Here is a 144,179-nt window from a genome sequence, read left to right on the forward strand (position 1 = left end):
TGCTTATACCCAGTATTATACTTATCAGTTCCTCCGTATCAATATAGTAATTCACTTTTTATGATAATAGTTAATTGTTGTAGTGTTCTTAGGACACTCCATGGGATTTAACCTTCCCTTGCTAACTTGGGCGTTTGCAGCGCACACAAAGCCTTGTCCACCGAATATAAAATAAACCTCATTTGTCCTGCAATTTCTTCCAGTTTCCAAGCTCTTATCTCCAAATCCTAATTAACAATGATTTTTAAAAAGTAATGTGGCCTTTCTAGAACGTGCAATATGTTAACTTGATAAGAAAGTCCCAGATATTTTAGAAAGTCATTTCGTTTCCCGACCCTCACTTTATTAGGATTTCTGCAGCTAATACTATTTTGTTCATTGAAAATGAAAAGATCCAGCAATTCTGAGCTGCCAGAGGAAAGAGACATTCAATTCCGTGCTTTATTTATATACAACAGTATCGTATGTATGTGCATGTCAGAGACTGGAGGCTTTTTTTTTTTGGCTGTTGATAACCCACCCAAATCTAATTTAATCAAATATTTAAGGAAGTAATAATTAATTTTTAAAGAATCCAACTGAACCATGACTAGGAAGAAACGTTATTGTTTATTTTTAATGCCAGAAAAGTATTCTTGATGCGATTTTAATATTTCATGTAAAGCAGTAACTTTCTTTTCCCGCACCCCAGGTTTTTTTTTATATTCCCACTGTTCATGTAATCTGAGGGAAAGTTCCAGTTTTATAGGGAAGTTTGGAACACAGAACTTCACATTTGTCTACACTTGGGGGGATATTTGTAACTAACTAAAACACAGCCAGCCTTTTCCCTATCAAGCTAAAGATTTTTTACGTGGATTTGTTTCAATAGACTGCTATTTTAAGGGGGGCAGATAACTTTACATTGCACTCATATGCAAACCTACTCAAAACCAAGCTCCATATTGAGTTCAGCATGGGTTACTTCCAAGGAAACGTACATCGGACTGCTGTCCAACTGACATAGTTGAAAGGAGACTGCGTTACCATGTTTGCCCCTTGCTACTATGGACATTTCGAAGCTGTCAAATCCCTGTGTATTTTCCTGTGTCACTCTTTAGCTTTCTTCTTTTGTCTTGCCAGCCCTCAGCCTCATTCCTCCTTTCCTTTCCTTTTCAAAGAAGTATCGTTCACATTGTGAGCTTTGTTAATGCTTGAAACTGCAGAAGCCTGTTTATTGCTCTGCAGCTCTAGCCCTAGTTAAAGGTGTGGACTGCCAAATTGGAGGGCGGGGCATGCATGCATTAGCAGTGCTGTGGCAAACATAGCTTGACAGATGGGTTGCATGTTAAAATGAATGTTTGAAGTAAGGTGCAATAAAAAAAGCTGTAAACAAAGAATGCTTGAGTCTTAGATCACAGAAGGACCACACAAGTTTCTGGTCTTAAGCCTGTGAGATACATGGCTCGTGTCTGGTTTAGTTCTTAGAGAGCCAGTGTGTAGTGTTTAAGAGCGGTAGTCTCGTAATCTGGGGAACCGGGTTCGTGTCTCCGCTCCTCCACATGCAGCTGCTGGGTGACCTTGGGCTAGTCACACTTCTCTGAAGTCTCTCAGCCTCACTTCCCTCACAGAGTGTTTGTTGTGAGGGAGGAAGGGAAAGGAGAATGTTAGCCGCTTTGAGACTCCTTCGGGTAGTGAGAATAATAATAATAATAATAATAATAATAATAATAATAATAATAATAATTTATTATTTGTACCCCGCCCATCTGGCTGGGTTTCCCCAGCCACTCTGGGCGGCTTCCACAGAAACCAAAAATACACTAAAATATCACACATTAAAAACTTTCCTGAATAGGGCTGCCTTAAGATGTCTTCTGAATGTGAGGTAGTTGTTTATTGCTTTGACATCTGATAGGAGGGTGTTCCACAGGGCGGGCGCCACTACCGAGAAGGCCCTCTGCCTGGTTCCCTGTAGCTTTGCTTCTTGCAATGAGGGAACTGCCAGAAGGCCCTCGGCGCTGGACCTCAGCGTCCGGGCAGAACGATGGGGGTGGAGATGCTCCTTCAGGTATACTGATAAAGCGGGATATCAAATCCAAACTCCTCCTCCTCCTCCTCCTCTTCTTCTTCTCCCTCTGCCCTTTCTTTCCTTTCTTGCTGCTTCTTACAGGGAAGAGGCAAGCAACCTCATCTCCACTCAGTGAGTCAACTATTAACCTGTTATCTCATACCCTCCAACATTTCTCCGATGAAAATAGAGACATCCTATTCAACAACAACAATAATAGTAATACTCCACACATCTGACTGAGTTGCCCCAGCCAGTCTGGGTGGTTTCCAACACATATAAAAACGTAATGAAGCATTAAAATTTAAAAATCTTTCCTATACTGGGCTGCCTTCAGATGTCTTCTAAAGGTTGTATAGTTAGGTCTAGGCCAAGGAATGACTTTCAGTGGCTTGGTAATGCTCGCCTGAAAGGAGAGAAGAGTCCTCAAAGCCCAACATTTCACTCTGGCTCATATTTGTTTTCAACAGTCATTCAGCTCAGAAGAGCCTGGTTAGGGCCAACCAGCAACGCACCACTGAAGAATGCTTCAGAAATTCAAAAGTGGGTTGCTGTTTGCTGTTTTGCAGGCTGAAGTCACCTTAAATCTCCTTGAAAGACCTACAGTGGCTCCCTGTACGTTTCCAAGCACAATTCAAAGTGTTGGTGCTGACCTTTAAATCCCTAAACGGCCTCGGTCCAGTATACCTGAAGGAGCATCTCCACCTCCATCGTTCTGCCCAGACACTGAGGTCCAGCGCCGAGGGCCTTCTGGTGGTTCCCTCGCTGTGAGCCAAGTTACAGGGAACCAGGCAGAGGGCCTTCTCGGTAGTGGCGCCCGCCCTGTGGAACACCCTCCCACCAGATGTCAAAGAGAAAAATAACTACCAAACTTTTAGAAGACATCTAAAGGCAGCCCTGTTTAGGGAAGCATTTAATGTTTAATTGGTTATTGTATTTTAGTGTTTTGTTGGAAGGCACCCAGAGTGGCTGGAGAAACTCAGCCAGATGGGCGGGGTATAAATAATAAATTATTATTATTATTATTATTATTATTATTATTATTATTATTATTATTATTATTATTAGGGAACGGTGCCTCCATTTATTTCAGTAAAGTGAATTTGCAAAACTATGCTCAGGAAAACTGCTGCTGGGGGGCAAATGCTCCACATTCCCTCACACACAGGGGACTCTCTCCCCACAAAGATCCCCTGCATGCATAGGTGAACATTTGCCCAGGGTCACACTTTTCCTAAATGAAGCAGTTCAAGGCAGCCACTGTGCAAACCAACAGAGAACATTTGTCTGTTGGCAGAATTAGCTTATGAACTTCATTGGAAGAAAAACAGATGCATTATCTAATTGTTATCATGATATATTTATGCAGATGTGCTGGATGAAGATGGCTTATCTCATATCTTTTGGAAACTGTACCTCTCAAAGTATCAGTCATGGCTGGGAGCTGCTTGGAAGGGCAACAAACCACCTCCTATCTCATTTCTGGTTGAAGAGAGGCCCTAGATCTGGAAGGGAAGGTCAACAACACAGAATATTTACGAGAACTGAATTGAGAGAACATGCAAATATGGAAGAGAATCACTTAGGTCATTGCCAGATGGTTTGTTAATACAGTATGCAACAAATTAATGAGAGCTTCATGGAGAGCACTGAAAAGTATAGCATGGAGAAAGTCAACAAAGTATTTTTATCCCTCTCATAAGATGAGAACTCAGGGTCTTCTAAGTAAACTGAATGTTGGAAGATTCAGGACCGATTAAATAAAACATGTCTTCAGTCTATAGTTAAACTTACTGGGATTTGCTACTGCAACAAGATATAGTGATGACCACCAATTTGGACAGCTTTAAAATAGGATTAGATAAATTCATGGATGGTAAGACTACCTACGTGAGGGCAGCAGCATATACCTGGCTTGCCACTATTGCGTGGTGCTGTGGTCTAAACCACTGAGCCTCTTGGGCTTGCCAATCGGAAGGTTGGAAGTCCCTGCAATAGAGTGAGCTCCCGTTACTTTGTCTCAGCTCCTGCCAACCTAGCAGTTTGAAAGCAAGTAGATAAATAGGTACCAATGTGGCAGGAAGGTAAACAGTGTTTTCGTGTGCGCTGGCTTCCATCACAGTGCCCCATTGCGGTTTAGTCATGCTGGGCACATGACCCAGAAAGCTGTCTGTGGACAAACGCCGGCTCCCTTGGCCTGAAAGCGTGATGGCTGCCGCAACCCCATCACCTTAACGATCCAGGCGTCCTTTACCTTTACCTTATCTTTATACAGTGGTACTTTGGGTTAATAATTTAATTCGTTCTGGAGGTCCGTTCTTAATCTGAAAGTGTTCTTAACCTGAGGTACCACTTTAGCTAATGGGGCCTCCTGCTGCTGCTGCGCCGCCGCCGCACAATTTCTGTTCTCATCCTGAAGCAAAGTTCTTAACTTTCTGGGTTTCTGGGTTAGCAGAGTCTGTAACCTGAAGCATCTGTAACCCGAGGTACCACTGTACCTGGCCTGGCACTATTGGTTTTGTGTACTGTGAGAGGGAGGCAAGCAAAATCATTACTCAAATCAGGTCTATTTGTTTGCTCTTTTAAAAGTTGCTTCACAAGTTTGCTTTAAAACTTGTTCCTTTAACATTTTAAACTTAGCCTTTTTGCAAGCAAAGATTTTTTTTTTAAAAAAGGGTATTTATGGGAATTGAAACATTTAAGGGAAGTAACACATGTTAGAAACTGGTTATAAATGAAATCATGGCCCAGCTACTTAGAAGGAAACAACCTGCCAATCCTGTCAGTGATCTAGGCATCAGGGAGGGGGCTGGATGACAGGAAAACAAAAAGGCAGGAAGCAGTTGGGTGGCCAGGCCATATATTTTCCTGTGTCCTGTTGGGGAGACCTAAAGTTGGATGCTATGAAGCAATTTCAGCTGAAGCGCCATCATAAATTTAAGAAAGATCTTGATTTGAGCCCATTGTAAAGTGGAGCTACGCTGTGCCATTCGATGTGAAAACATAATCAGTCCTAAACCACTATTGTACTGGCACATTCAAGCATCTAGTGGCATCCATGTTGAAGGTTTTATATAAGGTAACAGCTGCTTTGGTCAGGCAGTTAATTAAATATGTTAATTTTTCATATGACTAACAGTAGTGACAACAGATCAAATAGAGATTTCATGACATTTCAGGGTTCCCTTATGTGCTCAAAACGATAGATTGCACCATCATTTTTCATACCCGTTCCCAGAACCAAGCTCCCACTGCCTTTGGAAGTGCCCTTGTTTTTTGTACTGAATATTGAATGAGATCTGGTCCCACATATTAAATATTGCCAGTTGTCTAGAATCCAGACTTCAAAACTTTTTGGAAGAGTATATCTTCCATAACCAAGGAGGGCATGTTACTGACCACATGTTGGTTAATTGCCACATGAAGTATACACTAACAAAGCTCTATTGTATGAGAATATGCTGAGGTTTTTCATATGTTAAACTCATAACAAGGATTAAAAGGCTTGTGTTTGAATTATATGTTGTTTGATTTCACAGGATTAGTGTGATTAACTCAAGCATATTTCTGCCCCAAATGGAGACTCACATATAGGTTTGTGTGTATAATGATGGGAAGAAGGAGGTATCATTTGCCAACTTTGGCAGCTTCCAACATCAAGCCATTGTTCTTCTTTTGTGGATTGGTTAGCCAGCAAAATTTTCTGGTACCCGATGCATAACTGATGTGCCAGCTGGTTTGATGGGCAGCAGTGATATAGTAATACAACATATGTGTCATCTGAAGGCAAGCAGTAAATCCTGCCCTCCTTTTTCTCATCTGATTATTGAGTTATGCCATTTTATATGGTGTTACATGATAAATAGGACATCTCAAGAATATGTATCTGAAGGACCTGCTTACATATTGATGTGGGTTCCAAAATTACTGTTCTAGAGAGTCTTGACGGCAGAGTGATTAACAGGGAATCATTTTGAGTTTACATGATTGGTGAGTATATTCTATCCAAAGAGAAACTGATTGAAAATTTATATTGTTATATTTAATTGGGAGCTAGCTGAATATATAAAATATCCATTGTTAATCATTTCAGTTACTGAGAAAAGCATTGTTGTGAATGGTCATTTGGCCTTCCTCCCTGTGGCCATATATTTTTTCTTCCTCTATACCCAATATGTATATACTGCCATGTGAAGATAACAGTTTGTGCAAGTGGGTTCTATTCCATAAAAAATCCTATACCATAATAAATATTTAAGACTTTAAGGTGATATAAGACTGTTCATTGTTTTTGGGTGCATAATGGAAAAACATGTTTCGTTTTGCTAATACACCCAAAAGAAGACTCAGGAGACAATACTGTAGTGATAAAAGGTTATAGTTATTCAATATAGTATCCTAGGGAATCTGCCAACCAAGAAACATGAGTAGTCTTGTCAAAATACAGCCCAGGAAGGAAAGTTCTCTAAGACAGGAAGAGCCAGGGAACTCCCCACTCCTAGGTATGTTTACAGGCAATACCTGCAGCCTCCAAGCAAGGGATTGGAAGGAATTCAACCTCCTTGTTCCATTTGGAGACCCAATGCTGCAATTGATGGTGTTGGCCATGTTCTTTACAACTTTTATTTCTAGCTCTACAGGACACTTTGGGGGGTGCATTCCAGACATCTTGCCAGTGTGGTGTAGTGGTTAAGAGCGGTGGACTCGTAATATGGTGAACCGGGTTCGCTTCCCCACTCCTGCACATGCAGCTGCTGGGTGACCTTGGGCTAGTCACACTTCTCTGAAGTCTCTCAGCCTCACTCATCTCACAGAATGTTTGTTGTGGGGAAGGAAGGGAAAGGAGATTGTTAGCTGCTTTGAGACTCCTTAGGGTAGTGATAAAGCGGGATATCAAATCCAAACTCCTCCTCGTCTTCTCCTTCTCCTTCTCCTTCTCCTTCTCCTCCTCCTCCTCCTTCTTCTTGCACATTAATAATTATTTGTGTTCATCGTGCTATCAGGGTGGTCATACATAATCCTGCTTTCAGTAGCGTTCATGCCTGTAAAGATTTCAGGGCTGCCACACTGCTTCATTTCCAGTCAGTGCATATCCTGTATGTTACAAATGTTTCAGGGGTTTTTTAACCTGCTTTTGTTGTGCTGCAACACACACGCACCCCGACAGCCGTACAACAGTAGCACTGGGCAAGCATCACGCAACAAACAAAAGTACAGTAAATCTACCATTACTGCACTATTCTTGTGTCAAGAACATGTTGCAGAACATATCTGCAATAAAGCACCAGTCTGGAGGGGACATTTTTCTGCAATATCTTTCTAAACATTATTGCTTTTATACTATATATTCTGAATGTCAGTGTTCAGTGGATTTATAAACAAGCTAAATGGGGGGGGGGGGTTTGCAATCCTGTTTTATTTGAACCATTTTTAAACCAAATTCTTAGTATCTCTCTACCTCCTACCCATCTCATAGAATATGATAGAGAGGGAAGGGAAGGGGTGTGGGGAGGGATGATCCATATATGGTATAAAATGCATGTAAAGCCAGCCAGGAGGAAAGTCTGTCATTGATTGACATCATAAAATAGAAACAATTGCTTTGGTGACACTCTGTGTTTCTATACATTGACAAGTTCTTGTTTAATTTACTACATATGGTTGTTTGTCTCCATAGCTACTCTTTCAGATTCATTATTCATTAAATAAGTGACGAATTTACTGAAATATTGCAGCCACATGGCCGACACAAATGCATTCTAATATTATTAACACGTTGCCAACTTGCAACTCTTCGGAGCCTGAGTAAATGTTTTGACAAGATGAGGCAGCAAGAACAAATAAGTAGCAGCACTCTAGATGAAGTTCAGCCACAGCCCTTAACAGCTTTAAAGTCTTAACAGCATTTCCACTAGAGCAGGCCCAGATAAATTGCTCTTATGTGTGCATACAAGAGACTAAAATTCCTTTGAAAGTTTATAATTTCTCATGGGAAAAACACGGCATAAAAGTAACTTTTACTCATAGAAAAACAGCACCATATTTTCCTGTCAACCTTTGCTGTTGGGAATTTCAAGCTTCTTGCATTCCCCCTCCCCTCCATGTGATTCTTTGTTGACTCAAGGGACAGGCGTTTACAACATAATTTACTTTCAGTGTGTGTCTCTGTAAATCATTGTAATGTTCTCTATTACTAGTTTAAAAAGAACCCCAATCATGTTGGATTGACACAAGCCACATTTCTTAGCTTTCAAATGTAGGATGGGGAGGGAGGAGAAAGCAGAATCTCCCATTGGCGATGAGCGGCATATGGAACAAGTGGAAATGCTGCGGTGCAGAGATATCCTGTTCTAGCTAGCCGTGCCCTTTTCTACAATACTCCCCTTGTCGCCTATTCTTCTGTTCCCCCTCCCCTACAATAGTCAGTCAGTATTCCATTGCCATTGCCCATGCCTGTCTGTTTTGTGTCTCCCCTCCTTAGGGTTCCTTTTTGTACTTCAAAGTTTGCTGATGCCTCTCTCTTGTGGGTGGGTAGTGCAGTTTTGGCTGCATAAGCCATGACACCCATGCAGTAATGCTGGAAGCACCAGTCCTGAAAGATCTTCATTGGCTCCCAGTACGTTTCTGAGCACAATTCAAAGTGTTGGTGCTGACCTTTAAAGCCCTAAACGGCCTCGGTCCAGTATATCATGCTCTTCTGAAGTTTACTATACAGCGGAAAGGAGCAGCCAAGCATACTAGGACTCAATTTCTTGACTTTAAGAAAGCCGACTTCATAAAACTTAGGGAAATGCTTGGTGAGATCCCATGGACAGTAATGCTAAAAGGAAAGGGAGTTCATGATGGCTGGGAGTTTGTTAAGAGGGAGATAGTAAAAGCACAACTTCAGGCAATACCAATGAGACGGAAACATGGAAGGTGCCTAAAGAAGCCAGGGTGGCTATCTAAAGAACTTTTAACTGAGTTAAGATTAAAAAAGGATGTGTACAAAAAATGGAAAAGGGGGGAAACCACCAAAGAGGAATTCAAACAAATAGCCAGCACATGTAGACACAAAGTCAGAAAAGCTAAAGAACAGAATGAACTCAGGCTTGCTAGAGAGGTTAAAAGCAACAAAAAAGGCTTTTATGGGTATGTCCGTAGCAAAAGGAAGAACAAAGAAACAGTGGGGTCACTCAGAGGAGAAGATGGTGAAATGCAAACAGGGGACACAGAAAGGGCTGAACTCCTCAATGCCTTCTTTGCCTCAGTCTTCTCCGATAAAGAAAACAATGCCCGACCTGAAGAATTTGGAGCAAATGATTCAGCAGAGGAAACACAGCCCAGAATAACTAAGGAGATAGTACAAGAATACTTGGCTAGTTTAGATGTATTCAAGTCTCCAGGGCCAGATGAACTGCACCCAAGAGTATTAAAAGAACTGGCAGATGTGATCTCAGAACCACTGGCAGTCATCTTTGAGAATTCCTGGAGAACAGGCGAAGTCCCGGCAGACTGGAGGAGGGCAAATGTTGTCCCTATTTTCAAAAAGGGGGAAAGAGAGGACCCAATAATTATCGCCCAGTCAGTCTGACATCAATACCAGGGAAGATTCTGGAGCAGATCATTAAGCAAACAGTCTGTGAGCACCTAGAAAGGAATGCTGTGATCACCAATAGTCAGCATGGATTTCTGAAAAATAAGTCATGTCAGACTAACCTGATCTCGTTTTTTGACAGAATTACAAGCCTGGTAGATGAAGGGAACGCAGTGGATGTAGCCTACCTTGATTTCAGCAAGGCATTTGACAAGGTGCCCCATGATATTCTTGTAAAGAAGCTGGTAAAATGCGGTCTTGACTATGCTACCACTCAGTGGATTTGTAACTGGCTGACTGACCGAACCCAAAGGGTGCTCATCAATGGTTCCTCTTCATCCTGGAGAAGAGTGACTAGTGGGGTGCCACAGGGTTCTGTCTTGGGCCCGGTCTTATTCAACATCTTTATCAACAACTTGGATGATGGACTCAAGGGCATCCTGATCAAATTTGCAGATGACACCAAACTGGGAGGGGTGGCTAACACCCCAGAGGACAGGATCACACTTCAAAACGACCTTGACAGATTAGAGAACTGGGCCAAAACAAACAAGATGAACTTTAACAGGGAGAAATGTAAAGTATTGCACTTGGGCAAAAAAAATGAGAGGCACAAATACAAGATGGGTGACACCTGGCTTGAGAGCAGTACATTGAAAAGGATCTAGGAGTCTTGGTTGACCACAAACTTGACATGAGCCAACAGTGTGACGCGGCAGCTAAAAAAGCCAATGCAATTCTGGGCTGCATCAGTAGGAGTATAGCATCTAGATCAAGGGAAGTAATAGTGCCACTGTATTCTGCTCTGGTCAGACCTCACCTGGAGTACTGTGTCCAGTTCTGGGCACCACAGTTCAAGAAGGACACTGACAAACTGGAACGTGTCCAGAGGAGGGCAACCAAAATGGTCAAAGGCCTGGAAACGATGCCTTATGAGGAACGGCTAAGGGAGCTGGGCATGTTTAGCCTGGAGAAGAGGAGGTTAAGGGGTGATATGATAGCCATGTTCAAATATATAAAAGGATGTCATATAGAGGAGGGAGAAAGGTTGTTTTCTGCTGCTCCAGAGAAGCGGACACGGAGCAATGGATCCAAACTGCAAGAAAGAAGATTCCACCTAAACATTAGGAAGAACTTCCTGACAGTAAGAGCTGTTCGGCAGTGGAATTTGCTGCCAAGGAGTGTGGTGGAGTCTCCTACTTTGGAGGTCTTTAAGCAGAGGCTTGACAACCATACGTCAGGAGTGCTCTGATGGTGTTTCCTGCTTGGCAGGGGGTTGGACTCGATGGCCCTTGTGGTCTCTTCCAACTCTATGATTCTATGATTCTATCTGAAGGAGCGTCTCCACCCCCATCATCCAGTCCAGACACTAAGGTCCAGCGCCGAGGGCCTTCTGGCAGTTCCCTCGCTGCGAGAAGTGAGGTTACAGGGATCCAGGCAGAGGACCTTCTTGGTAGTGGTGCCTGCCTTGTGGAATGCCCTCCCATCAGATGTAAAGTAAAGGTAAAACTGTTTAGGGAAGATTTTAATGTCTGACGCTGTATTGTTTTTAATATTCGGTTTGAAGCCACTCAGAGTGGCTGGGAAAACCCAGCCAGATGGGCGGGGTATAAATAAATAAATAATAATAATAATAATAATAATAATAATAATAATAATAATAATAATAATTATAGCTGATGAAGAGGTACAACTTGAATGTTTACATGGATAGATAATTGGCTTCACTTTCAACAGCATTCTCCAGCACTGTTAATGTGCCATAGATTGGGTTTTCCAGCATTGTCCTTTTCTTACTGAAGGAAAGCTTCAGGAGGCGGGGAAGGAGATATTGAGAAGGACAACTGCCTGGTTTTCCCAGAATACCATTCACTGCAGGCCTACATGCACAACGTCCTTCTCAACCAACCAGCCACTTCACATGTCTTGTGGGATTGGCAAGGCATCAGGGCTTGACATTATTGGGCAAATGCTGAGGCTTCTGAGCAAAGGTTGATCCTGAGAACCTGCTCCTCTGGCTTCCTACTGCTGCCTTTCCACCTGACCTTTCTGAATGAGGAGTGATGCACCCGTGCCTCTCCATCTGTTTGGTTCTTGAGCTAAGAAGGCATCTGAATGGCCAACGGTGCCCTTGGTGAGGAGGAGGTGGACCCACTGAAGGCCCAAGGACAGCTGCCGGGCACTTAAAAGCAGTACGCTTTTTGTAGTCCATTTGGCAGGAAACCTGGAGGTGGGGTGGTGTTTACCAAATCATAGAGGTACTACTGTAGGCTTTGCTTAGTGCATTTTGTTTGATGTTTCAACAATTGGGGGCAATAGAAGTGAAAGGGGAAACTTGAACAGATTATGCAGAAGCTGCAATGAAAAAGAGAATTTCTATAACACTGATTTGATGGAGGAGTGCTTTCAGAAAGAATGTTATCCTCAAAGTGCTTCAATGCCTCTTAAAATTGGTGTTGTGGTATGTAATGATACTACATGTATTAGATATCATTAGTTTAAGCAACTAAAAATGTATCCTCTCATTAAAAAAAATAATACTTAGAACCGACAGATTCCTTTTAGCCTCCCCCTCACCATTTTATTTTTTTAATTAAAAAAAAACCTCTGTGGCTATCATCAAGGACCATTCAGTTTTACATTATGACTTGATGACTTGCACACTGGATGAACCCTCACCTTTTACAACCTTAATGGGGATTTATTAGCTATTTCACAGTGTGTAAATTTGAATCTAGGTCAGAAGATGAGGAGAAAAGTAGGACAAATATGAGTCTCATATATAGCCTGGAAAAAATATATCAGAATTTTTACAAAATTCGAAAGTAAACAGAGGTATAAAAATGCCAAGAATAGATTATAATCTAGTAAAAGAAGAAAAAAGGAGGAAAGGAAGGAAAATTAGAAGGATGCATAGAGTCCACTTGAGTTCAAAACAAGGTAATGGGTAAACGTCTGGTTTCTATACTAATTCAGCAGACTGAGGACTTAAATTGTATGTTAACCTATTTCTGCTAACTACCCTCAAGAGGAAATGTAACACAGGTGTGCCTGATGTTCGCAAGATTAAAGTTTTGTCTGACCTCGACTAGTCACCACATTAAAGCCATTTTAATGAGGTTTGGAGAGATAATGAATGTATGTCTCTAATTTGCTGTGGAACAGACAATTCGACCCTGCTGTGACCTCTCTACAACAGGTATCTACCTAAAACAATTTTTTCAGGCTGCAAATTGTAACCCCATATACCTGGAAGTAAGCCCCGATGAATTCAGAAGGACTGAATTCTTGAGAGCACATGATTAGCACTGTGATGTTTAAGACACACTTTTGCCCATCATATGAGAGATGTTCATGGGACTAGGCACAAGTGTCTTAGCCCCAGTGCTTAGGGCACAACTGCAACCTAAGTGCTGGTTCCCACTTCTACACTTGCAGTTTATACAGCTCTGTTAGAGAGAAGAATGAGAAGCACCTTCATGTCACATCACAGGCTGATGAAATTCAGGAACTGGGAACAGTGGTGCTGTTAGTTATTAAGGGCTTTAAGTTTCAGCATCAGTTGATGGATTCAATGAGGAGAAATACTTGCTCCGGCAGAAAGTTCCCAACAGGACTATTTTGAATTAGGCATGTGGGAGAAATTTGATGCAGTTTGCATTTAAAGCCAAATCTATCAAATCTGTACTATCTAAGGCAATATGGGAAGTGAAACACAGTCGTCTTTCTATATTCACACATAACTGAATTTTGCAGTGCAGTTCTCAAATCAAAGAATATTTACCAAAAAAGCATATGTTAAGGAAAAGTGCCCATAAAAATATTACATTAGTGAAAATAGCATTAAAAATGCATGAAAATTGCATGTTTACTTCAGTCAAAACTGGATACAAAAACCTTTTTCATAGGACAAATTCATACTTAAAATGCTGAAGAATTTTCATGAGGATTTTTTGAAAAGAAATTTGCAGACTGCTGAAGAAATGTGGAGAACTGAATTTAAGATTGGAGAAATGAGAAACTGGGAGAGCCGAAATTGACAGTTGCTTCCGTCTCTCTTTTGAATACGGCCCAATAGCAACATCTGACACAAATGTGGTGAGTAAACAAAAATTACAACTGAAATGGTTTCCAGCAGGTGGGGGGATGGACAGACAGAGAATGTTATTATTTATAGCCAATGCATTTCTTCTAGAAAAAAAAGGCTGCTGGTGTTCACTATGAAGTTGTAACAGTAAGTGCTACATTTTTAACCAGTGCTTTTCTTGAGGGGAAAAGGGTGCCAGTACTGTGTACTCTTGAGCACACCCAGAAAAAGCACTGTTCATAGTCCTTACATATTCACCTGGACACTTCTACATGGGATACTTTGCTGAGCTTCTGTTTATGAAGAATGGCTATACAGTAGTACCTCGGGTTAAGAACTTAATTCGTTCCGGAGGTCCGTTCTTAACCTGAAACTGTTCTTAACCTGAGGTACCACTTTAGCTAATGGGGCGTCCCACTGCCCCCGCACTGCCAGAGCACAATTTCTGTTCTCATCCTGAGGTAAAGTTCTTAACCCAAAGTACTACTTCCGGGTTAGCGGAGTCTGTAACCTGAAGCGTTTGTAACCCAAAGCGTTTGTAACCCAAGGTACCACTGTAGTGAAGCATGAACAGTGGCAATGGTAGGGAGAGATACAATAGTATTTTATTATCAACCCACACTTAAAAGTTATGTCTTAAAGAAAGAGGAAAACATTTGTAAATGTGGGCTGGGTATAAAAGTCTCTATTATTACTGCATACTACAACCCGTTGTCCATAGGTGATATTCTTTGCTACAGCCAGAGACATACCTAGGGGTTGGCAAAACTGGTCCCCACCGGGGGCACAGGCCCAAGGGTGGCACAAAAATCCCCTATCAAACTATGGAGTGTGTGACGTATATCTGTGTGGTGACACGGCACTGCTGTCACTGTGAGATCAAACGCAGGAGAAGCTTCCTGTCCTTCTTGCGCTATGGCACAAAGGCGTGCATATTTTTTTCACCCTTTCTCCACTCAACTTCACTTTATGGGTCACATAAAATTTAATAATTTCTAATGTAACCATTGTGGTAAAGTGGGTTTTTTCCGCAGGGGATGGGACAACAATACAGCTCCTTGCCAAGGGCACAAAGGACCCTAAGTGTGCCTCTGGCTACAGCCGTGTTGATACTTTATATTGCATATATCAGATCTGTGAAGCTCAGAAGTGGTTATTGATAGGAACTGGCCTTTATGCAACATGGTGGCCTTTCTAGTGTCCACACTGTCTCCTACCAGCCTAAATAAGAAACCATGGGTGTCAGTATAAGTTACACAATCTAAATCAGACTTCCTCAAACTCAGCCCTCCAGATGTTTTTGGCCTACAACTCCCATGATCCCTAGCTAGCAGGACCAGTGCTCAGGGATGATGGGAATTGTAGTCTCAAAACATCTGGAGGGCCAAGGTTGAGGAAATGGAAGAAATGGAGTTTGACCTAAATGGAGGCATTTTGTGCAGAACCCCAACCAGCACGGTATTTGGTGCTTCCTTTTGGTAGATACTCTTTTCCAGGTGTTTCTGGTTCAGCAGCCTCATTAACTGGCAGCACAGCAAAGCACTGCTTGGAGGACACACACTTGGAAGCGTACGTACTTTTCTTCATCTCAGTAGAGCTCAAAATGTGTATCCTTGTGATAAACAAGTTAGGGACATTTAGGAAAATCACCACTTCCTCTCTTTTACTATTTACTGTTGCAATTTTAATTAAAATTCAGATTCTGAATTATTCTCCAAGACAGTTATATTTTGAGCTTGGCTCATTTGACTGGACTTCCTAGAGATATTTGCTCTGCATGCAACTTTCGGTCCTGATTGTGCTTCTGGTGTCACACTGTGGCTGGGATTGCCTGGCCTTTTCTGTGGGGCTTGATGGGGATCCAATATCTCAGAGAACCTAGTTTGGCTAGATCATGGCCTTTTGGCCCCTTCTAGCTCACAATGAGCGTATATATCTAACTGCTAAAACTCAAATTGATTTGGAACAAGCCTCTTTGAGTTCAAATTATGCCTGCATATAATTGATTGCAACAGGCAGTCTGTTCATTCTAGAGCTGGGGAGGAGCACAGTGCATTTGGTAGCACAGGCAAAAAACAAAAACAAAAAACGTTTGTACTCTGCTGAAAACCAAACAACCAGTGCTTATTCAGCACATTGAATTTCTTTTTTTTCCTGAGTTGCTTTGGAATTTAGCCTACACTGTTGAGTTGCTTAATTAGTCCACGATAGTTAACTTTGGGAACAAAAGCAATACATCCACCATGCTTTCCTTACAATGTCATTAAGACTCTTATACAGGTCAAAGGGCAATGCACACTAGATAACATCCTACCAGTTATTAAGAAAGTGGATACATGCACATATACATCCGCAGGTATAATTTATTTATCATACACATGTATAATACATGAATCTTTCATATTTTATTGAGTAACTGAAGCTGTTTCTAGATGCACATCTGTTATTAAATTCCTTGCATTGTGTTGCAGGACTATGGTGATGCAGACCACCTATAAACGGACACAAAAGATCCCACTCCACCTGGACCCAGTTTCTGCCGTAGATATGTTAGCATAGGAAGCCTTGCATTCAAAAGAATATTTAGGCTGTGATCCTAACCCTGCTTATTCTGGGAGTAAGCACCATGCAACTCAGTATAGCTTGCTTCCAGGTAAACATGGTTAGATTTGCAATGTAAGATAAAAAAGCTATGTATTACTCTTACACTCAACTATCACAGGTGCTTCAGAAGATTTTGTACTGAAAGAGTAAACACAAGAGGACAGTCTTAATTTTAAAAAAATGGTTTTCGCATAACAAAAATATAAGAAGATAAAGAAGAAAGAAGACCCACACTCTCCCTGCTCTGGTCATAGGTAAACGTAAAGGGACCCCTGACCATTAGGTCCAGTCGTGACTGACTCTGGGGTTGCGGTGCTCATCTTGCTTTACAGGCCGAGGGAGCTGGCGTACAGCTTCCAGGTCATGTGGCCAGCATGACTAAGCCGCTTCTGGCGAACCAGAGCAGCGCACGGAAATGCCATTTACCTTCCCGCCAGAGTGGTACCTATTTATCTACTTGCACTTTGACGTGCTTTCGAACTGCTAGGTGGGCAGGAGCTGGGACTGAACAATGGGAGCTCACCCCATCACGGGATTTGAACTGCCGACCCTCTGATTGGCAAGTCCTAGGCTCTGTGGTTTAACCCACAGTGCCACCCGCATCCCTCTGGTCATGCCAGCCATCAAAACAAATGAAGCTCATCCCAGAGTGCTATTCTACAAGTGGACAAAAACCAAAGTTCCTTGGTAGTGGCGTAAATGAGAAAACTTGATCACATATCATAAAACTTATCAGATGCGTTTTCATTGCTTGGAGCTCAAAGTTTGTGCGTTAATTGTTCCATGAGTGCCAAATTCCATAATCAGGTCACCTGCCAATGTTCTCCACTCTTTGGCTACTGTTAAACTGGCTGTGACAATCAACTACATATCTATGTCTTTATGTATTAGTGGTTCAGAGTTAGGATTAAATATTGACAGCAAAGCTAGTTTAGGATCAGGTAAAATACTTTTCTTAAGCCCCTGTCCTTTAATTCTTCTTTCTTTCAGAAAACTAATGCAGGGAACACAATTCTCCTTCCCCCTAAAAACTCTCCTTTCTGTGATCCCCACTATTTCCCCCTGCTGCCACCATGGGTGAATATTGACTTACAAAGCACTATGCGCTAGCAATATATTTCAGATCTGATTCAGACCTTTCTGAATACTTCTTTAATACACAAAGAAAGATGATCAGAAATATGAGTGCCCAAAGACCAAAAGGCCATCCCTGGGGGGAAAATAGTGCATAGATTTTCTGTTAAAACTTTTTAAGATGTGTCTCATTTTCTTTCATTCTTGGACCCTTTTCTGCCTTTAAAAAATTAATCACTAGAGGCATAATGTAATTCAATGAATCACCACATAGAATCCAAGGAAGCTTCCCAGTGGTATTCAACACTTCTAGCAGACCATATCAGAGTCGCACAATACAGCTACAGCATGTCAGATCCATGCAACACCAGCTCTGGTGGAAAAAGACATTCGTCAATGTCTTATTGCAACTGATGCCAGCCGAGGAGGGAATTTCTTGCTGTAAAATTGTGGCTACAAGTCCAATTGAAAATCTGCAAAAAAGAAGCAGTCAGATGAGTCTCCCCCTCCCCCCTTTTGTATTTCTTATTCCAGCCACGGGGTAACATCTTAATGCAAACTGTGCATTCAGATATAACCTGTGCATGAAACCTTAAACCCACTTAGGCCTGCTTTGACAATTGTCACTGTTGAACAAGGGGAGTTAGAGACAGAACTCTGCTGGCAAGTCTGGCTTAAAAGTGCAATTAGTTGTACGTATGCAACAAATCCCTTTTCTCTGTGATGTGCATACATTCCAGCATAAATGGGGTTGTTGCTTAGCATAGCCTTGGCTAATTGTCAGGTTGCACCTTTCTTTAATGAGTTTCCTAGAAGTTGCCCCAGCAACACAGGTATGATTTCATTCAACTCCAGCTGGGGCTGTCATACGACGAAAGGGTTTCAGAGTCTGATTAATGAAAATAATAATTATGTACAGATAAGAAAAGGGTAGAGTCAGGGAGCAACGGAAGATTCCATGTTATTTTAAACAAAGCAGAGTTAAGGCCTTATCTTAACTATGCATTGGCACTGCAATGCGAAATGGTCATGCAAAATTAATTTTTAATGTGTTCAATTTATATTAAAAATTTCTGCAAGTGTGTGAAATTTTTTTCCAAGGCTAGAATGCTACTTCATTTAAGATATTCCCTGAAGGTGTTTTTTTTAAAGGGAGACTCTTAAACTGAAGCCATTTTAAGGGTTTTATGAGACATTATGTGAGCTTTCATATGCAAGTTAGTCGTTAAGTACCAGATATTATATTCTGTAATATGCTTAAGTGATATTAGAGGCTCGATATAGCCCGCAGTAATGGCTATTGCTGCTTTTTTAATTTATCAAGAAAATGTTGCTTAAATAAGGAGCAAATCAAGACGGGGTGCAGGAAATATAAACTTAAAGGAAGTAACAGAATGTTTATGCATTCTTTACTTTCCACAACTCTGTCAGGATTCCTTTCTTGACATAAAGGTGAATATATCAAAATGTGAGTGCTGAACTAGAGCGTACTGATTGAACAGTGTGTGTCTATTCCATCTTAAGTCTTGACCTGGAAGCTACTAATTTTTTTATGGGGTGGTGATGATACAAAAGAGGGGTGTGGGGCAAATTTTCTGAGCAGCAGGGTGCAAAACTTGAATCCTCTGTGCTGATGGTTGCCATTTTTAAAATAAATAAATCACATAGTGTTCCTGAATGATTCTATATTGTGATATAGTGTAATTCAGGGACATTCAGGAATCTTAGCAGTCAGTGGCGAAACCTCCCCAGTTTTGCCTTCCCCAAAATTCAGTCAAGCCTCAAAATAGTCAAACATGTCATCTACTTTCTCCAACATCAAATGGATGGTGTTTAGCTATAGGATTGTGATTCATCACTCTTCATGTGTTCATTCAACTTCCCAGTGATGATTGACAAAGGCTATGTTTGTCATAGGGTGAAAACATGCATATCATTTAAGCAGAAACTGTCTGTGCCAAGTGCCGATTGGCTGGTTCCCATGCCGTCATTTAGAAATGCAGAGCTCTTTTATATTTTTCCTCCCAAAGTGCCTGTTTTAACTAAGGTGACAATGAACAGATAAATTTGTGAGTGTTTCAGATAAAGGTGGAGAACCTTCCTTAAACTTGGGAGAGGGACATTATAAAAGCCAGGAGGAAGCCTAACTCATAGACTGGCCTGAGAATTCAGTGTGGGGAGGAGGTGCTTAAGGCAGAGCCAAACATTCTTAAACAATATCTTTCTATCAAAATTGAGGACATCCAGGAAGAATGTGAAAGGTTTTTGTCGACCTGCTCCAGTTCACTTTCTCTCAACTTTCTCACTGTTTCACTGAATCATGTTGCCATGCATTATTTTCTAGGGCTGTCTCTCCCTTCTGCCTCAGAGGAGACAAGATGAAAAGGTACCAGGAAGTCATGTCTCCAGCCTACGTTATATGCCTGGAAAAGGAGCATTGTTGCAGCAGAAAAAGTGAAGCATCTCTGGCAATAAATGGGATAAAAAAAAAATCCCTATGCCAATATTTCTGTGTCTTCCCCCCAACACAATCTCTGAAATGACCCCTGAACTTTGCAGCCGGCTAATGAAGTCACCAGAATCAGGCCATGTGGCTGAGCCCCATGTCATCTTCATCCATAAAAAAACCCAAACAATTGTACAGGCACAAGAACTAATCAGTTGTGACATCAGCTGAATGTAAATATATCTGATGAGAATTCTGTGATATATGACACTGGTGATTTGGAATAGGAAGCAGATAGTATGTATTTGGGGATTTTTCACAGGTTTTTTTTTAAAGAGGGTAATACATTTTAGTCTTGTTGAGGTCCATTTAAAAAAACAAACCCCCAAAACCCCCAAACCCAATTGTATTGCAAATGGGAACTCAGACACATCTGCCACTGCAGTTATAACCCTTAAATCATGTGCAGTCGGACTATTCAAGATTATAGGGCTTGGTTAGCAAGTCATAAGGCCTAGAAGTAGGCTTTTTTTTAAAAAAAAAACAACCTATAGGGTCAAATTACTGTATAAAACATAAAGCATTCATGCAATGCACATAGCAGATATCACATGCATATTATGACTACTTTAAAGTCAATATGGTTTTCAAAAAAATGTAGCAAGTATAGTTAGCTACTGCTTAAAATAAATGTTTGGGGTGGGGGTACACAAACAAACTCCCCCCCCCTTTGGCATCAAGTTTATTTATTTGACAGTGATGCAGTTGCTTACATTTTTACAAATGTTTTATTTCTCCTTCCTCTGCACCTGTCCCTCAGTGAATAGAGACACATCTGTCTCTTCTTGGCATGACAAGCACACATCTACATCTGTGAAAGATGATTCCATTTTTGAAGGAACCAGTGTACACTTTTACACTCCCTCTGTCTGCTAGGAAATATTACACAATGAATTTTGTGTCTTGCAGGAAGGCTTCTCAATAGTGAATGGAAAGCTTGGAATGGATACAGCAAAATTAAAACCCTCCTGGAAATCCTTTTTCTTCTTCTTTCTCTTAATACCTTATGGTTTTCACTGAAAGCCAATATAATTTTGCTTTAAACTTCATGCATTCACCCTTTCTTGAATTTAGGGCTTGCAATATTTGTGGTGCTCATTTAAATCATCTGGAAATGGGAATTTGGAGAACAGTTGGGATGGTGAGACAATACGGAAGCCTTCACTTGCAGAATAGTATATCATGTCCTGCCGAGGCTAGCAATGAGCGAAAATGTTCACCATCTGAAGGTTTTTAGCAGCTTGTGTGAAATAGAGGAGTGTTCCCAGCTTATTTCATTAGGTATATTTATTGTCAAAGCACACACAGATACACACATACACATATATATATGCGCCCAGCCGGCACCAACCTATCATCCAAATTGTCAGTGGTATAAACAGTGATATAAGCACAGCTTTCAGCTTCATTGACTTGGAGGAACCAGGAGTGGTGTCCTCAGGCACACAGCTGTACAGAGAAGCTATAGTATGGCGAGACCCAGTTGTCTACATGGGGTCTGTGATTATGGTAGCTTGACACCCACTTTGCATAACAGTGCCTCCATCTCAGACCCTTGTAGGTGGGTATATAACATCTCACACATTCATTGTTTCTACATTTGATGAAGTAGATTCTTGCCTAAGAAAAATCATGGTACCATTTTTGTAGCATAGAGGGTATCACAGAGCTCTTCTTCATTGAAGCTCTCATTATAATTATGTTGACCAGTGAGACGTGTGAAAACTGATCCCTGGCCACCAGAAATTTCACTTGCCTTACTTAGCTTCCCTCCAAATTTTCCTCATTTTTTTGTTTGTTTGTTTAGGCAACACAAGGCACCAGCAGTGTTGTGACTGAGCTAACATTGAAAGTGACTTGACTTGGTTCTCTTATATGTACCGGTAGCTTGAGGTGACCCTTTCACAATAGGATTGCAAACCCATTGGATTCCCATTGAAGCTACCTGAGGATGGTAGAGCACAATGCATTTCTTCATCATGGGGCTTCCATTGCATATGCAGTGTGAAGATAACAGTTCTGAAATGTATCATTCACTCAGAATTTTTAGCTACTATTGCTTGCTGTTAAGGCTTTTTTCTGTGTGTTTTCTAGTTTGAAAAAAGGATGAAAAACATATTGACAGAGTGTTATATAATGTGTATTATTTACTTGAGAGCTGTTCTGGTCTACTGGGTAAATATATAGTCAGGCAGTTTTAAAAAACACGTATTATGTACCCAAGAGACCAGAAAGCCTTTGAATGAGCTTTTACAGTCTATTGGGTAAATATGTATTTAGGCAATTTTTCAAAATACATTACAACTCCTTCAGTGCCATTCTGGTCAATTGGTTAAATATGTATTTAGGCACTATTTTTTAAAGTGCCTTTTATGTAGCTGATAGACTGAGGAGCAGTAGCCGCTAAATATGTTTCAGAATTCTTAAACATGTGTAATTTACATTATTCCATACATTTTGAGCTGATTCCTGCCACTAAGTGTTTTGTTTCTTTGGAATGCATTGCGGTATATTATGGCACTTAATGACAAAAAATAGAGGCCTTAGATAATGTCTCAGGGCTGGATGGAGCGCTATTTATATTGCTCATGTGTATATATTTTAGCTAGAGAGATTTTCATTGTATTTTGTGAAACTTAACGATTAAACCCAACTTCGCGTAAATGAACTTCCTCATGCAACAGAATTTCTCTACTCTCACCCACCTAGAAGTTCCTCAGTCCTCTGGAACAGATTTTGGTGTGGAGAGGAAGAGGGCTTCCACAGGTCTGGTGGAGGCCATCTCTTAGCAGTGTGTAATGGTATCTGGTTAGAAAGTATCCAAGGTGGTCTACTACAGTGGTACTTTGGGTTAAGTACTTAATTTGTTCCGGAGGTCCATTCTTAACCTGAAACTGTTCTTAACCTGAAGCACCACTTTAGCTAATGGGGCCTCCTGCTGCCACTGCACCGCCGGAGCACGATTTCTGTTCTCGTCCTGAAGCAAAGTTATTAATCCAAGGTACTATTTCAGGGTTAGCGGAGTCTGTAACCTGAAGTGTCTGTAACCTGAAGCATATGTAACCTGAGGCACCACTGTAGTTTGGCTACTGCTTCCAGAAACATGGCAGTGAATCTTGAGAAGCTCACCTTCTGCCCTCCAGTGGCACTAGGGCATCAGCAGGTTATTTAATCTGGAGAGGGGTCAAGGGCTCCATGTTCCCTCATACTGGGAGATGTCCCTTAAGAAGCCTTAGGTGGCGGGTGAGACATAGGCCAACAGACCTTTAAGACTGACTGGCATCATTATTGCTGTTGTGGTGGGAGGAGTGACAACCAGGGGAACAGGGTCAGCTGTTACGGGTGGAGATGACCTGTCCACCTACTCACATTCTGTAGCTGGTGATCTGGGTCAAGCTTTTCTGACATTCATGTGCCGGAATGCCATGCTGCATCCAATAAACAGGCACACTTTTTTTTTGACCATAATCTCATGTCATGTGATTTCTTTCCTTCTGTCCCTGTCTCCTGGCTGCTGGCACAGTTTGAAATATCATTTTTTAATGACTACAATTTGCAGTTATTCTTATAGATATCCTATCAATATCTTAGAGGGACAACTGCCATTTCTGATGTGTTGCATATTTGCTTCATGCTCTACATTTCCCCATTCACACTTTCCCTCCTTCCACTCATCTTTGTTCTTTTCTCCTTTCTTTTCCTCTCTTTTCTTTTAACTATATTGCCACCTGCTTTATGCTTATGGACTATTTTGGATTAATTTCTGTATATGTGAAAATGCCGCAGCCGACCAAACGATCAACCAAACAGAACAGCACAGAAGCAAAGGCATTGCATAATGCAAAATAAAAGACCAGACGATATTTCTATTGAAACATCAAATCAGATCTGATGCGAATCACATGAAGCTATGCAGACCAAACCCCTCCCTAAACAACATGCTGCTTTCCCCCTCACATAATGTTGGAGTTGTACAGCATATGCTGAAGTACCCCCAAACTATTGTGTGTTCATTTGTCTGGGGAGTTAATTACTTTAAGAATGCCAAGTATTTGCCAGCTAGCTCCTCCGCTTTCACTGTACTCTAAATTGCTGTCAACTAAATTGCTGGTACGTGGCTGACCTTGACCTCGTGTTGAGCAAACGCTAGCATTCCACCTGTTGTATTCCTGCACACGAGGGCTTTCTAAAGGTGTTGATTCTTTGTCTTGACTGCCCCACTTGAAACGGCAGGTGGGGCTCAAATGATGGAATAGCTCTGCATACAGAATAATTCTCTCCATCTAGAAAGCTAGATATCCAGGGGAAATGTTCTAGCCTACCCTTCTCTCTGACACATTAACTTTCTATGTGCAAATATTCAGCCTTCCCTGGAATAGAATGTGTGTTCAAAGGGGTTGGCAGAGATGGACAAATCTGTCAATTAGGTTTCTCTGTTTCTCATCCTCCCCACCCACAAAGCTTAAGTTAATGTTCTTATATTTTCACTCCTGTATGCCATTTTTTAAATTAAAGAATATTAATCAGCATTTTGAGATGTATTTTTTCCTAATGTATTCCCTCTTAGATGCAACTTTGCCTAGTGCAGATTTTTTTGCAAGCAGCTTTCCCTAATGTAATGAATTTTGCACAATTTTTAAATATATGTATTTTGTGCACAATTTGCCATAATAGATGCTTTTTCTGCATCACAAAATTCAGAGAGTGAACTTCAAAGGCTCGCTGTGTTTTACTTCACATATTATTTCAGGAAATATGAATTAGGTTCACGTTAGAATGTGACTTTAAATGAATTTCTTCCTAGGGAGGGAGGATAATCTCAGCTTCTCCTAAGGGTCAAAAGGGGCCACTTCACAGGCAGGAGAAGAAGACTGGGCAACTCCAAGACCCAGTCACTGACCCAGCCAGGATAGAGGGCTCAGGGACTAATCAGTATTCAGCCCAGCTACAACATCTCCATTGCTGAGCTTGTGTTTCTGAACACATGATATCCTTAAACGAACAGTTACAATTACACTTCTTCTCCCTTCATGACAGAGGAGGTGACAGCCTGGCTGAGGAATGACTCAGGATAGACTCAACCTTACCTAGGGTTGTCAAAGGGTTGTCCAAGAAATTTCAGACATATGGCAACCCTACCTTACCATTTTCCCGGACAACTTTACCTAGGGTTGCCATATTTCAAATAGTGAAGCTGTTAACCTTTTGAGGGGCAAAGTTATTGAGGAAATTCCAGACATATGGGAACCCTACTTTACCATTTCCCCAGGAGCTCCAGTTTAGTTCCAAAGGTATCACAGCCCTGCCAGGAGAACCCATGATGCCCACCTGTATTAAAACAAAACATCCAGGTGTCTCAGCTTTCACAGTTCCAATATAAATCAGTCCTTTTCTTCCAACCACTCTGTAAATGATTGGTCCTTCTTCATGTAATGGATAGTATACAATAAAAAATGAGAGGTTAGTATTCATATTGGGAATCAGCACCAGGGAATGATATTGGCTGTGGAGTCAGACACAAGTCCATTCACACTCCAGGTAAGTCTTCAAGCTGGCATCATACCAAAGTTTCAATCACTGTCTTCAGAATTTGCATGATCACACATTCTCCAAACATATTTGTTTCCATAAAAATGAATGCGTGTTTCACTGTGAGGCTGATGAAATGTTGCATGTAGCTACTTGATTTCGATGTGTATTCAAAAATCCCTATTGGCCAACCCAGTGTAGTTATTGCAAACAGGGGGGGGGGAGTGTAGAAAGGAAAATGTGTGTTTTGCCATGTGTAATGAAGGATGGCACATTCTGAATTTTTGTTTGCTTACATTTCTCTTTGTAATAATATAGCATGTCTTTACACTGAAGCCTTAGAAATGCAGGTACCAAGAACCATACCTCTATCATCATCCAGGAAATTTCCCCCCCAAAACTAAGTAACAGAAGTCTTTTTTCCTTGCTAGAATTAAGGAAACTTCTTTGGGTTTATTCAGGTCTCACATGTGCTCAGTGACTGTGTTTGAATCCTGCAAGTCAGACTTGTCACAGTCATAGCTTGGAGATACACACACACATACCTATGGGAGGCCCACAGGTAGGACAGAAGGGCAATAGCCCTTTCCAGATGTTCCCAAGTAGCTGGCATTCAGGTGAATGCTTCCACTAATCCTCAAGGTAGTATGTGCACATTATGCATGGTTGCCAGTGGTAGCCTTAACCATGAGCATGTTTCACTCATGACTCAAAATGCATCGCCTGAAAACTTGGATAATCCATGTGTAGATAATACTAAGCTAGAAGGACCAAAGTGTACATACTCAACTGGTCATCCTTTTCTAATTTCTTAATCATTAATGTGGCACACCAAGGGAAGGAAACCATGATGCAACAATTCACACAGGAGAAGCCAGCACCACAACAGCACACATGCTTTCCTCCTAGTCTGCACACTAAAGCACACACCAGATATGTTGGACACTGGGCCGAGTTCCCATAGGAAACAGTGGTGACCCCCAACTTGGACAGCTTTAGAATGGGTTTAGACAAAATCATGGAGGATAAAGCTATCTTCCTACTAGTCATGATGGCATTGCTGGGGAATACAAGTGGGAAGACTGTTGCTGTGCTCATATTCTTCCTCTTGGCCTCCTATAGACATCGAGTTGGGCACTGTGAGAACAGGCCGATAGACAAGATCGGTCCTTGGTCTGATCCAGCAGGGTTCTTATCATGTTCTTAAGGCACACAAAGGCATACTGTGCCTGAATCCTGGTTATAACTTTCAGGGTTAGCTGCTATTGCTGTAGAAAAACTTGCATTGCATGACATTACTTTAATGCCAATCTAGCAGGAGAAAAGAATGGGGAAAGCTTCTAAACAGAGAAAGGAATACATTAAAAGGATTACTATGTCATTTTTAAGATATATATAGCTTATTTCATTTTTCCTCATAATTCTTTGAGGTCCTAACTGATGGGAAACAAAGACAACAAAATGCATTAATATATGGTGCACAAATGCATTTTTGTGTTAGGTATAAGTTTGCTTGTTTGTGAAAACATTCCTAACCGGGAACTCCTCCAAAAAACACTTCGGCATAACATCTTGGAACTTTCTCAACAGTTGTATTTGTTCCTTCTCCACACCTCATCCCTAGTGCATAGAGGCACATCTGTCTGTTTTCTGCCTTATCAAGCAGACATCTACATCTGTGAGGAAAACTTCCACTTCCTCAGCTAAAAACCTGTATCTGATTGTGGTAATAAAGCACTACTTCCTCAGTTCAAAACATACATCAGACAAGGCCAATTACTTCAAATGACTTAGAGCAACAGGCAAAGCAATAGTCTTCTTTCCAAAGCCTTTGAACTTCTACTGCTTCAAAGGTGTACTAAAACATGGTTATGAGGCGATTGTCTAAAATTGCCAAATTACCAGTTTCCAAGCTTTGACATTTGTTATTTCGAGCTGCTAGACAAAAGAAAGCAGCTCACCCGCTGAGGGAAAAGAGGGGGGATAAAGGAAGAAAAAGAAAAACCCAAACATTTTGATTTATTTTTTTGGAGAGGGGGAGATGAGCAAAGGGTTTTCGTTTTGCTCTTTAGGGGAGAAAAAAACAAAAAGGTACGGCACATTCTTGAACCAGTAACAAAAATAACAACATTCAAGTTCTGTTTAAAGTGCGGTAGTAACGTAACTAGATTATCAAATCACTCACAAGAGCAATACAACATGTAATCCGGTCCAAGACTGCCGAGTGAATTTCACAGCCTTTTAATCATTTATTGTAAACTAGGATGGGCTTGCAGTGTTATTAGCAGGACTCAGAGCCTTTCACCTGCAGGTCACCCATTTGGATCTGGCTCAGGTTGGCTGTGACAGAACATTGTTACCATCTGGTAGCTATTGGGTCGCCTGCGTCAAATGAGTTTGTGGATTCCATCCAGCTCCTGGAGGAGAGATGTCTGCAGGAACTAACATTACAATTTGTACTAATTGGCACATTCAGTGGGTAGCCTAAGCCAAATGCTAATGATCAGGTAGGAAGAGGCCTGATCCAAAGAAAAACTTGGATACATGTGCTCTTCTAGGGCTGTCATCAATACGTATGCATCTTTTATTTTTATTTGGCAGAATTTATATGCTGCTTAAGACTCTGCTACAGATATGAATATATCATGGAGCAATCTATGGCTTTGTTTAGCACTGGTTTTACCTCAGACTAGACTCAGAGGAGACCCGTTGGAGGCAATGTACCTAACTGAGTTATGCTCATTAACTTCAATAGGTCTCCTCTGAGCATGCTTAACACTGGATGCAAACCAGTTTTTCATCTCTGCATTCCACATTTGAGCTTCCATGTAGCTTTGATTAGTTGAAGTTCAAATGTTCTTCCACATCATTCAGCAACTGATTGAATAGATAGTAGGAAAGTAATGGTCTTGTTACGCACTTCCCGTTCTTTTTGGCTTTATATTTATGCATTAAATTTGTCTCCCTTCAAAGGCCATGTTGGCATCGCCAGAGCCACTTTCCTGTGATTCTGACAAAGCTGCTGGCAAGGAGCATGTGAGAGAACGGCATGCTGGGTGGCTGCTTTCTCTGCCACAGTCGCCCCTTCCTAAGGACTGCTGGTACTGCCATGGGAAGCAATCATCATGCCATCTTGCCTGCCAGGTGGCTGTTGCTTCCCTTTATTACGAGCGTGGCATGGGAATGGGCCATGTGGTTAAACTGGCGTCAGTGGGATGATCAGCCTTGTTGCAATTATGTTCAATTTGACCTGTTGCTGCCATCTAAGCATCAGTGCAATTTCAGTAACAAAATCTATATCTCTTCATATCTGTCTTTCTCAAGCTTTTTGAACGTGGATCCTTTTCTAAGTTAACCTCCAATGAACAAATGGCGACTGTCTCTTTGGTAGGTGAGCACACAAGAATCCTTATCTGTGCATAGCTTTCGGCTGTCAGCTTACTCCTCTGTGATCTGGCAAACAAGTCTACCTCTGGCACTGGAAGAGGCCTAGAACAGGGATCACAGATTATTCCTAAAAACATCTAGGCAGGGAAAGAGATAGCAAAGTTGGATTTATAATGGCTCAGTTGGAGCAATTGCTCTAGGGCCCTTGCTAATAGGAGACCTAATTCCCTATCCTGCTCCAGTATCTGGCTTACTAGCCAGCCAGCCCGCTCTGCCAATGTCTGGCTCTCCAGCCAGCTCACCTGCTGCCCCAGCTGCCTCCCTCTTAGGAAACGCAGACCTTTCCCACCTCCCATTGGCTTGGAGAAAGAAAAGGATGAGGGTTCTTGATGAAAACAAACAGGGAAGCAGCAGCAACTATTGTGTAGCGACCTCTGCTAACTCATGCACCTGCTTGATCACACTAGTCTGGCAAAAGGGTTTCCATTCTATGAACAGAAGGCAGAGACAGAAGGAGGGGTATTCTTCAGTACAGTTTGGGTAGGAGAGAGAGAGAGAGAGAGAGAGAGAGAGAGAGAGAGAGAGAGAGAGAAATCTCTCTCTCCCAAGGTCTCCCAGTGAGCTTAATGGGTGGCGCTGTGGGTTAAACCACTGTGCCACTTGGGCTTGCCAATCGAAAGGATGACGGGGTGAGCTCCCATTGTTCGGTCCCAGCTCCTGCCAACCTAGCAGTTTGAAAGCATGCCAAAGTGCAAGTAGATAAATAGGTACTGCTCTGGCGGGAAGGTAAATGGCATTTCTTAGTCATGTCGCCACATGACGTGGAAAAACTGTCTGTGGAAGCTCCCTCGGCCTTAAAGGCTCCCTCAGCCTTTAAAACGAGATGAGTGCCTCAACCCCAGAGTCGTTCACAACTGGACTTAATTTTCAGGGGTCCCTTTACCTTTAGAGATTTGAACTTGGGTCTTCCCAATCCTAATGTCACATTCTAACCCTTACACCATATGGGGTGTCATTTTGGAATTCCTAAAATTGAAATATTACTGGCATCAATTTAGCCCCTACCTCACAAATTCCTGTGTGGGAGAATTGGGGAAACTTCTTAATATGAATTTGACATTTCCGCAAAATTAGCCATATAGCATGCACTCCTCCTTCTTCATATTCATATTACAAGTTCTGCACATGTTGGGCCAGACTTCTCATATCCTTAATTCTCCCTATACACCCCTTCATTCCACATACACAACGGTCATCATTATTATATGTAATATTACCACTGTCATCATTATGCTCTACTGCCATTACATCCTTCTTCAGGCAAATTGCCAGCTACTTATTACGTCAGGCTATTAACTGGATCTTAATTCAATGACTTGGTGAGATTTGATGCAATGAGATTTGTGGGACCTTTTTTGCCTGGCAATTGCAATGTACTGTTTTCGACAAGAAACTGCACAAGAAACAAGAGTTTTACAAAGTGCGCCTTTTAAAGCAGCACTTTGCAGGGGCAGGAGGTCTGAAAAGACATTGCACTTCTTCCTTTTGCTTTACCCAAAGTTGGGGCTTTATCCAAAGGTAGGTATAACTTACAAGCTATAAGTGTCGAACTGAAGGGAATCAGCATAAGATGGTATCTTAACAACCCTGGAGAACCATTGCCATTGAGTGGAGAGAATACTTGATCTGACTTGACATAAGGTGGCTTGCTATGTTCCAGTGTGATCTTCTCAAGGACCTCTGATCATCTTGATCTGGCCTTTGGAGGCAGGATGAAAAGGAGCTGCTGTGCTTCTAGACAGTAGCTAGACTAGTAGGTTAATGGCTCTAAAGCTCTAAAGCTAAACTTCTGCTGTTTGGTATCTCTGGTTGTGTCTCCTGTACACTCCTCATTAACCATTACCACCAAAACAACCCACAAAATGTATTGAGTCATCACCACCATCTGTCCAATGGCTCATGAACCTCTGGTGTGCATGTGAGAATGAATGTGTTTTTATTTATTTAAAACAGTGCTATTTTTCTAGAAAAAGAGGTGCCGGAACTCACCACAAACACCTCCTTTGTTCTCTTTAAAAAGCCCTGATTTAAAGCATATATAAACTGCTCAAGATTTCTAAAATCTCATAAGCAGTGAGATTGTACCCTACCTTTCTTTATAAGTTAAAGTCAAAGTGGCTTACAAACTAAACTTTAAGCAAAACAAACCTAATATAACATCACTGTACAAATCCACAGAAATGAAATAAAGTAAATACTTTCAAAACATAGCAAAGAGACAAAGCACCATTACCCAACAATTGAAACACACTAAACAAAAGCAACCAGTGAAGACCTAAGCTGGGACCAAGAGATTTTTTTTAAAAAAAAGCCCAATTTCCACCTGCTGTCCATACAGTTTACAATGACAAGGGTAGGCAGGCCTTCCTGGGAAGAACATTTGACAGTATAGGTACCACCTCCTGCAAGGTCCTGCAAGGGAACCTGGAGTGAGACCTCAGATACTGAACAGGACACACAATAGGGTAATGATGGAGAAAGATGGTCCTTTAAACTCCTTGGCCCAAATACCAATCAATGCACATTCCCTGATTCAGCACAAAATGAAAGAAAATATGAGTAAAATATAACAGAGGCGATTTAAATAATTCCCTTCCAAGTGCCAAGTAGAAATAGATAGCTTGACTCTTCTAAATAAAAAATGATGTCAAATTGCTCAAACAGTCCATGGAGACCCTTGGTAAGCTACCCCTCCCCTCCCCACATGGCATCCTTGCTCTTATATTAAAACACACAATAAACCCTTTTCAATTGGAGAGGCTTAATCTATGTGCAAAAAGGGATTTAGAGGCAGATTTTCTTTCTCTTTTCCTTGAGGCCTCTTTTATTTTCTTTCCAGGTATCGATTGTGAAAGTGATATCACACCACAAGGTGCATTGATATGGTGTTGAGTAACAAAAAACGGCAAAGAATCCTTACAGTATAATCAAAGCTCCTGTCCAAGCCCGATGCTCTGATGAAATTCAATCAATAGGGACGATTAAATGACACACACACACACACAGAGAGAGCCATCAATATTAAATACAGTCCATTTCCTGTACATGAGCCGGGCAACATAAAGTGGACAAGATAAAACTTAAATAGGCAGGTGATTTACAGTGTCCATGAAGTATTTAAGCAGTGGTCAAAAATCCCAGGCCTTTTGACACCTCTGTATGGGTGGTTTTTTTAAAAAGGCCAGTGTCCATTAGCCACTGCAACATTTGCATGCAGTTGTTCTTTCAAACGGCACTTTGTTTATATTGTACAATTTTGTGTGTTGGGTGGTGGTGCTATAGATTATTTGGTATCGTCATGGAGTAGCAGCAGGAGCATCACACATCTTGGGGCAGAGATGTAGAGCTGCCTTTCTGGTACCTAGCTGGATGGGGCTGGGGCTGGGGCAGGGCACAGTGGTGGTGCATTTGGGGTCATGAACACCAAAATGGTGTTCCTTTTGAACACCATTTCGAATCCCTTGATCTCATTGGTGCACCTATGCAGCCCAACCCTGCCTCCTCCACCTTAGCCCTGTCCTGGTAAGAGGTGCTGATGCTGCTACTTGGAACATTTGGGGTGAGGCAGAAGGCAAATCCCTATTTAAAAGGCCTTATCTAAATTTTGACTGGAAGGATGAGAGGGAAGAACAGTCAAGCAACCATTGGAAATGGCCTAAGTGATCATGGCCTGGTGGGAGAAAGGAAGGTTTCAAAGAGGGTTTAAAGGAACAGGTGGTGCTAGGTACTCTAGGTGCTCTAGGTACAAGAGCGAGCAAGGAAAGGATATCCATGGTCATTTGAGAGCAGAAGACCCACAGGTGGCTCAGGTGAGGTGCCCTCACACGGTTGCCTTCCATTTTCACCATGTTTCTCTGTTAATTTCCACATTATATTTGAGATTTCAGAGAATGCAGGAGCCACTTCTGGAATTATAGTGGAATCGAGTGGAATATAGCTCAAATGTAGATTTTCCAAATTATTTGCATCCCCCCCCCCGTATGCCGAAAGCACAGAAATGAGCACTAAAATGGCCCTATATTCTGCTATTGTTCCAGAAGTGGTTTTTACATTGTGTGAAAGCTTAAATATAATGCAAAACTCAACAGTTAGGGAAAGACTGAGAAAATGGAATAAACTGCCATGTGTCCAAACCACTAGCTATTTATAGATCAAAGTCTAAGCAGTGGGCAGAAGATAGAGTGTGGTCCACTGGTGGTCTTTTAGCCCATTTTGGGTGGACCACCTATCTGTTACTGGTTGCTGAGATTCTTGCAGGGCTGCATTAGGCAGACCTTGGTCTAATCTCTTAAGGCACTTTGCCTATTTATAAGCAAGTATGTGCGCTCAAGATCATTTAACATGGGCTATTTCATTGTACCTTTAAGTGATTCTGAGCACTCCCTACGTCTTTGTAAATTTAAAACACATCGGTGGACCATGTGTATTCTTTGAAAGAAGTCATGCAAGACTGAAGTGAGCCCACCCTGGAGTTGACCTAAGCAACTAAGCCCACAAGCAAAGTGTTACGCAAGCCGAGAGCACTGCAGAAAGATGTTGCTGAGTAAATGGCTCCAGATTTCTCAAGTAAGCAAACCAAGACATGTGGTACCCAAGGAGGCAGTCTGTTCCCAGAAGATCACTGACCTGACCCTAACCTTGAAGGAAATTCTTGTCAAGTATTAGAATCAGTCAGATCCTCTTAAGGTTGAAAGGTTGATCTAACTTGACTTGATGACTAAGGTTAGTCCTAGAGGTGCTGAAAATATCTTGGAAAGGTGTAAGGCCAGCTGCCTGCTGTACTCTGCCGTTCCCCCCAAAAGGAAGAGTTTTAGATTGCATAAGAATAGCATGGGGGAAAGGAGGAGTGTATGGGTTCATATACCCCACATGCTCCTTCATTTCATGTTTACTTTTATTTTTGGAATTGGGCAGGCAAAGTGTCTTTCAGATCCTCCCTGTTATGCAAGAAATATAGCAGAATGTGAAGAATGAAATGCCTGGCGTTCCAATTAGATCAGAAAAGACAAGAATTTGGATAACAGCGGGAGGAAGTGGCTATGGAGTCATTGGACCAGGTATAACTCAGACTGTTTAGATTAGATCAGCTGTTTGGAGACTAGGAAGCACCTGAGCTTCTGATCCCTCAGCCCCCAACTTGGACTGGTATGATTTATATTCTCTGCTGGCACTGAAGCCATTTTATGGGCAAGAAAAACAGAGTCAGAAAACAGGACGGTAAGTGTTGCCAATGGGAATGTGAGGTTCACTCTGATAGATTAACAATTAACTGTGCCTTTGTGAAATTACAGGTTTGAGCAACCATCGGGGGAAGTGAACTGAACACACCAAGCCAGGAAGCAGAGTCAAGAAAGAAGACAAAAGTGACAACAACTTGGAACATCTGCCTCTTTTCTGCTGACAGAGCTGAAACCAAGAACTTGTTCATTCTTTCCCTATCTACAGTACAAACAACATAAAGCAGGGATTGGATTGATAAAGAATGCTACATAAAATGTTTGCTTATAATTATTTCTAAACCTCTTTTGAAGCTGAGGGATAAAACATTTCTAATTATTCATCAGGCCTGTGGAACTCCTAGATCTCTGTAGTAAGGATTTAGCAGAACAACAAATAACAAACAGGGATCCAGATGAAAGTGGAGAATTTGAAGGGATTATTACCATAAAAGAGCAAATGACTATTTGATGGAGTTACAACAATAAAGAGAGTCAGACAGGGAAAGAAAAAATAATGCTAATTGATAAATTCGTAGCTGCTTAAGTATTAATTTGATCTATTGCATGGTTGCAAAATTAGTAATACCTGTAATTTTCATCTTACCAAGTCACACTGCATTTAATGCTTGAAACTGCACACAGGTTGGTGAATCTGAAGTGTGCCTCCCCTTTCTCTCACACACTTAATATCTAACCACACTGTAAAACCAATACTTATCTCTTTAAAATGTAGGAGTATAATAACATTCTTGCTAGTGTGGGTGATAGGAGATTGGCTGTGGTGAATTGTGAAAAAAGACCTGGTGCTTTTCTATGCGATTATCAGTCTTTACTTATTGCCCCTGCCCACTCTAAATATCTCTCTCAGTTGAAAATTGCCCTCACTTTTTAAAAAAATTAATTCCTCCATTACTAAGAAAATAAATTGCATTCAATAAATATCAAAGGGGAGAGAAAATTCCAGTGAAATTCTCATGGATGGAAAGCAAGGTTTTTGATGTGCTTACCTTACCTCACCTCTTTTTTCTGCTTTGCTGCTGCTTACTGGATGAATTATTGTATAGAACTGCTATCGTGGCCATATTTTTTAATTGTTTAAATCAAATTCAATGTAGAATGTTGATTGATGCTCACGTGCCTAGGCTGTTGAACTCTGAAGACTGTGGTTTAAAACAGTTTTGTCCATTGTATCTCAGTGGGACCAAATCAGCTTAAAGTATCCAAATATCTTGCCTTAATTCAGCTGTAGACTGAACTGACAGTGAGCAGCTTACCTTTTGCTCCTTTCTTGGAGGTGAGCATTAAGTGCGGTTGAACTGTTAATGTTATAAATTGTGGGCTTCATAGTTTAGAGTTCTGCTTGAATAAAAGAGCCTGTATGCACTAGATTAGCACAGAATGTATCTTGTTAAGAGTTGTACTCCTCCTAAAGCCTATTACAGTAAATCACATTTTATACACAGACATTACCATTCCCCCCTTCCTCTTTACTATAATGCCCCTTGAGTATTAAACTTCAGAGATATCCTGAAAATCCACTTTGGATGGGCAGGAAAAGATGGCTTGAGGTTTACCTGTGCAGCTTGTCTTGCAGGTGACAAGCATTAAGGAGCCAAATCTCAGCTAAACACAGGCTTCTCAGTGTCTTAATTCACTTGGAGAGAAAGGATAATTACCTGAGCTGCATTTCTGCACCCATGTGAAATGGACTCTAGGGACTACCCAGCTGCAGATTAAAAATGCAGTCAAAGCATCAGGAGGAGGAATAGGCAAGTAAATCTGTGCTTACTGTCTGTATCAAAACTGGGAAACAAATCCCATCGCAGATTATATAGCGGATTGGGCTTCTAATGACTGAGAATTCAAATCCTCAAATAACTATGAAGGAATTGATGGTGTGATTTTCCAAATTTATTTTCTCTTGTGCTAAGGTGCAGGTTTTGTCATCCCAAGGAATGTTTTCAAGGAAAAATTCCAATGGTACCAACAAGGGATAGACTGGGCAGGTTTTCAAGAGGGCTCTTATAACATATACAGTCGCACCTTGGATCCCAAACGCCTTGCTACTCGGACATTTTAGCTCCCGAATGCCGCAAACCCAGAAGTGACTGTTCTGGTTTGCAAACGTCCTTTGGAACTCTAACATCCAATGGGGCTTCTGCGTCTTCCGATTAGCTCCAGGAGCTTCCTGCAGCCAATCAGAAGCCATGTTTTGGTTTCTGAACATTTTGGATGTCGAATGGACTTCCAGAACGGATTTCGTTCGAATTCCGGGGTACGACTGTAATACTTTTTCACACAGTGAGCTAGCAGTCGGTAGCGCTACTGAACAGGGCCCAACATGGAAGCCTATGGAACCACCATAGGAAGTGGAGTGAGACACACATGTTTATACTCTGCCCCCTTGATCTCTTCAAATACTTAAATTATTTATGAAATATTTAAATAATTTAGGTGGTTAAAAAAACACACAACCCAAAAATATTTAAATCATTTAAATCCTGTGTTTTCATTCAGTCAGTATAAAAAGGCAAAAACTATCCAATATCTTTTTTTTAAAAGAAACTAATAAAAAGAGTATACTTCTAAAAAGCAGCATCAGATAAAGGTAAAAAACAAAACAGAAGACCAAAACAAAACCCTCATGGATAACATTCATCAAAGGGTTGGAAAAATAAAACAATTTTCAGTGGAGGCCTAAAAGATTAATGCTAGTTAATTACTGGCCCAAGTTTAAGGTGTTGCTATTGCTGTTATAATTATTAAATTTAAATAGTGCTTATATCTGTAGAAGAGATTGTTCCATCTGGCAAGCTGAAATGCTTGCGCGCACACACACATGAATGAATGAAAATTGCATACACAAATGCATTTTGTTAGGCGGAAAGTGCTTGCAAAACTGTGTATACTAGTCAAAACTGCATACAAAAATATGTTTATTTGGAGATTCCAATAATGAGAAACTTTGAAAGATTTGTCCATTCCTAATCTTCAGCCTTGCAGCAAGAAGGGACATGGGAAGCAGAGCAACTCCAAGGGCTTTGCTGTTGCTTCTGAGGAAACCTGCTGGCTACTCATTTAAGAACTAGCACTGTCCAGCAGCTCGCCTGGTTCATCACATTATTTCTATATGTTTGTACCTAAGCAGAGATTATTTTTAAAGAAACCATAAATCTCCTGTACTGTCAGTAGTCCAAGAAAACTGCCAATACACCAGGTCAGCAAGTCTGAAACAACAGATTTGTTGTTGTTGTTGTTGTTGTTGTTGTTGTTGTTGTTGTTGTGTGTGTGCGTGTGTGTGCGTGTGTGCGTAGGGTGCACACAGATTAAAGAAAGAGTTGAACTGAAGTCACTCCAAATAACTAGGACTATCCTTTGGGGGGAGAGTGATTACGATTTCAAAAGGCATTTCATGCTCCTACTCTTTCACTGACAATAGCCACCTCTCCCTCTAATTCAAGTGTTCCTTTTTTTTTTTTTACGCACACCACCCCCAACTCGTTTTATGTTGTTTCGCATTCAAATTAAACAAATCTTGCTAAAACAAATGGCAAATTCTAAAGGCCTTTGTGTGCTGCCACTCGTTTGGCAAGGAACATCCTATCACCCTCTTGTTTCTCCCACCCCCACCTCAGCACCCCCTCCCCATTTTTTGCATTCAGACTACACCAATCTGTGGCCTACTCCTTTATATATATAAAAAAAACAACAACTGAAATAAAGCCTGCGTTCATAGTGACAGTCAATAACACTACAGCATAATAATCAATTGCTATTTGTAGCAGCAGGGCTAGCAGTGGGGGCAGATCAGAGCAAATTACTGTCACTGTGTGCTGTCGTGTTACTGCAGCCTGCCTGTATTCTGTAAGACAAATGATACCACATTCAAGGCAACGAGACAGTACTTAGTCATACCTGTACAATAGCACCACACTTAGAGTTGGCCTCAAATTCAACTGGAAGAATAATACCCCCCCCCCCCAAAATGGAGAGCGGATGGACATAAATCTAGTAAATTGAGAAGGGAGTTTTACATGAATTAAGGCAGCACTGAGCTGCCCTGCAAAGATTTTAAAGCTAAACAGTCCTGATTTTTGCATCCACCTGGAAACCAGAGGATTACGATTATCTAGTGATCCACAAAGAGGACAGATAGCATTTTTGTCGATTCCAGTCAAGTCCCCAGGGCTCCTTAAAACCAAGGATGTCTCTAAAGGATGTCATGAGGGAATTCAGTTCAGAATCACCTGCTTTAATCAATAATAATGTCATAGTTATACACACACACACACACACACACACGGGCTTGTTTTCCCTCCATAGACAAAGGAAGGTTTTTACTGCTGTAGATCACGGCAATGTAATATCTTCTCCTCCTTCTCTGGACTGCGTTAGAGGGAAAAGATACTAAGCTTTTGATCTCAGTGGGAGACAAAGCTGTTATCTGAGGACTGAGGGTCTGAGGAAGCAGCAGGTCAAACAGGTAATTTTAAAGATAGAGCTGCACAGTGCTTTCTGTATCAACACCTTCAGCGCTCAGAACGAGGTAATTTATTTGAGTTCCCCTGTGACTGCAGACTGAAGTGGGGACAAGAGGAATGGAAATGCATTAACCATAGATTAAAGGGCACCAATTTGTTTTTTTAAAAATCCAAACCCACAGAGATTGGGCCAAGATTACAGTGGTATAAAGAAACATCTCGGGGAGATGTTTGCAAAGATTTCTGCCTGATGCCAACCAGAAGCTTTCCTGGTTAGTGTTAGGACCTTTCCAGAAGATAAAACATGGCTTTTCTCCACAGGCCTAGTCGGATGCTCTAATGGAGATTCAGTAAATACCTGTGGATAAGTAATGTTGGGGGCAGGGAGTTAGGTTTTGGTTGATGGGGCCAGAAGGAAAGAGTGTGGTGCAATGGATGCAAATTTTACCATTGTGCAGTAGTCTAGTATCTAAATAAACCCCTCTCTATCCTCTATCCAGACAAGCAAGAAGCAATATCAGAATTCAAAGACCTATTCCTGTCAATCAAAAATACTTAAGGTACAAAGTGGTGACTGGGGAGAAGGGATGTGGGCTGGGCCGAGTTCAAGGGTTCGAAAGAGAGGGCTGCATTGGAGAAGCCCCACGTCTTCACTGCTTCCCCAGGGTTCACCCTTATTTCTTCATTGCAGGTGGGATTGCAAAATTGCATAGGGTTCAACTAGATGACCTTTGGTCATCTCTACAATTGTATGAAGTGTGAGCAGTTCAAACTGCTAGGGAGACTGGTTCTTCTATCTGCCAGAGCCTTGTCTCCCCATTGGTTGCCATGTCAACGCTCAGAAACCCACCTAATTCCCATCACTACTGGCTGCAGTGCCACTCTCCCACTTGCTGCACAGGAGCAGGGAATAAGGTAGGAATTCAAGAGACTTTGGTTTATATAGTCCTTTAATTACATAACTCTTCTGAAAATGCAGAAGGGTGGCGCAATCGGTCAGTACTTCTGGCTGTTAACCAAAAGGTTGGTGGCCCAAGCCCATCTGGGGACAGCAGTGGGCTGGATTCTTGCATGGCAAGGGGTTGGACTAGATGACTCTTGGGGTCCCTTCCAACTCTATGATTCTATGATCCTAAGTGTCCAGGGCACAACTTCCTTACTATGTGCAATCAAGCACATAGTATCTTCTTTAGTTAAATGAGCATATTTGGCCTAGCACAGACTCTTGTCACTGATGATGAAGCAGCTAAGTCTTGCCTGAAAGCAGTGGGGTGTGTGTGTGTGTGTGCATGCACGCGTGTGTGTGCGCACACACACAAAATCCAAGTGCTGCAAAACTGCAGCAAAACTGCGGAGTGTTGTATTAGGTAGACTTTTGTCTTGATGCAGTTGGGCTCTGCATACGCTTTTAAGAAGATATTTGAAAGTGTTTTACTTGCTAAGGTTGCTTTAGACTGGCTGTGGTCTCACAACTCTGCAACACGAAACAGGCCATGTGATGGATCTACATGTGCACGGATGCTGTATAAACTGCAGTGTTCAAATGGGCACTGCAACTTTCAACACCAGCAGTCGGACACTCTGCAAGAAATCCATTGATAAGAGAAGAGCTGAGCCACCATTCTAACATGGACTTGGGCCTTAATTTTTCAAAGGGTTTCAAAGGGAAGAAAATGATGGATATTGTTTAACGTGAGGTTTGGGATGTGTAGATACAAAGAACTGGAAAGAGAACAAAGATTATTTTAACCCACTGCACATTAGTTAAGAATGAGCTGTCAGGATTGATCCAGGCCAGAACAGAGCCATTGACCTAGAGGTGAGAGTCTCTGAATTTCATTTCCAAACCTCTCAGCCGTGCAGTCCCTGAAAGAACACTGACAGCCTTAAAAAAAAAAAAAAGTCCAAGCAATGTTTAAGAAAGACAAAAAGGAACAGGGCCTGCCAGTTAAGGGAGCTAACATGCTAACCAGAGCGATGAAAGTATTTTGACTTTGGACTTTCAATGGGATTCATCTAAAATGCTCCCCCTCCCCCATTAAAAGCCCTGAACATTGCTTTTAGGAAATCTCTTTTAGCGCCTGCAAAAGTTTGTCCAAAGTTAGACATGGCATTTTTTGGCAATGTCTGAATGTCACTGGGACCCTGACGTAGTGTCATATGACACATGGTGAGTATTAAGATGGTCAACTGGCGGAAATCACCTGGTTGAATGAGGATGTCAGCAGTTCTGCTTGGCTGCTTGAGCCTAGCATGCAGGCTCAAGGGATCCAGGGGGAGAGAGAGGGAGAGAGAGAGATTCTAGCATTTGCTCTGCAGTGATGTGAGAAGAATTACACAATGCTTCCATTTACGCAGACACTCTTTTGAAGGAAAGCCTTTGCTTTTCAGAAAGTTAAGACAGTATTCTCTGTCTCTCTCTGTGTGTTTAAGCTTAGCTCTACCTCCTGTTGACATTGTTGCGCATTGTTGGGAAAGATGCATATTTCTCCTTTCATTCAATCGAAAGGATCGCTTTGCGAAAGGAAATCAAATATTAGTGTGGTTTTGTGCCTGTTCCTGGCTGCAAGTGCGACATTGGAAAGTATTATCTCCTCAAAGGTTGTTTTAGTTATAAGAGTAACGTTTTAAAATTGGCAATCGAAAAAGCGCTTGTGTTTGATTTTGGTTTCCTGAAAAAAAGGGGGAAAAGTAAGACAGCGAACCAATATGGCATTTTTCCCTGAAAGAGGTTTGAGTGATGGAATTCTTCTCTGTGAAGTAAGGGGTGAATTAGAAAAGGCTTTTAATTAAACTGAATAAAAGAGAGTTTGGTGATTTATTTCTCAAGTCACTGAGTATGCTGTTCTTGCCCCCACCCTGACATCCTGGGCTCTAATCCTACTCAGCTTTTCACTCATCCCTGCCTACCTAGTGCCATTGCTTACCCTCTTTTCTGCCAAGATAACACAGTTCCCCCTGTTTGTAGGCCCTGCATTTTTCCAGGTCAAACTGATGGTGATGATTTTACCATTTTCCCCTATGAGGCAAGGTTTGAAAGCATTCTATTAGGATGCAGACACACTATATAGTTAAAGCATGTGACTTCCTCCACAGACTCCTGGGAGCTGTAGTTTGTTAAGGGTGCTGGGAATTGTAGCTCTGAGGGAGACAAACTACAGTTCTTATGATTCTTTGGAGGGAAATAATGAGATTTAAATCTGCTTTAAATGAATAGTGTATATGCAGCCTTATTCACTGGGCCTCCCCTCACTGAAGATTTGAAGAGGTTATTAACAAATCCAGGATAATACAGGAACTCAGTGCATGGCTGGGAATTTCTCTCTCCCCCCCCCCCCCCCGTGTGTGTGTTTGTTTGTATGAAAATGTTCAGTAGCCTGAATAGAAATCAATGAGATTGCATTGTAAGTCAGACCTGTACAACTTCTGGCATAGCAAGTTGAACGAAACTTACCAGCCAAATAATTTGACTAGTTAGATGCTCAACAAGACTTCTGTTTTGACAGTCCCGGGGAGGCAGAAAATTGGAAACTTTATGAAGACTTAACACAGGTTAGGTGTGGTCTGCTGGGTTGTACTGCGAATTAATATTACTGATGGTATAACAAACCCTCTCTGAGTTATCATTCCCCATCAATCACCATTCAGCTGATATGTATAATGCTACAACTCAACAGATCTGGGGTGGCATAAAATAGGATGAAATATGTATAAGCAATGCAAAATATTTTAATATTTCTAAAACCATTTATTAATTTTACAAGATCAGAATAGTCTTTAGCCCACATTGGGGAACAACCATTTGATCTCTGAGCACACAGAAGCCTGAAGTCCAAAGTGAATCAGAGATCCAGTGTTCAAAATGTGAAGGCAGAAGCACATTTCCTACAAAATTACCCTTTCATTCATGGCTCCTCCTTCCTCTATTATGTCTGATGCCTGCAGACACAGCAGGAGCACAAGACGAGGTTGTATCTGATCAGTTATAGCATTTTCTTCCAACAAACAAGTGTTGTGTTCTCTATTGATTAAAAAGCAAATTATTTAAAGCCTAACACCAGCAGCACAGGGGAAGCTTCACAAGGCATTCACATCCTCATTTATCTATCGGGATTCAAATGTATTTTGATGATCAGCTGAGGACACAGTTCAGCTGAGCACAGGTGCAGAGCATGAATGTCGAAGGCTTGGCACAGGAATCCACAGAGCCCTGTCGCTCTCTGCACACGGACCAAAGTTATGGATGGGCACGCACAGAGTGCCTGGTCCGTTCTTGGGAATGGGAGGTCCATTCACACTTAACTGCCTTCCTCCAGTGCTGCATCCCATCTGGGTGCATGCTGCTCATGTTAGATCTGTGCGGTCCATTCCTGTATTCCTTTCATGCTTGGAGGTTGCTATAAGCAAGTGTGTAAGCCCGGCCTTGACAAGAACACAGTAAGTGTGGCACAAATCAACAGGCACATGTAAAACCCCCTCTCCTTTGCTTGAAACACCTTTGGTCTGCTTGCAAGTTTCTTCCACAAATGTGCAAAAATGGACCCCCCCTTTCCTTTTAGAGTTCTGAATTATGTTTTGCCACATGTGTGATCTAAGAGTGCTGCACTGTAGAGACATGAAAGCATCAACATGAACTTTTAAAATAAAAGCCTCCATATTATAACAAGATACTGAGCCTTATCTCTCTCTCTCTCTCTCTCTCTCTCTCTCTCTCTCTCACACACACACACACACACACACACACACTCTTTTATATTGGGTGTTGTATGACCTTTTAGGGGTATATAATATTCCTGATTTAATTTCAGCCATTTTTTGCCACTTCATCATTACAAATACTAGGCAATAATTAAATTTCACACAGAAATAATTATTAACATGCCTCAAGAAAGCTTCTGCTGGCTTTAAAATATTTGATTTGAGGAGCTGGGTGAGCAGTGCTGAAATAATCTGTGCATGTGTGAAGATCACCAAAAGCATCTACATTTCATTTTTCAGAGGGACTGTCATCCAAAGTGCACTTCTAAAATACATCCATGCTGCATTTTTATTTATTTTTTAATGTTGGCTGTAGAAAAACTCAACCATAGCACACCTTCTGCAAATCGTTTGAATCAGTTGAAAATATACTTGTGAACTTCAGCAATAAGAAGATGCTAGATGGAACTTTAAGGGTACTACCCAACTGGCGTCCCTCTGGTGACGGAAGGTATCTGTTATTGGGATGGAGAGGGAGGCTAATTTTAGCAACACCTTCTGTCCTCTTCTGACTTTGATCTCCCACATCTTCCCCAGGTGACCCCCCAACTGGCACAGCACCATCCTATATCACCCTAATAGTTTAAACACAGCAAAATATATATAAAAGAAAACCCATTCACACGGGTTCATAGTAATGTAAGAGGCCAGAGAGCAAAATTTAGGTTGCAATCCTAACCCCACTTTTTTAAAAAAAGGTAAAGGACCCCTGACAGTTAAGTCCGGTCACAGACAACTCTGGGGTTGCGGCACTCATCTTGCTTTACAAGCCGAAGGAGCCAGCATTTGTCTGCAGACAGTTTTTCCAGGTTATGTGGCCAGCATGACTAAGCTGCTTCTGGCACAATGGAACACCGAAACCAGAGCAGCGCATGGAAACGGCGTTTACCTTCCAGCCGGAGCGGTACCTATTTATCTACTTGCACTTTGATGTGTTTTCTAACTGCTAGGTTGGCAGGAGCTGGGACCGACCAACAGGAGCTCACGCCATTGCGGGGATTCAAACCGCTGACCTTCTGATCAGCAAGCCCAAGAGGCTCAGTGGTTTAGACCACAGCGCCACCCACATCCCACATACCTGAGTGTAAACATCACTAAAATCAATACATCTTACTCCTGAGTAGACACGTTTAGGATTGTGCTGTTAGTCTCTCTTCACCTGGAACTGTGCTAATGAATTTCCTAAATAATTTATTTTATGTAATCTGATTTTTTTTTAAAAAAAAATGCATATGGAGAGTAAGCATTTTTCTTTCACTTTTTGTCAGAACAGGTCGAGAGAATAGAGATTGCATAAAAGAATAGGAACTTTTTAGAATGGTAAGCACCGCCTGGTGCGTGCGTGTGCATTATGCTTGTATTTATGCACAAGGACATCTTTCTGCAGCTGTGTTCCTTCGGTGCATTTGCTGGCCAACTGTAAACTGATCACTTACAATTGTACTTGAGTGTTTAGTGACCAGAAAATGTACAAATGCTGCCTCTGCCAGAGTAACTGAAAGTGCACAGGCAGATTGAGGGAAATACTACAGGCAACAATTAGCCATCACCGTTACCCCTGCTAATACTGCAGAAAATTGAAATGTTTGCCTCACTGGGAATTGAAGAGCATTTCAGAAGTTTATCCAGAACAGCAGCAGCAACAACACCACAAATCTGACTTTTAAAAATAATATATATATATATATATGAAACGTAACAGTGGTTTTCTGTACATTTCTATTTTATGTTTCAGTAAGGCCATTCTATATCAATGTAGTCCTGCTGAATGGAACGCTGGCAGTCTCAAATGACATTTCAAAAGGTGCGGGAACATCGTTCCATAAATGACTGTGTCTGTAAGGCCAACAACATCAAAAAGAAACGGACTTGAAATTGCCCCAGATAATCTTTAATACATACAGAATTTTGCTAGGCGAAAGTGTTATGCTAAAGCTCATAAATCAGGCCAACTTAACAAGGTAGCATTCTGCTCTCTAGGTAAAGCCTAGCTTGTATTTCCCATTCTGCAGTACCGGCTTAGACAATGAGAGGCTATATATATATATATAATGGAGCGTTTACATTCAAGGGGTTGTATTGCTCAGTTGACAAAAAGGTTTCTATTAGCATAACAGGAAACAGTTTTCAGTGAATTATCCCTCATAAACCATCCCTGTTGGGTACCCCAATCCCCTGGAGACAAATTAGCAGGGGTGGTCTGGGCAGTGGTGGAGCTTCATGCTCCGGCACCTGGGGGCGGAGAGCAGGCGGGGCTGGGGCTGGCGCATGTTCCAGGGGCAGGGCATGCTGCCTGCAGGGACAGAGCACCCAGCACAGGCGGGGGGGCAACCATGTGGGCACCCTGGGGATCACGCTGCCAGGGGCGGTGCGCTCTCCCCGCACTCCTCTTCCTCCGCTGGTGGGTCTGGGTGCAGTCACACACACACAAATTCTCCCCCTGTTCCACTTTCAGAAACCTTACTGTCAGGTGTGTGACAGAACTGGATGCAGTTCTGTGTTACAGTGGTACCTCAGGTTACATACGCTTCAGGTTACATACACTTCAGGTTACAGACACCACTAACCCAGAAATAGTGCTTCAGGTTAAGAACTTTGCTTCAGGATGAGAACAGAAACCGTGCTCCAGCAGTGTGGTGGCAGCAGGAGGCCCCATTAGCTAAAGTGGTGCTTCAGGTTAAGAACAGTTTCAGGTTAAGAACGGACCTCCGGAACAAATTAAGTACCGTATTTTTCGCTCTATAACACACACCTGACCATAACACGCACATCGTTTTTAGAGGAGGAAAACAAGGGGGGAAATTCTGAATGAAACAGTGGATGTATCATTTTTGTGCCTCATGCTGTGGCCACAGACATGTGATCTGATGGTGAGTTTGGGGTAGCCCAATGCAAAAATCCTGAGACTCCCTGTGTATCTGTGCTTTGTAACCACGGTTTTGCACCATTGCAGCCCCAGGCAACAGTGGGTGCATGATTTTTTTGGTCAGGCTGTAGCCATGGACATGTAATGTGATCTGATGGTGAATTTGGGGTGACCCAATGCAAAGATTCTGAGGATCCATGTGGATCTGTGCTTTGTAACCACGTTTTAAGTGGGGAGGGAAGGAAAAACACAGAAGGGACAAGGAGCACGAGAGGGGTGTGCAGAGAAGCAGCTAGCTAAAAATGCGGGAGAGGGATTTAACGGGAGGGAGGAAAGGAAGGCAAAAGTTTTCCCACACACACACACCCAAGTCAGCCCTCTCTCTCTCTCTCTCCCACCTGCATGTTTTCCGGCTGCCTGCGAGTCCCTAAAATGCTTCCCTGGACGCAGCAGCACCGGAGCACAGAGAAGAATTAGAAGGAAGGACGGGATCCTTTCTTTTCCCCTCTGCTTGCCTGGAGGGGAGGGGATTTGCCTGCTCTTTGTTCCGTTTGAGCAAACAGCAACCGAAGCAGAAGAGGGTGGGCAGTAAGACCCTGAGGCAGAATGCAGGAAAGCAACAGCTTCCTCTCTCACGGAGCTCCCTCCTCCGTGAAGCGCGCGATTGGATTTTTGCCTGATTTTTCAGGCCAGTCGGCTCCAGGGACCACACATTCGCTCAATAACACGCAGAGACATTTCCCCTTACTTTTTAGGAGAAAAAATCTGCGTGTTATAGAGAGAAAAGTACGGTACTTAACCCGAGGTACCACTGTATTTTGGACTCGAAAGGTTAGGCTATCAAGTCTATGACCTAATTAGGGAAGAAAACCCAGAGCCCCAATCCCCTAAAAGCAGGTTTCATGGGCAACTGTGGGAGGCCTTAGTTTGGTGGCTTGAGAGGCTGCAGAAGAGATATGGGGAATCACCAAGACTAACAGAATCCACTTTCTACTGATGGAAACCCTTTCTGGATCAAAGAGGTTTCTTCCGATGGAGGGACCACAGCTGGATACTATCTAGAAACACCACCTTTCATTTATATTCTGGGTCTTTTTTTCTCCTGCAGTGTAAAATATGACTCGAATGTCAATATCACTATCAAGCACATTTTAGTGACACCTGTTGGTAATGCTACAGGCTTCCATGCACACATGGCACCATATTGGAACAATGCAGTTGATTTGACATAATGCAAATAGGTAGAGTACATGGTGCACGCTATATTTAAATGGCGATGAGGTTTGATCTGAGAAACATTTAACAACATTTCTACAGCAACAAGAACAAAAAGGCTTCGTTCTGACACAATACAATCTCAGCTTTTTTATTGTGTTGAAATTATACCTTTCAGAGAGCTTTAAGAAGGGTTTAATATTTTGTCAGATTGTCAGGCAGGCTCCTAAAGTATTAGCATTTAAGCAACTGCTTAAAACTCATCTGTTCACCCACATTTTCCCTGAGGGGTGATCCGGCTATCTTGATGTATTAATCTGATCTACTGAACTGTGATGCGTTTCTTTTTGTTCCATAAATGTGATTTTATTGTTGTATTTATGTTGTTTACTGCTGTTATATATATATTTATTTGATGTTGGTGGTATATAATTTTTGCACCCAATTTGTTTTTCTTATTCTTTTTTTATTATAAAAAAGTCTTTTAAAAGATCTATGGCTAAGAAAGATTAAAAACATAAATCAAAAGCTATGATGAAAACTGTCTCTGACAAATTATAAAACAATCCGTATAAAAGCTACATTCAAAGGGATGGGAGCTGTATTTCTTCCTAAGTGCTGGCTATTGTAGGATACCAGTGGGGTTTCAAACTGGGGGTCCCAGTAGACATATTTAGGGAATGTACTATCTACACCTGCTGTGTTTTGATTCCATTGAAAGAAGAAGAAGAAGAAGAGTTTGGATTTGATATCCCGCTTTTATCACTACCTGAAGGAGTCTCAAAGTGGCTAACATTCTCCTTTGCCTTCCTCCCCCACAACAAACACTCTGTGAGGTGAGTGGGGCTGAGAGACTTCACAGAAGTGTGACTGGCCCAAGGTCACCCAGCAGCTGCATGTGGAGGAGCGGAGACGCGAACCCGGTTCCCCAGATTACGAGTCTACCGCTCTTAACCACTACACCAAGCCTGACTTATGACAAGTCTACAGGTTCTTACACTTGTAGGGGGCTTAGTGAGGAAGTCAGGGCCAGGATTGCAGGACCTTGGATAGCTCCAGACAGATAGCTTTCTCTGACAAGGGTCTTGGAGCTCACCCAAGTCTTTTCATTGCACAGTCAGCTCCTTCCTTGTGTGCTTGCCTATGTTGGTGGACTGGCACCAGGGAACACGACACCCTTGATGTAAAGGAGAATCTGCTTCTGGGGGCCCAACTTGGGATCCATGCCTCTGTGGCTTTGATGGCTGATCATCATTCTCATCTGTGACAGAATCCTAGGTCCTGTTGCTCAGAGTTGGTGGGGTTGGACAACAGTCAGATGGAGTTCTTTGTTTTGAGAGCTCCATCTAGGTACTAGTACTGTCCTACCAGTATCACCCAGAGCTCCCAGTCAGCTGTCCACAGGGACCTATCCCTGCTCACCACCCCTAGAAAACCCTAACCTCAGAGATTTTCACCTCAGTCTTAGCAACTTGTACCTGGTGAGGACATTATGTAAGCACTTGCTAACCCCACACCCCCTCCAAAAAAAATATTGTCTAGCATTGTGACCACTTCCAGGTTTAAAATATACACTGCTTCTTGTCCTCCTGACCCTCTGGTGCTGCCTTAGGGCACAACTCTTGCCTGATTTTGGATACCAGTTCCCTGATTCCAAAACCTGACCCTGGCTGACTGCAGACTGGCCTCTCTTTTCTGAACTTCAATATACTTGCTGTAGGCCCACGTAGTAATTGCAGTCCACATTCTTTTGTGAAGCCCAACAGTACTGAGCTTCCCTGCTCTCTTAAATCATTAGCATTGTCTCTTGAGAAAGCAGTAGTAAATCCCTGTTGTTTGATTTAAAGGTGTCACTGAGAGGTTTGTAATTATGTCAGTGTCTACTGAAGCTGAAGTGATTGACAGGTGTTAGCATTTGAAACTAAAGGTGCTCCCCATAAAAGCCATCAATCAAGTCTCATTTCCATTTTTCAGAAGGAGTTCTATGCCATTCAAAAGGCTGCACACTTTTTAAAGAACCGTAATGAAACTCAGCAAAAGCCCTGTGTTAAGGCGACAAGGCTTTCCCAATCACCCACCACCCTTTCCCAAAAATTGGCTTGGTGGGAGGGGAGTTGGAAGACCCCCTAGAACAGTGCCTGGGAAAGAGGGATGTGGCTGGATGTGTTGTAAAGAAGTTGCTGACTTTCACGTGGCTGGAATGTGGCCTACTGGGCAAAACTAAGAATTGTATCTGTTGCTCCACCCACATTTTTGCATCTGGCTCCACCCACTACTGGCCTGTGGCCCCTGGAATGTTGCCCACAAGGGAACATGGCCCCTGAGCCAAAGAAGGCTTCCTGCCCCTGCTTTAGTCTTTTGTGTTACACTCTTTCCTTATGTGACCACCCTCTAAGTACCTAGTCCTGGGCCTCTGAATCATAGCATGAAATTAGAAATAATCTCTGTACAGTGCCTAAAAATTCTCAGATCAATACCTGTCCACTCTGTAAGACTATGCTGTATTTGGCAAGTATTGCTAGGCAAAGAACTCTTGATTAGACAAGTCATTATGATTTTGTGAATCATTGAATTGTCAGTTTTAATACCTTAAGTGTTTGTTCCTTTGTATTTGCTGTAGCATACCTAAATGTTAGCTTTCTTGAAAACTTTCCACCAAATGTATTTTTATCTCTCAGGAATTCAGAAGAATTATTGACAGTTGCTGGGTCCTAAATGTATCACTGTTTCAAGGAAAATAACAAGTTTGCCTCAGGCTGCGGTTCATGCTATGTGATCACTTGATACTTGGGTCTATGTAGCGTCAAACGGAAAGAGAATGAGGAACTGCTGTCAGACTTGAAGGAGCTCAACCGACTGCCTTACAAGGAATTATTATTTGGCATGGGGTTGGGATTCTCTATGATTTCAAGTTCATGATAATTAATGACTGAGTTTCCAAGCAGATTTCTGTGAATTCAGGGTGTGACAAAATGGGAAGTTTATATTTCCTTCTGATTTTGGCTCTTACTCCAGACTTGACAGCCAAAAAGTAAAAATAAAGCCATGCTGTAGGTACATTATAGTGGGTTTAGCTGGAAATATTTAACAGGGGTCATACCATTCAGCATACAAACGTAATATTGTTCTCAATCAATATTTAACCTTTAGAAAAGTGAAACCTAAGTGTACTAAGCATAAGAAGGGAAGCTAATTGCTCTATGATATATATGGTTCTCAGGTATACTTCAGTGGCTAAAGTAAAATTAATTAGGTTATAGGTAAGACGGTAACATTAGGAAAATATATCTTTCTTCCCTCACAGACCTTTAATTCAGTCAATAGGCATGAAAAATAGTGGAGGACTGTGCTGGAAATATAATGACCAATAATTCAAAAGTCAGAGTACATCAGCAGCAAGATGCTTATGCTACTCCACAACATTATAGTAAAATATTGCTTGGTGAAAGACAGCAATCATTACTGATTGGGGTATAAACACTTGAGGGCCATTAAAAGGTCTTGAGAATGAGCCAAAAGAGGAACTCCTTGGGATCTGCAGTCACTCCCCCCCTCAAAAAAAATGCTGTTCCACTAAGTCAGAAACATTCCTTCCAGCAATTGAAGAGGTTTTCCATTCGCAGAAGGGCATCTTTGGAACCAACCCTACGTCCCCTTTTCTTCCTAGATACATAAAAATGCATATGGAAGGCTGTCATCACACTGTCACCATTGAGGGATTGGTACTGCATCATATTAATCCTGGATTTGCATGAACTCAGGGTGGAATAAAGGAGCAAAAGGTAGGTTGCACAATGCCAGTGGCCATTGCATGGGGGTAATAAGCATAGCTGTCAACGTTTTCCTTTTTTTAAAGGGAAATTCCCTTATTCTGAATAGGATTCCTCACAAGAAAAGGGAAAAGTTGACAGCTATGGTAATAAGAGAAGGGGGAGAATTGAGGTTTAAAGCAATGACAGAAGTTTGAGTAAATGGAGAGGGCTGAGAGGCAAACGGTGGTTTTAAACAACAGCAGAGGTGTGAGTAAGCAACCTTTGCACTATGGACTATTTGAGGGGTTGGCATCCTTTATCTCTCACACATGAAGCAGCTGAGCAACGGAAGAGGGAGAAGTTTGAGTTCCATGAAAAGGGAAAAACACTGAAAGGTGAAAAGAGTAGCATGGTAAAGACTGTGCTTCTGCTTTTGATGCTTAATGCTTTAAAATAAATAAATAGACAACAACAAAGAAGAACATTCTAGACATTGGCAGAAATCTCACCTAGGCATGTTACAATGAATCACATCAGAGCCACACCGACAAACTACCTAGCCTAAACTGGCAGAAGTGAGTCAGCTATCCAGGGTGACTTGGCAGAAAAGTCTCTCCTAGACCTTCTATCTCCCTCAAGTTAGAGAAGCACTAGAACTGAATGAACTTCACGACTCAGCATGTGCAGCAAGTGCCCCAGTGCCTGAGCAGCAAACCTGCCTGGGCTGAGCTACCAAGCTTCTTGTGGCTCTGGTTCCATAATTGCCTTCAGTAGACATGCTTCTTCAAAACAGACAATTTACTGGCATGCAAGAAAGATTTCAAAACTGACTACATGTAATAAAACAAGGGGCACAAGGGCACTGCTGTTCACATTGCTGTGCTCTTACTTTGCCACTGGTTCTTTTGTGATTTCATTGCATGATTTCACTGCAAATTTGGCTTATCTTTAATGGCCCTTGTATTTAATGGTGAAGGGTGGGTCAAAGTACTAATGGCAAAAAACCCACACCCCATTCATGATCAGTTGGCCAACCAAGCAAAACTATGCCCTATTCTACTAACTCAGAGCTAAGCCATCATTTCTTAGATTTTTTAATTATTTTTTATTAGAAAATGTATAATATTTTCCTCTTACCTCTTACCCCCACTTTTTTTTAAAAAAAAAGTCACTTTGCATAATTTTCTTTAGATACTCTGCACTATTCCTTTTGTGGCCACCATCATTTCACCCTTAAAATGTCTTTGAAAGATGCTACACAAGGTTCCTTGTGGAGGATGCAAAATGGCGTCCAATCTGCCAACATAGTTGCTGCAGCTGTCGGTCACAGCTGCAGGAAACAACAGATACAAGAACAACAATGCACACAGGGGAAGAAAGAAGAAGCTGTGTTTCTGCCACTGCTAATCATTCAACCCACCTCTGAAAAACTACTGAAGAATTTTCTTTTTGCTCCCCACCCCCACTCAGGATTTTCATGAAATGCTTCCTCCATTTTCTCCAGAGGGGGACAAGGGGGAAAGTGTCCCTCAAAAAACAAGGAGCTTGTCCCCCATTCCCCCTTGGCCTTAATATATACTGTCATTTTTATTTCAGAGTTCTTAACATATGGGACACAACTCCCCTCCCCCTTTTTTCTGGTGAGACTACTGACTTTCTCTGCCCACAAACAGGATAGAGAATTTTTGAAGACCATTGGCACACAATTCTAAACACACCACGTGCAAAGGAAAGACACCAATGTTATATTGCTATTGTATTTGGAACAGTTGTTCCTTGACACCAACTCTTTCTACAGAATCTAATTTACTAGTATACTTGACAGGATACAGCAACTAATAACTGGTCCTTCCAGGTTCTTAGCTGATTCAAGACCTAGTCACCTCAATGGGACTTGTGCCGGAGAGCACTCTTTGCTTGGTTGTAAATCATGTACCTCCTCCCTTAAAAAAAGGAAAAAGCCGAATAGCTTATACAGAGTAAATCTTCTACAACTTACTGCAGTGCTAATCATAAGCATGTTATACAGTAAGTTTGCCTGAAGCTAAGTTAAGCAGGCAGATTAAGACCGTAATATAGTATCAGGGCTCATAAATCAAGTGTGCTTGCAGATTTCCTTTCACTTACTGCTCCTTCTTACAGTTCAGACAAGTCATAATTACACATCAGTAGGCATTGTGAACAGAGGAATGAGCTACAACATAACGCACAATAAACCCTGTCATATAAAAGCAAACTGGATAAAATAACAGAAGCGATACTCCATTTTACAACATCACACTAAAGAATTACACCACGCCATTGTGTAATATTCTGATCAATCAAGAGGCCATCCACAACTGACAGCCTCGCTAGGCTAAAACATGCCATGGAAGGATATTTTTCTATGTGTGTCATTCCCCTCTCCCTCCTTTTGTATTACATGTGGGCAAAGAAGACGGAGGAATGCTACAGGTACAAAAATCCATACTTGCCCAACAGTGCACATGACGATGAAATGACTTCTGTTGCTGATTTTGCATAATGTTCCATTTCCAATACATCATAGTAGGAAGCTTTGGGCCATTTTATCATTTGTCTGTTACTAGAACTGCAGGACCAAACCGCTTCCCCCCTCTTTTGTTCTGTCTTTTCAGATGCCTGATTGTCCTACAATTCTTGTGGCACATTTGACTGTGTCTGTAAAATGAGTCTGTCATGAGAAATGGGCCTCAGCCAAACTGACAATGGCTTGGGAATTTAAGGTGGACGCCTAAGCTCAGTGATGGAAATGGAGACTTCTTCACTCTAGTCCATCTGAAGGCACCTGCACGTGTACACTATGTGCCCCTCCTCCTAGTTATTGTAGGAACTATTGTAGGAGTCGTATCTCAGCAGTGATAGCAATGATCATGTGGAGGTGGGGGCCCATTCCAGGATCTTTGTGACTCCCTTCTCCTACCCACTGCATGAACATATGATCGGTGCTATCACTGATCACCAAACTGGAACTGAATTGTAGGGTGCATTTGTGATTGGGGGTTATACCCACAGTATCCTATTGCTTTCCCATGAAGCCGGCCCTACCATTAGGCAGCTGCAGACTCCTGGCTGTTCCTCTCCATTAGAGCAAAGAGCAGTGTGCAACCTGTGGCCTGTTGTGAAGGTGTGTTGGAGGATGCTGTCCCATCACCTGAATCAGCTGCCAGCCCAATCAGCTTCTGTTCACTGAATGGAGGTGGGCCACCAGCTTGATTTTTGCCATAGTCAGCAAAACATCTTCAGAAGCACATGTCTGCCCACTTTTGGAAACAGAACCCTAGTTAGATGGGTTTTGGGTTGGGTTGAGCAGGCCTCTCCTAATGTCCTTAAATCTCAAATACTGAGGCCTCCTTAGAATCTCCACACTTTATTCTCAGTCTGATGCTGCACTTAGATTTTTGAATGCAAATTCAATTACAATTTTTTATGATTACATTAGAAGCACTTATATTTTTAATTAAGAAATATACGTTTAACAGGCAGTGCAAAGAAATCACTGTGCCAGTCTGCTACTCTGTCAGACTCTGCAGTGGGTCAGGATTTGAGTCAGCGTTCCCTTCCTGGAGTAAATTAGTGAGTTCTCAGTGCTGACTAGAATGACATTTACCAATAAAAAGAGAGGAACAGTCTATAAAGTTCTGAAGAATTGAAAACATAAAAGTGGAGAATGTAATGTTTAATGACCCCATTGTGTGGTAAGGCCATGGAAGACATTTCTTCCATCAACTTTGTATACTGCTAATGTCAGTGTAAAAATATATATCTACTACCTTGGATAAGCATGGGACTGAAAGATAAAACACATTGAGTAATTGTTAAGACAGGTGCAAGCTTTGAGGCTGAAAGCATTGCGGAGAGGGGAGGAGAAAGAGCGAGAGAGAGTGAGAGAGAGTGTCTCACAATGCTAAAGTTTGAAAATCCCTGAGCTAAGGAATACTCCTTTGATAAAAACCAAGGAATGCTTCTATTACCAGGCCATATTTAGATTAGGATTTAGTAGGATATTTTCTGCTTTAGCATTAACTATGGGTGTGATTTGAGGTGGGGGGGAGTTACATGAGTATGAAACTCACTGATCTTATCAGAACTAGGGTCAAACTATACAAGAAGGGCCACGGCTCCAGGGCAGAGTATCTGCTTTGCATGCAGACCCTCCCAGGTTTATTCCCTATCACATCCAGGTAGATCTGGAAATATCCACTACCTAAAACACAGGAGCCGAGGCAGATTTAGGAGAGGGCAAGCAGTTCACCTGCACTGAGTGCTGAGCTGAGAGGGCAAACAACGGAAGGTGGGAGGCAGGTGTTAGGATTTTTGCCCCGTGCTTGCAGACATGGGGTTGTTTTTTTATCACATGACGGTGTATGTTTTCATTCCACAGAGTGGGAAGTGACAGAGACAGGATGTTTGGTATGGCTGTTCCATGATGTAGGACGTTTGTTCCTTTGTTCTCTCTCTTTGCTGTCTGATGAGAAAGAGGAAGGAGCTACGTCAGAATGTTCCGAGTGTATTATATGTAAATAAAGTAGTTTAGCCAAAATGCTGCGCTGCTGAGTCTGTTACGTGAACTGTTAACACTCTGCTGCTCCTAAGTGTGCTGATGCCTCTTAGTATCAGTCGCTGTGATGTTCGGGCTGGAGAAAGCTTTTGAAGTTCCCGAATGACCGACCAGGAGGGAGAGTGTGTCAGTTGGGCATGTGTCTCTATCGGGTTCCTACTTGCGTGTCTGATTCTCCTGACAGCAGGGGGCACACCAAATTTTGGCATTGCACAAGGCGCCACTGAAATTTTAAAGCCCAAAGTCCACCACTGCCTGGATAGGTGTTGCCAATCAGTGTTGACAATGCTGAGCTAGATTGACCAATGGTCTGAATTAGTGTAAGTCAGCTGCCTGTGTCTCCATGATGTGGGAGTACAGTTTGGGGAAACATTCATTCAGCTTGTACTTGAATGCAAACCCAAAGAATTCACACTTCTCAAACCAGTGGTTTCCCATCTGCCTCCTGCCCCAGAACACTTGAGAGTAGATTTCTGAAGTAGATGGAGTTGGGTCTGATTCAGCGTACCCTTCTTACATTCTTACCCTTGATTCAATGAGTTGTACTCATCGGTGAATGCTGTTCATTATGTCTATATCACAGTGACCCAGTGTTTCTCCAGCTGCTTTTGGACTACAACTAACATCATCCCTAGGTAGCAAAACCAGTGGTCAGGGATGATGGAAATTGTAGTCCAAAAACAGCTGGAGACCCAAGTTTCGGAAACACTGGTCTATACCATAGTGTTATTTACTGGAAGTGACGTCTTTTATTTTGCACTGAGTGGGGATATTATCTGGATGGGCCTGGACTAGAACCCTGGCAGTGAAAATATGCAGGTGGAGTGGAGGAAGATCTATCTGAAAGCCTTTGGATCTGACAACAGGCTCCTACTGCCCTCCCCATCTTTTGCATCTTTCCCACACATCAACATTCTGTCATTCCGTGTGCTTTGCTGTGTTCTCTGCCTTGTGGCAACACCTAATTTGCTTTAAACTGCCAAAGAGCTCGTTACAGAATGCTTAACAGCAAGGGTTTGCACATACTATTTGGTTGGTGGGGGAGGGGAATCAGCCTTAATTTTGTGTGTGCCTAAGATGAACACTTGGATTTCCGAGTAAACACAATCAGAGATTTACACAAGCCCAGTGAGCCCTATTTATTATACTTGTGCAGAATAACTACAAAAAGGGTCAGAGGTCCAATGTCTTCATGCAGAGACAGATCATGTTCTAGCTGGTACTGAGGAGGAAAAAAACAGTAGGCAATGCTTTAATGAATGGCTTATCATGTGGAACACACCATGTGATAATAGCAGTGCTGGTACGGGAAGGAGGAAATAAAGAAACATAAAGAGGTTTAGCTAGGTTTGTGTTACTTAAAAGGTTCTATTTCAACAGTAGCAGATGAAGGGTGTTTATTAAGAACACGCAGTAAAATCTGCAAGAAACTTTCAAAGGTGCTTTGAGCATCTCCCCCTCACCTCAATAAAACAGAGCATTAGAATTGCGGATATACAGTAGCCCCTCTCTAAACAGACACTATTATTATATTCTTTAGGTTTTGTGTGTCTGTTTTTATTATCATTTACACACACACACACAAAATTTACAAAGCAACCTTATATATTACTATTATTATTACTCTTGAATGAGCCCCAAGAAATTCATTGGACCTTTTTCTGATGCAGGTGTGTTTAGGATTGCAAACACATGGAATTATCTTACCCAACTGAACCTGATCTGAGAACTCATTTCACAACATTCAGCATTACAGAATAAATTCCACAAAGGGCAGCTTCATCCAGGTTTTCTTTGCATTAAACCTGAACTTAAGATCCATGGAAGTGCTTTAATGTTCTCAAATGGTTTTTGTTTCAGTCCTAGTGCTGGTAGATACATATGAAACTGCCTTATATTGAGTCGAGCCATTGATCCTCCATGCTCATTATTGTCTGAGAGCAACTCTCCAGAGTCCTGCCTAAAGGGGTGCTTACCAATCCTACCTTGAGATACCTGGGGCTGAAGCTGACATCTTCTACAGGCAAAGCAGTTGTTTTAACACTGAGCTATAGCTCCATGCATGGGACACGGGTGGCGCTGTGGGTTAAACCTGAGAGCCTAGGACTTGCCAATCAGAAGGTCGGAGGTTTGAATTCCTGCCACGGGGTGAGCTCCCGTTGCTCGGTCCCTTCTGCTGCCAACCTAGCAGTTCAAAAGCACATCAAAGTGCAAGTAGATAAATAGGTACCGCTCTGGTGGGAAGGTAAATGGCGTTTCTGTGCACTGCTCTGGGTCGCCAGAAGCAGCTTCGTCATGCTGGCCACATGATGAAAGCTGTACACCGGCTCCCTCGGCCAATAAAGTGAGATGAGCGCCACAGCCCCAGAGTCAGTCACTACTGGACCTAATGGTTAGGGGTCCCTTTACCTTTTTATAGCTCCATGCAGTTGCCCCCAAATCAGTTCTCTAACTCTGCGGGATACTTACATGACTAAGGCCAGGGCAAGTGATGGGGCTGAGGATGTTGTGGGACTCTGCAGCATTATTAAGCCCTGCTGCTGCTAGTCTAGGGTGAAGAGTCCACCCTCAGTTTGGTACATGCATCATCCTCCATATATCTGATATTGGTTTCCAGGGTTTCCAGGTGAGAGCTCATTGTTTCAAAGCAGGCCTGCCTCTGAGTCATTCACCCCTGCCACAAACACATTTACAAATGAGCAGGTGCCACATTTAAGCTTCACAGTTCCCTGTTTGTATCTGGCAACATGCATAGGCTATGTTTTAATGTATTACACATTTAAAGGATGTCTTCTGCAAAATTTAAATTGGAGGATTACTATTTGGAATAATATTTTTAGATATTAAGGAGGCACAATGGCACGATAGTTAATGCTAGTAGCATTGTGATAGGTTTCAAAATGCCAAAGACGATGAGGTTTACCAATGTGCAAACTTACAAACCAATCCAGTAACTGCTGCAGGTAGTGCGAGATGAAAAAGTGCTAAAAATGATTCATTCGTCATTTTTACTCCAGTTTTTGAACAGGCAAGAATTCTGCCAGTACAACGTTTGCATAGGTTTTAGTTATGTGATGTGGCAGTGCATGTTGTTGTTGTTGTTTAGTCGTTTAGTTGTGTCTGACTCTTCATGACCCCATGGACCAGAGCACACCAGGCACTCCTATCTTCCACTGCTTCCCGCAGTTTGGTCAAACTCATGCTGGTAGCTTCGAGAACACTATCCAACCATCTCGTCCTCTGTCATCCACTTCTCCTTGTGTCCTCCATCTTTCCCAACATCAGGGTCTTTTCCAGGGAGTCTTCGAGGCTCTCGGCAGGAAATTGAAGCAACTAAATGCACAAATTGTCATCTCGTCTGTCCTCCCAGTTGAACGACGTGGCCCAGGGAGAGAGGGGAAAATAGTGGAAGTGAACAGCTGGCTTCGCAAATGGTGTAAACAGGAACGGTTTGGATTCTTAGATCACGGACTGCAGTTTCTTGAAGATGGACTTCTGGCAAGTGATGGGCTGCACCTCACAACGGTTGGGAGAAATGTTTTTGCCAAAAATCTCAGAAACCTCATCAGGAGGGCTTTAAACTGACTAATGTGGGGGAGGGAGACAGTGCTCCTGAAGGTAGGAGTCTATCAATTAATGAAGATGATCATCCAAATGTCATAGACCAAATGGAGCAAACAGCACGCGGACCTAGTGGTGGGAGGAAAAAATCCTTAAATAAGAGACACGGGGGAATGATTAATGGACTTCAATGTCTGTACACTAATGCGCAAAGCATGGGAAATAAACAAGATGAGCTTGAGCTCTTGGTACAGCAAACTAAATATGACATAATAGGCATCACTGAAACCTGGTGGGATAAGTCCCACGATTGGAATGTAATAATGGGGGGATACAATCTATTTCAGAGAAACAGACCAGACAAGAAAGGAGGAGGAGTGGCGTTATATGTCAGGGATGTGTATACCTGTGAAGAGATCCAAGATTTAGAACCTCAAAGCCAAAGTGAGAGCATTTGGGTCAAAATTAAGGGAGAGAAGAATAACAGAGACCTCATTGTGGGAGTTTACTATAGATCCCCAAGCCAAACGGAGGACATAGATGATGCCTTCCTGGAACAGATGGCCAAGCATGCAAAAGGAAGGGAGATAGTAGTAATGGGGGACTTCAATTACCCGGATATTTGTTGGACGTCAAACTCAGCCAAGAGCATAAGGTCAAACAGATTCCTCACTGGCCTTGCAGACAACTTCATTGTCCAGAAAGTGGGAGAAGCAACAAGAGGAACAGCCATTTTAGATCTGGTCCTAACCAATGTTGATGACCTGGTTAGTGGGGTAGAAGTGGAAGGATCATTAGGCGCGAGTGATCATGCTCTTCTGAAGTTTACTATACAGCGGAAAGGAGCAGCCAAGCATACTAGGACTCAATTTCTTGACTTTAAGAAAGCTGACTTCATAAAACTTAGGGAAGTGCTGGGTGAGATCCCATGGACAGTAATACTAAAAGGAAAGGGAGTTCATGATGGCTGGGAGTTTGTTAAGAGGGAGATACTAAAAGCACAACGTCAGGCAATACCAATGAGAGGGAAACATGGAAGGTGCCTAAAGAAGCCAGGGTGGCTATCAAAAGAACTTTTAACTGAATTAAAATTAAAAAAGGATTTGTACAAAAAATGGAAAAGGGGGGAAACCACCAAAGAGGAATTCAAACAAATAGCCAGCACGTGTAGACACAAAGTCAGAAAAGCTAAAGCACAGAATGAACTCAGGCTTGCTAGAGAGGTTAAAAGCAACAAAAAAGGCTTTTATGGGTATGTTCGTAGCAAAAGGAAGAACAAAGAAACAGTTGGGTCACTCAGAGGAGAAGATGGTGAAATGCAAACAGGGGACACAGAAAGGGCTGAACTCCTCAATTCCTTCTTTGCCTCAGTCTTCTCCGATAAAGAAAACAATGCCCGACCTGAAGAATTTGGAGCAAATGATTCAGCAAAGGAAACACAGCCCAGAATAACTAAGGAGATAGTACAAGAATACTTGGCTAGTTTAGATGTATTCAAGTCTCCAGGGCCAGATTAACTGCATCCAAGAGTATTAAAAGAACTGGCAGATGTGATCTCAGAACCACTGGCAGTCATCTTTGAGAATTCCTGGAGAACAGGCGAAGTCCCGGCAGACTGGAGGAGGGCAAATGTTGTCCCTATTTTCAAAAAGGGGAAAAGAGAGGACCCAAATAATTACCGCCCAGTCAGTCTGACATCAATAGCAGGGAAGATTCTGGAGCAGATCATTAAGCAAACAGTCTGTGAGCACCTAGAAAGGAATGCTGTGATCACCAATAGTCAGCATGGATTTCTGAAAAATAAGTCATGTCAGACTAACCTGATCTCGTTTTTTGACAGAATTACAAGCCTGGTAGATGAAGGGAACGCAGTGGATGTAGCCTACCTTGATTTCAGCAAGGCATTTGACAAGGTGCCCCATGATATTCTTGTAAAGAAGCTGGTAAAATGCGGTCTTGACTATGCTACCACTCAGTGGATTTCTAACTGGCTGACTGACCGAACCCAAAGGGTGCTCATCAATGGTTCCTCTTCATCCTGGAGAAGAGTGACTAGTGGGGTGCCACAGGGTTCTGTCTTGGGCCCGGTCTTATTCAACATCTTTATCAATGACTTGGATGATGGACTCAAGGGCATCCTGATCAAATTTGCAGATGACACCAAACTGGGAGGGGTGGCTAACACCCCAGAGGACAGGATCACACTTCAAAACGACCTTGACAGATTAGAGAACTGGGCAAAAACAAACAAGATGAATTTTAACAGGGAGAAATGTAAAGTATTGCACTTGGGCAAAAAAAATGAGAGGCACAAATACAAGATGGGTGACACTTGGCTTGAGAGCAGTACATGTGAAAAGGATCTAGGAGTCTTGGTTGACCACAAACTTGACATGAGCCAACAGTGTGACGCGGCAGCTAAAAAAGCCAATGCAATTCTGGGCTGCATCAATAGGAGTATAGCATCTAGATCAAGGGAAGTAATAGTGCCACTGTATTCTGCTCTGGTCAGACCACACCTGGAGTACTGTGTCCAGTTCTGGGCACCACAATTCAAGAAGGACACTGACAAACTGGAATGTGTCCAGAGGAGGGCAACCAAAATGGTCAAAGGCCTGGAAACGATGCCTTATGAGGAACGGCTAAGGGAGCTGGGCATGTTTAGCCTGGAGAAGAGGAGGTTAAGGGGTGATATGATAGCCATGTTCAAATATATAAAAGGATGTCACATAGAGGAGGGAGAAAGGTTGTTTTCTGCTGCTCCAGAGAAGCGGACACGGAGCAATGGATCCAAACTACAAGAAAGAAGATTCCACCTAAACATTAGGAAGAACTTCCTGACAGTAAGAGCTGTTCGACAGTGGAATTTGCTGCCAAGGAGTGTGGTGGAGTCTCCTACTTTGGAGGTCTTTAAGCAGAGGCTTGACAACCATATGTCAGGAGTGCTCTGATGGTGTTTCCTGCTTGGCAGGGGGTTGGACTCGATGGCCCTTGTGGTCTATTCCAACTCTATGATTCTATTCTATGATTCTCTTCTCATGAGGTGGCCAAAGTATTGGAGCCTCAGCTTCACGATCTGTCCTTCCAGTGAGCACTCAGGGCTGATTTCCTTAAGAATGGATAGTGCATACCCACCAACATTTCTCTGATGAAAACAGGAACATCCTAGGGAAAAGTGGGACATTCTGAGATCAAATCAGAAATTGGGACAGCTTCTCTAAATCAGGGACATCCCAGGAAAATAGGGACATTTGGAGGGTCTGACAGTGTTGTACAACCGTGAGATTGCAATACTTTCACTGTGCAGAAACTTTTCATGGGTTGAGGGAGCTACTGGGCAATTGTACAAGGTGGAGAGACAGTGTTTTATAGTGAACTCCTGGACACACACATGATTCTCATACAGTATTTATTCCAAACAGCAACCCTGTGCAGTAGGTCATGTGGAGAGATAGGAATTGCAGCAATGCATCCTGGTAATTCATCATGCGAAAGGCTGGGCTGGATGAATCCCAAGCCGGAATTAAGATTGCCGGAAGAAATATCAACAACCTCAGATATGCAGATGACACAACCTTGATGGCAGAAAGTGAAGAGGAATTAAAGAACCTTTTAATGAGGGTGAAAGAGGAGAGCACAAAATATGGTCTGAAGCTCAACATCAAAAAAACGAAGATCATGGCCACTGGGCCCATCACCTCCTGGCAAATAGAAGGGGAAGAAATGGAGGCAGTGAGAGATTTTACCTTCTTGGGCTCCATGATCAGTGCAGATGGTGACAGCAGTCACGAAATTAAAAGACGCCTGATCCTTGGGAGAAAGGCGATGGCAAACCTAGACAACATCTTAAAAAGCAGAGACATCACCTTGCCAACAAAGGTCCGTATAGTAAAAGCCATGGTTTTCCCAGTAGTGATGTATGGAAGTGAGAGCTGCACCATAAAGAAGGCTGATCGCCGAAGAATTGATGCTTTTGAATTATGGTGCTGGAGGAGACTCTTGAGAGTCCCATGGACTGCAAGAAGATCAAACCTCTCCATTCTGAAGGAAATCAGCCCTGAGCGCTCACTGGAAGGACAGATCGTGAAGTTGAGGCTCCAATACTTTGGCTACCTCATGAGAAGAGAAGACTCCCTGGAAAAGACCCTGATGTTGGGAAAGATGGAGGGCACAAGGAGAAGGGGACGACAGAGAATGAGATGGTTGGATGGTGTTCTTGAAGCTACCAGCATGAGTTTGATCAAACTGCGGGAGGCAGTGGAGGACAGAAGTGCCTGGCGTGCTCTGGTCCATGGGGTCACGAAGAGTCGGACACGACTAAACGACTAAACAACAACAACAATCCTGGTAAGCCATATGTTTAACCAGTCTAATAGTCAAACCAGTAGACTACACTGGCACAGCATTGCTGATAATGGGGAACATCTGTTAAGGTACCATCCTTAGCTTCAGATTGCCTAGGTCTGTGGTGGTTGACAGAGGTTTATTTATTTATTTATTTATTTATTTATTATTTATTTATTATTAAAACCCCACTAAACAATCAACCAGCTTAAATTCAATAATCATAAACAACATCCACTTCCTATTTCAGTTTTGTATTTCAGCAAAGTATTCCTAGATTGTGTCATTTTTCAAAAATGCTCTCTGCGCATTTTGTATGCTGTATAGGCTGAATTTTGAAAACAAACTTGGTCAAATGTGTGAAATGTAGAACTAGTACCCTAGGAGACATCTGCAAAGAAGCTAAAATTGTTGTTAGATACACGTGACAAAATATAAAATGACTTTCCCAGAATTTGAGACAGAATTCCTTTTTTCCCCATTCCTAAAATAATACATAGCAAGCACCATTGTTTGAGGGACTATGTGTGGATATAGAGAAAGAATCTGAAAAAAGACCATTTCTGCAATGTTTATAAGCAGGGCTAACTAACTCCCCACACCAAGCCTTAAAATCCTCTTGCAGCTTTATAATAGGTACTGTTAATTTGCTTATTACTTTGCTGATCTGTTCATTGAGATAATTATGTGACACCTGCCAGTAGCAGATTGTTCTGACAGATTGATTGGTTGTGATAAATTTGTTTTTCACCATCTGTTTGGCTAAAGGTAGCTTGTTACAGGTCAACCAGCCCATGAGCTCTGGAACTTCCTAAAACGATATTACTTCCGTCTTTGCTGAAGTGTTAATTTTGTGTTAGTCTCTCGTAATATAGAAATGGATCTGAAAGTGAAAGATCTTAAGGAATAAATGCTCTGGAAATGTAGCTTTAAGAAATATGATCAGTGAAGATATTTGAAGGAGATGTTTATAAATCTTTGGATCCAGTGCTAACTCAGTGCATTCAACAATCTCTGCAACATAAGTGATAGTTCACAAGTTTGTGAATAGTACATTAGAAGTGGTACATCTAAAAATTTTTAAGAATGTTAAGTTATTGTGAATTGTCAATCAATTCACTGTGGGTGAGAGGTCAGAAGTCTGAATGCTTCCTTGTGTACCAAATGCTCTGCACAGCTATGAAGGAATAGAACTGTGGTCCTGGACTGCTTGTGTATATTATGTACAGGCTTGTATGCCTTATTGCAACTTGTATGTGATTATAGGGTCAGTTTGTAGTTTTACCAGATGCCCTGAGGCTCATCAAAAATAAGGTAGAGGGATCCACCATTGCTACTGTATCTAATTCTCTCTCTCTCTCTCTCTCTCTCTCTGTGTGTGTGTGTGTGTGTGCGTGTGTGTCTGTGTGTGCGTGTGTGCGCGCACATGTAGAGGGGGGAAATTGAGATCTCTAAAATTCCTTGAGCAGGTATTCCAAGGGGAAGAGCACATGATTGACAACTGAAGTCTATAAAAACAGATAAACAGCCAGGAGGTGGTCAGATCAAATAGGTCTCAAGTGATATGCAGAAGTTTTGGGGAGCCTGGGAGGAGCACGTCAAGGGAAAAAGCCCTATTTGTGAGCAAACAATCCTGCTAAGAGCCTGGTAAGCCTAGGAACTGTTGTAGATCATGGCTAAAGGATTGCAGTTATCCAGTTTGAGTTTGTTTTTGCTCCAAAGGGAATGTTTTGGGTTTTAGCATCACATTTATTTCTATGTAGAATTCACATGTCTTATAATCTCTCTCTCTCTCTCTCTCTCTCTCTCTCTCTCTCTCTCTCTCTCTCTCTCTCATATTTTAGCAAACTCAAATCCTAAACCTCGTGTCATCCCTGCTTATTCCATACCAATAGCTTTAACCTCACATCACTTAACTAGGCATTGGGGAGACTCCAGGGAAATTTTGGAGGCTATTTGATAAGGGGTAGCCTGGCAAATAAGTAATCTCTTATCTGGTGGTGGTGTACATTCAGCTGGGGAAAGGAAGGATAAAAGAGAGTACACTCTGTTGTGGCCAGGTTTTTACCTGGTGGCCAAGGTCCCATGAAAGACGTGGCTGCCACAATATACAACAGCCAAGAAATGCAATATTTGTATCTGCAGACAGCTTTTTTAAAAAATGGGATTGGGAGACTTTTGACGACACCCACCAATGAAATGCATCCTCTAGAAGGTTGGCCAAGGGTGCTCAGGCTAACAAATATAGCCACCATGTGTGGAAAAGTTTGTCATGGGTGCATAGGTGAGAGGGAGGAGGTGATAGGTCAGCTTTCAACTGCAAAATAAAACATGTTTATTTGCTAAGTGTTCAGCCTAAATCTCTGCAGCCTGGGAAGTGTGTCATGTCTTCTTCACTTTTGAGCCACGTTGATCCACTCCTGGAAATTATTGAGGAGAGCTGTTTACAATGGTGATCTGAAATGAATTGTTTTGCTATCCTCCTCCAGTATGTTGTATGCAGGAGCCAATCTGGGTGAGTATCAGCTTGGTTGCTGTTTTTCCAAGGTGTACTGACTTGTTAATAATTTTGTCTTTACTTATTTGCCATGTTTAGCTCCTTTGATGTTCAGTTAGGCCACAGATGAAGAAGACCTTTGTGTCAAAACGGGTCAAGCCGATGTATACTGCATACGACTTCCCCTATTAAGCGTTTCTTCTTTGGGTGTTTCTATATGACAATGATTTTATTGTATGCTTTAAAAATAATAATATTAAATTTTCCAATTTAACAATCCAATAAAAACCACATCAAATCATTCCAATTCATTGTATGCTAAGTACTCAGCCCACTTTTGCGTCAAACTGATCCTGCCCCTGCAGTTGTCATGGCAAAAATCAAATTACTGAATCATATTGTTTACAAAAACTTTTAAAGATTTTTTATTTATTTATTTTTTTTCAAAATTCACTGGGGATTTAATTTCTAGAGCCCCGATGTGAATATTGGACAGGGGCGTGTTACTTTAGAGAAGAGAATGGGGTCAGCATTATGTACCCCGGTTTTGATTTGCCCTGTTTACAATAGCTCTCCTCTGCCTGTGTAGTGGACTTAATTTTATTCCCGCGCTCAGGCTGAGATGCGCAGCAGGGATTGCTTCCCCAAGCCAAGGCAATATCAAGTGAGAAGAAGAGCCTGCTGCCAGTGCAGGTAGAGGCCTGCATAATGGAGCTGTGACATTCTGAAAGAGGCTTTCTATTTTAACAACTTTTCGAGTGTGGAGTGAAAGACATAATGCAGGCAGTGTAATTGAAGTGGGAGAACGAAACATTAAACATGCACAGAAGGGATTAGAGAGGAAGACTTTGGGGGTTATTAAATTTTGGCTCAGTTGTTATCTATCAGTACTGTCGGGCGGGGGGGGGGGAGTTAAAGCTCTTTGCAAGAAGAGAGAAGCAAAAAAGATTATTACCTGCCTAGGAGTACGTAAAACCTTGTTAAACTATAAAAGTTATAGGAGGGGGGAGATCATTCTTTATTATGTGATATCGTGTTCTGCAAGCTATCTTTCCTTCCTCAAATTGACTAGGTCCTCTTTCTTCCATTTTTTTGTGTTTTTTTATAGAGCTGTGAATTCTGGAAATCATCTCATCCTGATGGGGGATTTAAGGTACGTACATGCCATTGTACTTTCTGCTAACGATTCATGATCACTTGACTTCAAAGGAAGGCTTTCCCTCCGACGCTATATAGTTCAAAAACAGTAGCGTTAACATAGGGAACATGCGAAGCTTAATATTTAGTGCCTAATGAAACCTTTAATGAGAGATCAGGCACGATAGCAAATGTTAATGCGTCATTTCCAACCACGTCCTCACAGATAGAATAAACAAAGAATAGTGTTTTAAAATTGCAGCAAATCCATTCACAACTGAAACTGGAAACGCACTAAACCTGTAGTGAAGATTTTGAAGGTTGCTAGGAATATTCTGCACTCCTTTTTTGAAGCGTGAACCCTTCTCATCATTAGTTATTTATTATTTATCAAATGATTTATGAAGCATGTTTAGGAACAAAGGAAGGTGCGTTATACAGAATCAGACCATTCACCAATTTAGCTCTGTATTGTCTGTGCTGACTACTAGTGGTTCACTGGGGTTTTAAGTAGGGAACTCTCTCAGGCCTACTTGGAGATTGTGGCATTTGAACCTGGTACCTTCTGTATGCAAAGCAGATGCTCTTTCACTGAGATTTAGCCCTTCCTTCAGGGCATATTGCCCCTCTAAGACAGTATGCAAAACTCCACAGAAATACAAGACAGACAAATTAAAAACCCATCACCTTAAATGAAGTGGTAGCACTTCGTTCTTCACAACAGGCCTGACCTCTGTTCCTGCCACCACCTTCTGTCCTGGACACCATGTGTAGAATGGCTGCAGGTGTTTGAGAACTAAACTTAAGACTGGGGGGAAAATGAGAACCTGAGAGAAACCTGAATGGACATGTTGGCCCATCCCTACTGCCAGGTTTTCGACTTAGCACACAGAGAATGATGCTCAGAGAAGGAGGCTCGCCATTCTTGATTCAGTATGTCAGAGAATAAGACAGAAACCCCATGGTTCAATGCCATAGCATTTGTTCTGTCCAAAAAAGGGGAAAAAAGAAATATCTTTCCTTGAGATCAATAGGCTTTCTAAGGAATGAGGCAAAACTCAGATATGTAGACTCTTGAGAATTTGTTATACGAGTAACTATATCAAAGTAGGTTTTACAAAGTTGTGTGTTCCTTCCCCCTTCCTGAGCGCTTTGGGCACTGCTGACGAGCCTCCCTGTGCACGTGGTTCAGGGTCAACAAAAGTAAAAAATGTCCATGACAGTGCATGTACTGTTTGTAGCATGTGAGCTACCTGTGGGAGCTTGATAAGGAATACATACGAGGATAAGAAAGAGTCACTCTTTATTCCTGTCAGTGGGCTTTGCTTTTGACTCTCTGGATCGATATTAGCCCAGCATTGGTTACTATGGGAATGAAGCTTTTCACTCAATAAACCCCAAGTTCCTTTTAAAACAAAGGTGAGCAAAATACTTTTAAAAGAAGGTTTTATCCATTTTGTGCCTTGAGGGACTCTGTAGCCATCACTTTAAAGGTACTTAGACACTTTGAAATGCAGAATATTATGATCTAGCTTTGGGCAAGTAAAGACTTAAAACCATTTGTTTATCCTAGAAATCAATGCCAAATTCATGTAGAAATCTATAGCCTCTGTGAGCAAGGCTGGTGCATTTGAGCTTATAGATAATACAGCCATTGCACCCATGTGTACATGTTGCACAGGACAACTCGCAACATTGTGTGCGTGTTTGATTAGAGGGACTAGCAAACAAGAGCTATTAAACCAAAAAAGATGGGAACATTTCCCAAATTTGTATGCCTGTGCAAGGATCACATGGTATTTCTTTAAACATTCCATAATATTTTGCTTTCAAATGTTAATATAACTGCTTTGCTGGTCACTGTCCTTCAAACTTCCATTGCACAGGGCTGGATGGTGGTAGACTGAGTGGAAGCATCCCTCAGCCCAGTTTGCAGGGCTCTATCAGCCTCTTTTCAGCTACCTGTGGAGCAATAGCAGCACATCACTCCATTGGTGCAGTGCTCCAGCTTCTGCCTGCCAGACATGTGAGTGGCTGGAAGTGCTGTCAACAGAAAGTCCCAAAACAAGTCTTGGAGGGAATGGGGAGGAGGTGGGACTGCTTCAGCCCATGATCTGCCAGATCCTGATCCATGACCATCAACAACATCAGGCCTGATCTCTGGTGCATCATGTGTGGGACTGGTGCATCATGTGTGGGAGGTCTGCAGATGCCGTGCTGGCCCAACAGGGCTGGGGGTGAGGTGAAGATCTGTGATCCAGAATAAAATTGACCCAAGTATGGTCAGATGTTTTAATATACAGTGTACAGTGGACACTCGGGTTGTGAATGTGATCTGTGTGGGATGCACGTTCGCAACCCGCAGCGTTTGTAACCCACATCTGTGCACGCGCGGGTTGCGATTCAGCACTTCTGCGCATGCGCAAAGCACAATTTCGCGCTTCTGTGTATGCACAACCGCCAAAACCTGGAAGTAACCCGTTTCGGTACTTCCGGCGGGTGGTGCTGTGGGTTAAACCAGAGAGCCTAGGACTTGCCGATCAGAAGATCGGCGGTTTGAATCCCTGTGATGGGGTGAGCTCCCGTTGCTCGATCCCAGCTCCTGCTAACCTAGCAGTTCAAAAGCACGTCAAAGTGCAAGTAGATAAATAGGTACTGCTCCGGCGGGAAGGTAAATGGCGTTTCTGTGCGCTGCTCTGGTTCGCCAGAAGCGGCGTAGTCATGCTGGCCACATTACCCAGAAGCTGTACGCCCGTTCCCTTGGCCAGTAAAGCGAGATGAGCGCCTCAACCCCAGAGTCGGTCACGACTGGACCTTTACCTTTAACCTGAAGCAGCTGTAACCTGAGGTATGACTGTATGTGTAAATCTATAAATTAAAAAAAGAAGTCCACCTTAATGTCCAGCTCACATTTTCCTCCCTCGCTCATAATACTGGAACTTGGGCACATCCCAGCTGAATGCTGGACAGAGAAGAGAAACTGATTCTTCATGCAACACATCATTAAACTAGGGAATCTGCTTTCACAGGAGGTAGTGATAGCCACGAATTCGGATGGCTTTAAAAGAGAATTTTACAAATTCATGGAGGATAAAGCTATCAATGGCTACTAAGCATGATGGCTATATTATACTGCCACAGCTGGAGGGAGTGTGCTGTGAGTACCAGTTGCTGGTCATTGCAACTCTCAGCACTCTTTAAAAACTACACTTCCCATGATTCTTTGGGGGAAGCAATGACTGTTTAAAATTGCACATCCTGCTTTAAATGTATAATACAGATGGGGCCCTGGTGCGGGAACAGCTTCCACATTAGGCAATAGCATGGGGTCTGTGTATGAGTTTTTTCTACTTCCATTTACTGTATTTTTTGCTCTATAAGATGCACCAGACCACAAGACGCACCTAGTTTTGGGAGGAGGAAAACAAGAAAAAAAATATTCTGAATCTCAGAAGCCAGAACAGCAAGAGGGATCGCTGCACAGTGAAAGCAGCAATCCCTCTTGCTGTTCTGGCTTCTGTGATAGCTGCGCAGCCTGCATTCGCTCCATAAGACGCACACACATTTCCCCTTACTTTTTAGGAGGGAAAAAGTGAGTCTTATAGTCTGAAGCCATTCAGAACTAAAGTTGTAGTGGTTTATGCAAAGGTAAGCATTCTTATCTTCCCCTCCCCCTCCCCCATCTGATCAACTCATGGGGAATAAGGAAAGTGCTTAATTAAATCCAGAATTGCATTTTTGACTCTGTAGAAATTATCTTAAAAGTGCTTTGTTCCCCCCACCCAAGCCCTTAACTCGCTAGCACTTCGCCTTTCCCTTGCTCTTTGCAGTGATGAAGAGACGAAGCACTTGAAAAGTTCTCTTTGGGGCTCAATTCATGGTAATTCTCCTCTCTGCTCCCTGATGCTGATGGATCAGATTGAACAAGTGTTCTGGAAATAAATCACATTTGGAATGAGATCGTGACAAAAGAATGACTGTGGATGTTTCAGAGGCTCCCCTGGATGGTGCAGTTAGAGCAATCTGAAGTGCCTGAGCGACCGAGCAACTCTGTGGTGGGTAATTTACAACACAATCTTCATTGCCAGCTTGCAAACTGAAGTGTTTCTCCGGCAATCACGGTGGTGTGTTCGGTCAAGGAATGCCGTGGAAGGAGGAGTCAAGAATTTGAGAAAAGAAATTATGATGACGCTGATGAGGGATGAATGCCAAAGGGTTGATGGGGGACGAATGCCTGCATATTGTCATGACAGGAACAATAAGGGATGGTGGAGCAAAGGAGCAACGACAAGGAGACTCTGCGCATTGGTGGCATTGGCCTTTAAAGATTTCTTCAGTGTCTATCCCACCCTTCATCAGTTCTCAGGGTGAGTTGCATCAATGGCTACTAACCCTGATGGATAAGTTCTACCTGTCAAAGACTAATATAACAGAGAAGCTCTTCCCATGGTTCCAAACTCTGGAAGTGATAGAAGTGAAATATATGCAAGATCACTAAAAACCCAAATTGTACTGGAAAGGCATGCAGTGCAAAAGTCTGGCCACTGCCACATACATATTTAAAGTGGTGGGCATTAAAATTGCAATTAAGATACAGCATTTCACCAGAGTACCTTCAATAAACACAAATTAATAAACCAATCAGCAACAAGAGCAACTTCAGGAAAATTATAGCAAACCTCATATAATCTCACAGAGATAAGTTAGGAAAGCCTAATGTGAATTTGTTTAATGTGCCGGTTAATTTGGGGCATTACTGGTATAACTTTCTCCAAAGGTGCTTTAACGAAAATAATACAAGCTGAAGAGCAGTTTTATCTTTTGTCTTGGGGACATCATCACTTGGCTTTATTTATTTTGATTTTGTTCTTTCTCTGAGCAATTCAGGGGGATATATAGTGTACTGCCCACTCCAATATTATCACAATAAACTATGAGGTTGGTTTGGCTGAGACGCGGCAAGCTTTGTGGCTGAGCATGGATCAGAGTCCAGTATGAGACACACTCTACCATGTTGGCTCAATGTTCTGATTTCTTGGATTACAATGAAAATATTTTATAAACATTTTATTTCATCTATATTTTGATCATTGTATTATGTCTGCTTCTTTTTATTGTCTGCTAATTGTATCAATATTTTCATGGAGGACACTGATGTCGATTCCTACTGACCGCTGTGGGTATATTCTACCTTCACTGCCTCTGAACAGCAGCTGCTAGGAATTGCAACTACAGAGAATGCTGTTCTGCTCAAGTCTTACTTGCGCAATTCTCTATGGGCATCTGCTTGGCTAGTCTTAGAAAAATGATGGTGTGCTAGATGAACCTTTGGTTACTTCCAGCAGTCTTTTCTCATCTGCCTGTTTACATTTCATCAGATACGACTAACTGTTATTGTATTCTCATTTCTGCATCAAAGTGAAACCCAATTTGACACAATTCTGTATGAAGCAAGTTTTGAAGTAGTTGACTTCCAAAAATTCTACCCACCTCGCCTCTTCCAAAAGAAATTTCAATCACCAGCAACAACACCATCTGTATCTGTCTCTCTTTTTTGTTTTTTTGTAATAACAAGAATATGGCAAGCAGTCCATTTCAGCTGCTACACATGCAAATGAGCATTTTTTTCAAGGCTGTTAATCAATTAAACTGGAGTTTGGGCAATAAAACAACAGGGTATAGTGCAAACAACTACAACAGGGGTGACAGCCTCTTTGGACCCTGTGGAGACAATTGCAAACCAGAGAAGCTGCGATGGGCACCACATACACACACTGAAATAAAGCACACACTGTTCTATGGGCTTTCAAGCCTAATTTGAGTAGGGGAGGTGGAAGCACAGGCACAAATGTGCACCCACAGGTGCCACACTGGCAATTCCTGGGTTACCAGATGCGCAAAAGTGACCCCTCTAGTATACCAGGCTAATTGTTAGCCACTTGCTTACTCATCACCAGTGTCTATGTTCTGTGTCACACATCACAGTACAGGTGTGTCAAGGAGCAAACATGGGAATAGTGTCTTACTGTCTTAGAGCCAGTGTGGTGTAGTGGTGTAAGAGCGGTAGACTTGTAATCTGGTGAACCGGGTTCACTTCCCTGCTCCTCCACATGCAGCTGCTGGGTGACCTTGGGCTAGTCACACTTCTTTGAAGTCTCTCAGCCTCACTCACCTCACAGAGTGTTTGTTGTGGGGGAGGAAGGGAAAGGAGATTGTTAGCTGCTTTGAGACTCCTTTGGGTAGTGATAAAGCGGGATATGAAATCCAAACTCCTCCTCTTCTTGTTCTGTGGTAGAAAGAAAAGGGAAGAACATAAAATAAGCTTGCTGAATCAGGCCAATGACCCAACTTCCTGTACTCTCAGTGGACAACCAGGTGCCTGTGGAAAGCCCGCAAGCTGGATGTGAGCACAACAGCACTCTGCCCACTTGTAAACCTGGAGGTTTTATTAAGTTGAATGATGCGTGTTACAGCCTCCCCCCATCCTAGCCACAGTTTCACTACTACTTCCTCCCTGGGGCTCCACCTACCAATGTAGAATAGTGACATAGAAAGTAGGGATGCATGAATCAGTTTCTTTCTGTTCTGTCACTTAAAGTGTACATTTTCAATGTGTTTTGATACATGATGTTTTTTTTAGCTTAAAAACCATTGGGTTTGCACACTAATCTTGGATGTGCAGATCGTGTCAATCCATAAAAGAATTCACAAATATCAAATTCCTCAATTGTCCCTAGTTGAAAGTGAGTATACACATTCCCAGATAGTTTCCTGTCCTCTTCGTAGAAACCAGGGTGGGAAGGACAGACAGTCTAATTCTAATCTATGTTTGTTCAGAAAGAAGCCTAATTAATGCCAGTGGGACATACACCCCTTATAAGTAAGAGGGTTTTTTGTGCTGTTCTTGGCATCCGTCTATATTGGGAAACAATGGAGGAGTGCTTCACAAAAAAAATTGCTTGCCCACCCAAAACTACACCCACTAATAATGTCAGGCCGTGATGGCAGCAAAATATAGGAGGAGGAAGAAGATGTGAGCTTATTGGCCCAGGAAGGAGAAAATACACAAATCATTTTATAAGTGAGATATTAAATGCATTGGATCTCAGCATAATTTATGCCTGGTAATTCTTTCAGCACCAACAGAAAGATCTGTACCATGCTGACATCTCTAAATTGTGCCCCACCACCTCTTAGTGGACAATTCTGCAAAATATTTGTCCAAACTGAGAGTTTGTACCTAAACTAAACTACCTGGCATTAAAAACAAAACAGGAGAGCAGCATATATGAGAAGGAAAGAGATTGATAGGGAGAAATTACAGCAAATGGTTGGGAAAAGGAAGAAAAAATATTAATGATGGCTGGAAGAAGAATCAGAATTTAATTTAGTCTTCCTCCCAAATTAAAAAAAATAAAAATAAACACCTATTCTGCCCAGTATCTGAGGGCCTCTGGTACTGCCCTCAGACATGGAAATAAAATCACTGTTGGCAACTGCATTGGTGTGACTGATCATGTTTTCTTTTCAAACTAGAGGGCTGACTATTGCCAAGGATCCATGTCTCTGGTAATTCAACCTTTGACCCAGCAGTCAGTGTTCCAATGCAGGTGTCCTCCTAGAATGAAAAGTAAATTGCACTGAGCTCAGATTGGCAAATAAGAACCTTTGCACCATTCTGTGCCCACTCAGTTTTAAAATGACTCAATTTGGTGTTTTTTCCAAGGTTTCCATGGCAAATGTATGCAGAAAGAAATGTTTCCTTTAATTTTTTTTGTAATATTGAGCTAGATATTCATGTTAACAAATCTCTTAATGTGAATGTTCCTTTTCTAAAAGGGGAAATTCACAAGGAAGCAGACAAAAATGCCCCTGTAACTTCTAGTAAGATATTCAGATGCAAAACGGAGCAAGATGCCTGAACCTTAACAATAGTGGAAAGGGTAAATCTGGAAGTACAGGTGATCATCATGATACATGCCCTCCCCAACAGCCATGGTCAAAAATGACAGTCCAGAATACACAAACACACACACCACTACCCACTAAAGAATGGCAGCAACACAATACACAATCCATCGTGAACCGCTTGCTTGAAATACTATGCATAGTTATCTCTGAGTAAGCTCCACTGACCTTCTGACTTGGTTGATCTGACTTGGTCCACATCCATACCGTGATGCCTGTAGTTTGTTAAAAGTGCTGAGAGTTGTTAGGAGACTCCTGTTCCCCTCATAGAGCTACAATTCCCACAGTTGCCTGTCAAGAAAGATTGATTGTTAAACCACTCTGGGAGTTGTAGTGCTGTGAGAATAGAGTGGAGTAGCGTGGGGGGGGGGAACACAGGAGTGGTTGCCCCAGGTGCCAAATTGTTGGGGGTGCAAAATTTCAAAACCTGGTGCTGCCTCAATACAGCTGCACTGGGCTCCATTGAAAACAACTTCTCTATGCAAACCAGTAAGTTGATTCTGGTCCAGATGACAGAACGGCTCTTAATCTCTGTGGCTGTGAACTCCTGGGTTCCGTGGATACTGTTGGGCAGTTGAGCGCATGCATACTTCACCTGTTTCCATCCTTCCCTCCCACCCCCATCCCCTCGTGCAGCCCTGGGCACTGGCAACCCTTGCTATGCCACTGCAACAGTCTCCAAATACCTCTTTAGCACCCTTAACAAATAACAGCTCCCATAATTCTCTGGGGAAAGCCACGACTGTTTGAAATGATATCATAGTGTTTTAAATGTATGTTGTGAATGTGGCCTTTGTATCAAGCTAGTTCCTATCTTTCAAGAGAGACCTTGAAAAGTTATTGTGGTACAAAATTCGCTTTTGCCAAGTGCTTCTGAGGTGCTCCTGGAATATGAGCTATGACCTTCTGGTAATGTGGGAGCTTCAATAGAAGCTATGAAGTTTTGTTTTGTTTTGTTTGTAAAGGAAGTCACCGTTTCTCCTTTGCTGATTGGTCCTTAAGGCATGTGTAAGCTCAAGTCCTCTGCTGCGGGTTGCTTCCTTTCATGCTGCTGATGTGTAGATTGGATGCATACAAATGGTTTGTTGCTTTCCCAGTCTCAAACAGCTAGACTAGCTGAACATTTCTTTCTTCCCCTTGTCTGGGAAACATGTACTCCTTATTATGAAAGGTTCCTGAATGGCCTACTGTGTAATAGCTTAGCTGAATGAAAACAAATTTAAATATAAGAAATGTGCTGGCTTGTTTTTTTCTCTCTTTTTTTAAAGCGAGTTGTAAATACTCTTAGAAACAGTATGGGGCCTTATTAAGTTTGAACCTCAGGTCTTTCAACTTCCTGGTGAAAAAGAGAACAAATGGAAAATGCATGAGAAAATAAGTAACCTCTGTGATTTCCCACTTTAACTCGAGCCCAGATATATTTGTCAGTTGTTAATTACAGTCATATTTTTCTAACACCTTTAAAAAAGAAACAGCAAGCGAAAAATTTCAAAGAGAGAAGCTGAACCAGCTGAGAAAAGTTCAGGTTTCTCTAAATATGCGGTAACCCGTTGGGTAGGGACGGTTTTGTGCTTCTTGAAAATCACGTCCTCAGTACTGAGAAGTTTTGATTACTTTCCAAACTCATTGAAACAAAATCAGCTATTCACTTCAAAAAGAGACCACCCTGGCGTTACTGCACAGGCCACTCTTATTATTTTGTTTTTTAACCCACCATTTGTTATAGATGCCAATCTGCTTAAACATCTACCCCACTCCAAGCATATTTGGGACAATACTGTATGTTAGTAGAACTGAAAACACTGGATTCAAAGGGGAAAGAGATCATGAATTGCCAGCAGTGGCAATACAAGCAGTAGCACAGTAGCTAGCAGGGCTCCTAACAGTGGCAGTCTTTGCTTATGGCTGTTGCAGATTCCAGTAACAAGCAGTCTCATTGTGGCTAATAGAAAACCATCTACTGTGGCAGCCTTTCCCTTGTCTGGTTTTGTGTCGCTGTTCACTACAAAAATCTCCCCTATCCTGCTACACTGATGCAACTCTTTCATATTAAGACTGAATATATTGCCCTCGGCTGTACTTGAGGGATGATTCCAACAGATTCCACATGAAAAACACCTATGTCTCTGTAGAGATGGCAGCACCGAATCAGTGGTGCACACCCTCCTCGCGTGTACTCTTCACCAAGACCTGAGGAAGGAGATTATCCCCCCTCTTTTATTGTCCATTCCAGGTCGTCCAACCACTGCCACAGTGACTTTTCTCCTGGCAGATCTAGAGGAGCAGATGACAGCAAAGGTTGCAAGGTGTTTAGCTGGGGCAATCAGAATACAGTCCACTGTTTGACTGCTGATTCAGGACCCTAAACTGTGCTTTATTACAATCGACTTTTTATTTTGTTCTTCGTATATCACAATGCTCTTTTGTTGCTATGGCCGAAGGTGAATGCAAATACAGTCGTACCTCGGGTTACATACGCTTCAGGTTGCATACGCTTCAGGTTACAGACTACACTAACCCAGAAATATTACCTCAGGTTAAGAACTTTGCTTCAGGATGAGAAGAGAAATCGCGCTGCGGCGGCGCGGCAGCAGCAGCGGGAGGCCCCATTAGCTAAAGTGGTGCTTCAGGTTAAGAACAGTTTCAGGTTAAGAACGGACCTCCAGAATGAATTAAGTACGTAACCAGAGGTACCACTGTAAAGTTTCGTTCATTCTTTCATAGTAATATGTGTAATAGGGTTGGGCCTTTTGTTTTGAATTCAAAATGATTAGAGCCCCTTTGGGTCACTCAGGGGAATTATGGCAGAGCTTGGAGGACAGAGCAGCGAGAAGCGGAGTATGAAATCATTGTTTTAACACTCGGGTGGCCCACAGGGGTTTCAAGTGGATGTCACCAGTCCAACATGGAAGGATGGTTCCCTCCATTTCCAACTACATTGACCAGTCAGACCTTGAGTATGACCATGTAGTCTTACCTGATAAAACTATACAGAGGTGCTATTTTAGCTGATGCTTTCTCTTTGTGGCACTTTCTAATAAAGGAGAGAACATCTGACAATTTTGTTTTTTTTCTGTTTGTCATTTTCCCTCATCTCCAGTATTCCACATTTCTGCACCAGCTTGCAATTTTATACATGAAAATTTCAGTGCAAATTTCTCCTACTATCCACATTGCCTACTCTACAGATTTCTGCAAAGCAACGTCCTCTTCCATAATGGATTTCTATATGTTGTTTTCACTAACATAAGCAAACTTTATCCGGGTATAAGGTTTGAAGCTGTCAGGGTGGAGCGGGAAGGTGGGGCAAAGCCACCTTGGTTTTCTGGCATCTGACTTGAAAGTAAAGCAAAACAAAAATCCCTGAAAGTTACAAAGCTGGTGATACCCAGTGCTATTTTGCAGGAACTTACCATGAATGCCTCCCTTGTTCTCTTACAATAGCAATGGCGCCCACCTGAGAGGTGTCAGAACTCATTTCCGGTGAGTTCCAGCTGAAAGAAAACCCTGATAACACCCAAAGTCAGCAGCTTGGTTACTGTTCATGAAACCATTTGTGGACCACGACACATGGTAGATAGGTTTCATTTGACTTGGTGGTTCCCAAGTTGTGTAAACAGAGATAAGGGGTGTGAAGTCATCATGGAGATGTGCGTGTTGCTCAGTATCAGTCATGGGAGAAATATCAGTGATGAAAGAAAAATTTCCCGAAAAGACAGCTTGTTTATCTCTGCCAATGGTCTTCCTGTAAAATGTACCATTACAAGTGTGGGATGGGTTCCAGGTTGCATTTTTTCAGCTGTGGGGCAATGGGAAGGCACCATCGGCCTACCCAGACTCTCCACTGAGTGTGTCTACGGTCCCCTCGAAAGTGCCCCAGAATCCTTTCTAACATGGCAGGGTTCTGCAGCAGCTATTAAGGGGAAACAGTTCCCTGAAGAGTGAAAGCTTGAAAGCCACTGACTTAAATATAAGCCTAACCAGGCGCCTACATTTCTCTCCGTACAACCGTGTATATTTATTTGCTTGCTTTTCAAAGCCATACTCAAGGGGGCTTATGACTAAAGTAAAACACAAATGTCATAAAAGCATAATAGGCAGCAATTACAGCGTGCATAAAGGTATAGCATGCTTGCATTGTAAATATGGTAGGATACAGCATTACAGCTCTCAGAAGACCATTGCAAAGCAGGGAGAATTGGTTGGGGCGGAATATCCATACAATGAGGTTTTTTAGCCTGCCTTGCTGCCTGAAAGATACAGGTAATCTAAGCAGGGACCGTAAGACACGCTTCACCTCACATGTGTGAGGAGGGCCAAAGTGCTGTTTGTTTGCATACTCTCATTCTAATCACATAATTATCTGGCAAGAAGTCGGTAAGTATAGCAGAAAAAGCATTTTATGCTGCCTCTAGATAGTATCACCACTTGTATTTTTTTCCCTCTCCAGAAGAAAAAGAGGCCAGTGTGTGTGTGTGTGTGTGTGTGCGCGCGCGCGCGCGCAAAGCTATTTTACCTAAGTGGGCTGCACACCCACAATTATCTCACTGAAACAGGAAAGTAAACTGGGTGGCAAGGAAACAGAGGCCATTCAAATGGCAGGTAATAGAGCAGATCTAATTAGCGTTAAGTACCTGTAATCCTAGGAGATTTACTTTGTGATAAAAGCGAGAGAAAGTCCCTTAGGTATGAGTAATATGTCCCTCGCCAGGTTGGCTGTGTCAGGTGTACTGTGTCAGCTCCAGTGAATACAGCCTATTGATCCAGGAGGGCTGGCATTCTCTGCCACAAATTGAATTTAAATTGCTTACACGAGAAAGACATCTGGCATACTAAGGTTTACCTACTTCATATTCAAAATAATTTCCCCAACCAACAAATAGCTGAGTTAAGCCACTTCCCCATCCTGTGTATTTATTTGGAAGATAAATCTAGGGTTCCTCCTGCCCATTTATTTTTTTAAAGTTCTGTTACAGACAGATTTCTGTGACCAAATTATACTACTTATACCACAGTAGGTAATAAAATGATAGGACATCTGAGCAGATACATTAATGTCAACTAAATATATTAGGAATGTGTTTACCTCTACAGAGTACAGCACCTTTGCCTTTGATTTGATTAGTAAAGCAATATAATAATAATACACTAACATTCCATTTCCCTTTCACAAAAGACTGAGCTAAATAATTGCCTTTTGTTTTTCATTGCAGGGTTATTAAATCAGCATATATTCTTTTGGCACAGCAGAAGCTTTATTACTTTGAGGCAGAAGATGCTTTAATTAGAAAAGTTACTGTTGGAATAAAAGGTGCTTTCAGTCACACATCACAAAATCAGACGAAGTTAGTAGCTCTCTCTTTCTGTAGATATACGGCTGCTCCAAATTGTTTCTCTGACGTCTCAAAGACGTTTAGTCAAGATAGAGCAGAAAACAGCTGTTGAATTGTCTATATTTTTCAAGTGTGGCCATTGCTTAATTTTCTGTTTTTAAAAAAGGTCTCAGGGCTGAGTGGGAGCTGTGCCTCTCAAACCTAGATAACCTCCTAAATTCAGAACTGTCGCTATAGTTCAGCCTGCTCCAGCCTCATGTTTTGCAGCACTCAACAACTCCAGTCAACACTGCTATAGGCATTGATGAGGATAAGTCACTTATCATAGGTTCAGAGCCCCACTCATCTTTACTGTTGACATTTTCCATAGTATTTTCCTAGTCTTTAAACGTATGGATCAGAGGTAAAAAACAAACTCTTGTTTGGCCACACATAACATCACAGGTTCAGGTCAGTGCTTGCAAGTTCAAAGAAAGCACCGAGTGCTATCTCAGTGTTGTCAGGACAAAGTTCTTTTGGACTATCGTTCATAAATTTGAGCAAATGCATAGATCTGATGACAAGACCAATTTCTTGTTCGGTCACATACTACATTTCCCATATTCCTGAAATGTTTCCCTCAGGGTTTTGGTGCAACTTCATCTAATTCACACAGAAAAGCTGGAGATGGGGTGGAAGAATCTGGTTCTATCTAGTCCATGTCAATTTTGCATGCATTCCTTCACAAACCCATTCTGTGCCATTTCTGCAAATAATCTGTAATGTGTATGTGTGTTTATGTGAGTACACACACACACACACACACACACACACACGCATTTATAATTGCATTTATTTTTAAATGCATATTAAATACATGTTCTTTTCAACCAAATACGTATTGGAATATGTATTTTCTCTCAAAGTATGTGTTTTTAAAAACAGTTCCCCCTAAAATAGGCCTATGAATATTGGTAAAAAACCATATCACAAAATTCAGGAAAGCCTGGCATGTGAAGGATTGTTAGGTTCCTGCCTGTGTATTAGTCCAGAATGTGCAAATTAGGTAAGTATGCTAAAAAAAAATGGGTACCAAACCAGTTTCTTCTATACCCCTAAATCAGCCACCTGGACCTTTGAATACCATGAGCAGAATGACTTTTCCTCTCCTCCTTATGCATGTCCCCTGTTTAGGAGCAGATTTGGGCATGGCACAGGGCAGGAACCAGGCGGAAGGGGGAATGTCCTACCATGCAACTATTCTGCTTGTGGATTTATTTAGTTGAATACTGCCCAAGGTTCCAATCTGGGCTTTATTGCTCTTCATGTCCATTCTTAAGTGGTACAAAGTGGAAATTACCTGTTTGTATCAGAGAACATGCATACAGATACAAAGCCCTCTGAATTGCATGAAATCAGTGTGACTAGTCTGTGGATAGCTCTGTAATTTTATAAAGTAAGAGAGTGCAACTTTCACAGCCCTGAGTGCAGGATTCGTAACCTTAGAAGCAGATGTTATGGCATCCGTACATAGCAGAATTAGGTCCTAGAGTCCTGGAATGGTCAAGTCAGCTGTGCGACCTGCAACTTGAAGTGACACAGTCTACTCTGTCACCTCTGGTTTCTCCTGCCTTGAGTTCTGCTGTGTGTGTAGAGCAAGCCTCAATGAATGTGCCCCAAAAATCCAATGAAGAATTCAATTTTCGCCATGTCTAAAATTCCCCAGTGAAATCACCTCCCTCCCCTCTCTCAACAAAATAGATATTTTCATTTTAATAGGGACTATTGGCCAGTATTTTTTCTTAAGTGTGTGGCTGATGATCTTGTAACTGCACCAAGTATTCATCTGCAACTTCAGAGTGACATTTTAAATTGCTTTTGAAGGCCCTAAACTGCTATTTGGACAATGTCCGCTTCTCAAGAAAGCAAGATACAGACTAGACAGCTGCTTTTTTTCTCACTCATTTCACTCTCTTATTGGTTAACTTAGTGGAAAAAATGTAAATTTTCCAGGGACTTTAGGTTGGAGGTATCTCAGCCAAGGTGGATGTATGCTTGACTTGAGGCCTAATTTAACTCCCATGTAGTATTGATTGACTCGGACCACCAGGGACACTTACAATCTTCCTTTGCTAAAGGTAGACAATAGTATGAAAGTGAAGTGTAATAAATGCCTCTGTTCAGTCCCATGTCGATCTACAGCTGCTGCTTTCACCTCCTTTTTTTCCTTGCCATTTTGAGTGCATCAGTATTTCACGTTTATTGTAGTGTGATGAAACACCTTTCAAAATGGCCGGAGGGACACTCAGCAGTAAGTGCTTAAGCAATACACATTGGAGTGAACGGGGAGACATTTGAGGTCAAGGAACTTGAAACAGAAGCTGAATCAGCTGAAAGCAGAGGTGCAGTATCTTCTGCAAAGTAAATATAGATTACAATCCTGAAGTCACATCGATCTGCTGTGGGATGATAGGTCTTTTGGCAAGAGGCAGAGCCTAAGGAAATGAAATATCTTACACTGATCTAGGATCTAAGTGTCACAGACAGGTTTAGTTTTATTTAAAAAGTCCAGCTATAACTTAGCTCACTGAGTGCCTGAATGGGGAAGAAACATCTTTAGAAATACACCTGGATCTCTCTTATTCACAGTGGAATCGAAGTTATTTGGACACTTTACAAATAAACAGAAAACTGAAATTTGGTACTGTTGTAATGTATGGTGTCCTGATAACTGGAAGTCTGAAATCATCACTATACTGTGCTTCTTATTCAGAACACAAAATCTTTCTTCTGGTGTCACAACTAGGATAAACATAGGGGGGGGGCAGTGGGGATGAGTGCCCCTCCATCAATACTCCCACCATATTCCAACTCATGAAAGGTGTAAGTCTGACACAGGGAACCGCCTATATTCATGGGGTCTCCTGATGAATGCAAGAACTCTAGTGATGGGAACGGCAACATAGGGGAACAGAGATAGCAGGCTGGTCTCCACTGCCTCATTCCTCATGTGTTTGCCTTAATTCTAATGCCTGAAGAGGACTAAAACTTACCTCCTAATAGGAAGAAATATTATTTCTTTTTAAAATCAATTTTTATTTAAAGTTTTCATCATTAAATACAATGTCAATCATAGTTGTTCTCCGATCCAATATGACCAATTTCTCCCCAAGGTTCCAACAAATCCCAACAGTGTGGTAGCCCATAATTATTTATTATATCTTCATTAATTCATACCCAATTCCATATATCCTAGTCCCATTTCCTGTTGGCCATGATTGTGTATCCTTGTTTAAAGATGGGAAAAAAGTAATCTCCCTCATTTCCCCATTCTTTTCCCAGGCTGATCACCAAGATCTTGAGGGCTTTTTCTTCTGTGTTCACTTCAGCTTGTACTCAAGGGCCTCTGTTGCTTAGCTTTGTCTCTGCCATCTCCAGTTCTTTCTTAATGTTTCTGTTCATAAGTCCATTCATTTTTTCCAGAGTAACAGCAGTATATATAGGAGCAGTATATATAGGAAGCAGCATTCTTGCAGATAGCAAGTTAAATCACACCTCTGATCAGATGTAGAGAGATGGAGTGTCCATTTTCTCAGGTACACTTGCCCCAGCAATACATGACTTGAGACAGGGAACATTTTCAAGAACTGTTAAGAACATCCCATATATGTTATAAACCAAGGTGCATGAATGCTGGCTTTGTCTACCTTTAATAATTGTTATATTCGAGAAGGGAGGACATGAAGTTCAGGGGCACCCAAGGAGGTGCCTATGCTTGCAGAATGCAATCTGTATTTGTGTATATGTGTGACACCAGCCCTAAACCATAGGAAACTTTTAAAGCAAAGCAATTCTAGACCTCCATCCATTCTATGGCATGTGTTGATAGATATATAAACTAGAAGTAATGCATTTTTCTACTAGCCCAAGGGCAGACTGCAATGTGCCCAAATAGGCATTTCTTTCTGGAAATGCCTGGTCACATTTCCAAAACTTTTAGTTGTTCTCCTGCATCAGTCACTAGAATAGAAACTGCCAGTAGAGAGGGGAAACCCATAATTGAACATATAAATATTAAATCATGTGATGTGATGTTGCTTGATAGTTATAGAGACAGAAAGTTTATGTTCGCAAAACTTGTTACTCAAAATGCAGCAGAAAATTGTGGAGACTTTTGTAGTTAAATAAATAATAGGAGACCTTTCAGTGACCTTGTGAGAGTCATGTTTTCTTTTTCTGCCTTATGGGACTCTCACTCATGGAAGAGTAGATTGTGCATGTAGTTTATTTTTTTGATAGGCTTTTGCAGACATATCACAATCCCTAATACTGTGTTAAATTCAGACAATTCAAACCTGGGTATCCCACAAATGAGAAGCACAACTCAGATCATTTGTTTTGTACATTGTCACCAAGATCTATCTAGTCCTGTTTTCCATACTATTGGATATTAATTAGCAAATGGGTTTACAACATTCAAATCCCCTCTAAAAATCTCTTTAAAAGGTGCAGAAAGTTGAGAATAAATATGAGATGTATCAGTAGTAGCATTTACAAATAAAGGGCACTATACAACTAAGCAGTTGCATTATTGGGATCCAGTGCAATGAGTCCAGCTAGTGCAACAGAGCTTTCTACCTCTGACATTGCACCCCACACAATCCCCCAAATCAGCTCTGGGAGGTTCAGATTACCCCCAGAACAGTGAACAGGGATGTGGGGTCTGTGGGAGAGGTGAGATTGTTCCATCTGGCAAGGAAAAATCTTTGTGTTGATGGGACAGTCATAATAGCATAGCATTTAATTCCTCCCAAAGCCTGTGAAAAAGTAGTGGGCACCAAGGAAGTGGGCATAGATCAAAACAAGAGACTAATCCTAAACAAGTGGGAACTGCAACAGAATGTGGAGCAGGCTTCTTCACTGTTTTCATCAGGCATGTCAGTTTCCAGGATATTCCCTAGCGGTCTGGTTTTCTATCTCCCTCCCTGCTGCAACGGTGCTTGGAATTGAAGCCATGGGAAGTCAGCACCCATAACAAGCTACAGTTCCGAGGACTGACTGTTAAAATGGTGCATACTGTAAATGTATTATGTGGAGATGAATTTTGTATTGATTTGGCTGTCAAAATTTGTCCACCTCTTACATTTCCCCCCTTCCTAATCCTTTTTTGCACTTGTGAAACCTTGGGTTCCCCCCAAACCTGCTCAAACCCCACTCTTGTGTGTTGGTGGTGGCATTTTGTTTACTTAAACTATAGCGTTCAACATTGCAAATAGGCTGTGGGGATGTTACTCTTATGGAATCATGTGCAGCCAAAGGAAAGGACATGCACAATTCAGCAAAGTGAAGGATTGAAGCCCCACTGAAGGGAAGGACTTAGGTAGAGGTAAAGGGACCCCTGACCATTAAGTCAAGTCACAGACGACTCTGGGGTTGCGGAGCTCATCTCGCTTTATTGGCTGAGAGAGTCATGTGGCCAGCATGACTAAGCCACTTCTGGCGAACCAGAGCAGCGCATGGAAACACCGTTTACCTTCCTGCAAGAGCGGTACCTATTTATCTACTTGCACTTTGACGTGCTTTCGAACTGCTAGGTTGGCAGGAGCAGGAACCAAGTAACTGGAGCTCACCCCTTTGTGAGGATTCGAACCGCCAACCTTCTGATCTACAAGACCTAGGCTCTGTGGTCCCAGAAAGGACTTAGATTCCCCTATAAATCAATTGAACCTAAAAAATTCTCTCTTGTGGCAGGATTGTGCCTGTAATATAGACATTCTTCCACAGGGTGACCAACAGGTCTGGTCAAGATGACTTTGCTGGCATTGATGACTTGTATATATTAGGAACAGCCCGTTTAAAATACTTATCTCTGTTGAGCTCCTGGCTCCTTTCTGATATTTAGAATAATGTGTCTTGCCTTGCCTAAAGAGAACATCAAAAAGATCCACTCTTGTTTTTCTCTTAACAGCAATGGTATGGTTTTATGCCCTCTGTGCTTTTGTAGGTTTTATATTGTTATCATGGAAAAATATGTCTTGTAATATCTCAGGGGAGCATCCCATAAAGTGTTTCAGTGTCAAAGGGCACCACGTGGGTTTTCTTGGGCAGCTTTCTCTTTGATAAGTTCTTTCCATTGCGACCACTCTGCTCTGCTGCTTCACTGATTTCCCAGCTGTTCGACTGTCTTAAGTCAAATGTGACAAATCAGAAGCAGTGCAGCTTGAATTTCAGCAAGTTTAGGGGGTGGGGAGATGCGATATCATGGATTCCACAAAAAAGCAAACACCCAACCAGGAAAACACATAATTGCTCGACAGACTATGATATATGTGTGTGTAAGATCATCCATTTTGATTTGCTAGATACCACTGTCTTAATATAGATATATTTAAAAGGACTGGGATGCTGCTTGAACAATCCATGAGCCCAAATAACGGTGTAGCCACAGTTGAGAGATGAGTAGTCTGTGGGCTAATGTATTCATAGGTCTTCCTTCCTTCCTTCCTTCCTTCCTTCCTTCCTTCCTTCCTTCCTTCCTTCCCTCCCTTCCCTTCCTTTTGTGTTATATTTTTTTAAAAAAACCTATGTGATGGTAGAAGTTCATAAATGCATCTTTCCCCTGATTCCTGTGTCTGCTTCTCCAGTCTGGGTACCTGAGCGGTAAAAAGTCACATGAACTGTGCCCAAGAATGGAAGTCCTGGGTGTCTGAGCTTTGGTTTGTTTAGGTATAGGTTTGGAAGCCCGAATTATTCTCCTTAATTTAGACAGACATAAGCACAAATTAGTCTAACCAAATTGAAGGCCAGTAAGAAAGAAGTTACCCATCACCAGTTACAGCTGGCATGAGTGGTGCAAAAAGAACCATGCCACATTTAAAATATGGCTGCACTGAAACCCAGCTGGATGCACGGGGTATGTATGTATGTATGTATGTATGTATAAATAAATAAATAAATAAATAAATAAATAAATAAATGTTGTTGTTGTTGTTGTTGTTGTTGTTGTTATTGTTTGGAGTCTAAAGTAGTGATTCAATGGGCATTGGGGACTAGAACATTTGGGATAAAGTTGAGGCCATCACGTGTTTATTTTTTTTGGTATACGTATTGTGACATTTTCCCTTTCCTGGGGAAATATCATTTTCAGGCAAAAGATTATTCACTGAAAGACTGGTCCCTATAAACCTAAAATTTGATAAACCCTATTTAGTTACTTTTATGTTCATTTCCTATATAGGATGATGCTGACTCAATTGCTCCATGCCACATAGGATCAGCATCAGGCCCTGTGTAGTGCTTAGAACAAAGCAGGAAATTACTGTTTGATTTTAAATCACATTTTTCATATATGTAATCTCACCAAACAGTGTGAACTCATTAGGAGTGTAGAACTGCTGAATTTTATGCTTCTAAGGGTATTTTATTAAATCTGTACTCTAATTTCATGAACACTAATTTATACTTGTACTTAGAGCATAATTCTGTAACACTGGTTTAAGAAATCTCATATATTTGAGGAAGCCTACACAAATTTATATATTTAATGAAAAAGTGACAGATCATGCAGTAAACATCTTCCTTCATCCATGGATTTGGCATACAGTATGAATTCATGCCTCCTATCTCACGCAGAGTATGTACAATTCCTTGCAGATAAGTGGGACTCTAATTCAAAAATATTGAAGTACTGTGGAAAGAGGAGATTTTTTAAAAGTTATGATCCTGTAGAGCGAGAGTAGCAGAAGGTACACTGGGTGCAAGCTGTAAGATCTCTGGCTATTTACAGCAATCAACAAATATTTATTTGTTTAACCTTAGCAACCATTTTTCAAAAGCTCCCTGCCCTTCCCTAAATTAAGCTACTGAAATGAAGAACGTTGCAGGCTCAGTCCCCAGGAGTGGACTTTTGTCAAAAAAGGACTATCATAGAATCATAGAATCATAGAACTGTAGAGTTGGATCAGATCAGTTCTGTTACTGAAACAAATTAGTAAATCCTATACTCAGAAGCTTGTTGTCTTTGTCCATGGAGTTTTCTTGGCAGGGATACTGGAGTGGCTTGCCGGTTCCTCCTCCAGGTGGATCATGTTTGGTCAAAACTTTCCACTATGACCTGTTCATCTTGGATGCCCTGCTCGGCATAGTTCATAGCTTCTCTGAGTTATTCAAGCTCCTTCGCTACGGCAAGGCAGTGATCCATGAAAGGGTGATGTATGGAAGTGAAAGCTGGACCATAAAGAAGGCTGATCGCTGGAGAATTGATGCTTTTGAATTATGCTGCTGGAGGAGACTCTTAAGAGTCCCATGGACTGCAAGAAGATCAAACCTATCCATTCTTAAGGAAATCAGCCCTGAGTGCTCACTGGAAGGACAGCTCCTGAAGCTGAGACTCCAATACTTTGGCCACCTCATAAGAAGAGAAGACTCCCTGGAAAAGACCCTGATGTTGGGAAAGATGGAGGGCACAAGGAGAAGGGGACGACAGAGGACAAGATGGTTCTCAAAGCTACCACCATGAGCTTGACCAAACTGCGGGAGGCAGTGGAAGACAGAAGTGCCTGGCATGCTCTGGTCCATGGGGTCACGAAGAGTTGGACACGACTAAACGACTAAACAACAACAATACTCAGAAGCACTCTGTTCCTTAAAGTCGATGGCCCCATTGAACCACTATTTTGTACCGAGTGCAGGGGGTTAGGGATATCAGAAACTGCCTTATTCTGAGTCAGTCCATTTAGTTCAGTATTGCCTGCACAGACTGACAGCAAAAGGGCTTCAGAGAGGGAGCCTTTCTCAACCATCACTATAAAAGGGCCTTATAACAGTCCCCATTGGCTACTGCTGTTCTGGGACTACCTATGTAACTGATATCACCCATGCCAATATCCCACTGGCTCCTAGAGGAAGTACAGAATAGACAAAAAAACAGTGATTCAAAGCAGTCAGGCACATCGGGAAAACCAAACCAAACCAAAACCTACTTGGTCCCTAAGTGATTAAGTTTATCTATACTGCCACTATTAGGACAGGCAGGCAGGGACTGTGGAGAGGAGTGGGAGTAAAGAAACTAAAGAAGTGTCAGTGTGCATTTATATAGAACATTTGGCCTTACCCCTTCTGGCCATTCTATGAATGTCTGACACCTCTCTCCAAGGCATGGACATTGTTGCCCCTATTCCAAGACCCAAGGAGAACATGCCTACAGTTGGCCCAAATTTCCTAATCACCATGACAGAAAAGTCAAGCTGTAATGGGGGCAAGTTTGGCAAATCTTCAACAGAAACTGGCTGCATGTGACACTGACTGGCTAATACCTGCAATATCACTAACTCCCACCTCTACCACAATATATATATATGGAGTTGTTTTGCCCTTTCAGAAAAACTCTTTTCTTAACCCCCCCCCCCAAAAAAAACCCTCAATGAACAAACAGATATATGCAGGAACATCCATATGGTGTTTTCTTTTCTTTTCTTTTAAGCAGACAGCCCACTCAAAATGAAGAACTTACTTCAGCACCGAGTACAAATGCTAGAACCATCAAATGTAACCTATCAAGTAGATTTCCTACAGAAGCACTTTTATTTTGGCTCAGATTAAATAGATGCTTGGTTGGTTGAACCCATTGTTTCCTTGGAGAAAAGGGAGCTTCATTGGGAAGCTGAAGAATTTAGCTACATCATTTTCAAACACATTGTCAAAGGCTAATTATGGTTTCTGTATCCATATTTATTGCTGAAGGCAATGGATAAGGGAACTATAATGTTGTACTGTATTCCCTCTCTCCAAATTAGTAAGGGAAACTATATACATAAACATGTGCAGAATACATTTTAGGTCTGATCACTTTGAAAGCGCTATAATAGAGGCATAAACATACTATGAGGTAACAAAGTTGTCTTCTTCAGAATCAACAAACAGCTCAGTTAGCAATGGCATCTAACATTGATTTTGCTAGTCTAGCTGTAGACTATGCAGGAGTGCTTTTAACTAATAGGAAAGAGAAATGCACTGAACATCTACTGCATAATTCTGCAGTCGAGACATCTGACAAGAAAAGGTGTGGCAATCATATATTTATCTTTTCCTCATGCCGTTGAACAAACTCTGAATTACGTCCTACAAATAATTTGTTCCTCCCATAGCATGTGGCAAAGGATTTGATTTTGAATATTCTGGCTTTTGATCATGTAAGCCACAAATCACAATTTGCCTTAACCTTCCCTGACAAATTAATTGACCAGCTAGGAACATAGGAGGCTACCTGTTCAACTTTTTGCTTGTTTCGTGACCTTCCAACAAACCTTCCTATTTCCATTACCAGATGCCACCTAATTCCATAAAGCATGAGTGGTCCACCTGGTCCCTATTGCCCACTACGGCACAATCTGAATCCTCCTTCCATTGAGCATTAGTGGGCGGTAAGGAAATTTTACCATCAAGAAAGATGCATTAGTGGGCGGTAGGTATAAAAAGGTTGATTACCCCTGCCATAAAGAGTTGAGTTGTGTTACTGACTGAGCATGGAGAGCAAGACTTCACTGGTAATGGTATGGTAAGCATTGACTGAAGCCAGTATTTTCTTAGCTCTGACAAGCTATTTATGTAGGCAACTTAGACAACAGGCGGCAGTGATGGCCACCAACTTGGATCGCTTTTAAATAGGATTGGACAAATTAATAGCTATCAGTGGCTGTGGCTGTGCTCTCCCTCCATAGTAAGAGGCAGTAATGCTTCTGAATGCTAGTTGCTGGAAACCACAGGATGGGAAAGTGAACCTGGGAACTTCTGTACAAAAAGTAGATGCTCTGCTTCATAGGTGTATGTGTGGCTGTTCTCCCAAACCTGAGCTGCAAATAAAAATAAAAGGGAGCAGGGATCTGCAAATTAAACCGCAAAGTCTCACCTTAGATTGCTCTAGCTGTGAGGTGAGCAGTTTGAAGCTCGCGGCACAGAAGCAATCAAAACAGCTTGTACTAACAATGGAAGGTATTCAGCTATGTTTTACTCTTGTGTAGATCCATTTAAATGAATGAACATGACTACGGCCACATTTACATCATACATTACACCATACCACTCTAAACAGTCATAGCTTCCCCCACAGAATTCTGGCTGCTATAGTGTGTTAAGGGTGCCAGGGGTTGGTAGGAGGCCCCTGTTCACCCCACAGAACTATTTTCTCAAAATTCTCTGCAAAGAGGGATTGCCTATTAAACCACACTGGTCATCCCTAGATCAGAAGGGTTCCCTTCTGCCAGATAAATGACCAAGTAGAACTATGTTTCTCATGTATATGTAATTTAATTTATTCTAGTTTGTTCTGAGATTTTAAATTTCGTAGTTGGTGATTTTATCCTGATACTGGTCATTGACTGTAATAAAACAACTTACTTACTTACTTCACACAGGGAATTATAGCTTTGTGAGGGGATTATGGACCTCCTAACAACTGTCAGCACCCTTAACAAACTAAAAATTCCATAATTATTGGGAGGGAACCATGATTCTTTAAAGTAATACCACAGTGCTTTAAACGTGCGGGGTGAATGTGGCCTAAGTTAGGTCCATTAATTTCCACAGGTCTGCTCTGAGTAAAACTTAGTTGAATGCCACCTAATGTATTTGGTAACTTTCTCTCTCTAATATGTATTCTATAACATGAGTAAGTGATTCCTTAAGGCTTCTGCCACCCCCACTCCCGTCTCCCTGACTCTTTTTCTCCTTCAGTATTATTGGTATCTGGACTCATGCAGAACCATAAAGCAAAGAATGGATCCCGTAGTGTAAACTTTCTGACAGAAGCATTCTAGCAACTTAAAGGGGGTGGGTGGGAAAGAAAGTCTCGTTTATTTCCCTCCTCGTTTTATGTCACTCATCAATCGAACAGGAGACAACTCATTTCATTTCTGTGACATGCCATGATGGACTTGTGTTGCAACCCTGACTTATTTTGAGAACTTCAATTTCTCAAGCTGAAAGCTTGAACGTCCCATGCTTGGAAGGGCTATTGATCCGATGGAGATGGACAGCTCAAGAGGAACTGATACATTCCTTACAGCACTTTTTCACTGACCACTTCATAATGTAGACTTTCTTGGTATTTGTTGACATCATTTTTTTAAAAAAAATTCTGATGTTCCTTTGTTGCTTTCTACTTTGTTCCTAGTTTGTATTGACAACTACACTCTCCGAAGTAAGTACACATTGTTGCATCCACAATGCAAACCATCATACCTGGAAATAGTTGATTTAGCTGGGATAAAAGCTACTATTGTACACATGGTATCTGCAGATTTGAATGGAATAAAGCAGCCAGATTCAGCACCTTCAGTACCCTGTGTGGAACCACTTGCCCCCTCCCTATTGCCACTACCAGAGGCTTATAATAGGACTAGGCAGAAGGTCATATGTCCTACCAGCCACTACTTATTACCTTTCCAATATGTCCCTGTTGTTGCTGACAAACTTATCAGGAATTCTAAACTTTAAATTATAGATGTATCTCTCATGTAGACCAATGTGAATTATGTTCCAATATATATAATGATACAGTTATTTTGTATGTTTCAATGTTTGCTTTGACGTCACGTGGGTGGCGCTGTGGTCTAAACCACTGAGCCTCTTGGGCTTGCCAATCAGAAGGTCGGTGGTTCGAATCCCTGTGACAGGGTGAGCTCCCGTTGCTCTATCCTGGCTCCTGCCAACCTAGCAGTTCGAAAGCACACCAAAAAGTGCAAGTAGATAAATAGGTACCGCTTCTGCGGGAAGGTAAATGGTGTTTCCACGCACTGCTCTGGTTTCACCAGAAGCAGCTTGGTCATGCTGGCCACATGACCCGGAAAAACTGTCTGCAGACAAATGCTGGCTCCCTCGGCCTGTAAAGCAAAATGAATGCCGCAACCCCAGAGTTGGGGTCCTTTACCTTTACCTTTTTTAATACATGTTTGCTTAGTAGCATTAGGTAGACCGAGTAGCCTAGTCTTGGTGAACCTGATTGGGAGTACTCCAATATGTTAATACTTGAATCTTTCAAAAATCTTGCAAAAAAAGGGCCTGCTTAAACATGGAGCAGAAATAAGGTGGTGTTGAGGAGCAGTTGTATGGCACCCCATTAACTGTTACAGTCTCAATGAGCCACAAAGCCAAAGACAGCACATTGTAAGGAGAAGTGTGATAAATGATGATGCTTATTGATCAGTGCAGTGCAAGTTTAACATGCCCCTTTAACCAGTTGTCACAGAGGTGGGTTCTCCTACCCAGTTAAACTGGTTGAATAGATTGTGAGCTGCTGGAGAAGCATAACAGTGCAATTCTGTGCAAGTTTACTCAGAAATAAGTTCCATTTTGTTCAAGGATGCTTCCTTGACTAACTCAAGTTACATCCCCTGATTTCTCTATACTTGATTACTAGCAACTGAATATTGGAGAGGGGTCCATTTAAAAGTATCGTGTTTGTGATGGTGCCCAAATGATGGAGGCCTGAGGTATTAAAACAGTGAAGGCAGTCTTGTGGCTTAGCTTCATCCCAGGTATATGGTATTGAGCATATCTTTGTATACTGAACTGAGCAATGCTAGATTGGCTATGGGTCCGCAAGGCCTTTACCTTTAATGGCAAATCCAGTGCGACTTAAATGTTTTAGCGCAAAGTTCAAGGGAAAAATAGGGATACAGTTCTACAGAGATCTCTGTAAATCTTTGTTACAGGCATGGATGAACAATCTATTATCATCCACAGGGTTTGTAGATGACCTCTATCCATAAACACACACACCCATCTCATGCCTTAAGTGCAGAGGCACGACTCTGGGTCTATAATATATAAATGCACAATTTAATAGTTGAAAGACCTGGAAATAAAATTGTTCTGATATAAATGTCAGTTCAGTTCTATTTTGTCACAGCAGGCTGCCCTATCCACTGGTTTCCTCTAAAAGCCAAACACTATTCAATCAAAGCCACTGCTGCCTTGTTAATTACTTGAAAGCACACAAAAACACACACCAGAAAAACAAAACAGCTATTAAAACCTTTCCTGATACTGATAAGAACCTTGTTGGTAAAATTGAGGTATGATCTGGCCTTGGACCCTGGCTTTGTCAGCATGGTTTAAAGGCACTGTGTGTGTGTGTGTGTGTGTGTGTGTGTGTGTGTGTGTGTGTGTGTGTGTTATGGTTGTACTTTATTTCTGGGCATTTCTGTCGACGTTTTCAATTCATAAAGCTTGCCCCTTTCTGTTGTTGTTGCAGAAATGGCTGTTCTTCAAGTAGAGTGCTAAAGTCCTTAGAGATGGTGAGTCTAGGTAGCCTGTGGTCCTCAGTTAAGAGCAGATATTAAGCCTTACTGGATCAAGCCCAATCCCTATCTAGTCCAACATTCTGTTCTCACAGTGGTCAATCAGATGTCTATGTGAAGCCCAGGAATAAGACAAAGGTGCAAAAGCATCCTCCTCCCCATGATCCTTAGCAACTGGCATGTAGTGGCATAGTCCCTCTGATACTGGGGGTAAAATCAGGATAATATCATTCTTCTGAGGGCCAATTGACGGCGGTGGGCAAGGTCCAGAGGCAAAAGTGGGAAGAGAAATTAATGTCAATGTTACCTTTGCACAGCAGACTGGTTTTGACACACACACACTCAGGACTCAGCTACAAATAGTGGAACTATTTGAATACGCTATAAACATGCAACACCAGATGGCGCCAGAGAGCAGGAAATTTTAAAATAAGATTTTCCATACAGATTTATTTTTCTTTTGCTATATCAATCTAATTTCTGACTTATTTATAGCATTTTCCCCTGTGTCTAGATCCAACCTCAGACACCCCTCTTGATCCTCCATTCAGCAAGCAAGAGGCGCTACCAGAGTTCTAGGACATATTCCAGCAAGGGCCACCATATTTTATTTTTCTTTGGGGTTCTTGTTGCTTGTTCTATCCTACATGTTCTAATTTTCTTTGAAATGCTTAAAAAAGAAAAAGACCCATTCCACCCAGGCAAAAAACATTCAAGGAGAGTGAAAAGCTGCATGGAGAGAGTGGGTGGGGGAGGGCGTGAGACGAGTGAGTCCTGAGGGCCAGAGAGAGAGGCTTGGGGGCCGCATTTGGTGACTGGAGCTGAAGGTCTCGACTATTGCCTTCACTCTTTGACCAGAGTATGCCTCTGTTTGGTTCCTTCACCCCAGAGCAACACACATTTATAAGTGGGTGTTCATTGTGGCAGGGTAATGCTTAAAGGTTATATCAAATTTCAAGAATGAAGAAAGCGCTATGTAAATTTGATTTTAATGGGAGGGAGAAGAGGTAGGAGAGAGTAGTTTGTCTGAATAAATTCAGCTGCTGTGTAATTGTTCTAGCTGTTCTTAGAATGTTAAAACAACAACAGCATCCTCCTTTGAATAATCAGAATTTCAGAGAGAGTGGGATGTCTACATATGCAAGATTACACTGATATTGGGGTTACACCAGGATGCGGAACAAATTTGGGTCATAGGCTTATGAATAAATAAGGTCTGTGCAATGGCTGTTTTACTCTATACGTGAATAAGGTTTTCACATTCACTGCTAGATATCAGTGCAGATCTTACAAAAAGTCCCTTCTCAATGAATGTTGCAAATAACAGTCCACAATGAAGATCTGATCTGGTCTTCAGTGATATTTGTACAGTGGTGCCTCGCAAGATGAAATTAATCCGTTCCGCGAGTATCTTCGTCTAGCGGTTTTTTCGTCTTGCGAAGCAACCCTATTAGCGGCTTAGCGGATTAGCGCTATTAGCGGTTTGGCGGCTATTAAAGGCTTAGCGGCTTAGCTGCTAAAAGGCTATTAAAGGCTTAGCGGCTTAGAAAAAGGGGGGGGCGAAAAAAAATCTCAAGACTCACAAGACATTTTCGTCTTGCGAAGCAAGCCCATAGGGAAATTCGTCCTGCGAAGCGCATTGAAAAACGGAAAACCCTTTCGTCTAGCGGGTTTTCCGTCTTGCGAGGCATTCGTCTTGCGGGGCACCACTGTAATCTGAGAACAAGTAAGCAGCTAATATTTGATACTTGGAGATGAAGTCATGTTCTGTTTGGTTATAGGGGGAGAGTCCCTTCCCTAGCTTTCTGTCCTGATGCTATTGCTTCATTTGCTTCTTTGATTCATCTCCTTTTCATAGCACATCTTTCTTTTCCTTTTGTATGCAGACAGTTACAGAAGATTCCACTTGCTGGGCTTTGTTAGTCATCCAATAAACCTAGTATTCCCATCCTACCTTTCTGCTTAAAAACAAGAACATGAAAAAAGGCTAGCAATGCAAATTAAAACACACACACCAGTCAAAGCTCTAAAACGAAAAGTGCAATCCTGCGTATATCTACGCAGAAATAATCCCCATTGTGTTCAAAGCTGCTTACTCCCAGGTAAATGTGTTATAGCACTGTAATCTAAAAAGAAACTATTTGAAAACTAACAGGGTAGCAGGGTTCTTGTTTTTTAAAAAGTGGAAAGATGGGGGAATCAGGATCCTGCCAGGTTAAATGCGTACTGGAATAAGGCTGACGAAACACTAAGCTGTAGCACACAAAAATGTAGTTTTTCTGAATTTGGAATCATTTGTGCTCATCTTCAAATGCTTTTAATTTAGATTGATTCCAGATTATGCTGTCCAGAAGGGTGGATATGCATTTGATAACCCTTTCCTCAATTAGGCTATGCATGAGTTTTACTCCCCGCACATACCTTGGGTGAATGAAGAAGGAATTGGAGATTATAATATTGGTATACATCCACATACAACATCATTGGGCAGGTATGGATGCAAACACTCTCACACACAAATTGCGGGGACCACCTATAACTGTTTTCAAGAAGACACACGGCAGGGTAATGAGGAATCAATCTGCAATGTGCTTTTATTTTTGGAATGAAAACAGTTTCTGAATAAGCGCTTTCCGGGGGCCATATATATGCAATAGACCTAGAAATGGAGTGAACTGAACCTAAGACTGGAAAAATTATAAACTGGGAGACACCACAGTTAAGTGGTGTGCAAAATGTAAAATAAAAATGATAGGTAGGTAAAATCAGCAACATTTAAAAAGCATGCATGCATCTCTAAATTATTTATTTTATATATTTCTGATTGAAACTGGGGAAGGGAAATTTAAGACTCCTATATACACTCTTTGGGACTGGGATCACATACAGCCATTGGCCTTGAAATAAAGTAAATACGGATCATGAGATAATGAAAACTCATCAATTAAATCTAATACTTGAACAATATTCCATTTTACACTGGTTAATCTTATTGATAATTATGTCCATGTATTTTATTCTGCTACCAACACTGGATTTTGGTTGTCAATGTCTTTCACACATAGCTGTTGATAAAGATGGATATAAATTACAGAAGACAGAAACAGATGACAACCAAATACAGGGGGAAGAAGAAGAATTTATGGTCCTTGACACTATATCTCTTATTTCAAGGAGTCCATAGCTATGCCTGAGTGGAGATTTTATTTACCCACATTTGAACAGTAGGATTTTTTTAAAAAAACAAATATTATTTCCATAGTCCCAGAAACTATATGGCAAAATGTTGGTATCCAATAGATAGACATATTCTATAAGAACTGTTGAAGAAAAAAGGTTTTGCAATTCCATCTAATCTTCTGCATGAAGAGCAATTTATCTTATTTTGACTTTGTTTGCCCTGCCAAGAGGGCAGGTGAAATGAGAGATTTAACCAAAGGTGCAGTGGTATGCATTGCTTCAAGGAGTCATGACCTGTTTCTTTCCCTACATTCTTTTAGGGACAAATCTATAGGAGTCTGATATGATGTTTTCCAAATGTAACTATAACTATGTTGTCCATTTAATAAAGGAAATGTTTGAAAGGGACATGTCTACTAATTAGATGTTATGCAACTACATTGTGTTTCTATCATAAATAATTGCTGGATTGTCTGCCCAAATTTCCTAATTTCTGTTAGGAAATGCAAAATCCACTTGAGAAGGTTGACTTATTTCTTGCCCTGCCCCTTTTAGCTTCCTTATCAATTGCTCTGACATTTGAGGCAGGATCTTCACAGTCACTTGAAATTTCACTTTAGGTGATATTGATGAGAACCTCAGAATATAAAGAAAACCCCGTTTTCCTTGAAACCGTTCTAAAGTTTCACCTCCAAATTCTCTTCAAATTTCACTTTACGTGTAATTTCAATGAAACAGCTCAAATAAGTTCCTGTGATAATTGGTATTGTTTCATGCACACCTTGAGAAATAAGCAAAATTTCCCCTTATTCAGTGGGTCAATTTCACTGCCCCCCGCCACCAAAAAAAGTCATCACAAATTTTATTTTACCTGCTTTCTTCTCACTGCTATGTTAAACTCATCCAAACAACAACTAAAAACACACCCTCCAGCTAAAATAAAACATGCCAAAGTCAACCTTGTAAAGCCATGAAAGGAAAGGACCCCCAGACATTGCTTTAAGGGATGGGGAACTTGTGTACCTCCAAATTTAATGGACAACTCCCATCAAACCCAATCTGGCACCAATAGTCAAAGACAATGAGAGCTGGAAGGCTGCAAGCTCCCCATTGCTGCTGTAAAGCAAAGCATATTTTGTTTCCTTAACTCTTGTTTTCTGTTTTGTTTTGGGGTGAGTTGGTCCTCTTGACTTCTTCCTCTTATGCAGTGCTTTTTTCTTTTTAAAAAATGTCCTGTTGGGAGCCGCCCAGATGGGCAGGTTATAAATATATTATTATTATTATTATTATTATTATTATTATTATTATTATTATTATTATGTACTTTCATTTTGACTCAAGAAAATCACCATTTTATAGTTCAAATAGGGAAAAATAAATAAGAAAATGGACAAAGTACAAAGATTCACAAAATGTTTAGAGGTATGCGTACCTCTACGTATACCCCCCCAAAAAAACACTGTTCTTATGTCTCTTTTTTTGCAGGAATCTCTATCCATTTGTGTTGTTCTCTGATATATTTTGAAAGACAGAGGAAAGTTCTTCTTGCACATAGAATTGTATCATAATTCCTGAGTGCCCACAGATTTCCTACACATTTCTCACTATCCCGACAGAGGTTCTGCTTAAGGAGAAACCTTCAATTTCACCTCCAAATGGCTGCTCCTCCATTCAGAATGACTCTGGACCTTTCCCACCATCACTAGCACCCCTTTGCTAGGCCTTGCTGAGCCAGGCTGAGGTCTGGTAAGCCAACATGAGTTGACAACATTCTCAACCATCCCACAGCACTCTGTCAAGTCTAGCATATTTCAGTTCACGAAGGAGTGACCCAGAAATTATCCAGGCCTTTCCTGTATTATTTCCAGACATACATGGGATTCAAGCCAAATAATTTGGTAGGCCTGGATTATTTTCAGGCCATAAATATGGGAGGCTGCTCATCCCTAATTATTAAGGTAGTAAGCCAAGGAATCTCCATAATATGACAGAAAATGGCATTCTTCTTTTGCTAATATTTAACAGTAGTGTGGCTTGTGGTGGTTGGAAGATGCAGAAAAGAAAATCTAAAACTTCCTTCTGTTAAAGGGGCCATTGGAAACGGTATATCTAGTAGATCATCAAAAATGATTTCCACATACTTGGCAATGTTAGGGAAATGGCACCAGAGATTCATTTGCCTGACTTTTCAAGAATTGTGGACTTTTGAATCACTGTTTCTGTATTAGCATTAAATATAGCAACATTCTGATTTCAATTATTGACAGCTTGAACTAAATTAGATACTGCCTAAACTAGTTTCAGTTGTCTGTTACTCATTGAGTCATTCAGATGTTGGATGCAATCCATCAGCTTCTACTGTGAGTCCACATGCACACCCACACACCACACACCCACACACCCACACCCACACACACCACACACACTTATTGCTATTCTTTCCACCACTGTTTGGCTTCTTTCTGACTTCCGTGCCTTTCTGGTGTTACAGTCTGTTACATTTCCATTTGCACAAATATCATTTATGCTTTCATTTCTTATTCTTGATAAGCTTTCTTTTCCCACTGGGTATGACTACTGAGAAGGCCCTCTGTCTGGTTCGCTGTAACCTCACTTCTCGCAGTGAGGGAACTGCCAGAAGGCCCTCGGACCTGGATGGGTCTTTTTATCCAAATATATATTTGCTTATAATCAGGGTTGCAAGAAGAGCAAGCTGGACAATGTCCATCAAATGATCCAGTATGTGTTCAGACCATTCATATTTTAAATGCCCAGTAAAAATACTCCATTATATTTGCAAACAGCTATTTGTAATGTTAAAAAAAGAATTTGCTAAATCTTCTGTACACAATGAAGCTATTCTGCATTAAGAAAACAAGCTGGGGTGGGATTCATAGTAGCCAATAGCCCTCACTGAATCCATTTCACAGAAAGCCTCTCTATATTGCAAAACGAATAATTTTCCATCTCAAGAAACAAATATGCATGCTTCTCATGATACACACAGTATTATTTCTGGGAATACTACAGCTGGCTTGTGCAACCTAGTTAAAATATTACAATTTACTTGACTGCACGCATAGTCGATTCAGAGTCAAAACTGCCACTTACTACATGGGAGGAAAAACAATGACTTCCGTGCTACTGGAAACATCAAAGGTACTTTTTGCACTACTCCCCCTCAAGGCCTCCTGGGAAAAGCCCTGACTCATAATCTTTCCACTGGTGACTAGAGTTCTTCTTAGCTCTGGCGGAATCATATTCTGCTACAGTACTTCTACTGAAAAATCCTCAACAAGCAGAATGGATTGAAAAATTCAAGCATGACTAAAAAGTACATTCCCCACTAGTCAGTGAATTTTGCTCCCTATTTGTCACTGCCACCTTGGAGAGCGGTGAGCATTAATAATGCATGGGTGCTAGGAATGTATTAGCAACTAACCTTGCGAAGAAAATCAGCTGGGGACCCAGAAGAGCTGTAAAGAGAGAGAAAGAGAGAGAGAGAATAGAAAACTGGGGAAAGAGAGAACAAAATATAAAAGGGGGGAAAGCAAGTCAGTGCTCTTGAGTCCTCCCTTATTTATTGGAGAGAATTGCCAGGTACATGGGAAACTATGTATCATTGTAAGGCCAGGATGGAAGTCCTAGCAATGGGGTTGTAATTGAGTTCATTGATCAAATTCAGAGAGACCTTCTCTTCCACCCACCAGTATCCCACCTTCATCTAACTTGAGGAATACCAGGGGCAGCCAAGGATACTTCTGTATGTAGAGTGCCAATGCTTTGCAAATACCATGTTTCAAGAAAATGCATTGGGCTGATATTGTGTCTCAGAACTGCATAGGGGTAGGGAGCAAATCCTTCTGGAGATGTATTATCTGGTCCCAAATACATATGCCTGGTTTCTTTTAGAGCAACTAGGTCAGAAATAATGTCAAAACCAGCATAAAGCCATGCCTAGAACAGATACTGAATGCATTGCTTTTTCAAGATCTGAACTTGTTGCACAATTATCTTCAATCTAGAATAATTTAACTCCGCAACTTGTCTCTCTGTTACTTGAAGATGATGACTTCTAAATTTCAGAGCATTGCAGATAAGTAATAAGGCATTATGTATAAGCCTCAGAAAGTAGTTTATTCAGATCACTTACATGTAAACTGTTTCAGTTTTCAGGCTCCATATTGTCACGGAGATTCTCCATTCCTTTCGTAATAAATAGCACTCCCTATTATGTGAAAAGTTCCAATCACTAGTGTGGATACTCTCAGAAACACTTGCTGCTTTGAAACTCTCTGCTTCAGTAGGAGCTTCTATATTTTAGAGGGTGCTGCACGTTCCACTGGGACATGAAGAGTCACCATGAGAGAAGACGCATTGCATTATCAGTTAACGTGTACCCATATTGTTGTCCATTGACTCTAGTTGGAGTCAATGGATTCATATCCAAGAAGTTTATTTGTTTCTTTCCTTGCATGTGGATGTTTATGGATCCCTCAGAAATATTTCAGCAAGGACATGGAAAGCTGTCTGCCTAAGGCTTCCATTCTTACAGTGGCGTAGCGTGGGTTGTCAGCACCCGGGGCAAGGCAAGTAATTTGCGCCCCCTAACCCGTGGATTTGCGTCCCCTAACCCTAACCCCCAGATGTTGCACCCGGTGCGGCCGGTCCCCCCTGCACCCCCCACGCTACGCCACTGCATTCTTACACTGGTCTCAGAGAGCTAAGTGTTGCTGCTCCATCTTGCTGAGAAGATGGCTTCTGTGTCATAACATGACTCCATTGCACTATAATGGCTCACAGAGTCCTCCCAGCTACGACAAAGCACACTGCAGGGGGGATGGGGACAACAATTTCCCTGTCTCTGCTCCACCTACCAACTGACCAGTGCTGAAAGAGCCTACTGCAGTAAGATTTCTGTGAGTAGTAGCACCGTGTGACAATTACTACTGCACTTTTAGTATTCTGGACTGGAGGGCAAGGGCTGTTTCTTACACTAGTGGATAACTGCAGGAGAACAAGGCTGAACAATCCTAAGAATGTTTGTTCAGGATTATGTCACATTGAATGCAGCAGGACTTCCTTCTTTGTAAGCATGCATAGGATCAGAGATGGATTTAGGGGAGTGTGACCTGTTTGATCGCACTGGGCTTAGAGCCTCGGGGGCATCACAAGGGGCAATACAGCTATGATGTTGAATGGAAGGTGAAAGGCAGGGGCCACCAAACTTGGGCATCACACAGGAAGCTACTGAAATATGAGACCCCAAGGTCTGCCACTGATAGGATCACACTGTAGCTTAGTTTGCACCAACTCAGTCTAATAAGAGAAGTACCATATATTTCAGATTCATTTACTGATGATAAAACTATTACATGTGGTGTTATGCAGCCTGTAATTATTATTTTAACTATAATTAGCCAAGAGAAATATTATGCTTGTACCTCCACCCTAATGATTCATTTTCACAAATAATTTATTCACCTCATCTACATTTGTACCATGAAGGCATGATCTCAAGTGTGAAAAAGAACAAACATGTTTTTCTCCTCTCTCTCTTGCATGTGAAATAAGTGTCAAATCTTAGAAATGCTTATAAAGGGCTAAGCCAGCTCAGCTGAGTAGAACTGGAAGATCGCAACCCCTCTTTAGGATTACAATTTTGCAACATGCTTATTTATTCAGCTCTTGACAAAATGGTCATCGGTAATATATGAAAAAAGGAGTAGCAATTCCATATAACTGATCAGGATTATGGTCTGATTCATATATCCCGGGATCAAATCAGAAACTGGGATGGCTTCTGTAAATCTGGGACTGTCCCTGGAAAATAGGAACACTTGGAGGGTCTGTCATGCATTTAACCCAGTTTTCAAAACTCCTGCTTTTTCATCAACTTTCCTAAAAGGTCTCAACTAACCTTTTCCTTTCTTCTCACCTTTGTTTGATGCAGAAGCCTAAAAGAAGTTGAATAGCACCTGCTGCCAAATGGAGCTTCCACAAAACATGCTTATGCAGGCATTTAGGGAAACCACATTCTGACATCCTAAGAGGATCAGATGCTTAAGACCGGAAGATTGTGAAGAGAATTGGTTCAGGAGCAGTTTCCCCTTCTCATTACAATGGCTCTCAAGAGAAATGAGTAATTTTGTGCCATTGTTTTCTTGATACAACAGTCTTTTTTCTGAATTTAACTGCAGCTTTTTCCCATTACCCCCATCCCTCTCCCCTTAATCCTCTCTTTTAAATTCCCCAGTTTGTGCCATATTCATATAATTTATTCTATAAAGATTTGTTGCCGGTGATCCTTTTGAGTTTCTTTCTTGTATGTGTGTGTGTCTTTTAAAAAAGCAACAACCTTCTAGCCCAAGAGTTTATTATGTGTGTTATTCATCCCACAGATGAATGGAAAATGGGCTTTTGTAACAAAATCTTGCGTGTTAGCTGGTAAGATGTTTATTATTGTACTTCAGGTTCCCTTTGAAATGGCACAGTTGGTATTGTATCAAAGTCTGCATTTAGTATGTCACCGAGGAATTGCTGCCAAAATTTCAGCCAAAGTAAAATGGGAAGTGAATTTTAGGGAGTTTCTCATCAGGCAAAAGGGAAGCAAGAAAGAAAGCAAGCAAGCAAGCAAGCGTGCGCACACACACAAGTCCCAACAAAACAAGGGCAATTTATCTGAGGGCCTTTCTGAACAACCCTGGTTGTTCCTCAGTTTCACCTACAGCAAATTTCAAAGTGGATACTGAGTGAATGGCATGAGGTTTTCATTGGGGTTGGTGGAGTCCTAGGCTACATTTGGTTTTAGCATCAGAGTTAGGTTGCCAATGTTGTAGTGCAATTTTTGTATATGTACCCAGGGGGTGGTTGGTAATTTTTTCAGAATGAGGGGCATGCATTTGTGTCAGTGACTACATGTGAAGCTCTCTGCAAGGTGGTTGATTGAGATCCAGGTACTCTTGGGTGAAACCAATTTTCTTGATACATTTCAATTGGGGTTTAGGCCTGGTTATGGGGTGTGTGTTTTTGGTGTGTTTTTTCTGCACAGAAACTATTTTGGTCACCCTCTATGATGACATTTGTTGGGACAGAGATAGGGGGAATGTGACCTTGTTAATTCTCTTCAACCTCTCAGTGGTTTTCAATACAATTAACCATGATATCCTTCTGGAGCAGCTGTCTAAGTTGGGGATGGGTGGCACCACTTTGTGGTGGTTATGGTCCTACTTGGATAAACATTTCCAGACTGTGATGCTTGAGGAGTGCTCTTTAGCCCCATAGAGCCTTAAATGTGGGGTTCCTCAGGGATTTGATCTTATCCCCATGATGTTTAGTACCTACATGAAACAGATGAGTGGGCTCATCTAGAGTTTTTGGAGTAAGTTGTCGGCAATATGTTGATGATACACAGATCTACTTCTCCTTTACATCTGCAGGTGATGCAGTGGATGTACTGGGCCATTGTCTTGCCTTGGTAATGGACTAGATGAGAACCAATAAACAGAAGTTTCACCTAGAGAAGACTGTGGTACTGAAAGAGTATAAGGCAGCTTCATATGGTCATATTCTGTTGAGTGAATTCCTTTGACTAGGCTCTCCTTGGCTCGCTCAGAATTTAGCAAAAATGTAATCAGTGCATGACAGAAATATCTGGCAGGTCTGGTATGATCTGGCAGAATGAGGATTTTCTATGGAATCCACTGAAATGCTGTGGCCCAGACCCAGTAAGGTAAATTGCTCTCCTCCCAATTGCCATGGCTGCTTTTACCCATCTGCAATTATACTTTCTGCTCACTTATTGGGATATATTTCACAGATACATACAGGGCCGTCTTTATCATATGTGCTGCCGGGGTGCAAAGATCCACCCAGAGCCCCCAAATTTAGTTTAGCCCCCAATTTAACTTTTGGAATGTATTTCTAATTACTCCAAAATGCGTTTCTTGCTTAGCATTCATTGTAAAAAGAAGAAAAAATACAGCTTGCGGAATTCAGAGTGTGTGCGTGCTCTAGGCGCGCTTTTGCAGAAATTGAAAACTAAAACCGCATGCTGAAACGCATGTGTAGTAGAGGCCTAAATAGGAAATAGTTAGTCAAAGAAAATGCCCCCAAAATAGCGAAAATAAACATTTTTTTTTAACGATTTCTCTAAACGAATTTGAACTGTAAGTGATGAAATTCAAACATAATTTGCAATGTTTCACTCGGGGTCAGCGGCACCTTTGACACGGCTGATCTCACGCAACTTGCATGCAGCCGGCAGGCAGGCGCCGTGAGATCAGTCGTGTCAAAGGTGCAGCTGCCCCCGCTGCCGCATAGCAGCTCAATAACGTAATATTTTGTAAGAGTTAATTTCGTGTGCACGGTGCCATTGAGAATGACAAGCGCCGTCGTCGACTCGCCTGCCAAACTGGCGCTGCTCGTCTTTGGTAAATGAGTGCACGAAGTCGGAAGTCCTTTCGTGAAACAGTAGGTATACATTTTGGTAATACCCAGGTATATATGTATTTTGTTTTTCTAGCTTGATCAAAATTATTTATTATTTCATAACAGGTAGATAGCTAAGAGCTAGGCAGCTTCAGCAGTGGGACCTGGCGCCCCCCAGAATTCGGCACCCGGGTGCCCCACACCCCTTGCACCCCTGGGTAGAGACGGCCCTGGATACATATAAAATGCATGGGTTGAGGTTGCTCATCTCAGTTTCCCCCTTTCAGTCCTTCTAGAGCCTGTAAAATGAGTGACCGTTCACTTCTGATGCCATATGCATCACCTTATGGAAATCACTGGTCCTAACCTTACTTATCCATGCAGAACTGCAGACAAGGGGACCACCATTTCCTAAGGCAGCTTATAAAAATAACTGTAACACAAAGCCTGCTAATGTAGAAGTGATTTGTCACGAGAGAGAATAAAAGCCTGTAATACCTCCTTCGGCTCTCTTCTTTCAAAATATTGTTGCAGACCATTTTAAGACGTAGCCAGTTTATTTTTGTAAAGATGGAACTTTCAGATTGCAAAAGAGGTTTAGAGAAACCACCGTCGTCCCTTTGAACTCAGGAGACCACTAGAACTGGGTACCGACCAGACTGACCAAAAAAACCATTTTGTTTGGATAACACTGGAAATGGAGTCGTTTGTCTTGGGAAACCTTGTAATAAATTGCGGCTTAGCTGATGTGAATTATTTCTAAAAGAGCAACACACATATAGACACACATCCCAAATGTGAGAAGTTTAATCTTTAAAAATCCACTAACATGACTGAGAGGAATAGAGCTATTTTAATTTTTTTTTACTTCCACTATGGGTTTTCTGAATAAATATGCACAACATGCCTAATTTACACCATATTTTAATTGCACCGAACATCCTTATCCAGAACTAAATGCTGTCTTTAGAGATTAGTATTAAGTTGTTTAATGACAATCAATTTTTAAAAATATGTATTGATACTGTAGAACATTTTCCCTGATAGTAATGCCTTTCAGGAAGACAGCCTGTTTTGTCTTCTGAAGACCCTGTATGGCTTTCCTGAGGGGCAATAGCCTGTAATCTCTTATAATTCTTAGAAAAAGGAAAGATTAAGCAAATGGATGATTGATGTGAAGCAGCAGCAGAAGAAATCTACCACTCTGTGAGATGTTTAATGTTGTCCTTATTGGCAAATAGACTTGTAATTAGAGGTGGACTGTAATATTTCTGAACATCTCTTAATCTGTAGAGAACACTATTTAATTTTTTCTGCTTTGGAATATAGTGGGCAATGATTTGAATTTATTACCACTGTTGTCTTGACGACAGTCTAGAATTCTCCTGAATTCCCTCTCAACAAGTAGTTCTCTGAAGGCAATTTGCTATTTTTTCTTCCAAATTTCAGAGAAAACGTGCATTTGCAAGCCAGTCCTAAACCACAGCTGTGCTGGATAGAACAGGAAAGGAACTGCTTTTTTGGTCTTGAGTTTCAGTCCTTACTTCTTGAATTGGTATCAGAATCCCAAGCAATTTATAAGTTATGTTGATTCATCATATAACAAACTTTCTTTCAATAGCCTATTTCTCTATACATGCTGAATATAATTTTCCTGTCAACATAACCCAAAAACTAAAGGACTGCAGTTAAATAAGGGGGCAGTCCATATCTCCCAATGCCTGGACTATAAAACATGGATCAGGAAGTACCCCTCAAAGTGAGAGAAGAAATGTGAAACATAAGTTTAGCTTGTTGACCAAATTATCTTTTGCAAATCCAATGTGGGAGTGGGGAGGATATTTCATAAATTGGAGCTGAATGAATCACATATTCTACAATATGGGGCATTTCAGAAATAGTTTTCTATGTCGGTCTCCTTTCCGTTAAAAATTCTTTGATTTCAAAGGAACCATGTGGTAAGCAACAAATACTTTAGCAATCTGTGGCAAGATTACATATGTACTAAAATTTGCTTGTGTGAATTATTGCACAAAATAGACATATTTGGATTTATAAAACTATAAGATACCAAGTAATGTTATGGCCATCTATTTTATTACATGTGCTCCTTGAACCTTTTGTTCATTTGGAAAGTGAATGAGCCATGACAAATAAAGAAAGGACAGGGAATTCAAATTCTGCTGCCTGGTGAATTGATTATTCCCGAAACCCTCTTGGCTTATCTATTGCTGTTGGATAACACCACATTTTATTAAAGATCTGTGAACTGCTTTTTTGAGATGTTTCAAAGCCTCCCCCTCCTCTACAGACAGTAAGTTTTGCAAATTCCTCTTGGCTTTGTATAGGTGATAACAGGAAACAAGAATAATGAGATAAAATAAAGCCTCTTCCTTCAGGTTTTTTAATTGAGGAACAAATTATTTCATAGTTTCTCATTAATTATTCCCATACATAGATTCTAATGACAAGGTGCCAACTTTCACACTTTAAACAGGTTAATTAATCAGGTAGTAATGAAGTTGGGTGATACCTGGGTGTTGGTGCATTGAACAATCACATCTCCTAATAATGTGTTTAACTGTCTGTAAACCTGAGAGGATAAGTTGAAACTCTTTTGAGATCTGCATAAATAAATCCATGTTAGCAGACAAGAAGCCTACTGTGAATAATAGTAATACTAAATATACTAACTATATCATCATGATCATCATCACAACTTCTCTGTAATGCTTATAATGCTCTAGTTTTTCAGTGTAAAATCTTGAAGTGACAAATGACTTTGTCCTATACCTTAAACCTAACTGTATTTATTTATTTAAAAACTTACATCTATTTTGCAGAATCATGGATTCCATTTTATATTTCATTTACAGAATCATGAAGAAGAAGAAGAGTTTGGATTTGATATCCCGCTTTATCACTCCCTTTAAGGAGTCTCAAAGCGGCTAACATTCTCCTTTCCCTTCCTCTCCCACAACAAACACTCTGTGAGGTGAGTGGGGCTGCGAGACTTCAGAGAAATGTGACTGGCCCAAGGTCACCCAGCAGCTGCATGTAGAGGAGCCGGGAATCAAACCCGGTTCACCAGATTAGGAGTCTACCGCTCTTAACCACTACACCACACTGGCTCTCATGGAGTTTCTTCTGCTCTGGACAATGCTTCCTTCCAAAAGGAATCAGTTTTCATGCATCCAGTCACTTCAAATTCCGCAGTAATAATACCAGCAATATTTCATTCCTGGATGCTCCAGATTAAAAGGATTCCAGACAGCAGGGCTTTAAAGACCTCATCCTGAGAATTTTGAGAACTGCTGCCAGTCAGAGTAGTCAGTAGTGTGTTAAGTAGGCCAATGAACTGACCTCCTCTAAGGCTGTTTCACAAGTTATTGGAACAACAACAACAACAAAAAATAAACTGAGGGAGAATTAAAAAAATTCAATGCACTCAGACATTCATTCTTATTCATGGCTTTATAATTGAAACTAGGGCTGGACTGAATGTTTCTCAGGCAGATTGTTTTTGTTTTTGTTTCGTTCTCCAGAAGCCAATAGGAAGAGTCATTGCATATGAAAAATGATCCAACAAGAGAGAAAATTTCAGTAAAATTCTCATGTGGGGTAAAGGGCTTCTGTTCCGCTTACCTTACTTTCAAGGTGGCCAGAGGTGTTTGTGAGTGTCTACTCTTTCCTTCTACAAATAATCTCTCCAGTGACCTTCACTCTGTTGCATCCTTGGGTGGGTGTCCTTGTTTCCTGGGGAAGAACCATGGCATTCTCATCTGGGCTTTCTTGTGAGTACAGGGTAGGTGAAGAAAGGCTACCTGCTGTGTGCCTGACAGCCAGTCATTTTTTTCAAAAAATGAAGTCTTCAAAGTGTCTTGAAGAGGAGGCAGGAAAATGGAAGCCGTTTTCATGGGGAAGGAAAAGTTTCAAAAAACTGTGGGATGGTTTTTGGCACGGCATGAAACAAAACTGTTTCATCTCCTTAGACAGCAGTCAGGAGACGCTTTTGTGGGGAGGGTAACCAATCATGCTGTGAAAATGTATTGTATGGAAATGTATGTCTACATCACCCTCAAATACTAATAATCAGCATCAATATGCATGCTAATAGGGAACCACTTGATGCCACAACCAAAGGGAACAACTGCACTAAACTCAGGGGTGGAAATTAAAAGGAATTTCATGATGGGATTTCAGTCAGGATAGGTGGAAGCCAGAGATTTTTCTTGAGTACACAGACTGCATTTCAAGGAGAAAGGCCATAGATCGGAGCTGGGAGGCCTATCAGTACTAGTGCGTGTTTGTATTTGCATGTGCAAGAGAGTATTAAACACATCAGGAGGTAGTCAAACAAATAAATAAATAAATAAATAAATAAATAAATAAATAAATAAATAAATAAATAAATAAATAAATTGTTTTTATACCCCACCCTCCCCAGCCAGAGTCAGGCTCAGGGCAGCTAACACCAGTAAAATTACAATAAAAACATAATTTAAAATATGGTTTAGAATATGATTTAAAATGCAGCTTCATTTTAATAGTACAGTGGTGCCCCGCAAGACGAATGCCTCGCAAGACGGAAAACTCGCTAGACGAAAGAGTTTTCCGTTTTGGAGGTGCTTCGCAAAATGAATCTCCTATGGGCTTGCTTCGCAAGACGACAATGTCTTGCGAGTTCCTGCTGTTTTCCCCCCCTTTCCCCCCCTTTTCTTAAGCCGCTAATCCGCTTATCAGCTGAGCGGATCAGCAGATAAGCCGCTAAAAGTAGCTAACAGCCGCTAATAGCGCTAAGCCGCTTATCAGCTGATCTGATCAGCAGATAAGCCGCTATTAGCGCTAATAGCGCTAAGCTGCTTATCAGCTGATCCGATCAGCAGATAAGCCGCTAATAGCGCTAATAGCGCTAAGCCGCTTATCAGCTGATCTGATCAGCAGATAAGCCGCTAAAAGCCTCTAAAAGTCTCTAATAGCGCTAATAGCGCTAATCCGCTAATCCTTCAATGGGCTTGCTTCGCAAGACGAAAAAAACTGCTAGACGAAGAGAATCACAGAACGGATTCTTTTCGTCTTGCGAGGCACCACTGTAGCCCATAGATCAAAACCATAAGGGGCGGGAAACATAAGGGTCAGAGTGAGTTCAAACCAAAGGCCAGGTGGAACAACTCTGTCTTGCAGGTCCTGCGGAAAGATGTCAAGTCCCGCAGGGCCCTAGTCTCTTGTAACAGAGTGTTCTACCATGTCGGGGCCAGTACTGAAAAGGTCCTGGCCCTAGCTGAGACCAATCTAACCACCTTGTGACTTGGGACCTCCAAAGTGTTGTCATTTGTGGACCTTAAGGTCCTCTGCGGGGCATACCAGGAGAGGCGGTCCCATAGGTACGTGGGTCCTAGGCCGCATAGGGCTTTAAAGGTCAAAACCAGCCCCTTAAATCTGACCCTGTAAATGTTACTTGGAGCAGACCTGTTGAAATTAATGGGCCCTATTTAGTTAATTTCAGGAGGCCTACTCTGAGTAAAACTTAATTGACTACAACCAAGTATTATCAGATCTTGGATCTTGGTCTCAGTGTGCCTTTGCCTATGCACCTGTAAGAGGGACACTTATTCACCATCACACAAGAGCCTTGACTGTTAGCCATAGATGGGGAAATGCTGGACTGAAGACTAGACTGAATGGATCCAGAATTGGTCTCCAGGAGTCTCTTTACAGACTCACTGTTAAAACTGTGTTCATGGAAGACAATCTTACTTTGCTATGGGTGGTCACCGAAGAAGAAGAAGAAGAAGAAGAAGAAGAAGAAGAAGAAGAAGAAGAAGAAGAAGAAGGCATATGATGCGCTCTGATTGTGGCCAGAATTTACAACTGTGGACCAGGGCACTTCACAACAAATCTACTGTAACATTTTGCAGGACTAGCACCTGTACCTTTAAATGTAAAGTTTTAATTAGGCACATATTCAAAAAAAAAAAAAAATCAAGGGGAAAATACAAAAGACAGGTTACAGGAACACCTGAAGGGAAAGGTAGGCTTGCCTGAAAATCTGTTATAGGTGTTATATATGTTTAATCATTGGTTAGTATTTATTTTTTAAAATTTGCTATGGCATAGGACCTGCTACATGACTTTTTCAACCTTTTTTAATATGGCAAATGAGGAAAAATTATAGCAACCGGCAATTAATTGTTAAGGCTTCTCCAATACTTGGAATTTAGGTTCTCAGGACCAGGTGGTCTGCAAGATTAAACTACTGGGGCATCTTGAATGCTAGTTCAGCTACTAATGTGTCTCAACTCAATAACCCTTCTCCATTGTATCTTATGGAGTACAATTACCAGCCATGATCTTCAATCGTGCCTCATTCTTGGGTGCAGGCCATAATCCTCATTCATGACTGAGACTAAAAATGGTGATATGGACACTACAACACAAAAGCTCTCCATGCTGCTTAGGAAAGAAACTGGTATACAGAGTTTACCTCACACTGCAAATGACATGTAGATGCATAAACTGTCATAGCATTAGCATATAATATGCTTTCAAAGCATTTGCAAAAGATGCAGCTTCTGTCATAGCTGGTAGAGAGAGGGGGAGGGTCTCTCTCTCTCTCTCTCTCTCTCTCTCTCTCTGTGTGTGTGTGTGTGTTGGAAATGAAAACATGTACCTGTATATCATTAGTTCAACTGCATTCCATTTATTCCCTTTCACCAAATAAATTACCTAAATGGGGTTTGCATTGTTAGCCATACTTCATCGAGAGATTGGGATAATTAGGTTTCAACTACAGGGATGTTTTAAAAAACGCATTGAATTCAGAAAAATTGGTAAGGAAGCCACTGCAATTAAAAAATAAAGGACAAAAGTTTCCTATGCCTTCCTGGGTAATTTGAGGTGAATTCAGTCTATGGCATTAGAAGTACAAAAGGTAACTAAAAATGCCATTAAATGAAATGTTCCAAGTCCAAGCAATTTCCTTCTTAGCAGAAAGTAAAATGCAAACAGAGATTACCGGGGGGGGGGGATCCCTGCTGTGTTTAATTTAAGTGTATGTAAGCCTTTTACTCACAGTTATTTTGTCTGGAGATAATCATGCCGATCCTCAGTGGTCAGAGCTGTGAAGCGTGTACTGAGAAACGTTGCTTGCCCTTTGATTCCACCTTGCTTTGGTCGGCCATGGTTCACGTCATAACAGGCTCAGCTCATTCATCTTCTGACAGGATGGGATTCTCCTATTTCTATCTCCATCTGTTTGTTCCTGTCATCTCCAGGCTGTTCACAGTCTGGAACACTGAATGTACATGTGCAGCTTACAGTGATCATGTGGCTTCTGTGCAATTGTGTACACAGACAGACACACACTATCATAACTATATAGGACAGAGTCCATAATTTCTTTAAAACATGCCAGTCAGAAGTTGTCGGTCCTGAGTACAGAGAAAGAAAATAATGACTCAAATGTCAGTCAGGACCTGTCGCTCTTCACTAGAAAAGAGAAACTATAGAATGATTTGTTATTTTTTTCAGTCACACTGAAAAGTTGAGCATTCAGTCTAGAACATGGAGTAGTTTCATGCATCATATTGGGGTTTTCCCATTGCAGAAAGGTTTCCTTATTAATGTTCTACAGAATATGCTCAGAATCCATCTTCAGACTTTAGTTTATACTCATGTGACGTCAGGCAAATTCTTCTGCAAGTGTAATTTAAAGGTAGTTGTAGAGATATGAATGAACAATTGTATTCCAGTAGATAGCAAGTAGAAGACATGCAAATATACCAATAAAGTAACATTTTTAAAAAGAAAAGAAAAGAAAATGGACACAGTAACCAAAATCTGACATCACTTCATTAAGCTACGGTGATGCCACAGGTGTCTGAGCTCAAAACTTTGCAGCACAGTTCTACAAATATTCACCTGGGAGTCGTCACCAGAGTCTTCTTAGGTATGTGCATTTCACCCTCAGTTTATTCAGATTGTCTTTCCTCAGACAATAACTGGCGGAGCTACTCTGATGCTATATAAAGATCCAAGATACATTCCGAGTGCGCAAAATGCATGGGACCAAACGCCTCAGATGCAAAATCTTTGTACAAAATTCATAAGGAACACAAGAATCTCTGTGTGGTGGTCTTAGGTGGGAAAGATCTGGATTCAGAACAAAGCAAACCCCCAGCCAGGTATTATGTACCAACATAATGACCATTGCTTGAAGAAAAGGGTTGAGCAGTGCACCCTGACCCCTCCCTATGTGTCGCCTGGTCCCCTTACCCTCCAGACATGGAAGGAAAATGTCTGCAGCAGGGAGCCTTGCTGTAGTTGTGTGCAGTGACTTGGAATCCTGCATGGTTTTAAGTCATGCAGATAGTCTACAGGTGATCTTCTCTTGCCACGCATGGAAAGTGACCAGGGTGGAATGGAGAGCATGGATCCAGTTAGCACAGTTCCTGCAATTTCCATTTGGAGTTCAGCAGAGCTTAACAGAAGCTTCTTTTCCATTAATTTTGGTGGGCTTCTCCCCTACATTAATGCCTGATCTCGCCAGATTCCTTTCTATCTCAATTTCATTCTGTGACTGAACTGTTCTGAGCAACTTACGTTTACAATTGCACAAATCCATGTTTTCTTAATATTTATTCTAAGTTTTCTCTCCTTGTATTTCACACCACATTTTCTCTAGTTCTATTACCTTGGTCCTTGAGCAATAGAGAAGAATTGTTCATAGCATTTTTGATGGAAGAAACAAAGAGAATGAGAATGACCAGCGTGGCAAAGTAGTACAGTTATATAATGCTGAACACGTCAATGCTTCATTGGTCAAAGTTTTGTTTTGAAACTTAGCATGCCATGTTCCAAAGCCAGTGGACTTCTTCTGTGCACATGGAACTCCATAAGCACGGACTTCCTCATTCATTTCCGTGTCAAGGACTGTAGAGTGGAGCGCTGCCAGATTTATAAGTGAATGGGCAATAGATAATAGAATAACGGAACCTTTGATTTTTCTAAGGGTTATTCTGGTCCAAATTCTGTCTTGTACACTGTAGCATCATCACAGGAAGACACACAATCTGCAGATAACCAGAAACATAAGGAAGGGGGAAGCAGAAAAATAACACATTTCTAATATTAGATTCTAAACCATAAGGGTTCATCTAGTCATTGGTACTCTTTAGAAGGACAGGAAGTAGAGCAAATTAACATGGTCTGTGTCTTCAGTGTTTGGTTGTTTAGGTAAAAAGATGGCACATCACTGCAGTTTATTGAGGGGGGCAATAATGTTTATTGATGTCTATTGTCTGCTGGCGTACTGATATAGAACAAGGAAGTGCCATCATGTGTTGCTATGATGAATGATGACATTCCAAGTTACTCTACAGTCAGATGCAATGTCAATGACAGAGTTTACTTACAAAAGGCATTATCTTGGCTACTACAATAATAGTTGCTAAGTCCTTTGCTGGCTGAGAAAGATAAGTAACAAACACACCCCTGGTTAGAAAGCCTCATATCTTTTTATTTTTTTTAAAAGGGTCTCCTGCCTAGAAAGAAGAATCAAACTCCAGACCATTGTACATCAAAATGAGCATGTGTGTATGTTTCTATTATGGTTTTGGAGATGAACTGATAAATTCTGGCAATGACAATTTCAAGGGTTTGTTTGTCTCTCAGGGAGGTAGATATTCACCTCACTGACAGGATTCAGTGCCTCCCAATTCACACCCTTGGGATCTTATGCTGTGCCTAGATTGGAAGCTCAGGTTGAAACAATGAGAAGACTGCACAATCTAATTACTGTTTTTTTTCTTCTTCCCCTGAGCAGTTTCATTTCTGCTCTACATACATGCACAATGTAATTTGTATGCTGCCTTTCCACAGTTCAACCCTTGCTCAAGGTGGCGTACAACATGAAAGAAACACATAACTACAACATAACAAACGGAGTCATAAACAATAGATAAAACATTCAAAAATACACAACAACCTGAACAATTTCCACATAAAGCACAACATGATGTAAACCAGCTGTTGTTGGACCACAACTCCCATCATCCCTAGCAAGTAGGACCAGTGGTCAGGAATGATGGGCATTGTAGTCCAAAATAGCTGGAGGCCCACGTTTGGGAAACCCTGATATAAATTAAAGATAAAAAAACCCAGCAGCAACCCCAGCACAAACAACAAAACAACCGAGATTTTTTTTAAAGTTCCTCAGATGTGTTGTTGTTTAGTCATTTCCAACTCTTTGTGATCCCATGGACCAGAGCACTCCTATAGAATCATAGAATCATAGAGTTGGAAGAGACCACAAAGGCCATCGAGTCCAACCCCCTGCCAAGCAGGAAACACCATCAGAGCACTCCTATAGAATCATAGAATCATAGAGTTGGAAGAGACCACAAGAGCACACCAGGCACTCCTGTCTTCCACTGCCTCCCGCAGTTTGGTCAAACTCATGTTGGTAGCTTCGAGGACACTGTCCAAACATCTCGTCCTCTGTAGTCCCCTTCTCCTTGTGCCCTCAATCTTTCCCAACATCAGGGTCTTTTCCAGGGAGTCTTCTCTTCTCATGAGGTGGCCAAAGTATTGGAGCCTCAGCTTCAGGATCTGTCCTTCCAGTGAGCACTCAGGGCACATCAACGTAGATATTTTCAAACTGGATTACAGTTCTAATGACAAATGGCTGAGGGTCCTCCTGGAGTAATTAGTATCAGGAACCTATCGGATAACTTTGGCCCAGTGAATAGTTTAACCCTGCTATTATATAGCCTTAATGCAGAGGGCACAGACGCTATTAGTATCTGAAAGCAATATAAATCTACAGGGCTGGAAGGCGAGAGAAGAGAAGAGAAGAGAAGAGAAGAGAAGAGAAGAGAAGAGAAGAGAAGAGAAGAGAAGAGAAGAGAAGAGAAGGATTAAAAATGTGAATGGAAATTTTCCTTCACAGGAAAAAGCAAATTTATTGCAGAAACACTCTTTTTAGAATGAAAATTAAGCTCCTCTCACTAGAGATGAAGACAAATCTTGAATTGCACTAGCTTGAACAAAGACGGAAACCTTACTCAGGGCTAAGAGACAGCAGGAGTGGTTGGGGTACCAGCTGGAACAGAGATGCACATCAAAGAAATGAAAGCCCTGTGGCTGGAGCAATTGCATGGAAACTATAAACTAATATTTTTTAAATATTAAAACAGCCTTTTAGACTAGAGAAAAGATTCGTTTTTTTCAAAAAATCCATCTGCCAAAGGTTAACAAGCACACTGAGTGAGTACAGTGCCTAAGAACACAAAACCTTTACCTTGAAGATTCCTAGGTAACAAAGTGAGTTGTTTTATCCCCACTGGTTCAAAAAACAGCTTGCTGTAATTTCATTCTTTTCTCCCACCCCTTGCGCTATTTAAAAAAAAAAAGTCTGTGTTAAGCTGCACCGGTTAGTAAAGTTTCACAGAATGTTCTGCTTAAGAACAAGGAAGCATATGCAGCTTCTGCCTGATTCCATGTTGAAGCAACAGCTTGCTTTTCAGCATGACTTTGGCTTTTTCCTGCTATGCTAAAATTAGGATTTATAGAGTTAAATATAAGAGCTAATTCTCTTTCCTAGAGGGAGGGGGAAATGATCTGAACGGATCTCATTTGCTATCAGTCTGTGCAATCTCTTCTTTGCCAACATGGCAATTCAAGAAAAAAAAACAGGCACCCATTATAGTTATAAGATCTACTATGCTTTCTTTAAAAGTCAGTTTGCATGTACCTCCCACTTGACTTAAATAACCATGTGGTTGTTTCCTAACAATGGCTCATTAAATTCAGAACAACATCTACAGAACTTACCTTCAAATATTTCAGTTTGCTGAATTCCAAATGGGTTGTTGTTGTTGTTTTTAAAGGTATATAGGCCGCACAGAGAAAACTGTACATACTTCAGGTATTATATACTATTTTTTCAGCAACAACAAAAATCCTAACGAAACACCTGAAGCTACCATTGCAGGGACATACCGGTAGTTTATTCCAGTGTTTCCCAACCAGTGTTCCGCGGCACACTAGTGTGCCGTGAGAGGTTGGCTGGTGTGCCGTGGGAGGGAGGCGGGCGAGTCGGGCGGTGAGAGGCGGCGGCGGCGAGGATCCGCGTCGAGCCGGGGGCGGCTCCGCGGTGGTGGTGCCGAGGTTTCTCTCTCCATTCTCCCCTCACACACACACACAGGAAGATCAGCTGACAGGACCCAGCCAATGGGGCGGCGGCGGGGCAGCGCGTGCAAAAGGGAGGAGCGCGAGACAGCGGACGAGGAGGAGGCCGGCATGTCCGGGCAGCAGCAGCAGCAACAGCAGCAGCAACTCCCGGCGACGGCTCCTCAAGCCCCGGGCAACCCTACTCCCTCACCGGCCTCGGCCGCCCTCCTGCTCCACCCACCGCTGCCTCCCCCGCCACCGCCGGCCACCTCGGCCCCGCCGCCGCCCCCTCCTCCGCCCGCTATCGCCGCCACCACCACAACAGCCGCCGCCGCCTCAGCTGCCGCCGTCCCTCAGTCCCTCGCTTTGCTGCGCTGCCTCCTCCCCCCCCACCCCCAAAGCTTGGAGGTTCCCCAGCAAGGGGGAGGGGAAAAAATTGAAAACTTTCACTTTCGTGCGTCCCTCCCGGCGTGACGCTGTGCGCTGACGTCACAGGGCTGTAATGGTGGTGTGCCGCGAGATTTTTTTCTTCAAACAAATGTGCCTTTGCCCAAAAAAGGTTGGGAAACACTGGTTTATTCATCATTTTCCAAATGCCTTTACTGTTAGTTCTGATCATAAGTTAAAGTTATATCTTGATGAAGCAGCAACTTGAGTATAGATTCCAGTCAAGTTTTAGAGCAGTTTCTGCCTTTATATGGAATAGCAATGTACCTATATTTTCTTGCTTCAATTGATGATTATTGCCATGCTTGTTCATTAGAGAAAATCCTGTATACAATTTAGCTAGTCCTGATGACAAGACAATGATGCTTAGTTTTCACTGAACAGGTGAAAAATTCAAAGAGATGAATTTCCCTATACATTTCATATTTTTTCTTCTTCTGCTGCAATCAAAATGATACTGACTTGGAAACAGTTTCACTCTTTTATTATATATTTCTCACTTGGTTCATCCTCAATCTCTTTTCCTTTTTATATAGGTTATTTCACTTGCTCCCACCAGCAATTTTGTAAGTCTACAGAAGTCCTGATATGTGTGTGTGCACACATGCACACGCACATGCTCCCCATGATAGTATAAGAGCATTGATAGCTGAAATTGCAAAAATATTATTGTATATTTGGGTACACATGTTTAGAAAAACAAGAAAGGACCACAGAGGTCCAGTGGAAATGGAGAACTGAAACAGCTACAGCAAGGAGAAATAAGTGCCATGCATTATGCAAAGTGGGCATCTATTTTTAGGGGGGAAATCAGGAGAAGTCAGGAGATGATAGAAAATGAGGAAGTCCGTTTCTAGGCTTTCAGCAAAAATCAAGATAGGTACTACCTCCCGCCTGAGGAGGGGTGGGACTCATTTAGGGATCCCTGACCAATCAGTTACTGAAGATTATTAATAATAATAATAATAATAATAATAATAATAATAATAATAATAATAATTTATTATTTATACCCCGCCCATCTGGCTGAGTTTCCCCAGCCACTCTGGGCGGCTCCCAATCAATGTTAAAAACAGTACAGCGTTACATATTAAAAACTTCCCTGAACAAGGCTGCCTTAAGATGTCTTCTGAATGTCAGGTAATTATTTATCTCTTTGACATCTGATGGGAGGGCGTTCCACAGGGCGGGCGCCACTACCGAGAAGGCCCTCTGTCTGGTTCCCTGTAGCCTCACTTCTCACAATGAGGGAACCGCCATAAGGCCCTCGGCGCTGGAGACGCTCCTTCAGGTATACAGGACCGAGGCCGTTTAGGGCTTTAAAGGTCAGCACCAACACTTTGAATCGTGCTCGGAAACGTACTGGGAGCCAATCCAGATCTCTCAGAACCGGTGTTATGTGGTCCCAGCAGCCACTCCCAGTCACCATTGATGCATTGATTTGCATAGGCCAAGGAAGAGAAGTTGACGATATTCGGGGAATAAGAGAGTAAGGAGTACAATCCATTCTTTTTACAGATGGGTAGCCGTGTTGGTCTGCCATAGTCGAAATAAAAAAATTCCTTCCTGTAGCACCTTAAAGACCAACTAAGTTAGTTCTTGGTATAAGCTTTCGTGTGCATGCACACTTCTTCAGATACATCCATTCTTTGTCTTCAATCCCACCTATGCGAGTGCTTCCCGCTGACTAATGGTTTCACAACTTTGCCAGTGGAAAGTAGGCTTGTTTCTGGAATCTTTAGAATCTATTTTGTATTAGGGTATAATCCTTCTTACAGATAAAACTCCATTATGTTAACCCATTCCTGGTGTCAGCTGGCATTGTCTGAATGCTAGCCTACCCCAAAGATTAACTACTTGCAGTCATATAATTAGATTAGGACCACACCGTCAGAGAAATTAGTCACTCCTAGAATTGTTTCTTCAGCATCCTCCCACTGTTCCCAGCTAACTGCCTCATATACCCTGTTTCTTTGGGGCGTCCTGAAAGGCTGTACGTTCATATTACAAGGAATCAGTGTAACTAGAGAGATGACAGCTCCCTGCCCCTGAGGCTCTCTGTCTGACCCCCCCGAGGCCTATCCAAAGGCCACCTGAATCAAACTAGCACGGCAGAAAGGGATGATCACCTACCATTTCCAAAGGAAAATGTTTAGACCAAGGTGACTTTTCTTGAACGGTGTATGGGATGGACCCTGTAAAGGAAAGAAGAGTGGAATTGCCCATTGGCCTCCCACAACAGGGGTCCTGTGCCTTGGTCAGTGGCTCAACAAATAGCAGGGTGTTGTGTATAGTGTCCCATATTGCGCTCCGCTAGGAACACTTCTGCCTGCGGTAATAATCTGAAGTAGGGTGGTCTTTATTCCAGATTAGTCAATGCGAGACTCTTTAGACTTTGCCTCTTTAGACTTTGCCTCAAGGCAGAATTTTGCTTTGGGAATGTGGCCCTTCACATAAAAGGGCTGCCCACTCCTGCCTTAGAAGATTGTGCCCATAGGAATAGCATCTCAGCCCACTGATGTGTCTTGAGATTATAGCTTGGATGCATTGTCATCTGTGAGTAATTCTCAATTATATCCTTTTCTTTGAGCTGCTGCTGATTTTTTTAAAAATAAAAAAATAAAAATTGATCAAGTAATAGTAATAGTAATATATTATTTGTACCTCACTCATCTGGCTGGGTTTCCAGTATAAAATGGATCACAAGGAAAATGATTGCAGTGTATTAGACTATGCAAACTTCTTCAACAACCGTTTCTCTGCTCTAAGCTGAAATCTAATCAAGGTAGGCTGGGTCACACAAATCCCGAGCAAGAACATATTATGGTAAAAAGAAATCTGTTGGAGTGTTGCCAGAAAATTACACATTCTTTTTAAAGTAAAATAAACACTTGACAAAGCTGCTAATCATCCCTAGCAGAAAGGACTTACAAATTCAATATGAGAATGACATGCTTCCCACTGGTCTTAGAAGTGCCACAGTCAGATGAATCCATTTTCCTTGGAAATCATTTAAATAAACTTTCTATTCACAGAGGTGGAAAAAAGAATGAATGATTGCAATGCTTAAAACGCCATGTTAAAACAGTATTCGTTCGCCAGCAGGTATGATCAACATTTGGTTTTCTTCATATCTCTATAAATATACACATGTATATATTTACATAAGCATTAAAATTGTTCTGTTTTCATCAATATGCTGATTCACTGCCGTTTTCCCATTCTGCGCAGTTGAATTAAAAACATCAAACTTCGCTTGATCCGTTTGTTGTTGAAACACATACACCAACACACTCCTGCATCAAATAGTAAAAGAACAAAGAACACATATTTATCTCGATTAAGACGATGTCATAAAACCTCTTGACAATTAAATTTGAAATAATCTTTTGTTGAGAGCGTGTCAGGAAATTTACCTGCAGTAAAACTGTGGCTGGGGACTTGAAAACTGAAAACAAACACTTTTCAGAAGTTCCCTGTACAAAGAGGGGAAAGGAGGGAGAGAGATTATAGAATTTAATGATTAAGAATGTGTGCAGTGCAGTCGAAGTGCATTTGTTTCCTTGGAAACAAACTAGTACTGTTGCACTGAAGAAATTTGTAAGCATTAAATATTCGGTAATCAGGCCCCAGGAGAATACATTGCAAAAATTTGAAAGGGATAAATATTTGATATTCTTGGCCATTTTCTGGCTGTACTTGATGAGGCCTGCTGTCAATGGGTGGTGGTTCTAACGCCGGAGAAATTGATATGATATGTGAACCTGCCCTGCCAACAATACAGCCCTGAATAGCTAATCCTTCTGGTGGGGCCTACAGCTGTGATCTCATAAAGATTTAGATCACTTAAGTACCAAGCTGATGGCTAGGGCAGCTACATGCAAATAAAGGTAGACAGAAAATGTGCAGTAAAGAGCAAAAGGGGGTAAGGAATAATAAAGAAATGTTCAAGAGGCACAGCCTGGACTGTGCCTGCTTGTGGGAAGTAAATGTGTCCAGTAATGATGGGAAAGGAAACCTGCAAATTAACATGTGGTCTATAACTTACAGGAAATGAAAGCAACACAATTGCAGCCCAGTGACTTGCACTGGAAGAAAACTTGATCTGAAGCAGCCCTGAAATTACCAAACTAGGGTTTGTTTGTTTTCTAATTCTTGTTTTTAAAATGGTCTGTGACAAAAACATGTACCCAGTCATGCTAACATTCCAAAGAGAGCCAACCCGAGGTTTCCATCTGTAAACAGGAATGCAGACTCCTGTGATGTCATCAGAAAAATGTGTTCTGTTGACATTTCCTGTCTAGTGTAACAGACCAAGACGTGTGGGCAGATAGGGCAAACATCTGAGCTTAGCAATGACTTGCCAAACTCAGCCAGGATTTTTCCCCATTCTTTTCTCACCCTTCAGCTAATAGCAGTGTTTCCTATCCTAACCAGAAGCACTTTATTGTTCCTGCTCAGCAGAAAGTAATTCTATAAAAAATCTGGAAAAATAAAGCTGCAGTGCTTCATATAATTTTCCCCTAGGTGTACGCCCTGTGGATTTTAATGGGATTTCTTCCTGATCTAGAGTCCTGTGTGCTTGACTGCATAGGGAGCCCTGCATATTCTGACCATTCAGTTCTATGGAAAGGACAATGCATGTTTCAGAGCTACTGCACATTGGAGCAAGCTGAGATGCCCTTGTGGAATGGGGAGCTCTTTGTGAATCTGAGCCCCCATACCTTTGGCACATTTTAAGTTGGCGGACCAACAACACCCAAAGCAAACCCAGCCATGGTCCTGCACCCCTTAGTTAAACCAAGGCTAGACTACTGTAACTGGCTCAATGTAGTCTGCCTTTGAACAATAGAAAACTTTGGTGCAAATTGCAGCAGCAGCTGGTTTTAGGGGGAGTGTGTCATGGCTGTTGCACTAGCTCCACTGGATTCCTGTTGATTTTCAAAGGGCTGTTGTCCCCCCCCCCCTTTAAAGTCTTGAATGAGCCAGTGTGGTGTAGTGGTTAAGAGCGGTAGACTTGTAATCTGGGGACCCGGGTTCGCGTCTCCGCTCCTCCACATGCAGCTGCTGGGTGACCTTGGGCTAGTCACACTTCTCTGAAGTCTCTCAGCCCCACTCACCTCACAGAGTGTTTGTTGTGGGGGAGGAAGGGAAAGGAGATTGTTAGCCGCTTTGAGACACCTTTGGGTAGTGATAAAGCGGGATATCAAACCAAAACTACTACTCTTTTTCTTCTTCTTCTTCTTCTTCTTCTTCTTCTTCTTCTTCTTCTTCTTCTTCTTCTTGAATTGATTGGGAGCAGACTACCAAAGGGATCATTTTCTGTCAATCTACGCTCCACCCCTCGGGCATTTGTTTTTCCCTTAGAGCTAACTCCTTTCTCCCTCAGCACTTGCTTTTTCTTCTGATGGCCCCATCCTCCTCCTTCCCCTGTAGCTCCTGCAACTGTCCTCCTCTGCTTGCCCTGGCCCTTGTTTGATTTACAGAGGCAATGCCCTCACCTTACATTTATTCTACTTACAAAAGTGCTTGGATAGGGAGAAGCAAAGTTGGGGATGCAGCAGGAGAGTCAGGTTGGGATTCCAACTGTAGCCAGAGAGAAATCCACCTACATTCCATTAGGGCTGACCCAATACTACTACTACTACTACTACTACTACTACTTCTTCTTCTTCTTCTTCTTCTTCTTCTTCTTCTTCTTCTTCTTCTTCTTCTTCTTCTTCTTCTTCTTCTTTCGCAGCAGAGGAGCAAGTGGTGTCCTTCAACCATGTGAAAGTATATAGTACCCAAGTTATTTTGGTACTTGAGGCAGAAAATCCCACAGGCATTTCTCCCTTCCCTGGCAGTAAGAATACTACTAATGCTACTGCCACCACCACTAAATCATCGTAATCATTGTAATCCAACAATTAACCATCTGGAGCTCAAAATCATGCTGCACGAAGCTGCTGACTCATTTTGCCTAATGGTAGGGCCGGTACCCCTTGAGGTGCAGTCCTATGCTGGTATGACATTTTACATGTGTAAATGTCTTAAATGTCACTTCAGTATCTTTGTTAACTCGTCTTTTCTACGTTCCCTCCCTTTCTTGTTCCTTTTTTCCAGAGTAGGTTTAAAGGCTGAACTCATGCAATATGGCCAGTTATGAGGGTAGGTTTTTCCTCTGGCTCTCAGCAGGAATGCGTGGGGAACCTTTTCCTTTTATATTGCTACAAATAAAAGCTTCAACATGCCAGCGTATGTGTGTGGAAAAGTTTATTTTCATATATCCATGTGGTAATGATATATCAAAGTCTGACTTTGAATCTATAAAGAGGAGAGGGGGCTAGAGGCCTCATCAGATGCTACTGTAGAATAACTCTTTCCCCCCCCAAAGGACAGTTAACACACATGCACACAAATGTGGGTGATTCCTTGAAACCGCATCACATCATGTTCAGCAATTGGAGGACACAAACAAAATAACATGCACAAATAAACACACTATTTTCTTGATCTTGGAAATTGAATTGCCTGGCTCACAGCACTGTACACATTGAAAAACCATACAACAGCCTTGTTCCATAGTTGTTAAAATCAACAACCCATTCGCTGACAAATATTAGGGTTGCCTTTTCAAAACTTAATGCACAAACTACAGCATCATTGTTTATAAGCAGACAGTTAATTCTTGGGTCACAGCCTTGGGCTGATTTATACAGTACTACTTGGGTTTGTCAGTGCCCCATCCTAACCTCAACAACGCTGCCACTGCCACCACCAATCTCTGCCCTAGTAACTGAGCTTACAGTTCAGGCTAAGTGGGCTAGGCTGGCTTGTGTTCGCTCGGAATCAAAGAATTGTAGAGCTGGAAGGGACCCAAAGGGTCATCCAGTCCAACCCCCTGCAATGCAGGAAACACAGCCATCCAACCTTTGTTTTGAAACCTCCAATGCAGGAGAGTCCATTGTTGAACAACTCTTACTATCAGAAAGTTCTCCCTTTCTTGTAATCTGAATTCATTGGCTCAAGTTCTACCCTTTCGGAGAAACCTAATACTCCATCTTCTGTGTGTCAGCCCTTCAGATATTTGAAGATGGCTATGATATCACCTATCAGTCTTCTCTTCTCCAGGCAAAACATACCCTTTCTCCATAAGGCTTGGTTTCTACACCCTTTGTCATTTTGGACACTTTCCTCTGCACACACTCCAGCTTGTCAGTACCCTTCTTAAACTGTGGTGCCCAGAACTGGACACAGTATGGCAGGCGGGGTTTGACCAAGGCAGAACAAATAGAATGGTACAATTACTTCGCTTGATATTGAACTAGCCACCTTTCCCACTTCCAAACACGGCAGTACTGATATTTCAAGCCACAAATTTATTTCACTTACTGTCAGACGCTATTCAAGTCATAATAAACTGTGTGGCTCTTGCTAATTCCCCAAAGCAAGCAAGATAATATTGGCACCTAGTGGTTTGGGGTAATTCCCCCCTCCCAAATAATCATAGCAATTTTGGTATGACTTACAGAGTAATATTATATCCATTGCAATAACCTTTATGGTGTACAATTGTCCCCCGTGAAGCTATGACAACAATGTGGTTAATGCTCACCATGTGTCCACCATGAAATGGGATTATAGTTTGCTTTGTTTTCATTTGCTAAAGGTTAAAACCAATTATTCTAGGTAAAATATATGAAAGCAAGAGATACACTAGCTGGGTACCTGCTACCAGGTATGGAGTGTGGAACCCAATATATTTCTGGGTTCCTTATGGAAAATTTAGGCTAAATTGTTTTCTTGGGAAGGTCTTAGCTCAGGGGTATCTAAACTTTTTTCAAAGAGGGCATGATTTGATGATGTGAACATGTGTGAGAGCAACCAAAGGGCTGACCAAAGTTGTTGACCTTCTTTTAGGATTGAAGTTGTTGAGCTTTTCATTGGATTGAAGTTGTTGAGTTGTTGTTAGGATTTTACCCTAGAAGTAAACTGCTACAGGGGTCAGATTAAACCGACCTGCGGGCCAGATTAGGCCGCTGAAATGGACTTTGGACATGCCTGTTTTAGCTGACGGCACTTTGCTTGGAGTTTCCAAATATCTCAAGCCAGACCTGAACAAAAACCCATCTACCCCTACCCAACCCACCAAAAAACAGAAGTGGAGCTAAGATATCTTTAATATATAAACTACAATTTGTCACAAATTACAGAAGTGTCAGACAATGCTTTTTGGGATAAAGCATGGTGTGCAACTGTTCATCCATCACTGTTTGTTTCTGATTAAATGTTTTCCCTCATCTCTTCTGCTGGAGTTCCTCAATGGCCTTGCTAGGGAGGTTCTGAATGCAAAACCTAAATGCTCTTCTGGTAAGTTGTCTCTCCTTACCCTGCTTCTCAGGTTGGTGTAATGCAGAGAGTGGCTAATCAAGTTTCCTTTTAAAAAATGGGGCAGGCGGGTAGAATGAGCTATCTATTGTTCTTCAAGTTCACTCAGAAACTTTGTTCCACTGGCAATTGATAGCTATAATTGCTCACCCTCGTCTGCCTCCCCAGCAACCTCACCCCTCACTTGAAATGTAGACAAAGCCACATTAGATGTTTCAAACTCTCTGTATACTTTATTTTAATGAACCAAATGTCAGTTAACCTGCTGTTTTTAATTGGTATTGAAAAAGATCCAGAGCAGATGGTGAAGTCCAGGAATTCATACTAGTAGTTGTATGCACTTTTTAATGTGCATTTTGACAAAAAGAGCTACAAATATTGCCAATATCCTGCTGTACAGAACACATCACTTATATTGTATGCCTGAAGGTTGGGCAGAGAGGTTGTATTATTAGATGGTTGTTTAACTGCATACAAAGACAGTATCTCCTAATGACTTTATAGGTGATATTGCAAAGAATGTCGTTTGGTCATGTAAAAGAGTTTAGCGTGGCTGCATTGTTAATTGCAACCCAATGGTTCAATTACAGAGCTCAGAGGAACATTTGCTATACAATTCACCCCCAGGGTCCTGTTCAGAAATTTCCCTATGACTTTATTATTTTTTTCAAATGATTCATCATTTCAAATAATACACCACATAATTTCTGCAAATAACATGTTGGTTTTGGTTCTAAAAACAATTAATAACTCTATCTTGTGTTTGGATTGAGATCAAGTGGAATATTTCTGTTCTGTTTAGCTGAACAGTGCATTAAATTGTGTTTCTTATTTGAATTCCTGAGATCACAAAGGTAACATTCATTTGCAAGTTTCATAATCAATAATTTGCGAAGAATACCTGACAGTGAAGGGAAAAGAAAAGGAGGCCATGATCAAGATTGAGGTCTTATCTATGCTCCAATATCCTTCAGGGCATGGTCTTGCAGATTTGCAAATCAACACAAAGCATTCTCCAGTCTTTAGGGGGGAAACAAACAAACCAGGGCAATCTCAGTAAGCTCCACTTATGCACCAGAGCCTCATATGTGTACGAGACCCACCTGCCTGAACTGTATGGATGATATCAGATATTAGTCAAGCAGAAAGAAGACCCATAAAAATAAATGGAATTAAGTAACAGAAGTCGCTTGATTTCAACAGGTCTACTGTGTGTGTGACTTATTTGGATATGGTAAAGGTAAAGAACCCCTGGACAGTTAAGTCTAGTCGAATTAGCAGGAGCTGGGACAAAGCAACAGGAGCTCTCCCCGTCACATGGATTCGAACTGCTGACCTTGTGATCAGCAAGCCGAAGAGGCTCGGTGGTTTATATGACTCTCTGTCTTTAGGTCTAAAGAGCAAAGCACATGATGGTCCTTGATAAGTTCCAGCACATATTGAGACTCTTCAATGTGGGAATTTCATATACAAGTTAGAAACCAAGCAGGGATCCTTTAAAAAGACCAGCACAGATTACATGCTTTTCACTGCATTTGGATTTACTTTACACTTGTTCACGGGAGAAGCACATGGGATTGTAACCAACATTTCATATACTCCAAGAAGACAATTAGAGGGGAGACGATAAAATGCCCTCTGCAATCAAGTTATTAGAATGAATGCAGCAATTAAGAGTTTGTGGGAACTTTGTTCTTCTTCCTTTCCGTATATGAAGGATAGGATACAGGCTTTTTCAGTAATCACTTGCATTTCTTGATTTCTCTACACAATGATTGCCAAGGTGGAAAATATTCCCTGAGCCATGTGGATGCGACACAGCCTCTCAAAACTATAATTGCCACAGCTCTGTGTTGTACACTTGGAATGAAAGGCAGGTCACCATCTCCTCCCTCTGGACTAATTAGATCACCTAATGTGGCCTGCTTATACAGGAACGAGGATGCTCCTCTGGGAGGTGGAAGTCCAAGAGAACATTTACTGCAGGAAAATAGAATCCAGGAGAGTTGAAACCACTGTCGCTCACCTTTTAGTGTTTGTTTTACCTGCCCTGCCAAGAACTGGGTAGGAAAAAATGATGGATGGGATAACGATACGCAGAAAGTGAACAATAAGAGATTAGGAACAAAGAGAGATTAGACGAATGTGTTTGCAACGATGTATTTCTTGAGTAAGAACACGGAGACCTGTACAAACCAGTCTATATGTAATGTGAGGTATTGTCAGGCTTCGGGGAATCAGACTCCTCCCATGATGGCAGCCAAGAAGCAGATAGACATTAAAAGTTCTTACCAATTAATTTATTCAATCTTCACAGCGAGAGATGAAGGCATGCAGTCTCCCCTAGATAATGACATTGCTCCAAGTAAAGTCCTACCCACTATGTCTCTCCTTTTCTATGTCATCCCTGTGTTGGCTAATTGAAATACTTTATTGTCACTTGTACAACTTGTATACAGTGAGATTACACGAGCACCCCCCACTCAGCTTCCTTAGTCTTAATTCCCCTCGTTTACTGATGCACACCCACCAAACCCGAAAGTCAGCTGCCCTGTTGTTATCTTTTCATCCAGCAGCCTAACAGCCCAAGGATAGAAGCTGTTCTTTACCCTGTTGGTGCGACTAATCATGCTTCTATATCTTCTGCCTGAGGGCAGGAGATCAAGAACGTGCCGGCCAGGGTGTGAATCATCCCTGAGAATTTTCCTCACTCTCCTGAGGCAACATTCTTCCGCTATTTCATCCAGCGGATTCATGGGACAGCCCATAATATCTTGTGCTGTATTCACCACCCTCTGTAGGCACTTCCTATCAGTTGATGTCAAACCAGTGTACCACACTGTGATGCAGTATGAAAGGACACTTTCTATTGTTGACCAGTAGAAGGAGATCATCAAATGTTCTAATCTGAGCTTTCTGCCTCTGAGCTCTCTGTTTTACTACCCTCAATGCTTGCCTGGCCTGGAAGAGGGAGGGGGGTCAGGAATGCTTTCCAAAGACACTGAGTCTGTCAGCTGACTCTCCCCTGGTGTTTCTTCTTCCTCCTGTTCCTCTTCCAATATTTCCCAACTTCTCCCTTCTGCAGCCTCTGAACTGTGCCCTTCTGAAAACCACTGTTATAAATCTATACTGTCCTCCTGTTCTTGGGAAGGTTCAGGAGAAGGGGGGGTGGCCCCCACCATTCCTCCTCAGTCCAGCCCCTGACAGGAATGAAACAGAATCAGGAGCAAAAGCAGAACCAGGAGCAAAAATCAGGAGCAAAAGCAGTTTGTCATATGGGGCAAAGAACTAGCTTCCCTGTACTTGTTTGGTGGATGGGAGAGGGACAGGGAGGTCAGTGCAGCACAATTGCAGTGGTACAAGCACCGGATTAGCTCTGCCAGTGTGTTTCCACTGCACCAACCAGCCAGGCACTGGCTGAGAAGTTAGCATAGCAGTTCACCACCACCACCCAGTGAGCCACGTCTGGTGTACTCCTGATTGTTAAGCAACCTGCTTCAGAAGATGTGGTGAAAGCACCTAGGGTTAAGGGAGGTTCCCATTTCTTTCAAGTAACCTCCTAATATACAGCTTCCTTTTCATATGCAGCCTGTTGGCGGGAGAAAAACGCCCTGGGACAATGCAATGCTTTAACAATGCGGGTGAAATGGACATTACATACAGCATGAAATATGAAGTGTGGTGAGGTAGAGGCACTAATTTTAATTTTGGAACACAAGCCAGCTGCATCTCTAAACTTCAGAGGAACTCAAGTGAACTGATAATAATGGCTGGCTAATGTTTCCTAGATAAAATTTAAATAGAAACTGTTCTTCCATTAGTTTAAGATGGTGATCAGAGGAGTGATGTTCTTTTAAACAAAACCAAAAAAGAGGGGGGAACTATCTTTTTCACTATTGAATTTGAGAGCAGCAAAATACTCTGAGATGACTACTACAAGGAACTAGGCACAATTCATTAATAGGCACAGTCTTTCTGGAAGGTTACTCGGCAAAGCTTTGTAACATATGTAGTCAAGTAAAAACATTTTTCTTAGACTGTCCACTTGCAAACAAGACTGGTTTACATGATAGCCTCTTCATGATGTGGCATGTCTATAAGAAGCCAAAGAAGCTTCTCTAGATGCCTGTAGTAGTCATTATTGGTTTTAGCAACTATTACAAGCACTTGCAGTATTTCTTTCCAGTATGCCCTCTCACTGTTGCAGTGACCTCGGTTGGTTGTTGCTGCTAGAAGGTACACAGAAGTCACTTTCTTGGCTGTTTTCATAGTGGCTATTCTTCTTTTCTCCTATCAAACTGAGGAAGACCGCTCTTATCCACAGTGTAGCATGAAACACAGTAAGTCCTTTGCAGCATGTACACATTTTCTACAAAGGAGAACATGCAGGTAAAAGGCTCTGCTTTCAAACTTTTGCATCAAAGTTTCAAACAGTGGAAAGTGGAGCTCTGCTTGAGATCTTGGAAAGCTTCTGCCATCTGGAGCTGACAATATTGGGCTGGATTGATGTATTCATTTGAAGGCAGTATGGAAGCTATGGTATGTTGCAAACACCCACAATTGGAGCAATGGTTACAGAAGCAATTCTAGGTTTTGGGGTGTTGTAGAGTGGCAGTGGCAGTGGTTTGCATGAATGCAACTGTTTTTAATAGGCAACTTTAGTCTATTGTTTTGCATCATATTAGAACTTACATGAATATCTATCCACACTTTATGTAACTTATTAATATGTCTAGTATGTATTATTAATGATAAAGAGCAGTGTTTTTCCAAAACTGCACTGTGTTTTGATGTCAAACACATAAGCATGCTTTGAAGATTTTTCCTCTAATAATTGTAAAATATTTAGACAATAAATCTTCAGATGATTTCAAATTAAATAATTCGGGTTATATTTATGTGCATGAATCAAATGTGACGTTTTCTCTCTTTTCTTGGGTTTGCACTGTTTTCAACCTCAACCTTTGCAAATGACATTTTCATTTAGAATCTTATCATTTCATAATTATTACCTTTCAGAACTCCTAGGGAGAGAACAAAAGCTTCCTCCTTATATTTCCATTGTTATGTTTCTTTGAAGATCAAATTAAATTTCAATCACAGCCAAAACAAACTTTTAAAGCACAAAATAAATGAGAAATGATGTTGGTTGGGTGTGTGTATGATTCCGGTTCTCATGAGCCCAGGTATGATCAGAATAATTTATTTTCTTTGTTTAAAGAAAGTAGACTCAGTTTATCTTTAATGAAACCTTGCGGAAAAATATTTTTTTTGCCAAGATAAATGTTCATTTATTACATATTTGTCAAATCTGAAGAGCCCGTAAACTAAAACATTTGTTCTCTTCCTTTCTCAGAAACATAATGCAACCAGCCAATTAGATGCTTCCTTCACAAAACAATAGTCTTCTAGAAATCTAACCTGTGGCTTTTAATGCTTATTAAATGGTAAGCCATCCAAGTTGGTGACCATCACAATATCTTGCATATGCTGGTGCATATTCACAACACTGGTCTCCCCGCCACTTTGCCCATCCCCTTTTTCTTCCCAGTAAAGCAGCAGCAACTCAGCTTTGGTGAGGTCTGGCGAGTGCTACCATGTCACCATGTCATCCATTACTTGCAACTTCTCTCTTCTCAATTTCCTACCATTTAGCATTGCTATGAGAAATGAGTGGAAGGTTCTGAAGAATGGGCTGCATTATAGATAATGCCCATTCCCATGCTGGCACCAAGTGACATATTATAAATGTGGCACCATTAGCAAGGCTAAGACCCTGATGGTCTAGCAGGTCTGTATGGGTCGGAAAAGGTGATATCTTAGGTATCCTGTTCTTGGTCGTTCAGGACATTATATCTGGAGCAGCATTTCTATTGAGATGCACTATCTTCACTTTCTGGAAAGCACTGAAGGTAGTTCTAACCCTACAAGCTTTCCCAGCTGGATGAACAGGTCTCTGCAATGAGTGTTCCTTTTCACTGTTTTTCAGCTGAAATATCTCTGTGTGGGGTTCCCTTTGAAGATGACTTAGCAACTTCAACTAGTCCAAAATCCAGTAGGTAGTTTACTGCATGGGGCTGCTTTTAGAACTTGTACAAGCCTGTTCTAAAATATCTGCATTGGTTGCAAGCTCATGGGGAGGGGGCTAATGTAAGTTGCTAACGCTAGTGTTTAAAGCCTTAAATGGCTTAGGTCAGGCTTCTTCAACCTCGGCCCTCTAGATGTTTTGAGACTACAATTTCCATCACCCCTGACCACTGGTCCTGCTAGCTAGGGATCATGGAAGTTGTAGGCCAAAAACATCTGGAGGGCTGAGGTTGAGGAAGCCTGGCTTAGGTCCAAAATATCTGAGACTGCCTCCTTCCCTACTGACCCTCTTCAGTGTTAAGATCAGCGGAGGGGACCCTCTTGGTAGTTCCACCACCCTCTGGAGGGGGTTGCTTGAGAGATGGCATTCTCTGTGGCAGCCCCAGTGTTGTGGAATTCCCTCCCAACGAGATGCATCTAGCATCTTCACTATACAGTTCTTAGCAAATGCTGAAGATACACTTCTTTACCCTGACCTGTGACACCTAATATGTGTGTTTTCAGGATCCACCTTGTTCTTGGACTGTAATTTTAACTGTTTGTAGTACTGAATTTTAAAGTGCTGCAAATCTTCCTCAGACCTGCTGGCAAAGGACAGGAAATAAACATAACAGCAACAATTCCTTTGCTGCTATTTTAAACTGCTTTTAAGCTGCTTTTATTGAAGTTTGTTTTTCACCCTGAAACATGTGTTGAAGGCGATTAATAAATCAGCAAGAACAAGGAAGTCTTTAAAGTGGCTTAAATAGCTAACAGACAGACAGCAAAGTACTCTTAGCAGAGGTGAAACAGGTACTGCATTAAACATTCTTGATTCTGCAGTCTGTTCTACTTGGGGCCTCTGTCCCAAGTAGAACAGTCCCAAGGGCGGCTCCTTACAGAGCACATTATAGCAATCTATATGTGGGGTTACCAATGCATGTACCACTGTGGCTAATTTGAGTACAGTACTGTGGGATTACAAATGGGAAACCACTCTATTTCAAAGACTGTGAATCCTTACAAAGTTCTCCCTTCATTTCCTCTGATGCTTGCTTTACTGATCACACCAGATGGATAAAGACCGAAGGAGAATATCAGCCTGGGAATTAATGAAATAATAATGAAAAAGAAACAGAAATCAAAAGTCCTGGATAGGGTTCAATTCTCAGCAAGGGACAAATGTCTAAGTGGGTTCTGGCAGCTCTGTCAGGGTGAAGAGACAGGGTGTCAACACTTGAGGTCTGGCAAAGGGAAATGTTATTCATGGGGAAAGGATAGGCACTCACCTAGCAAAATAGCAACACTCGGGGCTCCTAGAATGAGATTCAAGAGACTGGGACTGGAGCTGCTCCAGGAAGCAGGAACATTTCATGAGAAGAGATTATGTATGGAGTACAGAGAATGAGATAAGTGGGCTGGGGAGACAGGAAGAGCCAAAATCCATGTACCTTGAACAAATTCACAAAGGGCTGTTAACATTGATTCATGGTTTCTAAAGCTCACACTGTAACATCTCCTAAAATGGGACTGATAAATTTGGCCTTTTTCTGACAGCCTTGACTCACTCCACCCTTCCCCAACTTTCAGGCCCATGCAATGACCAATGAAAGTGGAGCATCCTCTACACCTGCAAGGCAAGAGTTATCAAGGCAATCTGTTTTTTGGGAGAGCTTAAATATCCAGTGCCACAACTTCTAAGGCCCCAGCCATGAAACTGGTCATGGAGTTCTGCCTTGAGCCTAGGAAAGAATTCTCCCCCAGTCCTGCTACAAAGCTTTTATTAAAACAATGCAGTTACATTTTCCTGACTTAGGCATCAATAAATCATGTGTGTTCACATGCTCACATTTGTATCCCTATCTGTATTTCTTCAGTGTCAAAGAAAGCTAAGTCCTCTTCTTCCAAAAGCCATTATTTTCATGCCGCAAAGGGTGTGCTGCTCTTGCCTGGCTGACTGTTAAGAATCAGCATCTACAGTGATAAGACAAACTATTAAAATCCCAAGCTCTAGCCTCGACACTAATGACAATGTTAAAACACCGTCATTCTATTTCTAACCATGCTTTTATGGCAGGAAAGCATGTCCTATTTCCTTGAAATTTGCACTGGCATAGATGAAAAAATGCTCGAACAAATGACTGCATTTGCCATGACTTGGTGGTTTTCTCCTTTCAAAAACCATGGAAAATGTTGTTAGCAACAATAACATTATTATTTTTTTTAAAAAAAAAGATCACCAAGTGACAGCTTTCCAGATGAAAAGGAAATATTAAAAATCCTCTTCAATATTTAAAGCTTACTTAACTAGTAGCACTTCACTTGATGCTGACTCGTGTCATTTTCTTTCATTCTTTTGATCCATTGCAAAGTAGTTACATGATTGCAAATATTTTATCATGTCACCTTCTTGTGTATATAAGAGATGAAAGGATGTTATCTCAAGCTGAGTGATAAGCCATGTGCTGAAAAGGTCTGATAGAATCTTTACAATCAACTGATAAGTGTAAGCTGCATTAGACATGTTTGTTTTATTTTTTATTTTTTGTTAAAAATGGTTACAGATATTAGAGCATATAGATATAGTATAATGTGACATTTAAAGCTAATAATGAACATCAAGCTCTTTCTTTATGGACTTCTCCACACATAATATAGGGGTCATTCCAAACCCTTTGAATTTCATTGTGGTGAAGTAGCAGATCACCAACAATGTATCACCCTATTCGACAGTGAAACAGAACATTAAGTGCACTTAATTAAGCCAATTGGTTTCAATGGGCGTAAGTGTGCTCATTTCTGTGCTGAATTGTGGCCTTTGATTTTAAATGTGATGAGGCCCAGTCACAAAAGATGCTGGTGCTTTCTCAGTGTTGTTTTGGAAATGCGGCTCCCTTGATCCAGACAACTTGCAGGCAATGAACAAGGGATGCTATGAAGCCATATTCAGACCACAGATTTAAAGCACTGATGCCACTCTAAACAGCCATGCCTTCCCCGAAATAATTTCAAAAGCTGTCATATGTAAAAGGTGCTAAGAGTTGTTAAAGGTAAAGGTAAAGGGACCCCTGACCATTAGGCCCAGTCTCAGACGACTCTGGGGTTGCAGCTCTCATCTCGCTTTACTGGCTGAGGGAGCCGACATTTGTCCGCAGGCAATTTTTCCAGGTCATGTGGCCAGCATCACTAAGCCACTTCTGGCGAACCAGACCAGCGCACGGAAATGCCATTTACCTTCCTGCCGGAGCGGTACCTATTTATCTACTTGCACTTTGATGTGCTTTCGAACTGCTAGGTTGGCAGGAGCAGGGACCGAGCAACAGGAGCTCACCCCGTCGCGGGGATTCGAACCGCCGATCTTCTGAACGGCAAGCCCTAGGCTCTGTGGTTTAACCCACAGCACCACCCACGTCCCTAAGGTTGTTAGGATATCCCTATTCCCAGAGCTACAATTCTCAGAGTTACCTGCTAAGGTGCCAATTTAAATAAAATATTGTGGGTACCCATGTAAGCCCCACCCCACATAATCGATCACATGACACAGTGCACACACACCATTTGAATGGCAATGCCCATCAACTTTTTTTGGGGGGGCAGCCCCTCAAATATTTTATTGCCCCATGGAGTTGGCTTCTATCGTTCCCTGTGAAGAAGGATTGATTGTTAAACCTCCCTTGCAACTCTAGCTCAGGGACAGGGAGAGGGGTCTTGTAATAACTCTCACTACCATGACTCTGGTTATCTCCTGCTTGGACTACTGCAACACACTCTATTTGGGGCTACCTTTGAAGGTGACTTTGAAGGGAACTAATTCAGAATGCAGCTGCCAGACTGGTGACTGGGAGTGGCTGCTGGGAGCATATAACATCTACAGTTCATTGGCTCCCAGTACATTTCTAAGCACAGTTCCAAGTGTTAGTGCTGACCTTTAAAGCCCTAAATGGCCTCGACCCTGAATACAAGGAGTGTCTCTTCCCCATTGTTTAGTCCGGATACTGAGGTCCAGCTCCAATGGCCTTCTGACATTTCCCTCACCACAAGAAGTGAAGTTACAGAGAACTAGGCAGAGGTTCTTCTTGGTAGTCGTACCTGCCCTGTGAAATGTCATTCCATCAGATGTCAAGGAAATAAACAACTATTAAACTTTTAAAAGACATCTGGAGGCAGCCCTGTATAGGGAAGATTTTAATGTTTGATGCTTCATTGTGTTTGATGTATTAATTGTTGGAAGCCTTGGCCTTGGCCAAGTATACCTGAAGGAGAATCTCCAACCCTATCACTCAACCTGGACACTGAGGTCCTCCTCCGAGGGTCTACTGCTGGTTCTTTCACTGTGAGAAGCAAAGTTACAGTGAACCAGGCAGAGGGCCTTCTTGGTAGTGGTGCCTTCCCTGTGGAACACCCTCCCTTCAGATGTCAATGAGATAAAGAACTATACAACTGTATTGGAAAGTTTTAAATGTTTGATGTGTTACTATGTTTTTATTTATGCTGCAATTTGCCCAGAGTGGCTGGGGAAACCCAGCAAGATGAGCGGGGTATAAATAACAAATTATTTTTGTTATAACCTATAGCTCCCAAAATTTGGAAGGGAAGCCATGACTGTTTAAAGTGGCGCCATAATGCTTTCAATATATGCTGTGAATGTGGCCCGTGCGAGGGAGAGTCACAAAACAGAAAGAGCTTTTTGCACACATAGAAAGAGATTGCTGGGCAGAAATTTTGTGCCTGCATTCAGCCCAATCCTATGAGAGGTTCCGCAAAACCGCTGGATGATATGGATCATTCCCTGACTGCGCATGGCAAGTGGTCTCTTGAGGCATCTGTCATTTTCTTTTATGGCTTTCTCATAATATAAGGAGCTAGGCTCCTTTCCCATACTTGGTATTTAGTATAGCCTTTTTTTCTTCTTCATCCAGAGTTAATTCTCCAAGTCTGGTCTGTCAGCCAGTATAAACAACAGTTGATGAATGAGATTCAAGGTGTTTAGTCACCTGAAGCAGCTGTTTGAAGTAACTCAACACACAGCCTGAGGCTGATGTTTTCACAGCTGTGGGAACTCTTCAAAAGCTTTCCCTCTTGGCCTGACTCTTTTCTGTGGCTGTAGACGTGTAGTGCAAAATCTGGACAATTTCAGAAAAAGGCAGAATGAAACTAGAGACAGTAATTTTTGATGAGGTTGAGCCAAAAAAATTGTCTAAAATAAATAAATGAAGTACACTTGAAAGTGCATTACCTAGGTGGGCTATATATCTGAAAATAGCTTGCTCTCCGTGCAACTCATACACTCCCTTTAGAAGAGACAAGGAGGTGAAACACGACCTTCTGTTTACACAACAGTATTTTCATGTTCTACTTATGTGAAGCTACATAGAACTGGAATAGCTTATGGCCTGGCAAATACAGATACCTGGATTAAGCTCCCTAGCTTCATCATTGTTAAAATCTTTGCAAACTAATAAGCTGCCCACTGTTGATCTTAGGTAAGGAAGTCTTTAAAAATGCAGATACTCACACTGGTCTTCTAATCTTAAGTCTTCCATGACATGTCTCAGTGTGTCCATCACAGTAGCCAAACTGGTGACAAGCCTTGTTTTGTTTTCAAACCAACACCAAGTCTCTCCAGAGTGCCCTGGAAATTAGCATTTTGTGACTATGGAACCTGATCACACAGCCGTGACCAAACGTAATTCAGAATTACATGGTACGCTGAAAAGTGAAATTTTATGTGGAGGCGGAAGTAGAGAGGATTGATATCACTAAGTTATGTTTTCTTCACATGAAAAAACTTAGTGGATGATCCATTTTGTTCCCTGCATGTGCAGAAAGGGGCTTGCTGGAGGAGTGTGGTTGGCAATAAGGAGATCCCAGATACAGAGCAGTGTGCGTGGAACACAAAGCAGAATGTGTGTTGACACAGAGTAGATCATCCTCTGAGTTCTGCAGCAGGTCCTCAGATGTCACATATTTCAGCAAAGCCTCTCCTCCTGCAAATGAGGGGAGGGGTTTGTGGGCGGGAGCCGAGCTCCGCCTCAAGCAGGGGGCGTTAGCCCCCTGCCCACCCACTCACCTGGCTGGCGCACCACGCCCATGGGCAAGCGCCCAACCAGGTGCCTTGGAAGGGGCGTGGACTGCAGCTTAACTCGCTGCTGCGCCAGCCACGCGACCCTAACTTTTCGCCGTCCCGTCGCGAGTCACTCACCCTCCACTCCCTTAGAGCTCAGGGTTTCAGTTTTCTTTTGGCCTTGCTATAGACCTTAAGTTGGTCACCCTGGTTGTTCGGGGGGCCTGGTAGGAATTTTTCCATTTGGCATTAGGCTTTGTGGTTTTTTTCGCCTACCTCGTAGCAATCGTCACAACTTTCGTGGTATTGGTGGGTAGGTTAGGCATTGGAATAATGTGTTTGTGATGTGTGGAAGGGCTAGGTGTGGCCATCGCCTACATCTTCAATTTTGGGTATTCCATTAAAGGAATCCGGCGGTCATGTATTGTGTCCGATGCCTGTGTGGCGGGAGGCCATGGCACGACCCTTGGTGACATCACGGGTGAGCTTATAGGTGGATTATCACCAACAGCCACCCACTCAGGCTCCACCTACTGGTGAATAAACCCCCCTTTTAGACTCACCCCTCTCCGAGTGGGTGGAGTCAACTGACGTGATCCAATGCCCAGGCCAATTCCTTCTCACTTGCTGTAATCAATAATAATAATAATAATAATAATAATAATAATAATAATAATAATAATAATAATAATTTATTATTTATACCCCGCCCATCTGGCTGGGTTTCCCTAGCCACTCTGGGCGGCTTCCAAAAGAATATTAAAATACTATGATACATCAAACATTAAAAGCTTCCCTAAACAGGGCTGCCTTCAGATGTCTTCTAAAAGTCTGGTAGTTGTTGTTCTCTTTGACATCTGGTGGGAGGGCGTTCCACAGGGAGGGCGCCACTACCGAGAAGGCCCTCTGCCTGGTTCCCTGTAACTTGGCCTCTCGCAGTGAGGGAACCGCCAGAAGGCCCTCGGTGCTGGACCTCAGTGTCCGGGTAGAACGATGGAGGTGGAGACGCTCCTTCAGGTATACTGGACCGAGGCCACAATAAAGTTGTGGCCTTTTCTTGCCCATTAACCTTACATCACGTGTCTGTGTGTTTTCATTCCACTACGCGGGGATCGGGTCCTCGAACCACAACTTGAGACAGAGTTGTCAAATTACAGTAGATAACGGTGTTTTGAAGGAGACATGGGGCAGCATTTACAACAGCAGGAACCATTTGTATTCAGATGCAGTTTGCTTCGACAAGATGCCTCCATTAGTTTCCAGAAATTCCACCCTCCAATTTCAAAAACACCAAGCACCAGCTCCCAGGACTTTCCTGATTATTAATTTTAGAGAAAGGGGGTTCTGTGGTGGGGAGAAGGAGTTGGAAAGCCTTGTTGCATGAGTATTTATGCCAAATCCAGATACATCGTCATTTTCGTATTATTATTGATACCACTGTTATTATTACATTGGATAGTTAAACATTATTAACTCAAGCAATGCTTTTTAAAGATGGAACCTGCCTCAAGGCTTGCAATTATTTAGAAAAAAAACATTAAATACTAATCTAAACATTAAATGCTAATTTTGCAGTGGTTGTTAGTGGAATCACCATGCTATTAGGGTGTGATGATGATTCCTGCGATAACTCTGACACTTCTTCCAAGTTTTGTGGGAAAAATGGATCATAACCTGCTGGACAATTTGCAAATCGATGTTCAGCCAGAAGAGGGGAGACCCACCATATTGACATCATCAGATTACAATTTTCATAGGAATAGGTATGCATGCTCATAAAGGTGAGATAGGGTAGCAAACATATTGCATTTTTGTTCCTCCTTATATGTTCTAAATGACATTAATGGGTTGGGGGTTTTTTTTAGTTTTGATCTACAGCATCCATTACCCAATGGAAAGAACAATGTCACATCTTCCTTAGAGCAAATTGCAAGGCCCTCGTTTTCTCTAAATAAGCAAGATTTGTGGATTATGTTTAATTCTTTTAAGCAGAGGTAACTTTTCAGAACTTAGAGTGCAGGTGGCCTAGATTTTTTCTCCCTTCTAAATCATATATTTTACTTCAATTGCATTTTAGAAAGCTTCTCAATGCTAATTCCACATCCCCACCCCTTTAACAGGATTAAAAATAAATAAAAAACTTTCAAGACTTTAACAAGTCGCTTGTGATTGTCTTACTGCTTAGTGATACAGATCACTGATTTTGCATGCAAAGGATCCCCAGCTCAGAAAGATTTTCTAAAATCCTGGAAAATTACTGCCAGTCAATGGGCTGATTCCATATATGACAGCACCTTGTGTGCCTATGGGTTGCAGACACAGTGGGTGAGGAAAGAGAGACGAGTGCCCTATTGAATATATTACAGCAGGGGTAGGCAACCTAAGGCTCATGGGCCACAAGCAGCCCATTAAGGTCGTTTAACTGGCCCATGAGCCTCCCCTGAACTGAGCCACCCACTCACTCAGTGAGTCCCCGCGCACTGTGCTAAACCGGCGCAGTGCGGCACGGGGACTCGCTTCTGCGGTGCCGAAAATTGCATTTGCACAGATGCAGCTGGAAATCGTGGGCGTGCGTGCACAATCCAGCCCACAAAGGGAGTAAACCGGCCCAGGCATGGTAAACCTTGCCGACCCCTGTATTACAGCTACAGTTGTCTGAGTTGTGTGACCTTGGCTTCTTACAGCATGATCTTGTGTGTGTTTACAAAGAACTAGGGATAGATGAACCCAGTGCTTTTTTTTTCTTTAAAAAAATGTTTAGGGGTATTCTCATTTTGACTCAAGAAAATCAGCATTTTATAGTTCAAATTAGGGGGGGGGATGCAGTAAACGGACAAAAGTACAAAGATTCACAAAATGCATCCCCCCCAGAAAAAAGCACTGGATGAACCTGCAGTTTCTAGTTTCCTTCAGTTTATTACCTTTGCCTTCTTAAATTCAGCATGCCCCACTTCTGCAAATTTTATTTTTAAAAGTCTGCAAGAATTTGTACTTTTTGTGTGTATTTATCCCAATAGACACATTATTGTTGCAATTTTCTCTAGTACATGTATTTTTGCAAGCCATTTCCTTGTAATGTAACACAGTTTGCAATATTAATTTCAGTAATCTATGCATTAGATACCTATTGGAAACCTTTCTCGTTATTCAAGCCTTATCCAGCTGAATAGTTGTTTTTCATTTGCAGCTGACACAATTGAAAATGAAGGGTTGGGGTTTTTTTTACTATGCTTTGCATTTTTGTTTATGATTAATTGTATCTTCTGTATTTCAATCTACTCTTGTTTATCACATATCTATTCTGTATTAAGTACTTCATTCATTATTAAAATAAGTAGATAGATAAAATAACCTATACATTTGTCCATGTACTTTTCACTAATTTATGCATGTTAGTTCACATTCTTTGGTTGGTACACTGCATCATTAAATCCGCAGAAGGGCAATATGAAGAAGAGCTGCGAAAGGGACATGGAAGAGATTTGAAGGCCTCGGACATAAGGGCACCAGGTTAATGTGCCAGACTAATGGGGGGGGGGGAAAGACTGACAACCCCGGGACTGGGGGGAGGGGACGCTGGAAGAAGATTGGATTGCGCTTTTTTTGTTTTTTTGTTTTTTGTATTACTATTACTAGAAATGTTTTATGAATGTTGGGAAAATGCTGAAATGAAATTACTTGGCTCTTGTTAAAATGTTTAAAGAATTTGGCAAAAAGGCAATGGTTATGAGAAGTTGGTAAAAAAGATTTAAGTGTTAAGCTTTAAGGTCATTTCTATAAGACAAAATAAGAATAGAGTAAGGTGACGTAATGATAAAATATTATGAATTATGGAAAGGATTTGCTGTGACAATTACTAATCAAGATACAAGAGATGGGAGGAGGAGGAGGTCATGGTAAGAAGGTAATGGAAATTGGAGAATTTGAAAAGGATGGTTTTATTTTTTCTGTTTTTTCTTATGTTTTTGCTTTTTTCTCTTTTTTGTAATTTTGTCTTTTTTGTGTGTAATTTTAAAAAATTCTTTTGTTTTAATAAATATCATTTTATAAAATAAAAAAAATATGCAGAAGGGCAAATTTCAAAAGATTGATGTGTTTCAATTCACAATTTGGGAAGTTCACCCTAAATTAAGAACTAAACAAACTCCTTCCCCATCTTTGCACAGAGCTAGATCGTGCTGAGCTGAAACATGTTTTCTGCCCAGGAAGCATGCAAAGGGAAAGTGTGGTGCTTTACTCATGTTTACTCAGAAGTAGATTCCACCCAGTTCTATGGGGTTTACGTCCAGGCAAATAGATAGAAGACTGAAAGCAAAACACATGAAAGACCAGCTTGGCAAAAACTTTAATATCCAGGTAACAAGAGTCCTCAAAATTTCTTTTTTCCGCAGAGCCCCAAAATGACCCTTTCTTTTATGTAGTGTTAGTTTCAGAAGATGGTGAGATAGTCACTGACTTGGCTCAATGTTAGAAGAAAATTTGAGCTATTGAAGGATTCGATTTTAGTGGAAGTTCAGGTTCTTAGAAAGCTGAAAACAGTCACATTCTACACACCATCTGAGCACTTATGTAAACATTACTTGGCATGCAGA

The 144,179-nt window shown here is 41.7% G+C and overlaps 2 long non-coding RNA genes across 2 annotated transcripts; one reads left to right on the top strand and one right to left on the bottom strand.

The window, feature by feature from the left end:
• The first annotated feature begins 1,987 nt into the window (after positions 1 to 1,987).
• LOC308572282 lies at positions 1,988 to 120,460 on the top strand. Its single transcript, XR_014001658.1, has 2 exons — positions 1,988 to 2,050; positions 120,379 to 120,460. It is a non-coding gene; the product is annotated as an uncharacterized lncRNA (long non-coding RNA).
• LOC308572247 lies at positions 73,344 to 113,730 on the bottom strand. The gene is made up of 4 exons (XR_014001651.1): positions 113,542 to 113,730; positions 110,115 to 110,225; positions 75,419 to 75,541; positions 73,344 to 73,568 (listed from the first exon to the last, which is right to left on the bottom strand). It is a non-coding gene; the product is annotated as an uncharacterized lncRNA (long non-coding RNA).
• Positions 120,461 to 144,179: the final 23,719 nt, after the last annotated feature.

This window comes from Podarcis bocagei, assembly GCF_964188305.1.
Source record: "Podarcis bocagei genome assembly, chromosome: 1".
Lineage (NCBI taxonomy): Eukaryota > Metazoa > Chordata > Lepidosauria > Squamata > Lacertidae > Podarcis > Podarcis bocagei.